Source organism: Pararge aegeria, chromosome 17 (genome assembly GCF_905163445.1).
Source record: "Pararge aegeria chromosome 17, ilParAegt1.1, whole genome shotgun sequence".
Classification (NCBI taxonomy): domain Eukaryota; kingdom Metazoa; phylum Arthropoda; class Insecta; order Lepidoptera; family Nymphalidae; genus Pararge; species Pararge aegeria.
This window is the reverse complement of record NC_053196.1, coordinates 400,022-544,200: the sequence shown is the minus strand read 5'-3', so window position 1 is coordinate 544,200 and position 144,179 is coordinate 400,022. Positions and strand designations below refer to the sequence as shown.

The window sequence follows — 144,179 nt, the reverse complement described above, 5'->3', positions numbered from 1 at the left end:
CATACGCGTCGGGACACATGGCGGCACGTTGCAGTGCGTTTTCCGTGCGTGTTGCTATGTTTAAAAGGTGGTTTTCCACTTATCATCAGGTGCGACTTCTTCTTAGTCCGTCAATTAAAATTATGTAAAAAAAACAAAATCGGACGAGACCTCGCAATCTATAGTCAAAGGGTTTAAGAGTTAACTCCAACAAGAAGACTCGAATGAAGCCTAGTTAATTTGGAGCCATCTGATGTTAATTTAAGTGTAATTTGAAATGATGGCCACTGTTCCCTAAGTGGGGGTGGGGCGCCCCCCTCTGTTCAGCCGACGAACAATCAATCATGGCGCTGGAACCGTGAAGGGCGCGAAAATGGACCGCTTTACTGACTTACATAATCATTACTGTCGAGAACCGTAACCAAACGCTTGTATATCTTTCATTCAATTTGAAAGAAAGGGGTTTGTAACAACTTTAAGCCAAGCGAACACTTGTCGGTATGGATTCGGCTTCCCTTTCGGGGGAACTGAGTATGAGTTGTGGCCAGAGTGGTGAACTACGGCCTAAGCCCTCCTGATTTTGACAGAAAACCCGTGGCCCATGGTGGTACGCTAATGGGTTAACGATGATGATGACTTATTTTAAGAACGCTTAGTTTAATCAGCATCAGCCAATAGCTCTATAGCTAAGGACCGCTTGGCTTCTCAGGAGCTAGGCTCCGCGCCGGATAACTAAGTTTTGTTAGACAATAAAGACTCTCTCAAGGTTATGTGTTTGCTGTGTGCCGACTGCAGATCGGCATTCAGTTGTCACCATTACTCCTTTTCCCGCGGGTTTCGTACGAGGCGACTAAGGGATTATAACGAGGAGCGGGCAAAAGCGTCCTCTGAGCTACTACTATCATCTAACTGCGATCACCAACCCATCTGGCCATCATGGATTCTATGGACAAACCCTCCTGTTGGGAGAGGCCGTTCAGCCTAATATATTATTAATATATTAACAGTCCAGTAAATAACTCATGTAACAGTCTAGCAGTGGACTGTTATAGGCTATTAATGATGTTTTTGGGCACGTCTACTATGATGATGAAGCTTTAAATTTTGATAATTCCTGAATTGGCAGCTGGTTTGGTTGGAAGTGAAAAATTAAATGGTATTAGAAACTTTTTGTCCCATTTCGACATCTGGCATCATACGCGAAGAAGTAGCATTTACTTGGCACGCGTCGCAGCTACAAACAGACGGACAGGACACATTTCAACAAAAGCTTAATGTGGGATATCTATATGTAACGTCCAGCTCTGGTGAAGTGCCAAGTGGCATATCATCGGAGGAAATGCAACTGAGTGTATATTTTGTACTACTGAATATCTGAATACGAATGCAAAATTTCTAAATACAAATTCGTTTACTTAAAGTACAGTTTAGTTTTCAGTCATTTTTTATTGGTATAATAAACCTACCATCAGTATTTAATTGCTTTGTGTCATGTGTGCAAAAGAAATCGAAGGAAATCGGGCCTTAAATTAAATAATTGGCTAAGATTTTATGGTAAACTGAACTTAATACATGCATTTAAACTTATAGTTAGTTTGGTAATCATGCTATTAAAAGGTTTTTTGTCCTTTTCATTGATTAAGTACATAAGACCAATGACACTAACTACACATATCTTCACTTGTAACTTTAGGATTTTACAAAACCACCTACAGCAAAACAAAAAAAACCGTAATCTAATCGCAGCACCACCCACCGGGACCAACAATTATTTAAAACACCCGGGCTCTGAAAACGTTAAACACAATATTTTGTCAAAATGGGCCCATCTATTTAGAAGGACTCAAGTGACACATGCGTGGTGAACAATGATAATAGAGGAGAAGAGATGTAGATCTTAGACAAATTGGAAAGATATTAGATTTCTATAATTCTTCGTTCATTTGAAAAAGGGGACTGTTCTTTTCTTTTGGTGAAGTTCTGAATTCGATCGGAACCGCAACGAGTGTCAGCTCGCTATCCCAGCAGTAGTTTAGAAAGTTAGGTTAAATTCGACATTGAAGTAAGTTTTAATCATATTTGCTCGACGTCAATGAAACCCATTTTTTACGCGCACGCCTGCTGCGGACTCGTAACATTTATTTGGCAAAACGCGCAAGGGGTTTCCGGAATTATCAACTGACGCGCTACCCGGCGAGGGGCGGAACCTGGCGACGAGCCAACTAGTGATAGGACACTATGCCCTGTGTAGTCATTGGGGTCTTATCTCACAACTCTGACACGTATTTACAAACATTACGTATTATAAAGTCTCACAGTACATCTGAGCACTCAGTGTAGATTCCACCAATAACCAATCAGATTTAATAACTGTAAATCAATGCTAATTTCCACATTTTAGTTTTGTAAAACTCAATCTTTGAACAAGACTCCACTAAACAGAACCCAGACATAAGTCAGCTTAGTATTCAGCGGAATAAGAATCTTTGGACGGACACTTCAAACTGTATCTAATCTAATTAAGTACAATCGGGTAAATTTATTTACTGTGTCTCTGATGTCCATCCGATAATTTAAGGATGATGCGATGTTATATAATCCATTTACGAATGATACCAGAACCCCTATACAGTCTGTTCAATTCTATGGCGATTATCAACCGTACCTACAGCCAACACACGTTTGAACTTTCAATAGTGTTAAATTTGAATAGTATAGCGAATAAGGGCATATATTATAGAGATGGCGTACTTATTGAAAAAAAAATAGTGTAGGCTACTAAAATGCTACCATGGATTAAGGCTTTAATTCATAAAATCATCGATTCGAGACGATTGAATAAAAATGATCACTCTACAAAACGAATAACCTACTACAGTAATAGAAAAAGAAGAACCCGCTAGTTTTAAGTAATACCTACATTGTGCATTCTAGCCTCAAAACGCAGTAATTTCATACTTAGTACCGTTGTCTCAGAGACCATAAAAAAGCGACCTTAACATCTAAATCACTTTTTTCATATCAATTCATAAGTTTTCATTTAAATTTAGCACCTTTCCCACACCCATTCATGTCGGTTATCTGGCAGTGCGGAGGGCTGCCCCGGGTACCCAGGGGGCGCCCAATGATATAAGTAACACACATAAGATATTCACGTGGTTTTTTTTATCAACGATTTGATTTCGTATTAGCACTTTACTAATTTCGTATTACACTTTGAACCAATATTAAGTGACGAAACGTGCCTAGAAATAAATTATTTTTGAAGATTTGTCTAGTGTATATTTCGTGTGGCCTATAAATGAAATAGAATATTAACTTCTTACACCGTACAAATTCGTCCGGTTTTTATGGTTTGTACTTTGTAGTATTTTAAGCGTAACGAGCGAAATTTCGAAGAGCTAAACTCTTAATTCGAAGAACATCATATTCGAAAATATCGCCAAATTATTGACCAATTCTGAATACAACGAATGTCACAAGGTGAGGGTGATATATACCTTAAAATTATTAACGGAAGTGTTCCAGGATATAAATCAAATCAAATCAAATCAAATCAAATCGTTTATTTGCAGATTGGTATTACATTGTTGGTAGGTACACAAAACATAGGGACAAACAATCCGCCTTAGATGGCATGCAAAAAATATATATAATCGTACAATAATTATACAATAATAATACTATCTTAAATCAATCGATATTATTAAAATAAGAATAAAATTTAAGAGTGATATCAAAAGTACAAATATTATTATTCATGTCAAATTATAATCACTGTAAATGTCAAACCTATCATATTGTGTCTGTTAAATATTCTTAAATGGTATAATAACATTTCCCAATAAGTAATTTTTTTATCTTATCTTTAAAATCTACAAGATTTATGTTTCTGTTGGCTAGTGACGCTGGCAATTTGTTGTATATTTTAGGCGCCATAATGAAAATACTATTCCCAAATAACGCTGTGGAATGTGGCTTATACAATAATTTATTTTTCCTGCGTTCGCTATCACTATATGTAAACAAGTGATTGTTCTTTTTGATAAATATCAGAACTTCATAAATATACAAACAAGGACAAGTTAATATTTTCATTTTCTCAAAATACGGTTTACACGTATCTGTGGGACGCAAGTGACATATAGCTCTTAGACACTTCTTTTGACTTATATCGCATATTTGCCAGTGACCCTGTGTGTATCTCGGCTCTGGTATACCTATGGGGCTACCCTTATCGATCGCCGCTAACCTTGGCAGTGAGCAAGGACGGCTATTTATACCGAGGGGGCCTGGGGCCGGGGGCGCGGGGCCGCACGGGGCCCCATGGGGCCTCACGAAGCCACCCCCGGTGGGGTGAGTCGAATTCAGTGCTCGAGTGTTAATTATGTTTGAAATGTACTCAACAATTTTTGATAAGCACTCTGCTTTGTTTGGAGGTAGTTTAAGGGAAATGATTCAGGAATGTGAAACGAGAATAAAGTAAATAAGTGTTAGTGGATACTAATGCGGCCAGATTTTCCCAACCGTTTAAACCCTATAGATGACTTATTCAGAGATTACAAAATACTCAACGGGTGGTGTGACCATCATACCTGACAAATATATCTGAAGAATGAAGAGACTCATATACAATATACGAGTAGGTCAATATGTCTTGTGCACTACGTCTTGGCATTTTTGTGTTATAATGCGCGTGCGCTCGTTGCCTCGCACGAAAAAGGAATAAACAATGTCACAAGATACAAATACTAACTGACCATATTGCGGGTGAAAAAAAGAATACTATTCTTTATTATTTGGTGGCCTTATCGCTATGTAGCGATAAGGCCACCAAATTGTACTCTCTTGATTGTATTTATATCTTTGTAACTACTTTTTGTTTCTTTGGTGTACAATAAAAGTGTATTCATTCATTCAATACTAAAAAAGTATTGACCTACCCTCTAAATTCATGCGAAGTTGCCTGTAGGTTAAAGGAACTTCTTTGTAAATATATCTGAAGAATGAAGCGACGAATATATAATATAAGTGGACCGTATATTTGCGCAAATGAGGAATATGTTCCGAGCCTTGCTCAGATCGATGAATAATCAAACTTCACCAACCTTGTATCCACTTCAGCACAAATGGGATGAACAGCTGACGTCACGCACGGCCCTCTTTCGGCTGAGCACACTAGATAAAGCACTTTCCACTGTATTTGCAAGGGATCCGTCTTTCGCAACACCAAAGTATAGAAAAGCACGGCTATCGAATGACCATAAAAGGTTGCATTTACAACGTGAAAACGTTGCACGGCCTGCAATAATGTATTGCGTCGTAGACGGTCGCGGAACAACTCTTTGTTCGCTCACGCACATTCAGATGCGAAGTTGACCACACGGCTTGATGCAGTTAATTTATTTTCAAATTACCCACCAATTTCATATAGCGTTGTTAATGCAACATTGATCCAAGTCGGTCTGGATGGGTTCTACTTTGGAGGTTCAGTTTCTAATAGACTTAACCGTGGTTGTTTATTATTCAATGAAAAATAAGTAAACGTTACATTACTTCTGCTTAATTCACGTGGAAATACAGAGACGAAGGGATGTCCCTACGCCAGGTATATCCTAATTTTACTGCGTTTTGACGGTTTTTGTCTCAGCTTCTCCGCTATTATCCACTGTGCACTTTTTTTATTGTTTTCTGCAAGGATCGACTACGACCACCTCGAATAATAAGAGGGTAAGGGTGGATTTTTATTGAAACAAAATTATCAAGCACTTTCACCAAGTGCTCTCATAAAAAAAAAGAAATTGAAGAGGATCTTGTAACTTTTTAAATCCTTTATTTTTAATCCGTTGAAAAGGAGCCATGCGAATGAAGACTTAAACTTTTCGCGATATACAAATCCTCACCAATGTTATTAATGTAAAAGTTTGTTTGTTTGATTTGTCTTTCGATCTAGTAGCAATAGATTAATTGACGTGAGTTTGGCACATAGATAATAAATATTTAGGCAAGAGGGTAACATCAATTTGTTATGTTTTATCCGGTTAAATGCACGGTAATTATGGGATAAATAATAGTTTAAAAAAACTAAAAAACACGCTTTTTATAGAAAACAGAACTAAAAAATTGAAAATAAATTGTAATTAAGAATAGTGTTAAAAATTTCAATAAATATAAATTAATAATAGTGTGAATTTTAAATTTATATGCGTGGGGTGCAAGGTGTCAATAACTATTGACACCTTGCACCCCACATAAATATTTTATTGACAGATATGAGTAGAGTGATTATCATTTTGATAATATCTTAAAAAGCACCCCACGCTTTTACAAATTTTTTATTTTTTTTATTTACACTATTATTAATTTATATTTATTGAAAAGTAGATCTAAATATAAGTAATAACAAGCTTTGTAAGAAGTGAGGTAATTAGAGCGTTGACCCATCACGCTGCTCCAATGCGGGTTGGTGGGCTTTTAGAAGTAGCATCACAATTAGTGGCAATAAACGGGACTTAGGGGCGACTGCGCTAATTTCTTTACTCTAAAATCTGTAAAAAAAAAAACTCAATAGGCCTATCATTTAGGCCTAATGTAAGCAATTTTGAAACGATCGGTTTTACCTACCAGATTCTACCCAGAAGAAGCCGGCAAGAAACTCAGTAGTTGCTCTTTTTCAACATATTTTTATACTGATATTGAACCGAGTGGGGATCTGTTTATAATATGGCCCAGCGTACCGATACAGCGCCAGTGCTATGTAGGAACAGTACAGAGTACCTACATAGCGGTGTGGAGGACTAGTTGCTAGGCGCGAGCAGATCGATGCCACCTGGAGGGCGGGCGGGGTACAGGCGGGAGAGGGGGCGGCCGGGGGTAGGGGGGCTGTGACGCGAATGATTCTTTTTTAATTCTCTTTATGTGACGAAGTGATTCCATAAATGGTTTCTCTGTCGTTGCCCGTTTGTTGGCAGCTGGCTTGTTTGCCTGCGCTGCCGAGTGGATGCTTTCTTCTCGCTTCTTTTGATATAATGATATTTGTGGTGGTGTTTGCAGTTGCTTTTGGTTAAGTAACTTTTACTTTGTATGTTATGTTAGATAAATGTTCTTTTTGAAATGGCAGCGTTCAACCGCGGTGTTAGAGAGGTTTCTGAAACACTCGTATTGAATTTTTTCACAGCTAAATAAACTGATGGACGAATCATATTAAGCTTAATTTGCCACTCTCCGCGAAAGGCAGGATAATCTCTATGGTGTTATTTATAATTTCTTTAATCCTTTTACACTCCAAACCAAACAGATTTTCGGCAACGTACCCTCTACGCACGTTTCGCTCCTAAACCGGAGCATACTCAGTTAAAAATTAGTCATTGTAAAGTCAACATCTCCTAAGGATGCTTCGGTTCTCCTGCTTTTCGCGGAGTAGCAAATTAAGCTTAATTTTCATAATATATCAAGGAACTCCGTAAAGTAGCGCCTGCTTCTATCCAAGAATCAGTAGTAGTTTTAGTAGTAGTAGAGCTTTTTGTGACATAGCTCATCTTTTTATTTCTTTTTTCTGCCAAGCTGGTGCCTCACTCCTTTGCTTACAATAATAAATATTCAAGAGAAACAGACTGTCCATACGAAGTTTCACTTATTTATATTGGATATTAAGGTTTACCGTATCGAAATTGCGTAGTAGTATCCTATAATATATATGTAAATATTTTGGTTGTTTGTTTTTGCCTTAGTTATACAAGCCGCCGTGGAGGTGTCAACCAAACCAAAATTGTCACAATTTTTTTTTTTTAATTAAAAAACTACAATGGTGTTTTAAACTAACTTACAACTAAATGACACAATGTGCAGACCGATTTGAGGCTACCGCGACATTGACATGGGGCAGAAGCAGCCAGTCTGTTTTATTAAATCCATGTGACGTCATCTCCATGATAGAAAGGTAGCTTGCTAGATGTAACATCCTTTTTGTATTCATAAATATACTTTTATTATAGAAAAAGTACAGAAAATAGGAAAACCATGACATCACAGCATATCCAGCATTAGGCGGCCTGAGCGATCTCATCCAGGCAGCCAATGAAAGATATTTTAAAAGTGCAATGAAAATATGAGTTCAGAATGAAATGAGATCTTTTTATAATGAATTTCTAACTGCAAGTTGGTAGCATAAACAACGACCTATAGGTTCTTAGCGTTGTGTTGGTTTGGCAATTCGCAACATACGGGTTTATTATTTAACAAATTTAGTCACAGAACCAATAAAGTATCACTTGTACATTCGTTCATCACTCAGTCTTTCACGTAGCAATGTAATGGATGTTCTTGAATGAACCCGGGGCCTCCGGAATTCGTAATCGAGCAAGCCAACAATTGCAGCAGCGCGGCGAGCTACCACAGTGACACGTAGAGCTGATTGGTTCCACACCACTAGTCCTTTCTATCTGCAATCAGCGATAGTCCAGCATGAAGGCCGCTTGATATTGATGTTTGCTATCAGCTTCGATGGTTTTTACGTTACCAAACGGACAAAAAACTCACGCAATTTCACCTATCTCAACCTTTTTCCTGATGCATTTGACAACTTTTTTCTTCTGTTCTAACGCAGTAGTCCACCAACCCGCACGGGGCCCGCGTGATGGACTACGGCCTTAACCCCTTCTCAATGTGGGAGGACCCCTTCTCTATTAGCGGCCCTGTAGTGGGCCGCTAATGGGTTAATATGATAAGCGCTGTAGAACGTCAATAACACCTCTTCATTTGCACACTGGTTGCGTTTTTTTATTTGACTACATTTCGTTATTTCGTGATTGCAATCTCTGCTTAAAATGCTAGCGGCTTAACCTGGTAACCAGGCTATCATGTCCCTTTCCCTAAATGAGTTTCTAACCGGCAACGCACTGCGCTAGATCGCATGGAAGCATGTCTTCGTCAGTGGGGTAGTAAATAGCCACTGCTGTATCAGCGAGCGAAAGTAAATTAAGCACAGTTAATTACATGATGGTCCCTGCCAGGAATCAAACCACAGAACTACCACTTAAAAGACCGCTGCGCGAACCACGTCACCACAGAGGTCGATTGCCGGAGAAATGTGTCTTAAAATTCTGTCCATTCCGATATTTTTATATCTATTTTAAATTTGCATATATTTTTGTTAAAGGTCTTATATCTACACAATATGTTACTAGTGCATGACATGTTTTTTTGTTTTAAAAATAAAATGTAGTCAGTGTCACTCGTCAATGCATTAGGTTGTTTTATTATAGGTTATGGGCCGTACGCTCATAAAAATCGCGGTATTGTTAGTCGCTACAGCAGTATTGGTCAATGGGGTATACAAAGTAAACCTGGTATCCCAGGAGTATTTGGCTGCACCAGCTGTGTCAGGAGTAACATGGCATCGCAGATTAGGACATGTCAACAAGGAATACTTAAATAAAATGAAAAACGCTGTCTTGGGAATGGCATTTGATGGAAAAGTAGATATAAGCAAGGCTTCTTGTACATCATGTTGTGAAAGTAAACAGTGTCGCTTACCATTTAGAGGCAGTGGTCAGAGAAGCAGTAATTTGCTAGATTTAGTGCACACAGACATTTGTGGCCCTATGGAGACTACATCGATAGGAGGAGCAAGGTATTTCTTGTTATTTGTCGATGATTACAGTCGTATAACATTTGTTTATTTTCTGAGGCACAAAAATGAGGCTTTGAGGTATTTCAAGATATTCAAAGCACAGGTGGAAAATCAAACAAAAAGAACAATAAAAGTGATAAGAAGCGATAACGGGTTAGAGTATTGCAATAAGGAATTTAAAGATTACCTAAACAGTGCGGGTATTATGCACCAGAAAAGCAACCTGTACACCCCAGAACAAAATGGTTTATGTGAAATATTCAATCGCACAATTGTAGAAAAAGCGAGATGTCTACTGTTTGATGCGAATATGGAAAAAGAGTTTTGGGGTGAGGCCACCAATACGGCAGTGTACCTGCAGAATCGAACTGTGGCTGCTGCGTTGGATAAAAGAACGCCATATGAACTATGGACTGGCACAAAACCAGATATCAGTCACATGAGGATATTTGGTAGCACAGTCATGGTACATGTTGCTAAACAAAAGCGTAAGAAATGGGATAAGAAATCATTGAAATGTATTCTTACAGGATACCCAGATAACATAAAGGGATACAGAGTCTACAATCCAGAAACAAGGACTGTGTTTACAAGTTCGAAACCAGAATGTTGCTTCAGTGGGGGATGAGGTTAAACCAGAACAATAAGGCCAGAAGGTAACAAGTTTTGAATCAACATCTAGTCTTGAAGATAGCTCTAACAGCGAAAATTATTATTCCTATGATGATGTCAATGATAAAACATATGTTCCAAGTGATTATGAAGACTCAGAGAGTATACTTCAGTGTAAAAATGAAGATTTCATGGACAGACCCAGACGAACACGGAAACCACCAGAGAGATATGGTATGTCGAATCTTTGTGCAAGCGCTGAAACCTATGATGATGGGGCAGGTTTGACACTGCAGGAAGCTTTAAAAGGACCAGAAAAGAATCAGTGGATGTTGGCCATGCAAGAAGAACTACAGTGTTTCAAAGAAAATGATGCGTGGGAATTATGTGATAGTCCGTAAGATGGTAGGGTTGTACAGTGTAAGTGGGTGCTTCGTAAAAAATATGATTGTGATAATAATGTTCGGTTTCGTGCTCGTTTAGTTGCCAAAGGTTTTTCACAAATGAAAGGTATAGACTATACAGAAACATTTTCTCCTGTTGTGAGGCATACTGCCATATCAGCAAGTTATTGGTTGTCTAATGTACTCAGCAGTTCTCAACAGGCCTGATATTACTTATGCAGTTGGATTTTTGAGTCAATTTAACAATTGCTATTCTACTGAACATTGTGCATATGTAAAGCGTCTATTGAGACATTAAAAATTTACTAAAAACTATGGTTTGAAGTACACTGCTGATGGAAATTCAATATTAGAAGGATATGTAGATGCAGATTGGTGTGCAAATGTTATAGATAGGAAGTCATATACAGGTTATTGTTTAACTTGTCGTTGACGGCCGACTGGCGCAGTGGGCAGCGACCCTGCTTTCTGAGTCCAAGGTCGTGGGTTCGATTCCCACAACTGGAAAATGTTTGTGTGATGAGCATTAAGTGTTTTTCAGTGTCTGGGTGTTTATATGTATTTTCTAAGTATTTATGTATATATAATTCATAAAAATATTCGTCAGTCATCTTAGTACCCATAACACAAGCTACGCTTACTTTGGGGCTAGGTGGCGATGTGTGTATTGTCGTAGTATATTTATTTATTTATTTAACTTTATCTGGTTGTGTAATTTCTAGGGAAACTAATAAACAAACTACTGTAGCCTTTTCTAGTAGTGAGGCCGAATATATGGCTATTACAGAAGCATGTAAAGAAGCAGTTTATTTGAGAAACTTACTATATGAAATTACACAAAATTGTTTAACGATAATCAGAGTGCTCAAAAGCTAACTATGAATCCAATGTTTCACAAGCGTACAAAACACATAGACATTAAGTTTCACTTTTGTAGAGAATGTGTATTAAATAAAATTGTAAATGTGAAGTATTTGCCTACAGCTGATATGCCAGCTGATGTATTCACGAAGGCTTTATGTACTGTGAAACATTATAAGTTTTTGGATGTATTAGGTATTCAAAGATTATATTTTGTTTATACCTCCATATTGTTAGATATAGTAGGGGTGTTAAAGGTCTTATATCTACACAATATGTTACTATAGTCGTAAAAATATAATAGGCCCGTTTTGACATTTGTCATCGCGACGTAACTAGTTATGGAACCATAAGACTCTGTACTCGATACTCACGATAAATTAATTCAAGTTTGTATCAGTACTGGATTGATATTATTATGTATTGTAAAGTGTTCGTTCGTTCAAAGTATTCCTTTAACTTCACAACCAATACGCGTAACTGGCTGTTGATTATACGTCCACTTTTCAACATGTTGAAACAGAGTTAGTACTATATAAAAACAAACACAAAAATCGAGTCAAATCACTATGTTTAAATTAATGTCCAAAATAGAAGAGCCATAGTTAACGTAAAAGTAAACAATATATATCAAACTTAAACGAGCGCACAGTCAACTTTACAAGATGAGGAACGAAAAACTGCGCAGTGCGCGCGGGGACGTTTCAGTCATGTGCCGCTTGGTCAGATACATCAACTCAGACTCATTATTTAGAACCCATTTTGAGAACCAAGCTCATTCGTTGCAGTAAAAATAACTACACAATATATAATTTCGATATTCACTAAAAAAATGGTTACAGCTCTAGTATAAAAAAAAAAAGACTGAGAACGTAACTGTTTTCGGAACGTTTCGCAACAATTATAAATTGCATGCTATTATAAAGTAAGTGCAAAAAGAATACTCGCGACATATTCTTTCGTATTATTTAACGTCCCAAAAAAATTTACGTATTTTTTAAAACACTGTATGTAATTGATTTTTATTTTTTTGTTTCTTTCAGTTTCGTTCCAAGTTACATTCTATGGTCTTGCACAAATGTCAAAACGGACCTATTACATTTTTACGACTATAGTGCATGACATGTTTTTTTGTTTTAAAAATAAAATGTAGCCAGTCAGTCACTCGTCAATGCATTAGGTTGTTTTATTATAATTTTGATATTAATTCCAGGTGTAGGTAAAAATACTACAGTAAAATTAAAAATTAGAGACTTGACGCTTCATGAGCGCCAATAACGAAAGCCTTCTTCACATAAATGAATTTTGAATTTGAACAAGCGACTCTGGCAGGGCACTGGCCTTGATACGTCAGGATAAACTATTATGTCGGCGAACAATCAGTGCGATGTAATAACAACAAAATGTTATTTGAACAAACGTTAAATTAGGAAGCTGAGCGAGACTCTCAAGGTGCTCAAATAATTAATTTGGGCCAACACGCAGACTTCCTGCCGGAAGGCCCGCTCTTGTTTGTTCTCTGCATAAAAGGAAAATAAATAAAGGAACATTATGATAATGTTTGAGATGACTGGTTAAATTAACTGCTTGTTGGGTTCTGAGTCAAAGAGCGCGACATTGATGACTGGTTTCTGGAAGGCTTATCAAATCAGTGGTATATTTATTTTTCTAATTTTATACTACTTACTTGGTTTTAAAATTATAAGTAAGGAATTGCCATCATTCTATATATGAGACATATTAATTTTGAATAAGATTGTGCATCTTTTTACTGAAAAATTCATTGATGTATTTTACTACATTTACTACCTCTTTACATGTTTTACGTGAAAATAGCTATTCCTTTAAATATTATTTGATGACTGTAAGAACACTTTAGGTAAGTGCTGATCATATCTAACGGTAAGTAAGGATGGAATCAAAGATGGAGCGCTTAGCTGAATGGTTGTTGAGAAATGACAGTTTAATTAATCCCGTACACCAAAGTCGTTTCTACGCAACGTTGTTCCTATCTTACTGTCTGGTTGTAACTTTCTTAGGTACCTAAACTAATCTAAATAACCGGTTGGTTAGGCTTTTGCTAGTTTTTATCCCGATTTTCTTAAACTCTTCAAATTAAACGTTGTATGAAGACTAAGTCACTTGCAACTGCTTTTTTGAAGTTAGCATTTGACCTTCCTTTGAGAAACCCGAGCGAGCTCGAATGACCTTGCATTATTCCAGCAAGACGATAAATATAGGTTAATGTCACAAGTTTAATCCAAATTGGCTCATTCTACTAAACAGTACCGTTTACGTCTCATACAAACATGCCTAAGGTTATAACTTACCATAGAGTGGCCTTGCTGTCGATACCTAATCGACACATCGACATATATATTAGAATATTTATATTTATTTTCCACTTTTTTATTTTATTCACTAACAAAAATTGCCTATGTACCAAAATAAAACTAAATAAAATCTCAAACCTCTTCGAACACCACCGCAGCGATTCAAAGTGCCTAAGCTAAGGTAACGGCCCGCTCTAGGATGTCCGGCAGACTCGTGTAGTATATTGTATAATTATTATTCTATATTTCTTACTTGTAAAGATAAGATTGTTGAAAATGCTACCAATACATTTCTTTAATTTAAATGTAAGTATTTGCATAATACAGAGATTAGTACTGACGGTTTTGTTTCGTTCTATTTGTTTTTGATGATGTCATTTTAATAAGTAGTAAATATCAGTTGCTTTTACGGTGAAGGAAAACATTTTGAGGAAACATGAGAGTTCTCCGTGATTTCTCAAAGGCATGTGAAGTCCACCAATCCGCACTTGGCCAGCGTCGTCTACTACGAAAACCCTTTTATTCTGTGCCTTTTAGGAGGCCGGTAATTATTTGTATAATTATTTATTCATGTAGTTATTCCATATAAGATTATAATTTAAATTCAAACTCAAAAACTCTTTATTCATGTAGGCCTATAATAGGCACTTATGAATCGTACATGAGTACATTATATATACCTGGCAGACCCTAATTTCATACTGATAAAGGTAAAGTTGGAGCTAGAATTTTTCTAACGCAACTTTATGATTCATTGCAGTGAGTATAGAAACAAGAAACATAAATATATCGATAACTATTGATATTAGTTGCATCCCTAGGAATATTGATCAATATATATTATGTTACTCCTAGTGCTCTGAGTGCAGTCGATCTTAAAATCGTCTGGCAATGGTGTGTACGACTAAATTTATTTTACAAAATGAGTACAATAACTACTAATCATTGAATGTGATATATAACTTACAAAACAAACTAAACAAGTTATGTATTATACCATTATAACTATATAAGTCATATTCTCTTTTTTGCATTTCACGCCGCCATCCAGACCCTTTGCGTATACTATGAGCCACCTTTTGTCACCAATGTTAAAATTTACGAGGACTTTAATGAAGCTACCGGTGGATCCTAAAATGTATCATGGCTATGGCCATCTTCACTGGGGTTACAAATGGGGTTTTCTTTTTTAAAGAATAATTAAAAAGTAAAGTTATTAAACCCTGACGCAATAACGTCGAAGATAATAAGTTGTTATAATAGTTTTGGGTATCAACTGTGTAGAATAATGTACACTATATTGAAAGTCGGGGGTTTGTATATTTTAAATTTATTTAACAAGATGTTTTTAACCTTTAGGAAAATTTTGCATAGCTTTGAGCTAATCAGTGGCCTAGTCATTAAGTGCTGCAAAGAATTTTTGGAAAGTGATTGCAAAATTTTGTTGTATTTTGAACCACTGGTGGATTTTCTTTGTCGTTCGACAAGTTTCAGATTGCCTTTACCTTCGTCCTGTGCACACTAAGTAATAAAAAAGTATAAAAACCTACTTTACAAATCGTCGCAAACAAATTGTTCTCTTATTATCTCTATGTTTACTTTAGCGTATTAGACCGATCTTGCAATACAAAAGAAGGAATGGGGAACTCTACTTGAAATAGCAATAGGTATAGTATTTACAACAACTCATCCAGAAGAAGACCCAAACTGCAAAGCCCCCGTAACTGGCTCAATGGTAGTTACAATTTGAGATTTCATCGGACATTCATCAGGAGTTATAATATGATCCACCGGTGTATTTTAAGATGCACCAGTTTCGGATATGCCCAGTAACATAAATGACATACCGTAGTTGTGTTATGATTATCGGGTATACAAGTACCTTAATATATCATCAATGACAGGTGTGAAGGCGCTAGCGTGCAGTAGGTATACGCAGATAGTGTTTACCATTTCAGTGATTTCATGAATTATATTGTCCTCATGGTCGGCATAAGGTTTCTGAGAATAACATTGATTTAAAGTAGATAGTTCGCATATTATTTAATTAGCAAAAACTTTATATTATATTTGTTAAAAATCGGGATGAGTTTACTTCATGCAATCTAACATAAAATTTTACTTTGTCTATTTATCCGGGCTTATATTTTTAACGGCTTTGACAGGAATTGTACAGCAATCTCTCAATATATATTCAAAGAAATATTAAGACAAATAATGCACATCTACGTTCAAATTTTTGTCAAGTCAATCTGTTAATCTGTTAATCTTAACTTTACTATACACTTTGATTGAATTAATAAACCTTGTTTCCGGAACTAAATTGAAATCGCTCAACTTGAAAGAGCGCGGGTACTTACGCGAGGGTTCGTAATTCCATCCTCAAAGGGAGAGGAAAAAACCCGAGTGCCTTACTGGAGGGCCGGAAATTTAGTTTTGGGCGTTCTTAAATTGCGAGAAATCGTTCAGAGGAGGCGCTCCTCGGGGGCGAATACATCGGCAGATATTATTATCTTCATTTTGTGTATTGAGTTGTGGGAACGGGAATATTTGATGCGTTCAACATGCGAGCATACACGTCATTAGCGCACAATCATAAAGAGCATTTGTTATTGCCTTTTGGGGACTTATTCTTGGTTATGTTTTGTCGAGCTCCCTAGTGCAGTGGTGGGATCTTAGGTTTTATAAGTGGGAAATCCAGGGAAATGTTTAACTCTTATATACCCTTTTGTTAAATACAACACTATTTATCATCATCATTAGGTTAATTGCTTTATGTCTTTTGCTTTTATTGGACAAATGAATTAAGAGTTTATAGCTATACCGGATGTTTGGTGCATCGTGTGCCAAATCGAATCTGATGATTGGAGGGGTCTTTGGCTATCTCTTCAGCCCTCGTAAAAAAATCTTGCTCAAACGGTTTTTTTTATACTGATTTTAAATTGTTTTTTTAAAAATTGTAAAAATTCTACATTTAAATTTTAATAAAAAATAAAGTTGTTAAGTATTAATTAATTTTCTTTTTAATCTTTAATTTGTAACGTTTTACGCTTCTTTTGAAACTAGAATTACACGCCAGCAACATCTAGTTTTTGTTTTACAGCCCCGCAAAGTTTTTTTTACGTAAAAAAATAAGCTTGAACGTCAACTTTCGGTTTTAATAAAAAAAAAACTAAAAGTGATCATGTTCTTCCAATTTTTTTAAAACATCTCTGGACTGTCCCCTTTCTAATGGTGTGCAATATGCCATGAAAAGTAATTAGTAACATCACTAATTTTCAAATTTTCTAAACTTAGTCACAATTTTCTAATATTCAACAGATGAAAGAAAAACAAGTTTTTGCGTAAATAAAACTCACAAGCAGGTAAAATTTTTAAATTTCGTAGGTTTTACTTGAAATAAAAATAATACATTGCATTTGAAACATTTATTTCATAATTTTTACAAATTCTGCTCAAATTGTTCACCCCTGTTTCGAATGCAGGCCCGACATCTTTGACGTATTGTTACAGTTGTAGTCCGAAGCCGTATTTCGTTCTTAATTGTACCGAAGGCCGCTTCTATGCGTTGTATTAGTACCTCCCTCGTTGGGACTTCTGTGGCGTATACTAGCTCTTTGGCACGTCCCCAGACATAAAAATCTAACGGAGTTAAGTCTGGGGAACGTGGAGGCCATGCAATAGGCCCATCGCGCCCAATCCACGAATTGGGGAACACATTATCGAGGTATTCCCTCACAGTTAAACGCCAATGCGCGGGACAGCCGTCATTTTGAAATACTATGGGCACATCTTCATTAAACACGGGCACCTCGGCCAATAATTCCGGCAGATCATTTTGCAGGAACTCTAAATAATTATCGCCATTTAAGTTATCAGGCAGGTAGTGCGGTCCAATTACCTGATTCCCAATCACTCCTGCCCAAACGTTCACACTAAACCGTCTTTGAAAAGATTGCTGTCTTTTGGCATGTGGGTTTTGCCGTTTCGGTGCCCAATGGTGTAAATTGTGCAAGTTAAGAATCCCTTCTCTGGTAAATTTGGATTCGTCAGTCCACAGTATTCTTTTTAAAAAATCAGGATTATCCACATCTGTGTGTAACAAAAACCGACAAAAGTGCATTCGTCTGTCAAAGTCGCCACCCTCAAGACCTGCAACAACCAAAAATCTTTTTAATTCCCCTTGAGCAGTAATTAATTGCACTAGAAGATTATGGATACCTGCTAAACAAAGGCAACGTCAAACAAAGGTTTTAAATTACGTACCTTGAACCGGAGTCTCGTGGAATGGATATTTTTCGTTTTGTCGAAGGACTTTCCACACTTTCCATATTGAAATATCAAGTTGTGCCGCCACATATCTAATGCTTCTTGTGTCGTCTTCCTCAAAAAGTGCCAGTATTCTCTCGTCCACTTCAACATTATGTCGCACAACATGTCCCCTTGGTTCATGAAAATTGACACTCCCAGTCTCGCGTAAACGTCGGTATGTGTCTTGGAAGACTCTGCGGCCAGGTAATCGTCGACCAGGAAAGCGTTCCTGGTAAAGTCGTTGCGCTGCACGAGCGACACCACGGGCTGCACCATAAACCATTATGATGTCCGCATATTCCTCGTTAGAGTATGTCGTCATTGCAACAACAAAAAAGTCAACAAAGTTTAACAATAACACCAAAAGTAAATAAAACGTAACAAAAAACAACAAAACTTAACGAAAACTAAATAAAAGAATCGTGGAGTACAGTAAGCTAGCACACACGTTAGGCAGCAGAGGCAGTGATGTCTCGACTAAAAAATAAGATGGCCGCCGTGTCGACGCGACGCGGGGCCCGTTCGCGATTGGTTCAAACAGGTTTGCACTATGCAAGAAAGGAATAGAAGATAGATTTCGCTTCACTAGAGTGAAAAAACTATTTTTGCCTGTTTAAACGAACAACGGGCGTATAACTTTATGAAAGAGACAGAAAATGTCATCTGCCTTGTGAATTGTGAGTGTTATTTACGCAAACCCTTGTTTTTCTTTCACCTGTTGAATATTAGAAAATTGCGACCAAGTTTAGAAAATTTGAAAATTAGTGATGTTACTAATTACTTTTCATGGCATATTGCACACCATTAGAAAGGGGACAGTCCAGAGATGTTTTAAAAAAATTGGAAGAACATGATCACTTTTAGTTTTTTTTTTATTAAAACCGAAAGTTGACGTTCAAGCTTATTTTTTTACGTAAAAAAAACTTTGCGGGGCTGTAAAACAAAAACTAGATGTTGCTGGCGTGTAATTCTAGTTTCAAAAGAAGCGTAAAACGTTACAAATTAAAGATTAAAAAGAAAATTAATTAATACTTAACAACTTTATTTTTTATTAAAATTTAAATGTAGAATTTTTACAATTTTTAAAAAAACAATTTAAAATCAGTATAAAAAAAACCGTTTGAGCAAGATTTTTTTACGAGGGCTGAAGAGATAGCCAAAGACCCCTCCAATCATCAGATTCGATTTGGCACACGATGCACCAAACATCCTGTATGTAATGATGATGGTGACAGGGCAGCTCCAGTTCGGTTAGCAACTGTCAAATAATTTACTTGAATACGGGCGGAGATTCGGGACTACCCGAATCTCTGCCCGTATTCGCAAGCGCGAAATGCCAAATAATGAGATCTGCAGCTCCGGAAGTTTCATTTCCTCCGCACCCGCCACTGCGGCTCGTACCGATGTCCGATTCAGTAACTTTTCCACCAAGTTGCCGACCGGCCGCCTTCATCCAAAACCCATTGGCAATAGTAATTGTACTCATCATATTTTTTTCTATATCAATAACAGGTATAGCAGTCAAAAGTTGCTGGGTATTGGCGCGATAACATGGAATAAGTTCAACGAGCTACATAAACAGGCGCCGAGTACTAACAAAATGGTTGATCATCAACCAAGTACGGGCTGCGATCGAATACGGTATCTCTTAACTATGTAACTACAAAAATACAAAGCATGCTGTAAAGGCCAAGATAAGATTGTCTCAATAATAAACTCTTTTTTTAAAGGACTCTAGTCTAGGCCTCAAAATGATAATTGTAAAAAACCACTTTTTGTTCGACATAAAATACGTTTTTGTGGTTTATTTGTAGAAGATGTATTTGTTTAGGTATATAAGATGGTTTCCAAGGCTTTTCTTTATGAGAAAAATACTGATTTTTTAGCCAAATCTAATTTGGCTAAAAAAGACCAGTATTTTGGTAGAACATAGTATGTTTATTTATATTATATTATGCCTATCGAATTACGATAGGAAAAAACGCTAGACGCTACAATAGTAAATTATTAAATCAATAGTAATGCACAGGGACTTCATTAATACTCACAAAGAATTATTACACGTTAGGCGAAATATTAAAATCTGCGCCCCTACCGACCTAGAATAGGGCAGGCGCCCAAAAGAAATGCTTAAAGCCTCGGTCCCCGCGCAGGGTGACAATTACCCCTTCGCATCGTTGCAGCGGTACTGTATATTCATAAGCCCTGCAACTTACGCCCCAACCCCCGCCGCCCGAGCCCACCTGGCAACAGTCAGAGTCAGCTGAGCGGCCCGCGCCTCTCCTCACACCTTCCCAGTGCGCATCTGCCGTCCTATGCTGCCAGTAACCATGTCACGCCTTCCGCTTTTTTTATACCGAAACCCCCGACGACTAGGCCAAAAACATCTTATCTTATTCGGCTTTTGTTCCAAGTCTGTAAAAATAAAGAAATGATTAAGTTTCCGCTTAGCATAGTTTGTGCTGCGGATGTTTGGGAGCCAGGCCTGAGGCCTCGCACTAGCGGCCAGCTGTCCGCGATCGATATGCAACAGTGCGCGGCCGAGGCAGGGCTACAACGTTCTTTGTTCGTCTGTTGCTATGCCCCGCCGCCCCCCGCTCCCCCCGCCCCGCGTGCACTTCTCGCCCTTGACACGAGCGCAGGGGGTAAACTCTTCCGCGCGCAAACAAAGCTATTATTGCGCCAGGTACCGAGCTAGCCAATGCATGTGACACGACCGAGATATGGAGAGCTAAGTTCTAAGTTTCTATCGGTATTTATTATTTGTCAACTTCCTCTGGTCCTGTCGAGTAGGAGGCTTCAGCCGTGGCTAGCTGCCACCCTACCGACGGAGACGAGCCGCCAGGCTAAATCGCTGGCAACACGTCATTGTACAGAAAATGTCGTAGAAAATGATAATAAATATAAAGTAGGTTTTTAAAATAAATGCTAGAAGGATAACCAATAACTGCCATACCCCTAGTATGGCAGTTATTGGTTATCCTTCTAGCATCTTAGACGACATTATAACTAACTTACGACCTGGTAAGATTGCAGGCATTTGCATGATGACTGTGGAATTAAAAAAAAAAAGAAGTTCGCCTGGAACAAGAAGACCTACTACACCGCTAAAGGATAAAATAGCTTTCTCACTGTAAAATAATAGGCATGTTGACAGTACCAAAGACGCTACAGTATTGTATTTATCTTATGATATGAGATTCATGTATTATGATATATATATTTACGCTCGGAAAGAGAATGGTACCTACCAATTAATTTTCAATAAATAAAACTGCAAGTCTAGAATGTTTTATCTTTCCATTTTAGAGTACTCGCGCTCTACAACTGAACTAGCTGAACATGCGACTCGGTGGGTTGTAGAAAAGCGTACATGGGAAAAGTTTACTTTTTGGTTACGTTTGTTACAGTAAATTTATAGTGGGTAAATAATTAAACTTATGATAAATATAAATTCATATTTGCCAGATATTTATGTTCATGTGGGTGTTTTCATATAAATACGACTGCATTATCGATGCACCGAAGCCCCCCGATGTCGTCGAGCCCTGGGGCTCTTCTCATGGCGAGCTTTCGCGCTCGCCCCACTCACCCGGTGACGCCGTAGCAACCCCTCAGGTGGTTATCGGCAAATGTCCATCCGAAAAATGAAATGATGTACCGCAGTCCTACATAAATAAATAAATAAATAAATATACTACGACAACACACACATCGCCATCTAGCCCCAAAGTAAGCGTAGCTTGTGTTATGGGTACTAAGATGACTGATGAATATTTTTATGAATAATATACATAAATACTTATAATATACATATAAACAGCCAGACACTGAAAAACACTTATGTTCATGGACATGGACTCGAACGATGAAAATATACCTCCCGGTGTCTTACAATTACTTACAACAAACGTGATAAAATCGTTTATCACGTTTGTTGTACTGAACTAACGTTGTACGCAGTAGTATGATAATTGTAATAAGTATTGTTGGTTGTTAATATTTTGTAATGAACAGCCGTTTAGATGCTGCAATTTCTACTATAATCACATTGCTCCTAAAAAGCGTCAGGCGGTTTAGTTTTATGAGAGCGGTATTCTTGGTCAAACGAATCCTTGGTACTCACCTTATTTTTTAAATTGTATAAGAATAATAAAAGAAAACACCTTCGTTCTAGTTATGTAGCCTAAGCACCTGATTAATGATTCATCATCAGAAGTTTACGGTTGACAATTATTTACAAACTAGATGAGGGGATTTGTGATTATGTCATTGTTAATTTCACTTTACGACTGGAAATTTGCAATGGAAAATCGCTGGCAGTAGAAACTAGAAAATAACATCACAAAGAATCCATCCTGCGTCCGCCGGCTCATCAAATTTGCACCACATTGCGTCCCACATCACCCGCCGCGTCCGGTCTTGCTAAATGTGCTTTTAGCACGCTTCTTACTCGCGGTCTGGTTATAAAGCAAGAAAAAATTAACCAATAAATTTCAACAAATAACAAAGGAAAACATAATTCTAGTTTTCGTAATACTAATAGGTGCCTGTGTAGTTTTTTTAAATCAAGAAAATTCCACTGAATCGTGTAAGTAGACACCATTTAGTCAAAAATATGGTGAAGTATTCTTAAATTTTTTTATGCATATATTTTTTCGGCCTTATATAGCAGTACTCATCACCGTAAGTTTAAAATAGATAATTGTTATTTAAATCTGGATAATCTCTGTACAAACGAAACGAATAATCCATGGTTGATAAACGTTGAACGCAAAATAACTGGTATCATGCGTCTGATGTTCTATTCACTCATTACTTACAATATTCTTTAAACAAAGTTTTTTCATCGCAAGAAAACAAATTTTCAAAAAAATTACAACATGCACTCTAAATAAATCCGTCAACTAAAATGTTAAGATTAAACAAAACAATTTAGAACTATCAGAAGTAAAGGAAATTATGTTTGAAATCTTAAATCATTTATTCTAGTCTAGTCTTCTAATACTAGTTGATACCCGCGACTTCGTGCGCGTGGACTTAAGTTCCCGCGGGAGCTCTCTTATTTCCCGGGATAAAAAGTAGCCAGATGGCAGTATGTACTATTCCAGCCTACAATCTATCTCTATAACAAATTTCAGCCAAATGGGTTCAATCGCTGCGACTTGATTGAGTTACAAACATACAAACTTTCGCCTTTATAATATTCTAGCTTCTGCCCGCGACTTCGTCGACGTGGACTTTAGAATTGGGGCTAAAAATAAATGAAAAATGTGAAAGTAATAAAAAATGGATTACAACTTACACCCGTGATATCGCTTGTTCTGTAATAGAGAAAAATAGCTGCAGTTTTGCGTTTCAGCTATTACGTAATTATTATGTTAGAGTCACAAAATGTATATTTTTGTTTGACTCACACAATTTCAATTAATATGACGCCCTCCCCGGCGCAACGGAGCGCTATGAATGTAAGCAGGAGGTCCCGGGTTTGATTCCCGGCAGGGGCAGTTTGGGAATTTATCATTTCTGATTTTTTTCTGCTCTAATCTGTCTGGTTTTGGGCGTGGCTAGCTACCAGCCTACCGACCACGACGTGCCGCTAACCGATTAAGTGTTCCGGTGCGATGTCGCGTAGAAACCGATTAGGGCTATGACCAGTGGCGTGCACAGTGTTTTCTACCAGGGTAGACATAATTTAGAAACTAGGGTTAACTTGTAGTGAAATATAAAAAAATATATACTCCTCTACACGACATCATTATTTTATATTACCACTGGACCTATTTGAGAGATCGTTATAGAAAGTACATGTCCTTTTCCATCGCATAGGTGACATGCATACCAAAGCTGCGTATTTCAAAGCTGTCTGCCCGTGGCTTAGCTCGTAGTCAATTTTCAATTTTCAAACTTAAGGAATCGGGATAAAAAGTAGCCTTTGTTCTTTCCCCTTCAAATGTTACATGCATGCCAAATTCCATTCAATCCGTTCCGCCGCGTTTGCGTGACTGAGTAACAAACATCCACACTTTCACTTTTATAATATTAGTATGATTAGTAGGATCCCTTACATCTAATAAAGTTGTAGACTTTTAGTATTTAAGGTTTTTGCAAAAAGATAAGCGACATTAGAAATAAGCAATAGAACGTCAAAATGCAATTTTTGGAATTTTTGTCTGTTTGTCTGCATGTCCGTTTGTTTGTGCGCGGATCAAGCAAAAATTACGGAAAGGATTTGAATGCAATTTGATAATTTAGCTGATACTTTGCATTAAAATATAAATATGCGGTCTCCACATTACCAAATTACACACAAAGATCCTGCATAAAGAAGAGTTCCATCGCTAAAGAAGTGTTCACAATGTTTACCATATTTACAACTTCCAATGGTCGGACGTATTAGTTTAATTTTGCCAAAATTTCGTGAAGATCTGGTCAATATTATTGTTGGTAGAGGATATCTCCTCAGCGGACAGCAGCGTACCCCTCACTTAAGAATTAAAGAAACATTATAAGAAAACTACTAGCGAAAGATAAAAATAATGTACTACACGATTAACTTATGATAGTTGTCAAGCGCAAGTCTATCAAATATAAAAAAAACGAAATACAATAAATTAATATTCAGTATTTGAGTCAACTAAGAATACGATGCTGTCTCTTAATATAACGGTTACTATTCGTTGCAAGCAAGCGATTCGTTGCACCAGTTATCATAGCTTATCCAGAACCAGCAGAACAATCTCAAACTTTTTGTCGGTGCTTATGCTAGTCATCTCTCAAATGATCTGTTCATTAATGAAGTCGCCGATAATTTGTTAATAAAACGCAAAATATAAAATAATGCTTGTTTGAATCTGTGTCAGCGCGCCATTTATTTCCCACCGTGACCGTGAGTGGAGCTCTTGTGTTTATCGTTTCTTTCCCGGTAAATACAGTGTTTTGTGTAATAACTAGGTTAGTTTATGTTCTTCATAAAGCAACAAGAAAGCTATTTTATCAATTGGATTTGTGAATTTCGTTGTATTTTTATCGCTATAAAGGTCAAATACCGGCACCACGTTTTAGCCATTTTCATGCGATTTCGGTGCAAGTTGACGCATTCTTTACGATTTTTATACATTTCATTGTAGACTTATACTTCTATAAATAGCACTATGATAAAGATAAATTATTTAGGAAGCCAATGCCGTTTACAGAATCATGAAAGGTGGGTTGGATATTTTTTTATACGCATTTCCCCAAAATGTGTCGTAAATGTAAAAATTTAAAAAAAAAAGAACGGCTTCCAAATATGAACCTTTTGAAACTGACATTTAGATTTTTTCGTGGATTGACAGGTTAATTATTGAATTAATGATGACATTTTCTATTCTATCGTTTAGATTTTATGTTTGTCTTTTCTTGGTAGGTCTTAGGAGTTTATGGGGAAATAATTCTGGGCGCTGGCAGCATTGGGTGTCAATTGTCATTGTAATAACCACAGACTATAGTTAATATTATAGGGAAAGTATTAAGTAATAACAAATGTCAATAACATTTGTTTTGCCCGTACGTTTGCGATTGCTGAGGAATTTTTGTTATAAAAGTTACATTAACTGGAAATATGACCACTCAATCGCTTTAATTAATTAAATAAGAAATCTATTTTTGCTGAATTTATAGCTGTTTGCTGAATTGTATAGAGAACCCTCGGTATGATAAATTCATTCGGAAGCTATAGGTCGAATCGTGCTTAGCATCTAGTGTGGGCCGTGAAGGGTGTATCGTGTGATGATTTAATCTAGAGTTCTGGAGGTGCAATGGAAGGGAATATCGGTGATGCGGAGCAAGACCCAGGCTTGTAAGTAGTTGGCGAATCCAATACAAGTGTAAATTAAATAGTAAAGGCTTATACACATACAATCACAAATTCTTCGTTAATTCTTCTGCTCCAAACAAATAAATCCAAATACTCTAATTGTTAATAAATGTTTAGTTTCCTCAGCAATTGCCATAGATGATATCAAATATATTGAACAGCTACAACTACAGGTGAGCTGGTGCAACTCACTGTATGTGAGATTTGATAATTGTAATAAGAACTCAATACGAATTAATTTTTATAAAGCAGTGATGGGCTGGTGGTTAAGGCTTAAGGCTTTGGGGGCTAAGTTTGATCCCCGGCACACACCTCTTGTAAGTGTGCATGTTTAAATGCTGGTAGAATCACTACAAACACACAGACTTGACGTTTCAAAAGTGCTTATATTAGGCCTACTTGAAATAAATGAATTTTGAATTTGAATTTGAATTTGAATAAATTATTATGAATTAAACTGCTGCATGACTAAGGCTAAAAATCTGCACTTGACCACCTTGGTTGGACTACAGCTTAAACTTGTTTTACAATGCTCTATGTACAATGAAGACAATATCAGTTTCAGAATAAAAATCAGGTTCTGATTGTAGTATTGAAAGATGGATAGTGGTTGAACTCTTTCAACTGTATTCTCAAACATAACTTTAAGGTCTCACAGTGCATTTGAACAAACTGGTTGCAAAAAACATCCTAAACAACAGATGGTGGTCAAACAATCCTATTAAAATGAACAGACAGATAAAGTAGCCGGATAGCTACTTCACACTACACATAGTTGTAGTGTGACCAATCAATACAAATTTCAGAATGGAAAATATAAAGGATAGTTTATTGAGTTTTTTTTTTTGTTAATTGGCAGTAATTTAAATGTCAATTTGATTTAAACACTTTTTTTTCAATTAAATTTGTTTAAAATATTGCAATTGCAATAGTGTACCTGAATTTTTTAATTATATCCTTGATAGAACATACCAATAAAGAAAAATCAACACAAGAAAAGTGACTTTGACTTCGAAAACTTTAGTACATTTCAACAAAGCAGTAAGTACAAATGTCTTTGACATAATTGACACTAAACATCTGTTAGCCAAGTGAAGTCACATCACTACAATAACTAATAACATCACCCAATTCAATGCTTTGTGTGGCACATCGAAGATCCTTTTGGGTATTGTTTATGAAATTAAATACCAATACAATAAGTACAACTTATCATAGCATTTTTAGGAGACCTGAGGAAGTAATGTTTGTGAATATGAGTGTAAGTTGACTAACATGCCTGCAGAATTGTGGCTCATTAGAATCATTAGAAGCAAATGACCAATAATGACATTGCCTTAATATTTTTGTTACACTTTATTCAGCAAAACAACTAAGAATCTTTGTCTGGAGCCATAATGAGCTTTCCACTTAACTTTTGTCTTTAGTATCATTACAAAAGCTACAAAGATGTATGGTATATTCAGTGTAGTGTAGGTACTATGAATTTAAAAACGTTGTTAACATGTTAACATTTTTACCAGAACTGTTGGTAATCCTGAAGACCTTGGGTAACAAATTTTTCGCTTACAGGATTGGTGGTGAGCACAGCGCAGCCGAAGGCGATGGAGACAGGGCTAGATACAGGTATAATCTAAATATATAAAATTTAGTATTATTTAATTTATTTCATTTATATATTTATTTGTTAGGTTCACCAACAGATTATACACTGAAACAAGCTTAGGAACTACAAAATTGAGAAACATAAAGTTGTAGTATAAACCCAATTACTGGCAAACCAGCATGCGTATCTGAAAAAAAACACACAAGTGCGGGTTCGCAAGTTTACAATAATATTATTGTTGTAACGAAGGAAACACTGTATGATGAAGCTGAAAACAGAAAAAAAAACATAACTTCAATTAAAACAAAACAGAAATGTACGAGGCAATTATCTACTAGCTGTACTAATATATTGTTGCAGAATTTTTTTGTATTGCTTAAGAGAACTTGAGTCGATGTCGGCACGAGTAGCTTGGAATAGCTTGTTGTGCTCTCGGCAGATCCTAGCCAGGATACTGTGAGCGCCTAAATTAGTTCTATACAACTTGCCAACGAATGGTTTGAAGTTACCGAGGCGCGCATACTTACTACTTTTAATTTTGGTCAAAATATTTGGACAGTTGATTTTATTATTTAAAATTTTGTATAGAAATACTTGATCGGATACCCAACGACGACTTTCTAATGAAGTTAATTTAAAAAAGTTTAATCTTTGGCTGTATGAGGTTAAAACTAATTGTTTTTGACGTGACAACGTCTTATAATTCGACGGAGCCGGCTGCACGCACGAAAAAACATGACGTATGCGGCGTTACCTAGCTCCGAGGCGTTCCATTAAAGGCGAACGAGCGACAAAGAGGCACAGTCGGCCTCCGCGGTCGACATCTGTCTCTCTCCTACTTGAGTGAGCGATGCGTCCGCGTGGACAGCTTCTATACAATAATACATTTACATGTTTTCGGCAAGGATGAAGTGCAGTGAAAAGTGAATGTGGTGTCAATTGTTTATAGCAACGATAATATCTATCAAACAAATAAAATTAAAATTTTCTTTTGAAAAATGCAACCATTCCATCAGTATTTTCTTACGACGTTGTCACGTTCAACTATCGTCAGTAAGCCAACTTTACAGACAACCAATTTTTTTTGATGTACTGACAACAAGCATTTTTTAATATTAAGAGGCAATTTATTTTTAGCAGACCAGTCTGATATGCTATTTAAGTCATTTTGAAGAGAATAAGAGTCTAGAGGTGTTTTTATAGCTTTAAAAATTTTCAAATCATCAGCAAACAAGGTTAAATTGGAAGATTTAATGTTATCACATACATCGCTAATATACACTAAAAACAACAAAGGGCCAAGGTGGGACCCTTGTGGGACACCAGATGGAACCCTGAACGGATCTGATTCGTAGCCACAAACTACAACCTTCTGCTGCCTGCACGACAAATAAGATGAGAGCCAAGAGAGCAAAGTTCCCTGAATACCAGCATCATATAATTTGGATATTAAGATCATATGGTAGACCCGATCGAATGCCTTACTTACGTCCATATAAATAGCATCGACTTGATATCCCTTATCAATGTTGTCTATTATTTGAGTCGTGTATTAAGTCAAATTTGATACTGTTGACATTTTATTTCGAAAACCATGTTGTTGAGCAATAAGAATGGACTGCAAATGAAACGAATGAAACGAACATATTAAAGATTCGAAGACTTTGCTTACATGAGATAACAGGGAAATTGGTCTATAATTAAGTATATCATCCGCTTGCCCGCTTTTAGGAATTGGTACAACATTAGCAAATTTCCATTTATCTGGAAATATCCCAGTGGCAAGAGAGCGATTAAAAATAAGGTAAAGTGGATAAGCCAGAGTTGCGGCGCAATTTTTATTGAAGATGGCTGGTAATTCATCAGGACCTGCTCCTTTATTCTTATCCAATTTCTTCAAGGCTTTTTCTACTGACTTGAGATATAACATATTAGATATCTACTGACTTGAGATAAAGATATTAGGTATTAGATTTATTATTAAAAGCGAAAGGTCACCGACTGACTGACGGAATCTCCATAAAATCTCAGGAATCACAACCTACAAGCTTGAAATTTGAAAAGAAGGTTCCTTTTAGGTTGTAAGTGTCAGCTAAATAATAATAATAATATGTATACTACGACAATACTCTAACACTAACTAGTCCCAAAGTAAGCGTAGCTTGTTTTATGGTTACTAAGATGACTGATGAATATTTTTATGAATAATATACATATTCAAAAAAATTCAAAATTCAAAATTCATTTATTTCAAGTAGGCCTAATATAAGCGTCTTATAACTTTTGAAACGTCAAGTCTGTCTGTGTGTAGTGACTCTACCACCGGTTCGGAAGGCAGATTCTACCGAGAAGAAGCCGGCAAGAAACTCAGCAGTTGCTCTTTTCCAACATTAACAATTAACATTTTACATTTTAAAATTCATTTTTCTATCTTGTGAGAGATGAAAGCGGAGCCGGATGCTTCCAAGCAACCTTGTCGTTAAGAAATTCATCAATTGTATAATAACCTCGCTGTAATAAATGTGTTTTAACACATTCTTTAAACTTATGCATTGGTAGGTCCAAAATTACCTTAGGAATCATATTATAAAAGCGTATACTCAGTCCCACAAATGACTTCTGCACCTTTCGCAGACGATATGCAGATGTCACTAATTTATGTCCATTTCTTGTAAGTCGACTGTTTATATCCACTTTTTGTTTATAGAGACTAATATGTTGTCTTACAAATACTATATTGTTATAAATATATTGTGAGGCTACCGTAAGGATACTTATTTCTTTAAATTTTTCACGGAGGGATTCACGTGATTTAAGTTTATATATTGACCGTACAGCTCTTTTCTGCAATATGAATATAGTTTCAATATCAGCAGCTTTGCCCCATAATAAGATCCCGTAAGACATCACACTATGAAAGTACGCAAAGTAAACAAGTCTTGCTGTTTCTACGTCAGTAATCTGTCTAATTTTTCTGACGGCGTAGGCAGCCGAGCTTAGTTTACCTGCTAGTGTATCTATATGGGTACCTCACTGAAGCTTACAATCTAAGGTCATGCCCAGAAAAACTGTGGAATCTTCCATTTTTAGTGATTCTCCATTTATTATTATATTTTTATTAACTTTCTTTACATTTGGTAAAATAAATTGCACACACTTAGTCTTTTTTGCATTTAAAAGTAAATTATTGACAGTAAACCAGTGCGACACATGCGACATAGCACGGCTTACATCGTCAGAGTTATCTCTACCTCTATGAGTTTTAAAAATTAGAGATGTATCATCTGCAAACAGTCCAATGTCACAGGTTTCACTGACATGGTGTGGCAGATCATTTATATACACCAAAATAGGAAGGGACCCAAAATTGAACCCTGTAGGACACCCATTGACGTAGCCGACCCCTGCGACTTAATGTCTTTTATGCCAACCCTTTGGGTTCTGTCACTGAGATAAGAGGCAACCAAATTTAGTGCAACGTTTTTGATACCGTAGTGGGCTAGTTTTAGAAGCAAGGTTTTATGATCAACACAATCGAATGCCTTGGATAGATCACAAAAAACACCAATGGCATTCTGCTAACGTTCCCAGGCATCGTACACATGTTTTAAAAGTTTAGTAGTTCATAAATACTTATAATAGGTATGCATATAGGTACCCAGAGGCCAGCACTGAAAAACGTTCATGTTCATCACACAAACATTTCCCAGTTATGGGAATCGAATCCATGGTTGCGTTTTATTTATAATTGCTTTTACAAAGTTTTCTGTTTCATTATAGATTAGGCTAAGTAGGTATTTAAATGTGGTACTTTGATATCGTCGTAGTATATTTATATTTATTTTATAATAATGATAATGTCTATATTCATAGAAGATAATTCAGAAATGCAACGAATATGTAATAAACTATTAGTATTTATAGATTACAATTAAGCATTGGACTCGCTTAAACGTGAAAAAATTAAGGGATCCATGCTAAGTATATTCGTATAATTAAGAACATATATGCAAGTTAAAGACCTGAAAATCTAAGATTCGCTGATGGCCTAGTACTAATATGTGAAGACCTTAAAGGAAATGATTAAACAACTAATATATGAACGCGGAAAGGTTGTATAAGTAAATCAACGCGAATGACAAATTAAATTAAAGCTTCTATTATACCTTACAGTGTTACTAAATTGGAATATGTAAATAAAACTTATTGTTTAAGGTTGAATAAGTTATTTTTTAAGTAATGCGATAGATGGCGCTGTTTTGGTCTTATTTAATATTGTATCGCGCTATGAAGATTCTTTACTAATAATTAGAATAGGCCTCCTTGAATGTTATTATGGTTGAGAATTACAGTGAACAAAATCTTGCTCAGAGTTTTATTTTATCACTCGGGTTTGGTGTGGGTGCGTTCATTGGTTCTTCGAGCCGGAAATAGGCTGGCTGAGGAGTGGTGAAATAGACCGCGTCGACACAGAGACGGATTGTCACTGAGGGCGCTAGGGTGCTGCAGCATCAGGTTTAAGCTGTACTAGTCAGTACGGCCATAGCGTCAGCAGGTCCAGAAGTGAAGCGGCAGCGGATCTATGAGCGGAGCGGAAGCGGATCTACGAGAGGAGCGGTAGCGTACGCACGAGCTGTGAGTGCAGTGTTAGTGCGGTATCAGGACAACTGTGAGTACTTTAAAAAATCATACGACAGCTAGAGACTTAGATTGAATTGAAGTGACAGACTCTGTTAAAGTTAAAGTAATTGCCAGGACTTAGAAAATATAAACAAAAAGTGAATATACGGGGAACCTATGCCCAATTTACTTAGAATTTCTGAAACACTTAGAAAAATTTAATGAAAATGGATCTTTTAGAAATTCAAGTAGAAATAAAGTCTCAAATTGACAAACTAAGAATAAATTTCAAAAAATGTGCAAAGGATAGATTAACTCGTCAATACATTGAGACAAGATTACAAGCATTAGAAACAAAATATAAAGAATTCACCAAAAATCATGTGGAATTGATTAAGAAAAGAAGCTCTTTGAGTACCGACTACTTTAGCGAAGACGTTTTTGGGTCTGTTGAGGAGTTTTATTTAGAATTCAAGACTGAGTTGAAAGAAAGGTTGGATAGTTCTGTAATGAAACAACAAAGAGATACATCTTTAAACGTCACTGGAAATTTCAATAGTGCAGTCAAATTGCCCAAAATAACGATACCAGCATTCTCCGGATTGTACACTGAGTGGTTGAGTTTTCGCGATCTCTTCAAATCACTTATACATGGCAATGAGGCACTTGATAATGTCCAAAAGCTTCACTATTTAAAGGGACACCTAACTGGCGAAGCGGAACAACTCGTACGTCACATACCCATCACAAACGACACGTACATTCAATGTTGGACTCTTTTGGAAAGCCGATACAACAACAAACAATATTTAGCTAATTCCATACTCAAGCGATTCTTTTCGCATAAAAATGTTACGTCTGAATCCAGTACTTCGATTAAACTGTTATTAGATGGTACTAATGATATGTTAAATGGTTTGTCAAATTTAGAGATTGATACTAGTTCATGGGACATTATTGTGATTTACATCGTTAGTCAAAAACTGGATTCAGAAAGTCGCAAGCTATGAGAAATTAGAGTTAGCGAGTGTTCCAATAAGCTGCCTACGATTAATAATTTTTGGAACATCGGTTCCGCTCACTTGAATTTTTGGATACTAAAGCGACTAAGCAAACTATTGCACGCAGTTATGTTTGTCAAGATTCTGTTAAAGTCACTGAATCTTGTAAATATTGTGATGAATTTCACAAGATTTACAATTGCAAGAAGTTTAGTCAACTAAGTGTTGACGCGCGTCGTGAGTTTGTCCGGTCCAACTCATTGTGCTTCAACTGTTTGTCTAATTTCCATTCCGCTTTTTCTTGTCGACTGTCCGCTAGGTGCCGCCTGTGTCACAAAAAACACCACTCTCTACTGCACCCACTAAACCCCAATCCACAATCATCTGATCAAGGAACTCAATCCGATGATCAAGTGGTGGATAGTATGGCTGCTACACTAAGCACATCTCCACAGAGTGAGGCGACTAACGTAGTCTCATGTTTTTCAAACATTCGAGGTCAAGCTTTGTTGGCCACAGCTATGATAAAGGCTGAGTCTAAGGCTGGTTCTACTCTAGTTTTAAGAGCCTTGTTGGATCAAGGCTCTCAGGCTTCATTTATCACGGAGTCTGCTGTCCAGTTATTAGGCCTTAAGAAAATGCCAATCAAAGTAGACATATCCAGGCTAGGTGATGAGGGCAGTATGCCCTGTAAGTCAATGGTATCGATAAAGATTCAATCACGCCTAGATTCCTCGTTTGTCATCGAAATCCAAGCGTATGTATTAAAGAAACTTACATCATTTTTACCTGAGAAAAACATTGTCAAATTAATTTCAACACTTCCTGCGCTTGAGTTGGCTGATCCATTTTTTGGTACACCCAATAAAATTGATATGGTATTAAGTGTAGGAGTATACTCCAAGATACTATTAGAAGGTTTAATCAAAGGTCCGCCCGGGACTCCTATTGCTCAAAAGACGCGGCTAGGCTGGATTTTATCAGGTGACATTTACGACCCAAATAGTAGTAATTCTGAATTGTATAACAATGTTATTGTTAGTATGCATGTTCAATCATGTGAGAACGATATTCTGAAAAAATTTTGGGAAATAGAAGAGTGTAAATCAGTTAGCAAAAAATTGCTTACAGAAGAAGAAGAAAAATGCGAAAAGTTGTTTTCTGAAACCACGAAAAGAGACAACTCCGGACGATATATCATCAAATTACCTTTTCGACAGAATGATCCACCCTGCAAATACGGTGATTCCAGGCATATCGCACGTAAAAGATATTTTTTGTTAGAAAAAAAACTGTTAAGAAACCCAGATCTTAAAGTACAATATGCTGCCGTAATAAAGGAATACTTCGATTTAAATCATATGGAGGTAGTTCCACGTGCAGAAAGAGATAAACCAAATGTCGTGTATTTGCCTCACCATGCAGTCATACGAAATGACAAAAGCACGACAAAGGTACGTCCAGTTTTCGACGCTTCTTGTCAAGGGATTAATGGCGTGTCGCTTAACAATGATTTAATGATTGGACCCACGCTACAACCAGAGTTACGACAAATCATTATGCGTTGGCGTTGCCATCCGATATGTTTGATCGCCGATATCATTAAAATGTACAGACAGGTCAAAGTTTTTGAAGAACATGTTGATTTTCAGCGTCTTTACTGGCGTGACAGCCCAGACTCTGATCTACAACATTTCAGGTTATTGCGTGTTACTTTTGGCACATCAGCAGCACCTTACCTTGCTGTAAGATGCCTACAGCAACTTGCATATGATGAAGGAAATGATTTTCCATATGCTTCAAACCGCGTCCTTTCTGATTTTTACGTTGATGATCTTATCACCGGTTGTGAAACAGAGGAGGAAGGACGGCAAATTTATAAGGAAATGAATGAATTGCTCAGTCGGGGTGGGTTTCAACTTCAAAAATGGTCTACTAATAGCACAGACTTGATGAAAGAAATAGAAACTGACAATGAAGGCAAAGATAAGTTAGAGATAAAAGTAGACCTGGAATAGAGAAAGGGATGAATTCCAATATACAGTCCAACTGCCTCCATTGACAACACCTGTCACAAAGCGAAGAGTAATTTCAGATATTGCCCGGCTTTACGATCCTCTTGGATGGATTTCACCTGTAATAATAACAGCCAAGGTGTTTATACAAAAACTCTGGCTGTCCGGCATCGGTTGGGACCATGAGTTGCCAAATTTGTTATTACAGGAATGGATCGAATATCGTGCAAATGTCAAAAATCTCATAGAGTTTAGAATTCCCAGATGGATCCAAACGGACAGTAAAGCCATCCTTCGTGAGCTTCAAGGATTTTGTGATGCGTCTAATGCTGCATATGCAGCTGTCATTTATTTAAGAGTCATTGATAGCCAAATGAATGTGCACGTTCACCTCATCACTTCCAAGACTAAGGTATCTCCAATAAAACAGGTTTCAATACCTCGTTTAGAACTTTGTGGCGCGGTTCTTTTAGCGAAACTTCTTAATGAAGTTTCGAATTCAATGGAAATATCAAAGGAAAATGTCCATGCTTGGACAGATTCTTCAGTTGTCTTGGCATGGTTGAGAAGTCATCCCAGTAAATGGAAGACATTTGTCGGTAATCGTATTTCGGAAATACTTACCATTATGGAAAGCAGCCAGTGGTCTCACGTGGTCTCGAAAGATAATCCTGCAGACTATGCTTCCAGGGGCATAAGTGCCGAAGACTGCTGCAAAAGTAAACTGTGGAAACATATTTCCACCACTTATGGTCTTATTACAATTTATGGTCTTATTTTCTAACCACTTTGGTCCATAGACCAAAGTGGTTAGAAAATAAGACCATAAATTACAGCAAAGGAACAATGGAACAAACAAATTTAGAAGAGAAAACAAAAACCGTTATTTGTAATGTGACTGCAGAAAATAGAGACGAGACTATAATTTCTAGATTCTCATCTTTGAGAAAACTAGTAAGAGTAATAGCATATTGTAGAAGATTCATACTCTATAAAAAATCAAATAATAAAGAAAAATGGCTTACCTTTACCGAAATCAACAACGCTCTGCATACCTGTATAAAGATGTGTCAACATGAACATTTTAATAATGAAATAGAAAGTTTAAAGGAAGAGGGCAGGGTTAAAAGAAAAAGTATTCTACTCTGCTTGAATCCTTACTTAGATGCTGGTGAAGTCCTGCGAGTTGGTGGTCGGTTGCAAATGGCTAGAATCCACGATAAGATGAAGCATCCTGTAATAATACCACATAAGTCTCATTTTACTAACCTGTTGGTGGCTGATGCACACGAACGCACACTACACGGTGGACCACAATCAATGCTCAATTATTTAGGAACTAAATATTGGGTTATTAATGCTAGAGGACTTGTTAGACAGCATTTCCGAAAGTGTGTGACTTGCGTTCGCTATTCTGCTCAAGCAAATCAACAACTGATGGGTCAATTACCAACGGCCAGGGTTACGGCAAGTCGCCCCTTTTGTCAAAGTGGGGTTGACTATGCCGGGCCAATCGCAGTCAGGCCCCATAAGGGTCGAGGGTATCATGCCACAAAGGGCTATATTTGTTTATTCATATGTATGGCTACTCGAGCTGTACATTTGGAAATGGTCAGTGATATGACATCGCAGGCCTTCATAGCTGCTTTCAAGCGCTTCACCGGAAGGAGAGGTCATTGTCTTGATTTGTGGAGCGATAATGGTACTACATTCGTCGGGGCCAATAAAGAGTTAAAATCCTTATTTGCTAAAGGGAGGGCAGGATTTCCTGCTGACATTATGGACTGGTTAGCTACTAATGGCACTAACTGGCACTTTATTCCGCCACATTCTCCGAACTTTGGAGGGTTGTGGGAGGCAGGAATAAAGTCTACCAAGACACATCTGAATCGAGTAATAAGCAATCACACACTTACGTTTGAAGAAATGGTTACAGTTCTTACTCAAATTGAGGCCTGTCTGAACTCTCGGCCCATTGGTCACGTTAGCAGTAATTCGGAGGATCCTTACCCATTAACTCCCGGTCATTTTTTGATTGGGGAACCAGTTATTTTAGTGCCAGAAAATAATTATGAAGGTTCCAATATAACAACTTTACAAAGATGGCATCTCGCGCAGAAATTGGTTCAAGACTTTTGGCGAAGATGGTCAGCCGAATATTTGACAAAATTTTATCATAGACACAAGTGGTCATATCAAACAGCGGAACCAAGGGTAGGCGACGTGGTGTTGGTGAAAGAGGATAATCTTCCACCAGCGCGATGGCTATACGGCATCATCACCCAAAAGCACACTGGTCCGGACGGTCTCACTAGAGTTGTTTCACTAAAATGTAAGAAAACCATTATAAAACGATCAACATCGAAACTAATTATTTTACCTGTTAGGACCTTCTGATTTTATTAAGTTTTTTATTTGATGTTTAAGTTTAGAGTTTAAGTTTAGTTATTTTTATCTAGGTTAAATTGTTATAAAATTGTTTTAAAAGTTTAAGCCATGCAGCATGTTTACATATTTTATTAGTTACAGCACGTAACGCACGTTCCACGTTTGTTTTTTTTTTTTGTTAATTACCTCTTGTGTTACGGTGGGCGGTGAGATTGCTTTATTGTTAATATTTTATATATATATAGATTACATACATAGATTATGTGAAAACATAACATTACTTCAAAATTACAGTCCACGTTACAACAATTTTTTTAATTTTGTATGTGATGCAGTCTTATACTAATTATGGACATTCTGTCCATGGTGGGCGGTATGTTTAAGGTTGAATAAGTTATTTTTTAAGTAATGCGATAGATGGCGCTGTTTTGGTCTTATTTAATATTGTATCGCGCTATGAAGATTCTTTACTAATAATTAGAATAGGCCTCCTTGAATGTTATTATGGTTGAGAATTACAGTGAACAAAATCTTGCTCAGAGTTTTATTTTATCACTCGGGTTTGGTGTGGGTGCGTTCACTTATTATTACCAAAACAGTTTTTATTTTTGTATAACTAAGTATAAATAAGTAAGATGAAATGTAATGTATAGGCTCGTTTGTGACTGGGTGTGTTGCAGTTCGCTGGCGCGCTGCGCGTCGCAGTCGTCGCTGGACGAGTCGTCGCAGCGGCGCGAGGCGGCCGCCGGCGCGGGCGCGCAGCACGCGGCGCAGCTGCTGGAGGCGCTGGCGCGGCTGCGGCGCGACGAGCTGCTGTGCGACGTGCGCCTGCAGGTGAGTGCCCGCCCGGCGCGAGGCGCGAGGCGCGAGGCGCGAGGCGGCCGCCGGCGCGGGCGCGCAGCACGCGGCGCAGCTGCTGGAGGCGCTGGCGCGGCTGCGGCGCGACGAGCTGCTGTGCGACGTGCGCCTGCAGGTGAGTGCCCGCCCGGCGCGAGGCGCGAGGCGCGAGGCGCGAGGCGCGAGGCGCGAGGCGCGAGGCGCGAGGCGGCCGCCGGCGCGGGCGCGCAGCACGCGGCGCAGCTGCTGGAGGCGCTGGCGCGGCTGCGGCGCGACGAGCTGCTGTGCGACGTGCGCCTGCAGGTGAGTGCCCGCCCGGCGCGAGGCGCGAGGCGCGAGGCGCGAGGCGCGAGGCGGCCGCCGGCGCGGGCGCGCAGCACGCGGCGCAGCTGCTGGAGGCGCTGGCGCGGCTGCGGCGCGACGAGCTGCTGTGCGACGTGCGCCTGCAGGTGAGTGCCCGCCCGGCGCGAGGCGCGAGGCGCGAGGCGCGAGGCGCGAGGCGCGAGGCGGCCGCCGGCGCGGGCGCGCAGCACGCGGCGCAGCTGCTGGAGGCGCTGTCGCGGCTGCGGCGCGACGAGCTGCTGTGCGACGTGCGCCTGCAGGTGAGTGCCCGCCCGGCGCAAGGCGCGAGGCGCGAGGCGCGAGGCGGCCGCCGGCGCGGGCGCGCAGCACGCGGCGCAGCTGCTGGAGGCGCTGTCGCGGCTGCGGCGCGACGAGCTGCTGTGCGACGTGCGCCTGCAGGTGAGTGCCCGCCCGGCGCGAGGCGCGAGGCGCGAGGCGCGAGGCGCGAGGCGGCCGCCGGCGCGGGCGCGCAGCACGCGGCGCAGCTGCTGGAGGCGCTGGCGCGGCTGCGGCGCGACGAGCTGCTGTGCGACGTGCGCCTGCAGGTGAGTGCCCGCCCGGCGCGAGGCGCGAGGCGCGAGGCGCGAGGCGCGAGGCGGCCGCCGGCGCGGGCGCGCAGCACGCGGCGCAGCTGCTGGAGGCGCTGGCGCGGCTGCGGCGCGACGAGCTGCTGTGCGACGTGCGCCTGCAGGTGAGTGCCCGCCCGGCGCGAGGCGCGAGGCGCGAGGCGCGAGGCGCGAGGCGCGAGGCGGCCGCCGGCGCGGGCGCGCAGCACGCGGCGCAGCTGCTGGAGGCGCTGTCGCGGCTGCGGCGCGACGAGCTGCTGTGCGACGTGCGCCTGCAGGTGAGTGCCCGCCCGGCGCAAGGCGCGAGGCGCGAGGCGCGAGGCGCGAGGCGGCCGCCGGCGCGGGCGCGCAGCACGCGGCGCAGCTGCTGGAGGCGCTGTCGCGGCTGCGGCGCGACGAGCTGCTGTGCGACGTGCGCCTGCAGGTGAGTGCCCGCCCGGCGCAAGGCGCGAGGCGCGAGGCGCGAGGCGGCCGCCGGCGCGGGCGCGCAGCACGCGGCGCAGCTGCTGGAGGCGCTGGCGCGGCTGCGGCGCGACGAGCTGCTGTGCGACGTGCGCCTGCAGGTGAGTGCCCGCCCGGCGCGAGGCGCGAGGCGCGAGGCGCGAGGCGCGAGGCGCGAGGCGGCCGCCGGCGCGGGCGCGCAGCACGCGGCGCAGCTGCTGGAGGCGCTGGCGCGGCTGCGGCGCGACGAGCTGCTGTGCGACGTGCGCCTGCAGGTGAGTGCCCGCCCGGCGCGAGGCGCGAGGCGCGAGGCGCGAGGCGCGAGGCGGCCGCCGGCGCGGGCGCGCAGCACGCGGCGCAGCTGCTGGAGGCGCTGGCGCGGCTGCGGCGCGACGAGCTGCTGTGCGACGTGCGCCTGCAGGTGAGTGCCCGCCCGGCGCGAGGCGCGAGGCGCGAGGCGCGAGGCGCGAGGCGGCCGCCGGCGCGGGCGCGCAGCACGCGGCGCAGCTGCTGGAGGCGCTGGCGCGGCTGCGGCGCGACGAGCTGCTGTGCGACGTGCGCCTGCAGGTGAGTGCCCGCCCGGCGCGAGGCGCGAGGCGCGAGGCGCGAGGCGCGAGGCGGCCGCCGGCGCGGGCGCGCAGCACGCGGCGCAGCTGCTGGAGGCGCTGGCGCGGCTGCGGCGCGACGAGCTGCTGTGCGACGTGCGCCTGCAGGTGAGTGCCCGCCCGGCGCGAGGCGCGAGGCGCGAGGCGCGAGGCGCGAGGCGCGAGGCGGCCGCCGGCGCGGGCGCGCAGCACGCGGCGCAGCTGCTGGAGGCGCTGTCGCGGCTGCGGCGCGACGAGCTGCTGTGCGACGTGCGCCTGCAGGTGAGTGCCCGCCCGGCGCAAGGCGCGAGGCGCGAGGCGCGAGGCGCGAGGCGGCCGCCGGCGCGGGCGCGCAGCACGCGGCGCAGCTGCTGGAGGCGCTGTCGCGGCTGCGGCGCGACGAGCTGCTGTGCGACGTGCGCCTGCAGGTGAGTGCCCGCCCGGCGCAAGGCGCGAGGCGCGAGGCGCGAGGCGGCCGCCGGCGCGGGCGCGCAGCACGCGGCGCAGCTGCTGGAGGCGCTGTCGCGGCTGCGGCGCGACGAGCTGCTGTGCGACGTGCGCCTGCAGGTGAGTGCCCGCCCGGCGCAAGGCGCGAGGCGCGAGGCGCGAGGCGCGAGGCGGCCGCCGGCGCGGGCGCGCAGCACGCGGCGCAGCTGCTGGAGGCGCTGTCGCGGCTGCGGCGCGACGAGCTGCTGTGCGACGTGCGCCTGCAGGTGAGTGCCCGCCCGGCGCAAGGCGCGAGGCGCGAGGCGCGAGGCGCGAGGCGGCCGCCGGCGCGGGCGCGCAGCACGCGGCGCAGCTGCTGGAGGCGCTGTCGCGGCTGCGGCGCGACGAGCTGCTGTGCGACGTGCGCCTGCAGGTGAGTGCCCGCCCGGCGCAAGGCGCGAGGCGCGAGGCGCGAGGCGGCCGCCGGCGCGGGCGCGCAGCACGCGGCGCAGCTGCTGGAGGCGCTGTCGCGGCTGCGGCGCGACGAGCTGCTGTGCGACGTGCAATAGATCTCAAAAAACCCCCATGGCGTTCTGTGAATAATCCCAGGCTTTATAAACATGCTTTATAAGTTAAGCGCCTGCATCCATTGTGCTACGACCTTTAGTAAACCCTTACTGCTTAGGGTGTAGTAAGTTATTACATTGAAGTGATATAAAATTTGATTTAATATAATTTTTTCAAATATCTTACTAAGAGCTGGTAAGATTGAGATAGGTCTGCAATTGTTTATAGCATTTTGATTACCAGATTTAAATAGAGGAATGAGTTTACTATGTTTCATTAGGTTTGGAAAAGTATTAGATATTAACATTACCGACATACCCCATAGATAACCTGTTTTCTTTAACAAATTGAAGTTTCTAATGATATCCGGTGCATCTATATGTTTAAAATGAAACAAAACTTTGCACTCATTAATGTTGTCTCTTAATAAATTCTGAGCTGTAGTTGGCTAGGAATTTAGTAAATCTGTTAAATGTCCCAGATGAATCTGGGAAAACAATTTTCCAAGTCGTTTGTATTTTGTTTTCAGATTTCACCATCGGATTTTAAATGTATATATCGTAGCATGTCTACAACATTTTTTAATATTTTGGAGTAACTTTTTACTTATTCAAGGAAAGTTGGAGCTCGTACAACCCTGCTTTTGTAAATGCCAATATATCCAACCACTAAACCGATTTTTTTTTTATGTAAATCTATGTATTTAATATTAAATATTTTATTAAATACATTTCTATTACATTGAAGAGCGTACAGTAAATACTGTCGAGATGACAGATTTCAAAAACGAGAGCAGGAATTTTGGCTGATATTTCACCTTTAAATCACGTCTTATTTAGTATATTATTTAATATCTTATTTAGTAACATATGCAACACCAACCCTTTAAAAAAGTTGTGTACTGTGACAACTATGAATTGCTTTCTATTTCAATTATGGTGATTCTCTGTCACGACTAAATAGCAAAAAAAAACTTATTTTCTAAAACATGTTTAGTTCGGTGCTTAATAAAATGTATTGCCTTTATATGGTAGCAAGAAAAGTATCTAGTTATTCTTTACAATTTATTATTAAATCAAGTCTATATTAATCGGTTCGAAAATGCTCACAGTCTGTAATTAGTCTGTTCAACGTCGACCCTGCAGGCGATGTCGGGCGCCTGCGCGGCGGCGCCCGTGGCCGCGCACCGCGCCGTGCTGGCCGCCAGCTCGCCGTACTTCCGCGCCATGTTCACGCAGTTCGACGAGCGCACGCAGCCCACCATCACCATCCAGGTGCCCGCCGTAGTGTTTTCCACACACGAACACACACGAACACACACGAACACACACGAGTACATGCGGAAGAATCAATAGTTCAATGCACAATAGCCTCATAATTATTGATTTACGAACTATTCATTTTTTGTTGCGCTAACAAATGTGCTTTGAGTTTTATCTTTACGAAGCCCAACCGTTTACCGCGCTGTACTCACCGCGTATATTTGTCGCAGGACGTGGAGCCTCAAGCCCTGGAAGCTATCATAGACTACGTGTACGACCCGGACTCGCTCGTCATCACGGAAGATAATGTGCAGGTTGGTTATTGCTGGTTCGGGACGGTCTTATTTGTGCTGGCGCTGACGTCGGTAGCAAAAGCAACAAATGTGGAACTAAATAGATGGCATCTTAATGCCAAACCAAATAAACACTAATCACATATCGCGCAGTATGATTTTTGACCCAAAAAGCGTAAATTCAAATTCTATTTGGCACATATAATAACGAAATAGAGAGTAGAACTCCTTTTGTCAATTTTGTTCAATAAATAATATAGATTGATAGAATTAGGCACTTTTCTCACTATCTAGTCACAAAAATAGTTAGTCCACACTATCAGCTTAATCGGTCTGCTGTCATTGGCGTTGACACATGTAAAATATGACATCGTAGTGAGTTGATGGCGGTAAATAAATTCGTCAACTTAAAACTAAAGCTACGAGGGTTCCAAACGCGGTTAGCCGGTTGTTTTTCTTTTTTATATCACCATCTCACATTGTCATTTAAAACTATTTAAGAAGCAACCAAGATTTGATGTTTTATTGTAAAATTGTATACAATTTCCTTTAAATGAAATATTCATTTTATGTAGTCTAGTATATTACAGTGCAAGTTTATTTTTGTTTCTAATGTTCAAATTATTGCACACATTAATTATTACATTTTCTCTTAAATTTAGATGTATTTTTGTGAACAAAATTAAATTTTCAAATATGTATTGCCTAAAGACTGTAATTATCTTAACACCTTTAGATTTATCTCTACATATATATGTATATATCTTATATACTACATAGGCAGCAGAACAAAGCCTGTTCGATAAATTATTTACATGAGGTCCCATTGAAGTGTAGCATCGAACGTTTTTCCTAGAAAAACTGCCGTATCTACCAGATTCAATTCCTCATTATTAGTACTTTATTGGTTTTTACATGTTTAACATTTGGTAATGTGAATTTTATGCACTTGGTTTTTTTGCCTTTCAGAATTTATTTAAGTAAATTATTGGTTTCAAACCACTACTACTTTAGCGAGAGCTAGTTGCTTACATCGTCAAAATCTAATTCGCCTCGATTAATTTGAAACATTAGTGATGTATCGTCAGCAAACAACACTATCCCGTGATTGTCCTTGGCGACGTAAAGAAGTTCACTAATATAAATTAGAAATAGAAAAGGTCCTAATATAGACCCCTGTAGAACACCAATTTTCACAGCCGACACATTTGACCGCTTTCTAAAGATAATAGTAAAACTACGCCCAAGTTGATACCACACGTCTCTCGAATGAACCGTTCCTACGGGACGCTCGGAATGCTCACACTCAGTCCGCTGCCGGCAGAGCGTGCTGGCGGGCGCGTCGCTGCTGCAGCTGCTGGGCGCGCGCGCCGCGTGCTGCTCGTTCCTGGCCGCCGCGCTGGCGCCCGACAACGCGCTGGGCATCCGCGCCTTCGCCGACCTGCACGCGTGCGCCGAGCTGGCCGACAGCGCCGCGCGCTTCGTGGACCGCCACTTCGTCGAGGTGACCATGAAGTCGCCGCTTGTGGTGGACGCCCTAAATATACAACGTGTAACCGAATTACGAAATAATGTTGAAGGGTGCATAAGTATATCTCATAAGTAATCACCGTGTAAAAATATTAAATCAAAATAAGTTATAGTAATTGTATCAGTTTTGTATTACTAAAATTTAATGTTAGTCATTATTACTAAGCCAATTAATTATATTATCTAAAACGTTATGATGTCATTTTTGTTTGTCGTCATATTATTACATTTTAATAATAAAGTCGTATCGTCCTTTGTAATGTCATTAATATAAATGAGAAAAAGTAAAGGCCCTATATACTACCCTGAGGTACTCCCCGCTTACTGTATTTTAATTGTGATCTATATTGTCCCTTGGTATGATTTTCTATTTAAGCGAGTTCAATGCATATTTTCCTTTCACTTAAGTTAGACTTTATCCACTGATAATGCCTTCCCTCTGACACTATATTTTTCTAATTTTTCCAACAATATTTTATAATTCACAATATCAAAAGCTTTAGTCATATCTTAAAAAAATAGCGGTAATAGGTACTTTGTTATTAAGGCTACCACTAATTATTTTATTTAAAAACAAGGCCTCTGTTGTAGTCCAATTGTTTCGAAATCCAAACTGTTCTTTAACGAGTAGATTTTTGGCGTCAAAAAATTATTGAGACGTTAAAGCATAGCTTCACAATTGAGACTTTTTTGGTTTAATTTTACTTTAAGGTTGCTAACACCCCTAGTTCAAATGATCGATAATTTAATTATATCTGCAAGTGGACCGCATAAGTGAATTCCGCTCGTTTTTATTATGTCAGTTCTTATCTCATTGTAACTTGCGTGTTAACTAATGAAAACCCTACTTATAAAGTCACATGAATTCACATTACTTTTGCATGTAATCTTAGGACTGCATCTGATTTATTTCAGTAAAAACTATCGTTGTGGTTAAATCAAAAACTATTAGGTTTACGGTTTAAAAAAAAGTCTTAGAGACTAATCGAGACATAATCTTATAATAAAACTGTAACTGGAAGATTTCTGTACATTTAGTATGTTTTGAAAATTTTGATCAGGGGATGCTTTATAATCGACACTGATTCCAAAACATATTTTTATTTAATTTTTGTCTGTATGTCTGTCTGTCTGTTTGTATTCCGAGTCATCATATAGGATACTTTTTATCCCGATAAACAATAAGTTTCCTCCGGGAAACGGGATGAAAATATTTTTTTATCAATTTTACTTCATAGCTCCGTTAAATTTGAACCGATTTGAATAATTCTTTGAAAGTGTATACTAACAAGCATGTATTGTATAATTTAAATGAAGATCTGATAAAAATTGTCGGAGATAAAGGACATAACTCTTTACAGATACAAGCAAGTCGCAAGGATTTGGTATAACGATCGAATGCATGCGTACCATCCTACTGATATTATAAATGCGAAAGTTTGTGAGGATATGGATGGATAGATATAAGTATGGATGGATGGTTCAAGTGTATATTATAAATGCGAAAGTTTGTGAGGATATGGATGGATGGATGTAAGTATGGATCGATGGGTCAAGTGTATATTTTACTGTTTTCTGTAAATTGGCTGAAATATAACGATGTTTTCTAAAGATGCCATACCGACTTAGAGTGTTACTGGCGAACGCCGCGAAAATGATCAATCATTTAAAAAAAAATGATTGATGATACAACATGTACTAATTGTTTAAAATAATCGTGATTATCTACAAAAGAATCCGCGAGGCTAACTGTTATGGTTAAGTCACAATAACTCCTTTTTTTATAATTTTTCTTTCAAAACACGGGTACAATCGTAAGATGTTGACATTCCTATCATGACATTAATCATTTTAAATAGTTTTATAAATATTAATTTGTATTATATATAGGCAAGAATTGGAGATCGTGGTTCAATAAAACTTCCACTATTGTTATCACTCATCACTATTTTACTATCAATCAACAATCAAAATTAATCAAAAATAAACAAACAAGTAAATTAATTAGGGATGTCGTCACTTGAGTGTCCGTAGACCGAATGTGTCTCCACTGTACAACTCTGCTTATAAATACTCGCGTAGCGGTGGGGTTCGGCAATTCGAAATTCGATTATTAAACTCAAAACTTACTTTTCTGGTATCATCCCATGTGTGGCAGGATCACTAATTCAAATAGGTGGTCAGAAGTCGAGAATGATTTCCGCTTCGTTCGCAGGTGCTGGAGACGGAGGAGTTCCTGGCGCTGGACGCCGAGACGCTGGGCTCGTTGCTCGACAGCGACCGCATCACGGTAAACTATATTTTTAGTAAAATTCCTATCTAAATTACGTCTAATACTACTTGTGATTCGTTTTGGTTTGTTTTTGTGTAGTGCGACATTTTTGTGCCTAAGTGGCCTAGTATAAGTAATGAAGTTTTATGTTCAGCGAGATCAAATGCTTTGGATAGATCGCAAAAAACACCAGTGGTATTCTGCGAACTTTCCCAGGCATAATAAATTTGTTTTATAAGTTTAGCACCCGCATCCGTTGTGCTACGGACCTTTGATAAAGCCACATTGATCTGAAGGAAGAAGGTTATTAATATTAAAATGGTTCAAGAGTTGATTAAGTATAATTTCCCCAAAGATCTTACTTAGTGCTGCTAAGACTGTAATAGCAGGGCTATTTATTTAGGTCCAGTCAGGTAATGTTTCATTAAATTTGAAAAATACCCATATCAAAATATTCGTTAAAAATTATGGATAAATAAGGGCCAATTGTGTCTATGATGCTAGACATATTCCATAATTACCCGTTTATTTCAGTATTCAAATAAAAATAATAAATTTGTAAAATTTTTATTTTGAGCAGTTAAAGTACAGTACAGTAGTAAATGCAATAATTCAGGTCAATTACTAACTACAATCTGGCGTACAGGTAACGTAGCTGATAATTTTGTTAAAACGTAAGCTTGAATATTGGGACGTCATGAAGTATGAATTGACTGTATTTCAATATTTGACTTCCAAACTAAGTTGATGTCCCCCCAGGCCCGAAACTACACCTTCAACTGGTCTCTTTCTGAGCCCTAATAGTTGAACTGCAAACTCAGAAATGAATGAGGCCTGAGAACCTTGGTCCAGCAATGCCCCAAATATGTAATTGGATTTAGAACAATTGACTTTAACTAAAGTTGTGGCTAGCATTGACATGACGAGTTGAAATATTATAATTGTTAGGAAAATGTGTAGCAATTTTTCTTGTATCATTGTTTTGTTCTTTCGGGGTACTATTCTCTGCCACAAGGTCAAGCTTGCTACTTGAATCGGCAGCCCTATTACTAGACGACCTTGTGATCCCTTCTCGTCTCGATGTCCTTTGCCGTGCGGATCAGATAGGAAGAAGCGAAACGCTTCGGACGTGTCGACGGTATTTCAACCGTGCCGGAGTCCGGTCGGTTCGCTGGAAGCCAGTTCTAGCGGAGCGGCCGGGTCGGCCCTCGCCGACGCCGCCGTGCGCAGGTGCCCGACGAGGAGGTGCTGCTGGACGCCGTGCTGCGCTGGATGCAGCACGAGCCCGCCACGCGGCGCGCGCGGCTGGGCGCGCTGCTGGAGCACGTGCGCCTGCCGCTGCTGCCGCGCGACGCGCTGGTGGCGCGCGCCGCCGCCGAGCCGCTGGCCAGCGCCGAGCTGCGCGTCAAGGACCTGCTCATCGAGGCGCTGTCCTTCCACCTGCTGCGCGCCGAGCCCCGCGCCGCGCGCGCCGCCGCCTGCGCGCGCGCGCGCCCGCGCCGCCCGCCGCGCGCGCGCGCGCTGCTCGTGGTGGGCGGCCAGGCGCCCAAGGCCATCCGCGACGTGGAGGCCTTCCAGCTGGACTGCGGCCGCTGGCGCGCCGCCGCCGAGCTGCCGTCGCGCCGCTGCCGCGCCGGCCTGGCCGCCGTGGGCGCGCGCCTCTACGCCGTGGGCGGCTTCAACGGCACGCTGCGCGTGCGCAGCGTCGACGTGTACGACGTGGCCTCCGACTCGTGGGCGCCCGGCCCGCCGCTGGGCGCGCGCCGCTCCACGCTGGGCGTGGCCGTCATCGGCAGCGTCATCTACGCCGTGGGCGGCTTCGACGGCGCGGCCGGCCTGAGCTCGGCCGAGGCGCTGGACGTGCGCGAGGGCGTGTGGCGCGGCGTGGCGGGCATGAGCTCGCGCCGCTCGTCCGTGGGCGTGGGCGTGCTGGACGGCAAGCTGTACGCCGTGGGCGGCTACGACGGCGCGGCGCGGCAGTGCCTGGCGTCCGTGGAGCGCTACGACCCCGCGGCCGACGCGTGGGAGCCCGTGGGCGACATGGCGGCGCGGCGCTCGGGCGCGGGCGTGGGCGCGGCGGGCGGCGCGCTGTACGCCGTGGGCGGCCACGACGGGCCGGCCGTGCGCCGCTCGGTGGAGCGCTACCGGCCCGGCGAGGGCTGGCGCGCCGCCGCCCCCATGGCGCACGCGCGCCGCAACGCGGGCGTGGCGGCGCACCACGGCCGCCTGTACGTGGTGGGCGGCGACGACGGCGCCGCCAACCTGGCCAGCGTGGAGGTGTTCGACCCGGCCGCCGACCAGTGGAGCCTGCTGGGCGCCGCCATGGCCGTGCCGCGCTCGTACGCCGGCGTGGCCGTGGTGGAGCGCGCCTGACCCGAGCCGGCGCGGCCCGCGCGCGCCGCGTCGCCCGCGCCCGTGGCCGCCTACGCCGGCGCGCCCGGCGGCGAGCCCGGCGGCGAGCCCGGCGGCGCGGCGGCGTCGGGCGCGCGGCGCGGCGCCCACTGGTGCCGGCGCGTGCCGCCGTGCCGGCGCCACGGCCGCGGCTCGCAGACGCTGGAGTTCAACGAGCGCGCGCGCCGGCCGCCCGCGCCGCCCGACTCGCAGGTCAGCACGGTCAGTCATTTCAAGTAGACCTAATATAAGCACTTTTGAAACGTCACGTCTATCTGTTTGTAGTCACTCTACCACCGGTTCGGAAGGCAAATTCTACCGAGAAGAAGTTGCTCTTTTCCAACATCAACAATTTACATTTTACACTTTAACAGATGCTTCTAAGTAATTCGTCATTAAGAAATTCATCAATTGTATAGTAACCTTCGCTGTAATAAATGTGTTTTAAAATATTCTTTAAACTTATTCATTGCTAGGTCCAAAATTACCTTAGGAATCATATTATAAAAGCGATCAGACGATATGCAGATGTCACTGATTTATGACCGTTTCTTGTAAGTCGACTGTTTATATCCACTTTTTGTTTATAAAGACTAATATGTTGTCTTACAAATACTACATTATTATAAATATATTGTGAAGCTACAGTAAGTATACCTATTTCTTTAAACTTCTCACGGAGGGATTCGCGATTCACATTTGGTAAGACACAATATGTGTTAATTGAGTTTTCAACAAACTGTTCTATTTCTAGTGAAGCTCTGTATATTTTGATGTTCAATGTTCATATTACAGAGCTTGCCCATTGTATCACTGACCAGTTTAAATAGCTATTTCAATTAATTATTATACTAGAACAAGTACTAAGGTCAATAATAGAAATATTGGTGGTACTTGAAGTACAATGTGTAGAGGTGTCAAATGTCAATAAACTTACTTAGTATCATTTAAGTTGTTTGCTAGTGAAGATGCCAAGTGCTGCGTACTTTTATTTATTTATTTATTTATTAGGTTCACCAACAGATTATACACTGAAACAAGCTTAGGAACTACAAAATTGAGAAACATAAAGTTGTAGTGTAAACCCAAACCGTACTGGCAAACCGGCATGCGTATCTGAAAAAAAAAACAAACACACAAGTGCGGGTTCGCAAGTTTACAATAATATTATTGTTGTAACGAAGGAAACACTGTAAGATGAAGTTAAAAACAGGAAACAAAAACATAACTTAAATTAAAACAAAACAGAAATGTACGAGGCAATTATCTACTAGCTGTACTAATATATTGTTGCAGAATTGTTTTGTATTGCTGAAGAGAACATGAGTGGATGTCGGCACGAGTAGCTTGGAATAGCTTGTTGTGCTCTCGGCAAATCCTAGCCAGAATACTGTGAGCGCCCAAATTAGTTCTATACAACTTGCCAACGAACGGTTTGAAGTTACCGAGGCGCGCATTTTTACGCGGAACAGTAAATTTAATTTTGGTCAAAATATTTGGACAGTTGATTTTATTATTTAAAATTTTGTTGAGAAATACTTTATCGGATACCCAACGACGACTTTCTAATGAAGTTAATTTAAAGAAGTTTAATCTTTCGCTATATGAGGTTAAAACTAATTGTTTTTTTTGATGAACTGACAACAAGAAAAGAAAACGTTTTTGGATTCTTTCAATCCTTAGAATAGGATCCTTATATAGTGGATTCCAAATGCTGGAGCAATACTCTAAGAGACCCCGAATTAATGCAAAGTAGACGGTTTTGAGAGCCAGACAAGAATTGAATGTTTTACAATTTCGCCAAACAAACCCCAGTAATTTGTAGCATTTACTGATTAATTGATCTATGTGTGTATTGAATGACAATTTTTTATCCAAAATAACACCTAGGTCTCTAACAGTATACACCTCGTCAAGCAACAGATTATTAAGATAATAAGAAGTTTGAAGAGGCATGCGTTTTTTTGTAAATTTAATATGTTGGCATTTTTTAATATTAAGAGGCAATTTATTTTTAACAGACCAGTTTGATATGCTATTTAAGTCATTTTGAAGAGAATCAGAGTCTAAAGGAGTTTTTATAGCTTTAAAAATTTTCAAATCATCAGAAAACAAGGTGAAATTGGAAGATTTAATGTTATCGCACACATCGTTAATATACACTAAAAACAACATAGGGCCAAGGTGGGACCCTTGTGGGACGCCAGATGGAACCTTGAACGGATCTGATTCGTAGCCACAAACTACAACCTTCTGCTGCCTGCACGACAAATAAGATGAGAGCCAAGAGAGCAAAGTTCCCTGAATACCAGCATCATACAATTTGGATATTAAAATCATATGGTCGACCCGATCGAATGCCTTACTTACGTCCATATAAATAGCATCGACTTGATATCCCTTATCAATGTTATCTATTATTTGAGTCGTGTATTCAGTCAAATTTGATACTGTTGACATTTTATTTCGAAAACCATGTTGTTGAGCAATTAGGATGGACTGCAATTGAAACGAAAGATACGGACATATTAAAGATTCGAAGACTTTGCTTACATGAGATAACAGGGAAATTGGTCTATAATTAAGTATATCATCCGCTTGCCCACTTTTAGGAATTGGTACAACATTAGCAAATTTCCATTTGTCTGGAAATATCCCAGTGGCAAGAGAGCGATTAAAAATAAGGTAAAGTGGATAAGCCAGAGTTGCGGCGCAATTTTTAATGAAAATGGCTGGTAATTCATCAGGACCTGCTCCTTTGTTCTTATCCAATTTCTTCAAGGCTTTTTCTACTGCCTTGAGACCCAAAGATATTGTAAGTAAGGAATTTTTATTTGTGACTGGGCATGAGATTGTTGTGAGGGCAGCACTTGTTCTTGCTCTATCATCAGTATAGACAGGCTGTGTGTAAACGGCCGAAAAATGTTCAGCGAAAGCGCCACAAATCGTTGAAGGAGATGATATTTTTTTTCCGTTAAATGTCATAACATTTGGAATCGTTCCCTGGCTTTTCTTTTCGATTTTAAAAATGACCACAGTATCTTCATGTTATTTTTACAAATATGATCTTCAATGCTTTTTTTGTAATTAGCGTAGCAACGATCTATTAGATTGTGACACAATTTTCTAGCTTCCTGAAAATCAAGTTTGGCCAGCGGGCATTTGTTTTTTTCACATTTAAACTGTCTCCTATCAAAAGAACAACATTTTTATTTACATCCAAATGGTCACTGTTCAAATTATTATTGAACATCTATTAGTCACTGAGTGATCCAGGTAACGGTTCATAATAAGTCCAAAACCTCTACCTAACTTGTCTGAAAGTATAATTGTCTGTTTTTTAGGCACACTTTATAATAAGAGTGAAGAGTCTGGTATGACAGTTGTGCACTACTCCAGGCATGTTTCTAACTGTTTGGAAGATATTGCATTTATTTGCTAATGACTCAAATCGAGCCATGTTGTAGGTACCTAGGGCTAACAACTCATCAGCTGCCAGATTTTTTTTCATCAGTCTGCCTTTGTGATAGCTCATATTTAATTGTTACAGTTTTATTAAGTGAGTCTTCCAATTGTCTTATTACATCATTGAGGCTTTGGATTTCACTTTGATAGTTTTCTCTACTTCTCTGAAAGGATAATGAAAGGGTATTTAATTTAGTTACTACAACTGAGCGTTCCTTTCTTAATACAAGGTTTTTTGTGCTGCATCATGTGGGAATGCATCTGCGCCTTACCGCCGCTGTCTGAACGCTCCTCCAGACAATTATAAAGACTATTCGTTAGCAGTTGAAATAGCTAAAACATCATTCACTCGTATATGGACGAATTACTTACTGGTTGTGATCGCGTAAAAGAAGGTATTGCGATTTATGAGAAGATGAATGATTTAATGTGATAAGAATGTCAATGTCTTTTGGAATTCGCACTGAAAAATCACCTTATCAAAGTAGAAGGAAGTTCTACTCTTACATTTTAAGAAATGAAAACACTTAACCCAAATTGAAGCTTGCTTGAATTCAAGACCCAACAGTGATCATCTGAATGACTTAACGACTTGCCGTTAACGCCTGCTCATTTTTTTTATTGGTGATTCAACTATAATGATACCTGAAACCAGATACTAAAATATTAACCTTACACATTATTACATCGGTGGAAATTGGTCCAGAAAATGACACAACATTTTTGGAAACGTTAGTCTAGCGAATATCTTGACCTGCTGCAAGAAAGACAAAAATGGCAAAGACTTTCTCAATGCCAGGAGATAGGACAAATAGTATTGATACAAGATAGGGACTTACCTCAAGCAAGATGGTTAATGGGTCGAATCACAAAAATGCATTTTGGGCCTTGTTTAATACCACAGTTCTGAAAAGCTTTCCCTAGATGGCGTTGGTGAACGTTATTAATTAATAAGCTCGCGCTATCGTTTGTCCCAATGCATTTTATATGGTCATATGGTCATTGGGTCGCGCCTTCAGTTCAAGTTCAATAATCTAATAAAGTCAGTGCAAAAAAAAGTTTGTTTTATAATTCAACCTTTGTACTGTGGGCCTGAGTACGCGACGCCAGAGCCAAGGTGAATGGTGGGTTTAAGTGCAAACAGGCCTGACAAAGAGGTCAGAGTTAAAATGCAAATCCTAAATTTTAATACGTACTAAAATAATAATGCTACCCAAGACAGAAGAATGTTACGATAAATAATATGCTATGGTGGGCAGCGAAGAACGAAGTCATTGGTAGGCGGAATGTTTGCGCAGTTTACCTTCTCTGTCGACAGATGGCGTGACCACCCTCTGGAATCGCGCCATCGTTGTGTTATTCCCAGAATATAAGTAACCATGTCGATTTATGTATAGTCAGTTCAAATCAAGTGTGTTATAAAGTAAAGTGAGTAAAGGAGTGGGTGTCGAATAGTTACACGGTGTCAACGCGTTCCCTCGATTTAATTCGATAACTGTGTATTTCCGTGTTTATTCCGTTCAAAAATTATACTGTTAGTTAGAGAAAAAGCTAATTAACACAATTATCATAAAAGTGATTAAAGTGCCAAAACGTTTTAGTGGTTTTAAGTAAAAATAACTCAATAATTTGTAGGTGAATCAGTTTATCCCGGACCTACGACAACTCGCGGTACACTCGCATCTATTGCATCGCATGTTGCATCACTCGCTTGCGTGGTTAGGTACTTCTTAACCTGAACGCAGTTCCTATCGCTTCAAAGTTTATTATCGCTTGTGCGCAACGAAGAAAGCAGTATGCCACTTATTTGTGTTGCTTGCAGTTCTACCCTTGAGTCAAAGGAATTGATAAAATGCTCGCTTTGCGCTTCTACATTTCATTATTTATGCATAAGTATGACCAAGGAAAATTATAATAAACTATCAGCTTCATATAAAGCGACATGGAAATGTCCAGCATGTAAAGCCGTGAGTAAGAAGGGCCCTAAAAACTCTGACAGCACGCCCGTTAAAGGCGTTGAGCTTGTTGGTGTATCTGATAGCACGTCCTCAAAATATTCTCAGGACTTCCAATCGTTTAAAACTGACATCCTGAACAGTCTATCTAAGTCCCAGGAGGAGCAGAAACGTGCTTTGCTTAATCTAATTGATGAAAAATTTAACATCATGCAGGAGTCTCTTGACTTTTTTTCATCAAAATATGACGAGATAAAACACGAATTAGATGAAGCCAAGAATGACATGCATCTCCTGAAAAAAGTAAACGAGGATCTACGTACCGATGTGAGGAATCTTCATAGTAGGTTGTACCTTTTCGAAAGGGAGTCAAGAGCTTGTAATTTAGAGATACATTGCGTACCGGAACATAGGAATGAAAACTTGGTAAATATGGTCGAACAGATTGGCAAAATAACGGGGAACCCCATTAAAGAAGGTCAGATTTCGAAATGTACCCGGATAGCGAAACTCAATAAAGACTCCCCTCGTCCTAGAACTGTTTTGGTGAAGTTTTTCAGCCCCATTACAAGAGACCAGTTTTACGCTAGTATAATTAAATTCAATAAAAATAAATCCAAGGAGGATAAACTTAATACTTCGCACCTAGGGCTCGCAGGCGAAAAGTATGGCGTTTTTATCATGGAATATCTAAGCCCCGAGGCGAAGGCTCTTCATGCTCAGGCTAGAAAGTTTAAAAAGGAAAATCAGTGGCAATTTGTCTGGTCTCGGAACGGAAATATTTTCATGAGGAAAAATATATCGAGTGATGTTGTTTATATAAAAAATGCAGACATTTTTCATACTTTAGTATAATTTAGTATAGTTTGGTAATTTTTTGTGAAACTTTTTATTGCTTGTTTACATAATGATATATCTTTCAAAATGTCGTCGTTACGAATCTATTATCAAAATGTACGAGGTATAAAGACAAAGTATTCTGATGTTTACTTCTCAATTTTAAACTCGGATTACGATGTAATAGCTTTTACTGAGACCTGGTTAAATTCCAATATATACGATAATGAAATTATCGATGAAAGGTATCAACTATTCCGTCGGGATCGTGAAACCACTGAGTCAAACTTAAAACAAGAAGGAGGGGGTGTTATGATTGCTGTGCAGAAAAAACATAAATGTTATAGAATGTTTGAGTGGGAAGGTACTTCTGAATGTCTATGGATTAATATAGTATATAAGTCTGGATCTGTATCTCAAATCTTATCACTATGTACTGTGTATCTGCCGTCCCCAATTAGATTTGATGTACTAGAAAGATTTACTGATCAAGCATCTGCTGCAGTGCTGGAACAAGAGCGCACTTTAATTCTTGGTGACTTTAATATATCTGCGATAAATTGGCAACCATTCCAAGGCAATCTATTGCCTGAAAACTACAACTCTCATATAGGTACATGTCTTATAGATTTTATGTCTGAAAACAATTTGTTGCAATTTAACAGTGTTCGTAACTCATTTAATAAAATCTTAGATCTAGTTCTCAGCAGTGTAGGTAACATTCAAATTACTAATAGTTCGATTTGTTTATGTAAGGTGGATAAATACCATCCTCCTTTAGAAATTTCCTTAGACTTGGTATTCGAAGAATTAGTCACCTCTAATAAGTACAAAATACAAGATTTCTTTTCAGCTGATTATAATTTGGTAAATCGAGACCTTGAAAAAATATCTTGGACCCAAGTTTTCTCTGACAGTTTGAACGTAAATGACATGGTGTCCTGTTTTTATTCTGTAATTAAGGATATTGTTAAAACACGTATACCATTGAAACCTATTAAAAACAAAAAATATCCTTATTGGTATACTAGAAACCTCATCAAACGAGTCGAGGAAAAGGATAAATATAGAATTCGATTTAGAAAATTTGGTAATCCGCTTGATGAAATCGAGTTCAAGTTGCTGAGATCTAGGTGTGAGATACTTATAAGTTCTTGTTATAAAAAATATATTGATAGGGTGGAAGCTAGTTTAAAGTCCAATACAAGGTATTTTTGGAGTTATCTGAAGCAGCGACGCAATAATAAGTGTGATTTCCCTGCATCTATGGTTTATAATAATCATACTTTTACTGATGGCGTCAGTATATGTAACCAATTTGTTAATCATTTCTCCAGTGTTTACAACACGTCTGCTTCAGGTAACTCAAATGTTTCGGCCTTTTCTAATAAGATATCTGATAATATACAGAATTCTGTTGGTGTCTTGGATAATTTAATTTTCTCAGTAGAAGATGTCAAAAAAATGCTCTTAAATATTGATATAAATAAAGGGGCCGGAGCTGATCAAGTTCCTCCTATTTTTATCAAAAACTGTGCTAAGATTCTTGCGATTCCCCTTACTATCATATTTAACAGATCGCTATTTGAGGGGATTTTTCCTAATATATGGAAAGTCGGTCTTATAGTACCTGTCTTTAAAGATGGAGATAGAAGGGATATCACAAAGTATCGGCCAATTTCTAAGCTGCCTATATTTTCTAAAATTTTTGAGTCACTTGTTTGCCCTCACATTAACTGGCACATGAAGTCTATTTTAACTACAAGACAGCATGGCTTCTATAAACATAGATCTACATCATCGAACCTTGTTACTTATATTGATAATATATCATGTCATGTTGATAGAAATATACAAGTAGATGGACTATATACAGACTTCTCAAAAGCGTTCGACCTAGTCGACCACGAACTTCTTATTAACAAGCTTAAATATTATGGTTTTATCGGAAATATTCTTAACTGGTTTGATTCTTACCTAAGAGATAGACATACGACAGTAGTTTTGGGAGGCTTTGAATCCTCTGTTTCTTATATAGCTCGCTCAGGAGTGCCCCAGGGATCCATCCTGGGTCCGGTGCTTTTTAATATATTCATCAATGACATAATACATTGTTTTAACTCTGAAGTTTTGCTTTACGCTGATGACTTGAAAGCGTTTAGAGTGATCAACTCTTTTAATGACTCCTACTTATTGCAGGATGATCTAAATTGTTTAACTCAGTGGTGCATCGCTAACAAAATGGATCTAAATCATAAAAAATGCTATAGTGTTTCGTTTCATAGAAAAGTTCATCCTTTTCAATTCGTGTACAGTATAAATGGCCATGATGTTCAAAATGTAAATTGTGTTAGAGATTTAGGAATCACCATCGACCATAAACTCAGTTTCATTCCTCATATTGATAATATATGTAAAAGAGCATCAAAAATCACTGGGTTCATTAAGCGTAGCTCCAAAGACTTTCGGAATTCGAACACCAAAATATTGTTATTTAACGCTCTTTCAAGGAGTCTCCTTGAGTATGGTTCAGTTGCTTGGAATCCTCATTATAATGTTCACTCTATGAGAATTGAACGAATCCAAAAGCGCTTCCTGCATTATGTAAGTTTTGGTGATAAGTTATGTAATATTAATTCTAGCTACTTTTCCAGACTGCGGCACTATAAGTTATTAACTCTATCTGATCGTAGAAAACTATTGGACCTTTGTTTTTTATATAGACTTTTTAATAATGCCCTAGATGCGTCTGATCTACTTTACAAAGTTTCTGTCAGAATCCCAAGGCCGTTCAGTCGTGTAAAAAATTATATGCCTTTTAAAGCTGCCGTCTCGAAAACAAATCTGGGGGTCTCAGCGCCTATTAATAGGTTGTTAACTTTGTATAACAGCATTAATAAAGTGCTTGACATAGACATAATAGGGGATAGTCTTCCTATATTTAAAAAAAAACTAAAGGATCACTTCCTATCGCAATACGGTGGTACTGTTTAAACTTAGTTATTATTATTATTTTTTTTTTCCTTTACTCTTTTTTGTGTTAGTTTAGCTAGCTCATGTCTCTCTTAATCGTTTTTTCTCCTTCTAACTAACAATATAGTTTTTATTTGCAAGTTGTGGCAGTCTTTAAGTGGGTCTACAATATTACATTTATATGTTATTTCATTTTTTGTTTAGTTTTTAAGAGTTGTTGTTGTAACCTGTTGATTGTCCCTTAAATAAATAAATAAATAAATAAATAAAATAAATAAAGTAATAAAGTATATAATACAGGTTATTTTAGAGAGTAAAGTTTGTTAAAGTTTAAAACGAGAACAGTAATTTTCATGATAGACTCTCAAAAACAGTCTTAATTCAGCTACGCTATGACTATGTTTATTTGTGGTCGGTAGTAATGTTTTCGAAAATATGTAGGCTAAAGTTTATAAATTACAAATAAATTACAGCTTTTAAGCAAATCATCTACTATTAAAACCATGTAGATTTGTATATTATAAAAAGTAGAAACCCTTTTTAACTCATCGGTTACACTGGACTATCAAAAATTACACACAAGGTGGTTTTAGTATAACCTAGTTAAACGCACACCTATCTACATGAAAATGGTGAACATTATATAAAATGTTGTATTTTCAGTGTTCCAAGTTTACTTTCCTTTTACACTTCACACCGCCATAAAACCAGGTTTGAAGTCGACCTCTCATAGCTCACTTGTACCAGTAAGTTCAAGGAGTGTTGATATTATCCATAGCAGTCGTCATCGAATAACAAAGTATCCTGCGCAATGCAATCGAATACTTCGGAAGGGTCGCCGGGAGCCCCGACGTCACCGCCGCCACGTTGCAGGGCACGGTGCCGCGAGCGCGCCGCGTGGTGCGTGTGGCCGTCGCGGCGCAGGCCTCGCTGTCGGCCTCGTGCGGCACCATCGACGCGCCGCCGCCCTGCGTGCTGCTGCTGCCCGGCTGGCGCCGCGCCTGCGCCTCGCGCTCCTACCACCTGCTGCCCGAGAGCCACCAGCTGCCGCGCTACAGGGTGAGTGCGGCACCACCTGCGGGCCGCTGCCCCGCCGCGCCTCGCGCTCCTACCACCTGCTGCCCGAGAGCCACCAGCTGCCGCGCTACAGGGTGAGTGCGGCACCACCTGCGGGCCGCTGCCCCGCCGCGCCTCGCGCTCCTACCACCTGCTGCCCGAGAGCCACCAGCTGCCGCGCTACAGGGTGAGTGCGGCACCACCTGCGGGCCGCTGCCCCGCCGCGCCTCGCGCTCCTACCACCTGCTGCCCGAGAGCCACCAGCTGCCGCGCTACAGGGTGAGTGCGGCACCACCTGCGGGCCGCTGCCCCGCCGCGCCTCGCGCTCCTACCACCTGCTGCCCGAGAGCCACCAGCTGCCGCGCTACAGGGTGAGTGCGGCACCACCTGCGGGCCGCTGCCCCGCCGCGCCTCGCGCTCCTACCACCTGCTGCCCGAGAGCCACCAGCTGCCGCGCTACAGGGAACCATAACGACACCCCTGTAGGACTCCGGATGAAATTAAGACAGCTGTGATATTAAATATGATTTACACCATCTTGAAAGCAAGCCACGTATTCCCATTCGACTGTAACAATAAAGCCTCTGTTACTTGCAGGGTGTGCGCCACGCGTGCTGCGAGGCGGACGAGGTGGACGAGCCTGACGAGGCCGACGAAGCGGACGAGGCCGAGGAGGACGTGTGGCTCCGGCGAGGCGCCGAGTCCGACGACGACGAGGCGCTGCGGCCCGACTGCCCGGCCCGCCGCCGACTCGCCCACGACGCGCACCCGGGCACTGACTGACGCGTGCGGGCGAGCAAGCGTCATAAGTTACTACACGCTATTTGAAGACTTCTGTTCAGCATCATTTAGTAAAAGCACGCACACCACGCTCAGGACTCACGATTACATGCTCCAAATATTGCGACACAATAGGTACAGCCCGTAATAAACCATTTGTGCAAATGTGTAAGAAACTATTGTGACGTCGTGACGCAGTTACTGACGAAGTTAAACGTTCAAGTGTTCTAAACAAAACCGAAACATGACACTCGCCTCGGAGCGAGCCGCCTCTAGTCGACGCAGGCTTGAGGCTGCTTTAGCTGTGTGATCAATTTCACAACAAATTCGTGCAATTTTAGATTTTACTTGTTTAAGGAAAAGTTAGGGTAGGTAATATAAATCGTCATATAATATACATTCCACACAGCGGTATGATTGTTTTCATTTGCATTGAAAATGTTGCCGCCGTGTTGTATTGACATTTGGATTGGCACTGCAACGGCGCGACTGTCGCGCACGCCACGCGCACGCCACGCGCACGCCACGCGCACGCCACGCGCACGCCACGCGCACGCCACGCGGGGCGAACAACCCTATATTACATACACTACGAATGTGTAAATAATACTAGTGCTGTTCGGCCTCCGCACCCCGCGGGCCGGCAGCAGTACAGCCGAGGCGGGGTCGCGGGGCGGCGGGAGTCGAGCACCTCCCGGTAGTGGCGCGGACACCGACTCGCGGAGCCGCTGTACGCACCGCACGCGCCAGTCTGCATCCGGCCGGCCGACTGGGCGCACGTCCCAAACGGCGGAGGTCCTGCATGCCGGAAACGCGTAAAGACATCTAAACTAAAGTGAGCAAGGACAGTGAATCATATTCAGTCTGTAGGTATCTATGAAATAAATTGTTGCGAGCCATAATCAGCTGTAGTGCAACGGTACACGTTTCAGATTAAATAGTTCTTTATATGTATAGGTTAAGTAGAGACACTTTTTCGTATAAGAACCGTTTTTCAATAGTTGTACGTCGATGGGCCATTAGGGTGTCGGGCGACTGCTCCGTAAGAACTCTTCTCTACTCTGGTCGCGCGGCGCTGCCGAGCCGGCCCGCCGTCTCACTCAGCCTGCGTCGTTGCGGGAATCGTAGAGATCTTTGAATATTTGTGTTATTTCGTTGTTATAGCTAACGGAGGAGGTTCGCAATCGAACTACGCCGTCTTCCGCGGAAATGAGATGAGGCAACTTTTATTTATTTTTTTAGAGCGATTTGCTGCTATTTGTTGAGAATTCTCTCCTCTATCTCTGACCGTCATATAGTTAAAGCAGGACCAACGGTTCGGAAAATCGGTTCAGAATTCACGGGAGTAAAATTACCAAAAAAGTCGTCGAAATGACCTCGGCCTTTAGAGAGTGTTGTAAAGAGATGTTGTGGTTAAGGCACTATTCGCGCCGAGAAGCTCGTTCCATTACTGCCCGGTGGTAATGTAAGAGTATAATTTTGGTTGTTAAGTGGTGTTCGTGGCGCGGCGGCGGCGCCTTATTCGTTATACTTATTGCATGTGATTATTACAAGATGATTGTATTGTTGCCGGCGAGATGCTGTTCCCTCTAGAGGCGCGCGCACTGCAGAGCGCAATCCTCGTGCGCGCTTTTCGACAAATTAGCGCACTGTTGTTGTTGTTGTTTAGAGCAGGCTAAGTGCGGCTTGCAAAGCGAGCCGACGAGCGTGCGGATCGCTGCCAAGGCAACGAGGCCTATGTGCAAGTGAACAGAAAGTGGTTCAAACGTAGTCGGTAAATTTATGTTTAGAAGGAATGGTGATAACTTGCGTTCCCACATAGACTCGTAATACCGCCAAAGTGACGTCTTCCGCACTTCGGCAAGTGTGTGAAAAGCTGTGCGTTACATCGATAAAAGACTCATAAACCAAGATATTAATTGTTTACTTGTGTTTTATTTAAGATGTCCTGATTAAATTAAGTTTGTACCTCACTGCAAGTTATACATTATGTATGAAGATCTACCATTTTAATTTATGCGGGTAATAAAGATTTTTTTTAATACCAACAGAGCTTTTATGTGTCTAAAAATAGTACGCATTTTTTTTAGATCAAATACATTGTGATAAATTAACGTTTAATTTTATACGAAATCATTCACAATTCATAATGAGATATATTTTAAGTACAAAAATATTCCACTTAATGTTTTTAATATAGGCTGCATGCTGCGAACGATGCTGGCTGTATGTCGGTTTACCTTGGCGCGTGAAAAGAAAATCGTTGTGCCATTTTCCGTAATTAATATTTAGTTAATATATTCCCTTCGTGGTTTCCTATTAATAATTTAAAATGTCCAGTTTAACTTGGAAAGCAGAGCAATGGTAGATTTCAATCAACCGGGAATAATAAGCGAGGCACGAATCACCAGTGAAAACCCATTTCCACCAAAATCTAGGGAGCGGTCTACGATACTTTCATATGGTGGAAAAGTAGCAAAACATGGTCACTTATTTTCTGAGAAGTTATTTAAAAAGTTTTGCCTGATTTTTTCATTCTTAAGTTTTTCTTTCATTTAGAATAATAATTTATGTAAACTTGTGAACTGCATATGCCGGTTTGTCGGTAGTTTGGTTTACACTATAATATTGTGCTTCTGAATATTCTAATTTGTAGTTCCTGGAGTAGTTTTAGTACAAAATCTGTTGGCGAACTTGGTTTTTGGGCTAGCAAAGTAGGTAACGAAAATAGTCTCCCAATACGTGCGTGACTACTTATTTTATCAGGACACTTTTGGAAGACTGACAGCACATCGACTCAAATATTGTGAAGCGATGGACCCGTGGACATTTGCATTAAGCGTCTTCGTGCTACGCTAGAGGTAGGAGCATCTCACTGGTCGTAGTGATAGTAAATGTCGAGGACAATGATACTCTCCAATACAATTGTCGTATGTTATTGTAGATAAATAAATAAATTACAATATAACGCTGACTTCTATGTTACTCCTTACCCCACTCGCAACGGCTGCGCCATCACTCGCATTGTAGTCTTCTTTTTTCTTAATCATCATATTATTTTTTTTACTTACAATTAAGACGGAAGTTCAAGAAAATTTTGTTAGTTAACAATTGTTTACTTGTTGAAAAATTTACTTGAAGTAAAATTTCCAACGGGAGTAAAATTATTTATAGGGTTCAGAATACACCATAATTTTTTGAAATAAAAAAAAAATATTCTTTTGACGCCGCGCGCGCAATCTAAAAATGTAGCGCGCAGACCTATTTTCAGCGTTAAACTAAAATTATAAATAATGGAGATACGAGTTCAGGGAGTTGGGAGTTATTTATTTGAAATTTCTAAAATATTAATAGTTTAAGAAATATTCGCAAAAAACTAAATGCGATTTTTTTTATCTTCAATTGTTTATAACTTTTGAATTTTTTTATATTACGCTTTTGGCACATTTTTCTAGGCGTCATTCCGGATCCCATGAGCTATCGCACATAATATTAAGAGCAGTATCTCTATTTTGTACCATTTTCAACTTGTCGACTAGACTATTGCGTCCACGTCGCTCCACCCCTGCAGTCCGGGTGCACGAGCATGGGGATGCAACGATCGTGCCCGAGCGACAGAGAGGAGGAGAAGTCAACCCCGTTCATGGTTGCACGTCCCTGTATTACTTGGATATTATTTCTACTGTGCGCCAATGTCCGGCGAGTTGCTGAAGCTGTGAGAGAAGATATATTTTAGCCGTGCTGGGGTCAGCCTCCTCTAGGAGGAGATAACCATATTGAGCCACCACACTGCTCTATTGCGGGTTGGCGGGTTACAGCGGCATCGACCACGCGCTGTGCAAGTAATGAGCGTGCGATACCGATGCGTGCTGGGCACCGGCGCCGCGCCAGTGCCGGCTGGCGACGCGCGCGCGCTGCACGCGTTGGGACACGCGAGTGACGTCACGCCCCGCTGCGCAGAGTGGAACGGTGTCGGCAGTACCGTTGCCGCAACGGTAAGGCGGCGCGCGGCGAAACGAGAGTGGCAGTGATCCCGACTAGTGCTAGCACGCGGCCGCGCAAACCCTTCGGGATCGGAATTCAGTGGCAACATCGGCCTTTCCATGCGCGCAGGACTCGAGAAGCAATCTCCGACTGCTTCGAAAAACTATTTTTGATTAGAAATTATCAGTACCAATTCTTATACCTTTTAATCGAGGAGGCAGTGAATGGCTTTTTTCCTCACGTTGATGAATGCAAAATAAGATGTAACTAATCCCGTGCTACCTCACAGTAAAAATTGCAACTGGAAGCTTCACTTCCTAACTCGCAAATAGTTCGCGCTGTAGCCTTTCTTTTGTCGTGGAACAAAAACCCGACAAACCTCGGGAAGCACACAAAGTATAAGTAGGTATGTGAAACGGTTCTACACTCATGGTTCACATGCGAGTGTGGAGCGGCCTCGGCACGTGGCCTGGTTCCGAGAGCTCCTAATATCAATAGCAATGTCGCGGTATCACTGACATCTTTGTTTCCCCGCGACGCTACACGACACTACACAAGCACACGGTGATGAAATCAAATTACGATGAATTGCTCGAATACCTACTTTGCGCGACGCTCCATTGTGATCTTTATGGAGCCGCGTTACCTACCTACCTACTTATTCCTTATGCATAAAGTACATAATCTATAATCAACCATTAGCATTTACGAAGGTCTAGGACCTAGGTCATAACTGTCCCTACAGTTGTATGTTAGCTTTTAAAATATCACTATAATATCAGAATTATTTACTAGGAAATTTTTATTATAAAAAAAAAATATTTTTACCGAATAACTGAAGGTGACCAGACGTAAAACCTTTGATTCCTCCTCACAGAAATCTTTATACGATCTAAAATCTTTGAAACCCCCTTGTACCTAAAGTAAAACAAACCTAAGCCTAAGAACAAAGTTATGCTACCTAGGTAGGTATATTCTAGTAATTATTATAATATTCTACGTGCCTGTTTCTCATATTATGAACGTAGGTAGGTACTTACCGATAGATCCATTGCACTTCATTAATTACAATTATTTGAACCATTTGTTTTTGTCTCAAATATTCTTAAATGCCATGAAAGTTATCATTTGAGCCAGTGGCAGGGTTTCCCGGGCACTCGGCGTGCCAGGCGGCGGGTGCGCCAGCTCTGCCTGTGCCAAAGAGAGACTATTGACCACTTCCGAAGCCTTTCATTTCACCTGGTGATACCTCAGTTATGAAGTCTATGATAACGCGCTAACTTGTTAGGGCTAAGCCAGATATATTAAACGCATACTAGGCGTATGTGCATATACCTACCTACCTAGCGTAAGTTGTTTATTTATGTGTGGGTGTATAGACTTAGTTCCTAATGGAATAAGTAGGTAGGTGAGTACGTCGATTAAATAAGTCGGGATTATAGGGTAAGATAAAAAACTTCTTTTTTTCGCTAAAATTTTACAGTGAGCAGTTCTCTGCTACTTGTCATTGTTCGAACCACTTCGCTCATCGGACAACGGGGCCCACTGCCGCTCCGCGCCGAGCCAGCGGCGCCATGCTGCCATGAGGAAGTTCATGCGCGCGCGCGGCCAGCCCGCGCCGCACAAGCACAACGGAAACAGCAGTGAGGGCCGCCCGCGGACCAGTGCGGGCCCAACACCCTTGGCAATATTTTCATGCCATGTTTAATTTTAAATTTTTGATGTCATTCCCACACTAAATTACATAACGTGTGGGCACCACTGCAAAATTCATAACCAAAGCTATGTAGGTATACGGTATGTATACCATGAATAGGCTAATGAACTTACGCGTCGATTGCATTGAGCTAGTGGCCTTGAGTGTTCATAAATACCTACCAAACTTGCTAAAACTTCTATGACATGTCATAATATGAATAAGTAGGTACGGATTAGTTTACCGAACCTTAACCCAGTCCTAAATCCTAGTTTGAAAGTATTGCCAAGGTTTCAAGCTTATCCTGTATATACCTACTCGCAATATTTATTACTTATACCTACACAATATCTTCACTATCGATCCGCAATACTTCTGAGCTGATCACCCAGTTGGAGAGGAAGAGGGAAATATTTTTCTGTAACAACGTGTGAATGAAAACCAAAATAAAACTTCAGAGGCTTGAGAGGTGCATTATGTACTGTCTCTGAGAATTATCTGTGAAACCGAAAACCTAATAGTTTTTGGGTAAAGCACTGCCTCAACATCACATGCGAAAATTAAAAACATGTGACTCCTGTCACTTAGGTAGGTACGCGTCGCTTAGCGTAGGTACTATGCGCGTGTCGGTATTTTATCTTCAATAGGGTTGTCATAAGTAAACACTTAGCCTGTTTTAAATTAGTTTGTATGAAAAAATTAATACGCTTCTTTCGATTTAATTTTTTTATAGGATAATTTCGTAATTCTGTTACACGTTGTCGTCCAGCGGCCCCCCACGCGGGCCGGGCCCAATCGGCGCAAAAGGCTACTTCCTGCACAAGCATTATGCGAGCTAGTCACAACGACAGGGACCGTTACCATTGAAGCTATTCTTCAAATCACTTAGGCCACATTCCGACTTTATAAAAAAAATATCCAGGTCCAACTGACTAAAATATTTATAAATCCCAACCGAAATAAAAGCGTTACCTGTGCTGTTACATGTTGGCCGCACCACTCTTCTATCTATCTATCTTGTAATAAGGCCCGCTTCAGCGGATGAACTTCGACCCTCCAGGATCTTTTGTGCTCGCCCCGTCCTTGTATCCCCTCACCCTAAATAGCTTCAAATATCCACTCTAAGAGTTTGATTGAAGCTTTTTGGTTGTGGATAGGCCACTCCCAAGAGGTCCAACCGCTTTCTAGCCAATCCGTCGCATTCACAAAGTAAATGCGCCATGGACTCAACGTCCTCGTTGCAGGCCCTACATGTAGGGTCATCAATTATGCCCATTTTGAGCAGCGTGGACCCTGTGCCGAAGTGTCCTGTTATGGCCGCTATGGCTTATCTTGCCTGTCTCCTACTCAGTCTGTTAATCTTGTTGTTATTGGTGCTTCAATATTAGTCATGTTCTTAATTTTGTGACGCTAACCTCCTCCGGCCCACTGTCAGTCGACGCGACTTCACGGTGTGCCATTCTTTTTCTCCTACCATTCTGTACACTAATTTCGCCTTATTTGAATTAATAACTCATAACTTGCAGATAAGCATCTAAATTGAAATACCTCGCGCGTTCTCCACTCGCGCAAATGCAAATCGCATCATCATAATTTCGGAGCAAGGGCGATTTCGCAAAATTTTATATGCGGTGTTGCGATTGTCTTTCTGTTTTCTGTAATTTTTGTAGTGTACCTACAATAAGTGTTATCATTCATATTCCAAAGTATAAGACTTCAAGCTGAAAACATGAGTCAAAAACACACTGTACTGTACTTCCTACAGAGTTCTGGTCTCAGCGGACAGCAACAAACCTCTCACACAATGCTATTTCGATTCTTCTTGTATTTCATAAGCAATCATCCTGTAAAAATATTAAATCAAATAAAGCAATATAAAGCAAAATATTTATTTTCCCACACAAACTAATTCAAAACATTCTAAATGTTTATTTGTGACAACCCTGTTTTACATAAAAGACCGACACGTGCATAGTACCTACAATACGCGACGCGTACCTAATAAATTAATAATGTGACAGGAGTCACATGATTTTATTTCGCATGTGATGTTAAGGCTGTATCTGTTTCATTAAGTAAAAACTATCACAGTGGTTTACTCAAAAACTACTAGGTTTTCGGTTTCACAGATAAGTCTCAGGGATAGTACATAATGTACGTCTAAAGCCTTTGTAGTATTATTTCGGTTTTCATTTACACGTTGTATATTAACGGTGCCCCGAGCCGGCGCGGCGCCACCACTTTTTATCTGAAGTATGCTATGGATACCAATACTCTGTTTTTTCCTTACGACAAACCCATATATTTGAAGTAAGTCTAATGAAATAAAAAGCTACGTTCTTTATTGCTTTTTCAAAATATATATAAAAACTACCTGCTTTTATAGAAAGAAATAAGATTGTTTACATAATGAGACAAGTACCTAAGAGAAAATAGAGTTGACGGGAAGGTGCATTGCGACCTGGTTCCCGCGCCCGCCTCGTGCGAGTCGAGGCCGCTGACAACTTGTTTGTGTGGGTTCACTATTTTTCACTTGAATGCTGCTCTACCTTGAACTTCACAAAAACATCAATAATCTATGAAGTCCAGCAATTCGTTTCAAAGCTGTACGCATTTTGGGTTTATTTTTAATACATGGAACAAAATACATAGTTTAATAAAACATTAGGTTACAAAGCTGGAAATAGGATTTTATTGCTTAGACCGACTATTTTAAACAACGTAATAAAAATAGTTGCTTTGTTTAATAACATTGACCTGTATACTAGATACATAAATGTTGGAACAGTTGGTCGGTCGCATGGTCATATTTGCACGTCCGGCGCCGCGTACGCAGTAGCGCCTCACATATAAGCAATGAATCGCGCCGGAAGCGATTGCACGCATCGTGCAATTTGTTCGAGCAGCCAACTCGCGACTTCCGCGCCGGCGACGCTGTTGCGCGTACAAAAAAGTATACCTATCAAGCTTATAGATATACATAAAGAAATCGGTAATTTTTTCTTCACCTCCTCTTGTCATTATGATGCCGGAGCATCCGCTAATGTTTACAATTTATACTCTATGGTTCGCGCTTCACAGGCTCTGGTGAATGACAGAGACGCCATCATACGTTTTAGCGAATAGCAATATTAGAATTAACAGTTTTTATTCAGAAACGCCATGCGTGTTCCTTATTCAAATCATAAAAACCCCTAGACCATAGGATGTATTGCGTACCTGACCGTCAATATTAGGCTATGTAATAAGGCATTGTTATGTGTGTGGCGTGAAAACATATTAGGTAGGTATGCAAAAAGTAGGTCTCTAGGTAGGCAATACATAAATGTACCTTATACACGCTATGTTCGAAAAGCGCAGCGTAGATTTCAGCAGGGCGCGCGCCCTTGACTAAGTGCAAGTTTTCCGACTCGCTCTTCAGAATACTGATGCCGTGCGTACGAAATGCGCGACGCGTTCGTTCTGCGCTGCTCGAGCGACGGGTCACCCTGCGCCCGAACGCAGTGCTTCAGAGGCCATGCGCTCCCGATGACAATCGTTTATAGTCACAGCATTAAAAGTCTTGCGACTGCACGAAAACGCTGTTTATCGCTTTATCGGTCGCTTGGCTTGCGCAGAAATTTGCCGTACCAGATCAGATTAAGGCCGACCGCCGGTGAGAAAACGACTAACTATCGGCGATTTGGCACCCTTTGTAACAACTGGAAGGACCTCTGTAACACAGGTTTTCCTTCCGCAGAGGTTAGGACATTCATGTAATTATTGTATCCATTATTTTTAGCCTGAATAAATGATTTTCTCTCTCAAGAAACGCACAATGAATGTACATTCCATCTTCCGTGAAAGAGATGCATATATTACAAGTTGCTCTCTGACTGTTCACACTGCCGGCGTTGACTCGCTTTACTAGTTTTGTTTTCGCTGAGCGACGAACTTTCAGCAATAAACTCGCTCAGCGACACTCTATCAGCGATGCCCTTGATCATTTCTTTACAGTGCGTCATTGAATCGGCAGATGTATGGATAGCAATACGTATGAATGGCGCTCGTCGCACTTATAATCAAACGTCTTCGTCAAAATTATCGAAACTCACATGGCTACATGCACGGAAATATCTCATAGCCTCGAGATATTTCCGTGCATGTAGCCATCAGTCCCAATTAAAGATATACTTACCTACTTACTTATGAGATAGAGTTCACCCACATTGCAGAGCGTCTAAGCTCCGTCGCCTGCGGCCTTACGGCGGCGAATGGTGACAGCAGTATGTTGCAGATGGCGTGGGCGCCGGGCCGCCGGGCGCTGGTACGCCGGGCGCCGGGCCGCCGGGCGCAGGTACGCCGGGCGCCGGGCCAGCGGGCGACGACCAGCGCTCCTCTGTCGGCCGGTAAGCTGGACACGAACATCCACGAACATGCCTCCAATAGAAGCGTACTTAAGTTTTCGTCCGCGGTTGTTTTGGGATTTCTAACTAACCGGCTCGTGGCAATCGATTGAGTTCCAGAATTTAAATTGGCCTTCTATAGGATGCAAGATATCTTTGTAAAATTTCGCCTGGATTGGTTAAGAAGTGAAGCCGTGTGTTATATAAATAAGAAAGGCATTAATTTAAATCCCGCAAGAAAGTATCTTGCATCGCAAAAATCGGAGGTAAGCTATATATACGTAACGTATGATACTTCATCAAGATCGGTGCAGTGGTCCAACATCGTGCACTTTCCCATTGATAAACAAGTGTGATCGGCTCCTCATTGAGTCGTCTGCGCGGACTCCCGCTCTCTTTACGGCTCTCTAGGCATCGTCAGACCGGCCGGTGCCACTAGTGCTGGCCCACCAACGCTTGTGCTGCGGCGGTTGCACTGCTTTTAATTCGGATGCTCGTTTCTGCCGATGCCGCCCGCCTGCATTATACATTCCCTTGATAACAAAGCGCAGCCTACTCTGAACGAACAATTGCCATCCGCGCGGTCAGACTGAGAGGAAGCGACCATGTTTCGGATATATAAACTCCTCCACGCTCAATATACCTAACATTGAGCCAGGTCACATTGAGGGGATATTTACATGGAATGGTATATTGCCACTGCTGCCAAGTGCAAGAATGAGCGCGCCCCGTGTGTCCGCAGCGCGGCGCTGTGGGAGGACGCCGCCTTCCCCGCCGCCGCCGCCAGCCTGGCCGACCGGCGCCTGGCGCAGCGCACCACCTGGCTGCGCCCGCACGTGAGTCCTCGCGTTGCGCACGCTCCTACGGGAGGCGTGCCGAGTGTGAAATGTGCTCGCCACCTCCGGAACAGAGTGAGACCTTACGTTTCCCCCAATTCCCCCCCACTCGGCGGCAGCAGAACAATTTGCATGGAATGGATAACATCGCCGCGACACGCGTTAGTGATTGTCGGCTGACTTACTGCTTCCGCAGGGCAACGAAGGGGCAGGAATTACAGTTGGAAACCATAAGTGTATGCAAGTAATTTTAGAAAACGTGAGCGCGTGTCACCGCGCGTGCATCTGCGCAAACAAGCTCGAGACGCGTCAATACTAGATACTTAGGTACATTTACTTGTGTTGATAAATACATAAGTAAATGTACCTAATTCAGCCTTAACAATGTATGCACGAAACGTGTCGAATCACTCCGCTTTAACGAATTGTTGATGGTCCGAATGTGTGCGTCGACTCGTGCCCGACTTAGGCTTTCTTCGGCGAGCATCTTAACTAACCCCTGATAACAATCGCCAGTTAGAGGTGGTAGCGCACCGCGGCGGATCCCAGCTCTCCTTATAAATCTCTTATAAAACTCTGCCCTCCTCGGGCGAAGGTCTGGGCTCTATGATAGGCTGATGCCCTATATATCTATTCTTTGCCTTCAAATCATTTATTGAGGAAAGATGCGTGTTCTGTAGCATTACGCTGCGACCCGTAGTTGATGCTGAATAAATGTAGTTCAACGTAACTTATTCAATTCTTGGATGATTTTAACTTTTAATAAATGGAAAGCGTCAATTTAAGTGCAGCAAAGGGCACGTAAAGAACTAATCGTGTAGCTGACAGTCGTAGCGTGTCTTACTTTTTTATATTTATTTTCTTCCCGGCGATTTCTTTAACTTTTTGTGGTGGACTACGGATAAGTCTAAGTGTTATCATCACACCTGCATCATGCTTGCCCTCAATCTGGCTGCTTGCCACTCGCACGACGTGTTTATTTTTTGCGGCATCTTAATGTGTGGCGACGAATAGAAATATCGCGTGCGCCGCTCACGCCATAAAGACATCAACGAGCCCGCGGCACCGCCGACCGACTTAGACGTAGACGACAAAGGCAGTATAGAAAGGTGGTCAAAACAATTATGAAGCATTTTTGTAATTTTAAAGGTCATCTTTTTAAAGTAAATACTTTATTGATTTTTATAATCTGTCCTTAAACGTAACACTTATCTATCTATCTAATTCGAATTGAATGTTTACGTAGGTACCTACATAATTCTCTAAACGAAAATAAATTGGCGAGTCTAAAAATAGTGCTAACCTTCCTTTTAGATGATCGCAGGTATTGAACATGCGATGATTCCCGCTACTCCAATATTACCTAGACTGATGCCACTTTCTAAACCTTACAAAATATTCCGTTCAAAAGTATTTTTAGTTATGGCGCAGATGTATCATGTAAGTACAGCAATCGCTTCAGAGTCTAGCCTGGAACGTCTTCTTTATCATTCGTTGAATTCTTGTGAAGTAGTCATAACTCTGTCATCACAAGGTGCGGTAGGTATGCCCCGTGAACCGACGCTCCTCATCGTTTATTCTGACAGTGCCGCGACTCCCGAATACGGATTGCGCCGTTGCGTGGCTCCGATGCCGACACGTCGCGACACATGCGATGCGTGGTCGTTACGCGACCCGCCCCTAAGTCCAGTGAGTTCCAATCGAGATTCGAGATGTGTCTCGCACGAGGAACTCTTAGATCGACGTCCTCTCTTCCCCCGATGTCGTCGGGCCCGGGGACCTCTCGTCCTGGCGAGCTTTAGCGATCGCCCCAATTCCCCCGTGTAGGTGCTGCAACCCATAATATATCAGGGCATCAGCTACGATCATCCCGACATTGTATTTCTAGTCTTTGGCGTGGGGCACAGATTAAACATGACAACTTTAGAACATGCGTCGTGTGTCTCGATCTTAATATTATATGCTTGCCAGTTAAGTGTATTTTTTTCCCCGATTCGTATAATACACATGATGACTAAAAACTGCCCTTGTCCTTTCCGCTGTTTGGTTTCAGTTACTATATCCAAAACATATACTATATACATAGTTATCGCTTTGTAGCCTTTAAATGTACATTATAGCAGTAGTCATTGTGGAGCGGGGTGTGCTCGCAGGAGCTGTGTGCGCGGCCTCGCTTCCTGGGCGACGCCGCGCTGGACGCCGCGCTGCCCGTCGACCGACTCGAGCCCGACTCGGACGAGCAGTTCGCGGCCCGGTGAGTGCGCGCGCTCGCACGGCGCCCGACCGACGCCCGACCGACGCCCGACTGACGCCCGACCCGCAGGTGGCGCGTGGCGGTGGGCGAGGCGGGCGACGAGGCGCTGTGCTGCGCGGCCGCCGCGCTGGCGCTCACGCCCCGCCTGCTGGAGCGCGCGGCGCCGCCGCACAGCTTCCGCACGGGCTACACGGGCCGCTTCCGGTTCCGCTTCTGGGTGTTCGGCGAGTGGCGCGAGGTGGCCGTGGACGACCGCCTGCCCGCGCGCGGCGCCCGCCTGCTGGCCAGCCGCGGCGCGCTGCCCGACGACTTCACGCTGCCGCTGCTGGAGAAGGCGTACGCCAAGCTGCACGGCGGCTACGCGCGCCTGCGCGGCGGCGGCGCGGCGCGCGCGCTGCAGGCGCTGTCGGGCGGCGTGCTGCAGAGCTTCGCGCCGCCGCGCCAGCCGCGCGCCGCGCTGCTGGCCGTGCTGCAGGCCGCCGTGCCGCGCTGCTCGCTGCTGGTGGCGTGGCGCGGCGCGGGCGCGGGGCTGCGCGCGCAGGCCTACTGCGTCACGGGGCTGGCGCGCGTGCGCGGCGCGGCGGGCGGCGCGCTGGTGCGCCTGCGCGCGCCGGCGGGGCGCGGCGAGTGGGCGGGCGCGTGGGCGCGCGGCGCCGAGCAGTGGCGCGCGCTGCCCGCGCCCGCGCGCGAGCTGCTGCGGCGCCGCGCGGAGCTGCCCGGACACTTCTGGCGAGTGCCTCCCGCACACCGGATACTCTCATTTTTCACAAAAAAAAAACCTCAAACTTTTCACCACATGCGGGCGCTGGAGCGAGTCATCTTTTTTCGAAAAATTCACACTAAGGACTAAGGAATCAAAATTTTTATACTTTTTTTTATTAATTGTAATTAAACAAAAACGAATTACCCAGAAATTTTAAATAGCAAACAGCGCGCTGCAATTATGAAGTTTTTTAGAAAAAAAAAAAAAACTACGATACGTTAATTTTTAACGTCGTGAGAATGCCAGATCCATTCGGACAGACATCCGGACGTCCTCAAATATTTTAGTAATTTTATTTATTTATTACACACAACAACAGGTTACAACAACAACTCTTAAAAACTAAACAAAAAATGAAGAAACATAAATGGTATATTGTAGACCCACTTAAAGACTGCCACAACGAAAATATAAACTATATTGTCAGTTAGAAAGAGAAAAAACGATTAAGAGAGACATGAGAATACTTATAAGCTGTAAGTTCCATCAGGCTGTGACATAAGCTTGACGAATCTAGCACCGCGAACAAAAACATACATTTAGAATAAATTAAAAAAACAAATACCTAAATTATATATAAAATAATATTAAAAATGTTGACAATATACACTATAGAACAAAACTAGCTAAACTAACACAAAAAAGAGTAAAGGAAAATAAAATAATAACTAAGTTTAAACAGTACCACAGTATTGCGATAGGAAGTGGTCCTTTAGTTTTTTTTTAAATAAAGGAAGACTATCCCCTATTATGTCTATGTCAAGCACTTTATTAATGCTGTTATACAAAGTTAACAACCTATTAATAGGTGCTGAGACCCTCAGATTTGTTTTCGAGACGGCAGCTTTAAAAGGCATATAATTTTTTACACGACTGAACGGCCTTGGGATTCTGACAGAAACTTTATAAAGTAGTTCAATCTAGGGCATTATTAAAAAGTCTATATAAAAAACAAAGGTCCAATAGTTTTCTACGATCAGATAGAGTTAATAACTTATAGTGCCGCAGTCTGGAAAAGTAGCTAGAATTAATATTACATAACTTAACATAACTTCTTTTATTTGTGGAACAAATTTGTAGTGCTTTATCTTTTCAAAGCATAACTTTCAATCTGCAATAACTTACAGAAAACATTTTCGAATACGTTTAAACGAATGTTTTTTCTTGATATATATATGATAATATTATCCTACAAGTGCAATGTGGGAAAAATACAGTCATTTTTAGTTTCGAAAAGTCCTTGACTTTCATATAGCGGGAGTAGAGCATCACCTCAACGCATCGCTTATGAGGCGTGCTTATTGCACAAATATTTGTATATGTACTCCATCCATAGCCGTATGCTTTAAGAGAGTTCTCTCGAGCGCACTCGGCGGAAGGCGGCGGCGTGACCGTGCCGGCGTGTTGCAGGATGTCGTTCGCGGACTTCGCGAGTGCGTTCGGGCGGCTGGAGCTGGTGCACGTGGGACCCGACGACTGGCTGGTCGAGCCCGCGCTGCACGACAAGCGGCCCTGGCGCGCCGTGCTGGCGCGGCGGCACTGGCGGCGCGGCGTGACCGCCGGCGGGCCGCCGGGCGCGCCCACCGCGCACGCCAACCCGCACTTCCACCTGCAGGCGAGGCCCGCCGCTCGCGAGTCCGCGCGGCCGGGCGCGCGCTGACGGGTCTGTGTGCGCAGGTGCCGAGCGCGGAGGGCGGCAAGTGCCACGTGGTGATCTCGGTGACGCAGCAGTACGGCGTGGGCGCCGACGCGGCCGCGCGCGCGCGCCTGCTGGGCATCGGGTTCGCCGTGTACGAGCTGCCGCCGGGCGCCGCGCCGCGCCGCGCCGCGCTGCCGCCGCTGGTGCGTCCGCCGCCGCCGCCGGCGCGTCCGCCGCCGCCGCCGGCCCGCGCGCGCCGGCGACCACTGAGCCCGTGTCGTTGCAGCGCGCGCTGGACGTGACGCACTCGTCGCGCGCGCGCGAGGTGGTGACGTTCTTCACGCTGCCGGCGGGGCAGTACCTGGTGGTGCCGCACGCGCACCGCGCGCACGTGGAGGCCGCCTTCCTGCTGCGTATCCTCACCGACGAACACACCGACGTGTGGTGAGCGCCAACAGCGAAATTGGATTACACAGATTTTGCATCATTTAGCTCATCCTAGTTATTTTACTTAACTAAAGGTGGTGGTGGGATTTGTATTTTGACACCTGAATTCTACATCGTAAAGTTAGTTCTAGGTGACATAACTGATGACATAAATCGATAACTATGTTCTAGTTGTATATTCTAGTATTTTTATATTTAGAACACGTGTTTCGTAACAGTACAAACAGTCGCTGACAACCGCAACAGTAATGGCGCAGTCACCTTAGAAACAATATTAAAAAAACAACTAATGAACAACATTTAAGACATTCAAAAAACATTTCGGTCTCGTTTTGATACGGTCGCATATGAAATAATTGAAAAATGTAAACAAATATATCCACAGGGAGGTGAACGACGACAACGCCATCATTCGAGACATCGCCGGCGAGTTCGCGGAAGAGGGGCGGTCGCTGCCGGTACGAAGCGGTCCGCGTGGAAAAAAGCGGTGGAACAGCGTAGCGTCCACGGAACCAACCGGGCGATGCGTGTCGCAGGGCGCCGTGAGCGCGGCCATCGCGCGCGTGGTGGCGGACGGCGCGGCGGAGCTGGACGCGGCGGCGCTGCGCGCGCGGCTGCGGCGGGGCGGGCGCGCGCTGGGCGGCGCGTCGCGCGAGCTGTGCGGCGCGCTGGTGGCGCTGCGCGACCCGGGCGTGCGCGGCCGCGTGCGCGCGCAAGACCTGGCGCCGCTGCTGGCGCGCCTGGCGCTGTGGCGCGCGGCGCTGGCGGGCGCGCGCTGCGGCCGCGTGAGCGCGTACTCGCTGCGCGCGCTGCTGTGGGCGTGCGGCGTGAGCGCGTCCAACAAGGTGCTGGAGTGCCTGGTGCTGCGGCACGCGCGCGGCGCCGCGCTGTCGGCCGACGCGTGCGCGCTGGCGCTGGCGCGGCTGCACCTGGCGCACGGTACGCGCGGCCTCGAACTTACCTGCGTAGTGCCAAAAAATTGGCGACGATTACTCAAATACGATGCTCGATTTGTTGCAGAGAGGTACCGCAGCCTCGACTCGAAACTGAAGTCTAACCCTCTGTCGCTGGAAGAGGTGGGTGTTATCTTCGGTATTTATTTTTAAAAAGAATACTATTCTTTATAATGAGCCTTGTTACGTATACTTTTGGTTTTCCCCCCAAACGATATATAGCAATTATGCTGGGAGTTTATCCCATTACGACGACCGAACTGTCGCCTAATTAAGTAAGAAGAAGAAAAGACAAGTTTTATAAAAGTTTGATTTTAAATCGTCATTGCTTACAGATGATCTTGATGACGATCTATTCGTGAGGAAACTCCCAGTTGTAAGAAACGCACCGAAAAAAATATTTAAATATTTATTGTTGGCTACTTTTATTGTTTATATTATCTTCATGAGATTGTATGTACGTAATGTATTCTATGTTTTCCTAACGAGATTGTACGAGGGTAGCGACCGTGGACCGATTCACAATGTCTAGACGATGTTCGATGTTATTATAAATAAGGCTATGGTGTAAGCTTAAATTGTGTGTACAGTAGCCAAAGATACAGACTGTAACTGACAGGGTTACCGGGGTCCAGTACAAATCATAAACACTTCCGATTATGTCATTTGAGCAAATGTATGTCACTAAGCTGTCAAATTAAACGAATATATTTGTTCATGTGATACAAAATAACATTATGATATTGTCGTAAGTGTTAAATAGCACACTCATATCAAAGGCCTTAAATAAATAATGATTATCTCTTTTCAAACTTTATTTAGGAGAAACAAGGGTTAAAAACTATTTTTTAATATATGAGGAATGTTGTAAACATTTTTGAATTGCGTTCCTATAATCCGGGAAACCCTATGTTGTCATGCACGATTATTAAGTAATGAAGTACTTTCTAACAATAGCAATTTAAATCAGTTCAATTCAATTTGCTGATTGGTTTAACAATGTTGATAGATACTATATAAGGAACAAACAATTCGCTTAGATGGCATGCAAAACATTATGTACTTAAATTAATTTCTACTTTCTATAGTAATGCCACATTGTTAACAGTCTAATGACGTTTCAAGACTGTAAACATGAGAGTAAGAGAAAGATTAGCAATTATGATCACGTGATTATTGCTCATTTTATTTTATGAGTCATAGAAAACGTACCGATACTACATTTTTTAGTTTTGTAAATAAATCTAATATTTTTTAAAGATTACACGAGAAAAGGTGATATTTTAATACCCTATTTTATTATTATTATTATTATTTTAATACCCTATTCTAACAACCGTTAATAAGTGCAGGATATTTAGAGCTAAAAACACTGCTTTAAGTTAAGGAACAAATGAAGGTTGCTCATCGTCAGTTTATTATTTTATTATAATCGTTGTTCAATACAAAAAGACTTATGTAGCAATAATAAATGATGAAGTAGTATACTATGTACATGCTTATAGTAAGTTGATTTAAGAAATTATCTTAATGTTATGTGCACTCATATTATTTTTGAATACATAATGGTGCTAAAAATGTCAACCAAAGTAAACTGTAACAAGTAGTAACCGGTTTGTTTGTAGTCTGTGTACCAGACAGCAATAGGTACTAGGCTATGTTCGTAATTTGAGTAAGCAGGTGAAAACGCGGGGCATAGTTATTTAAGAATAAACTTCGTCAGTTATGATGTACAATAGAATCATTTAAGTTAATGATCAATTGTGATAGTAAAAAGACCTAATAATAATGTACCAAATATACCTACCGTTGAGGATAAGGGTTTAAATCTAAGCATAATATTATAAGGTAGGTACTGGGTACCTACCCAATTATTTACCTTTATTTAAATAAATGTTGTTGTTATATTGATTGAATGGTTTTATTGCCTACGCGATAACTGATATGGTTCGTGCAGTTTGTGTCTGTGGTCCATACGAATACAAAAAGTTCAGTTCTCTTGTCTAGTTTATTAACTCGGAGTGCAACCCACATTGGACCGGAGTGGAGAATCTAAGCTCCAAATTAACACTTTTAAAAAATATAATTAATGCAATGTAGTATCTTCCAGACGCATTTAAAATTACCAGCTTGTATAATTGCGAAATCACATTTACTTACAGACAGACAGACAGACAGTCTGACAGTGGAGTCTTAGTAAAAAAGGATCCCGTTTTACCCTTTGGGTACGGAACATTAAAAATGAGCCACATACCTACCCCACTAAATTAATGATCCGCACGCAGCCATTAATATAATCTAAATTAAAAATAAATATGTACCTAATTATATTATTTTTATTGACAATTAAGTATCCGTCCTTTACTAATGTTGTTTTGTGTATTGGGGATATTTCAATGTTTATTAATAATTATTACTTATGATAGTAATAATCTGGGACATTATACAAACAAGAAAATACTTTCCGTGCGATAGGTCTCAGCTCTAGGGCTCAGCCCTATTTCAGCACACTCACTGAACATTTGAACACTGGTAATGTGATAGAGATCCAGTATAAGTGGGACTTAACTAAAATACTTCGTAAGTGGAAGCGGTGATAACCAAGTGGCTTCGTTTTTAATTTCAAGCCATTAAATAAGACTTTCTTAAACGGAAAGATGCCATCGCGAGGAAACCTGCATGCCTAAGAGTCTTCCATAATGTTCTCAAGGGCGTGTGAAGTCTACCAATCCACGCTCGACCAGCATGGTTGACTGCCTAATAGTCCAGTCATTATTGACATTCCAAATCGAAAATTTAATTATAATTCCAAAAGTTTTCAAACTTCGGTCAAGTGAATGTACATTGGGACGACAATAAATCTCAATTTGCAACCTTGTCCGGAATCCGGAACATTGTTAAAATTGCAATTATTAATTTTTGCTGTATGGTCGTGAAAAAAATTCGAAAAGTTTTGCAAACTTGGGGAAGTTTTCGATATTATATTTCACATCACGTATTAAATTTGCAACCAATCTAAGTGTACGGATCATTTTTTGTTCCAAAAGTTCTGCAAACTTGACACATATATCGGAAAAATATATCTATAACAAAAAATGTTCCGTACACTTAAATTGGTTGCAAATTTGACACGTGATGTAAAATAAAAAAAAATTACCACTTACAATTTGTTCAATTGCGTTAGTGGTCCTCTAACTATGGCAAAAGTTTTACCTTGGCAACATTTCCGCTTCTGACAGCCTATAGACAGCCTAAGAGACCGCTGCAGCTGTCAATTGCACTCAGGCGAATGTCAAACTCAAAGGTCAACCGTCAAATTATCATAACAAATGAAAATCAAATTAGTTTGAAACTTTTAATTAGTATCGAAATGAATGCGCAGGAGTCGTGCGGTGTGTATCGTTGTACGGCGAGAAGCTAGCTATTGTTTACGAGATATGCTTGCGGCGCGACTTGCGCTGCTCGCGCTGCTGGCCGCGCTGGCGCGCGCGAGCATGCGCGAGCCGGCCGCGTACGCCGTGGAGCACGCGACGCTGCTGAACGAGGCGGAGCGGCGCGACCGCGAGGTGGGCCTGCACGTGCGCGCGGCGCTGCGCCTGCGCCCCGCCTGGGCGGCCGCCGACCAGCTGCTGCTGCAGTTCGAGGTGAGGCTTTCTTTACTACTAGTCGGAAGTAAGGAGACGAGCACGGGCTACTTTTCATCCAAGTTGAACAAACCACATGATTGCTAAAAAACCCTCATAGTATTTGCAGATGAAGAATGCAGAATTAATAACAGGTAGAGGTACTTATAACCAACCTGCAAAATTAAAACAATATTGTACGAAAGAACATAGAGTTCTTTTGTGAATTTCATAATTAGCTCCTACCCACCTTGACATTTGTGGGACAATTTTTAGCTCATTCTCTGACATTTGCTTTAGAAGCTAAATTTTCTTGTAATTGCTACATTTTGAATAAATATACAAAGCTTTGAGTTAGGAGAAAATTCCCTCAATATTTATATTGTTTTTATGCCCTAATTTATTTAATTTCAAGATGTTTTCAATGAGTTCAGTTGGCATCTGAACTCAGTTTATGGATGGTATCTGATGGAATGGTGTCAATAGCGAGCCAAGCTGTAGCCGCAACACACAACTCACAGGCTGCTTTTGTTTCCAGCTGCTATCTCCAAAGCTATACGGGCGCGGCAAGCATGTGAATGCTGACTTTGTGCAAATAGAGTCAGTGTGGGACGCCTACCCGCACTCCACCTTCTATGCACACTGGAAGGAAGGGCTCATCCAACAGGTGTACTTAGACCCAGATGAGCTGATAGACATTCAGAACTTTAAAAGATCACTGATCAGTTTGTTCCAGGTAATTCTTTACTATCCTTATTATATTATTACTATAAAACTACACTATATTTATTAGGATTACCTGTGCAAAGTATGGGAAGCAGCATATGTATATATATATATACACAGTTTAGTCAGTGTTCCTTAATAAATGGGCTGCCTGACGCATTTTGTCAATCATACTCATCATCAATCACCCATAGCCTATAACAGTCCACTGCTGGACTCAAGTTACCACGCAGCAGACTGAGAGTATCAATCAATCTTAATAAATGAACTGTAAAGATAGTAAAGATAGTGAAGCATTTTTTTCAACATAATATTTCAATAAAGAAATGAGGTGGGTGTGATTAATAAAGCCATTCTGGCTCTTGGAGATTCAATTACCCACTATTCAAAGACTGCCACTAAGACCAACTTCAGTGTTACTTTATCTATTAAAGTTTTAATTAACCTGTCTCAAATAACTGTGAATAATCTAGTGTGACTCATACAAAGAATGTTAAACAAAAAAATTACCAGCTTTTTTTCTATCCTAGTGGTCAGACCATTTAGTATCATTAAGCCTTCAGTGTGGGGTTTGCAGTTTTCTGTTCTCTTTCTTTAATAATTTTGCGACGGCCCATTGGCGCATAGAGCAGTGACCCTGCTTTCTGAGTCCAAAGGTGTGGGTTCGATTCCCACAATTGGAAAATGTTTTGTGTGATTAACATGAATGTTTTTCAGTGTCTGGGTGTTTATATTTTAAGTATCTATGTATGTATATTTTTCCACCAGTCCGAATTGGGCCTAAGGCCAACTACGGCCTAAATCCTGCTCATTGTAAGAGGAGACCCGTGCGCTGTAGTGGGCTGGTAAAGTGTTGATATGATGATGTATATTATTCATAGAAATATCAATGGGCTATTTCAGTACCCATAACACAAGCTACTCTTACTTTAGCTAGATGGCGATGTGTGTATTGTCGTAATATACTAAGCAAGTGTCACGAAATTTCGACAAAACCAAACTGATGGTAAAATTTTTAAATCTTTTTTTTTGGAGGAAATAACTAGTTTTTGAAAAAAAAAAAATTATAACTCATACAATGTGAGGCTATGTTTATCTTTTACTACTATAGAATATAGGGAACGCCTCGCTCCGCTCGGCTTAGTGGTTCAGTAATGTTCTAACCTAATCTAGTTTTTTAAAAAAAGTTACCTAGTTATCTTTATTAGAACGTTTTATTTCAAATTGAATTTATCAGTCGTGTATTTTCACAAATTCTGTCTTTCACAAACTTTTTTTTTTTTTTTTTTTAAATGCATTTTGACCTATATGGTAATAAACTACCAGTAAACGAAATAGATATTGTGCAGCTAATTCATTTAAAACAAAAACTGGGCGGAAACAATACCTGTCGCAATCAAACTATCTGTATAACGTGATTAACAGGAAACTTAAAATGTACCCACTAGGATTACATAAATGCAAAGAAATTTTAAATAAGTACCTTTTATCACTAAATTATAATGAGGTGGAATCTTTATTAGAACGTTTTATTTCAAATTGAATTTATCAGTCGTGTATTTTCACAAATTCTGTCTTTCACAAACTTTTTTTTTTTTTTTTTAAATGCATTTTGACCTATATGGTAATTATTATCCAGTGACATATACCTTTTTGACAGGCTACAGGGAACGCTTCGGTCCACTTAGCTCGGCTGTGAGCGGTTGTATAATTTTCTACCTTTTCTAACCTAGTTTTATAATGCATTTACACAGACGCACAAAAATAATGAATTAATTATTAATATCGCGTGTTTGCGGGGTAATTAGACCTTTTGATACGACAGTGACTTTAACTTTTATTTAACGTTGCGTTTTTAAAACTAAAATAACCTCAATTTTTTTTTTCATTGTTGATTTTCACAAAAACTACGCATTTCCACAGAAAAAGAACAGAAGCAGTTTGCCATGAAAGGCACTACCTTTCTATCGATACGGCACCTCGAAACAATAAAATTCAGTTTCGCAAAGTTTTTACGATATTATTGAATTTCATTAGCAAACGTCGTCGACTCGATGCACGGTCAATATACGGACAGACAGAATTCCGTCTACCCGTCCGAAGGGAGGTGAAATTTATGCCCGCGCACGCGTGCGATCTCAATATACCCGCTCGTTGCAGTTTCAAGTGGCGGAGGGCCAGCGCAACGAGACGGACGCCACGGGGCAGTGCGAGGTGCAGTACGAGGCGCCCTCCGAGACCACCGTGCGGAAGGTCAAGGTAGGGCGGCGGCGTCCCGAAGGAAAACCTCATATCGACTCTCGCAAGTAGCCCCCGAGTAACTCGGCGCGTCCGCAGCGGCGCTGCCGGAGCGCGGGCTGGGCGCCGGGCGGCGCCGGGGCGCGGCGCCTGGCGCGCTACTCGCTGGCCGGCGGCGCGCTGCGCGAGGCGCACGCGGAGGAGCTGCTGGCGCTGGGCGCGGCGCCGCTGGCCGCGCTGAAGGTGCGCGCCTGGCTGCGCGCCACGCGCACCGAGCCCGCGCCGCCGCCACTGGCGCCGCACCGCTCGCTGGCGGACGCGCTGGCCGCGCTGCCGCCGGAGCTGCGCGCCGCGCCGCTGCCGGTGCCGCCGCCGCGCGCCGACGCGCCGGCCGCCGACGCGGTGAGTGCCGACGACCCGATATCGAGTTATAAGTATTCTTTTCCTAGCGAACGGACTTTGCTGAAGAAGTTTGCTCGGGCTTTAAATTCATTACCGAACTTTTCTATTTTTATCCTGTCTATTTTTTTAAACAGATCTGCGTGAGTCTCGCACGGTTCGTCATTTTGAACCCGAAATCGCTGAGGTTATTTCTGTTCTCGACTGAGACGCGAAACTTTCGCTCCATAGATTTTTAAAACGCAATGACGATGGATACGTGCAATATCCAGACCGAGGCTGTCGCTCGAACCGAGTGTCCCCGCACTCATTCTAATTATATCTTCGTTATAACTTATCATTACAAGTTTTCTTGCGATAACAGCCAATAAGGAGTGCCCCTATCTTTCCGCTAGTATTTTAGAAATCTCACGGCCCCCGTCCACCGCTTCTGGGCTATTTCGCGCCGCCGGATTCTGCGTTGCGTGCGAGGTTCCGAGAGTCGGCACCTGCTGACGTGAGCAGCTTTAAAAAAATAAAATTGCAACACACGGACCAAATTAAACTATAAGACTATTTAAACACCGAAACCCAAACATAGCTGCAACGCAAAAATTAGCATTTTGTATAATGAAATCGAAAAGGTGGTTCCGATTTGAAATTTTGTTTAAGTAACGCAATTTTTTATAATAACAAAGCTTTCACAGTTGAATTGTAAATGTAGTCATGTGTGCACTGGTGACCGCGCGGCGATAACGCCGGCGCGTCGTATAAACACGCGATAAGCGCGCCGAGTTCGGCCGGCGGCCACCTCCCACAGCACAAGCGCAAGGCTACCCTCAATGTGTGTAATACTCGTGTGGGAGCGGGGCTACAGCTTTGTGTGCTATCGACCTGCATAATGCCTGCCTGGGATTTTTTATTTTTTATTTACCAACATTTTGAATACAATAATACATGCTAGAACATAATTGGCAGCGGGCCCACAAATTAGTTCGCAGCTAATGTTAAAGTTTTTGAATAAAACACTTATGGAAAATGTTGTATGTTCTCTTCAAATAGCTGCCTGTCAGCCTGGCTGAATACATTTACTTATTTATTTCCTACGGGCTCCAACAGGTTTACAACAATGAAGAAAGGTAAATACGAAATATAACATATGGTATTTAGCACACTGTAAAACCCACTTATAGGTTACCACAGCTCGGCAGGTAGCATCACCAGTAAACAAGTATGAACATTAAGCGTCAACAGAAATTACATAGTACAACACATCATAAAATAAAACAATCAAGACAATAAAATTAAAACTAACCTAAAGGACAAAAGTTAATGTAGTAAAAAATTTTAAATGTTCAAAATTACGAATTACTAATGTTAATGGTATTGTTCCGTCAAGGGATGCTTAGAAACACTATTCATTAATTCAAACCGTATCAAAATCCGTTCGGTGGTTTTTCGCGTCCAAACAGACAGACAGACAGACAGACGACACATAAGGAAAAACCAACGAATGTATATTATTTTTAAAACCCTAATATATTCGTAACATAAGTAAGAATATATATCAATAATGTGGAATACTGAAATGTGCTGATAATAAGTTTCGTTCGCGTGGAATTCCGATAACGGAGATAAATACTACGCTGTGAATGATAATTAGAACTCTGATCCCGGCCGCTGCTGCGATAAGGCGCGCACCAACAGCTTGGCCTGAGCGTGCTGGGTCGCAAGCTCACATTGTTTCAAAAGATGTATTTAATATTGCTCAAACATACATTTGCAATATCTATACTAATATTATCTATACATATAGTTATTTGTCTATAGATACTTAAATAATAAAATCGTAGACTAGTCTTGTCTGTACACTAAGTAATTTTGCAAACAGATACCACTATACGATACTGGCGATATCGACGACGTTAGAAAATATATTTTTTTGTCTGCTAGTCTGCGTACGTGAACGTCTGTTGGTTTCGCATTTCGCATCACGCAAAAACTACTTAAGGACGTTGCAAGTCTGTACATTTGTACCTGATCGGGGAGAGCAGATCGTGTCAGTATTATTGTTGGTAGCAGAAATAACCCTTTCAGCGGACAGCAGCTATCCCCTCTGAAGAATTAATGAAACATTATGAGAAACTATTGGCGATAGATAAAACGATGATTAAAGAATTAATTATTCACGAGATCGATTTAAGATCACGAAGCTGTCTCTTCATATAAATAACGGTTGAAACGTCACCATGGCTTGCGAGCCGAGTCTGCAATTGTTAGCGGCTGGCACACATCTCTCAAGTGAGCTGTTGCTGCGGGGCGCTTTAAATACAAAAACCAATGCGGACGAAGTCAGAACAGCCAGTCTTAAGTAATTTTGTAAGGGATAGGTCCATTATTTTTTGATGGATTTTGTATTATTACGTAAATTTTTTTATATAACACCTCGGATTCGTAAATATTTAATAATATAAAAATAACCAAACAGTGTGAGTGCATTTTTTACGTAAATTATATTATTCTATCATTTATTATTTTTCTTTTTTTTTTAAATGATTAACAATGCTTAAAAATAAATTAAAAAACACTATTAAAAATTTATAAAAAAAAAAAAAAATATAATTATTATCCCCTTCATTCGATTCCCTTATAGTTAATTTGTGGTTATCTATTATGTATTTTATATATTGTATATATTTTTCGTTCACTATATATTGACTTATGACCTGAATCGAGAATCAACCCTAGAACTTTCCTCGTAATGGAAGTGAAAACAAAGTGTAACTGGACCATAATAACAATAATAACAAGATTTATTGCATAAATACACGAAGACAATCAAATGTTACAATTTAGCTTTGTTTATTGAAAAGTAAAAAACAATTAAGTATTACCATTAATTTGGCGTGCAACTCGCAATCATATCATAAATTATAATATCGACTAAGTCAAAATACAAGTAAATTCTTACTTTTTATTTCAACGAATCGGCACTTTTAATGGTATCATACTGGCCGGGTGAATCAGTCACGAATTCCTCACCTTCCGTGCCTCAGAGCGCGCCGGCGCCCAGCGACTCCGAGCTGACGGAGCTGGCGCGCCGGGCGGGCCACGCGGCGCCGGGCCACGGCGGCTCGCTGCGGGCGGCGCGCGCCGCGCTGGCGCTAATGGCCGCGCCGCCCGCGCGCCTGGCCGCGCTGCTGCGAGACGGCGCCGACGCCGACGCGCTGGCCGGCCTGTGCGCCGCGCTGGGCCTGGTCGCCAGCGCGCCCGCGCACGGAGCCGCCGCCGCCTTCCTGCGCCTGCGCCACGCCGACGCGCCGCAGCGCCTCGCGCGCGTCTACTTCGCGGCGCTGGCGCTGGCGCCCGGCCCCGCCGACGCGGTCGTGGACGACGCGCTGGCGCTCGGCGACGACCTGCCCGACGCGGCGCTGGCCGACGCCGCGCTGCTGGCCGGCGCCGCCGCCGCCTCGCGCGCCTCCCCCGCCGCGCAGGAGCGCGCGCGCGCGCGGCTGGTGCGCGGGCTGGCGCGCTGCGCGCACGACGCGTGCCGGGCCGTGCGCGCCGCGGCGCTGGCCAACCTGCGGCGCGCCGACGCCGCCGAGCCGCTGCTGCGGCTGGCGGAGCGCGGCGGCGCGGCGGGCGAGGCGGCGCTGGACGCGCTGGACGAGCTGGCGGCGGCGCACGGGGCGCCGGCGGGCGCGGCGGCGCGTCTGGAGCGGCTGGCGCTGGGCGCGGGCCCGGCGGAGCTGCGCGCGGCGGCGCTGGACCTGCTGCTGCTGGGCGCGGCGGAGGCGCCGTGGGCGCTGCCGCGCGTGCTGCTGCGGCTGCGCGAGCAGCGCGCGGGCGAGCTGCTGCGGCTGGCGTGGCAGCGGCTGCGCGCGCTGGCCGAGCGGCACGAGCCCGTGCGCCTGCTGCTGCGGCTGCTGCCGCCGGAGCTGCGCGGGTGGGACGCGCGGGCGTCGGCGGGTGAGGGCCGCGCCATTTTTGTTCGAAGCTTTCGATTGTGTTCGACGTGACGTTAATCAGGAAATTAACTCGGAGTATAACTCTAGATTTATTTTTATCTTACTAATACAGTTCAGAAAGTTGATGCTAACGGAAAGCGGTGTAAAGGGTAATTTGTAAAAATTGGTGTCCCCCGGGGGACGATACTAGGAACTTTTGTGTTCCTCGTTTACATGAAATCTTGACGATGTAAACATGTTAACGAATGTCTAACGAGTAAAAATCATTGCACAACTCGATAACCAGGAATTGACACGACAACGATACGACAATTTTTTCAGAAATAACGTTAGATGTTTGTCGAACTTCAATGGGGCCTACATATAAATAATTTAGCAAACGGGCTTAATTTTGTAGCATACGCGGTTTAAAGATTCGTGTTATGAAAAATATAGAAACCGCTAGGCTTGTGTACTTTAGTTTTTTTCACAGCATAGTGTCCTACGGCATTTTATTACGGAGTAGTGCTGCCTTTCAACAGTGAGTAGTCGACGACGTCATCTTTACCCAGTCGTCGCGTCGGTGGTACTGAGATGCTTCGATGCGGTCAGGATTCGATAGAACGCATTGTTACGAGGAAGCTCGGAGACGCCGAATCGCTCAAACGATATGCTACTAGAGCACGCTTTATGAATTGCCTGATGGAGTTCAAATCTCTCGACTCTGACTCTCGAATCGGAAAGGCGCTCCCGAGTACGGCTCGGTACTTTGCGTTAATTTCGCACGGGCGTTTTTCCATTAGTATTTTACGGGATATTCTTCGGAGTGCGTCAAGAAATCGAATCTAGTCGCAGTTCCGTTCGAGTGCGATAGGCCGCTGCCCAGCCGCGTAGGCCGCTCCACTCGAGTCCGCGCCCGCAGGCACGTCGGCGCTGCTGCTGCGCGAGCTGGCGGCGCGCGGCGGCTGGCGCGCGCAGCTGGAGTCGCGGCAGCTGGCGGGCGGCGCGGCGCTGCGGCGCGGCCGCGTGCGCGTGCTGGCGCTGGCGCCCGACGGCGCGCGCGCGCCGGCGCTGGGCGTGGAGCTGCGCGCGCGCGGCCTGGGCGCGCTGGCGGGCGACGCGGGCGACGCGGGCGACGCGGACGACGGCGAAGCGCCGGGCGCCGCGCTGGCGCTGGCCGTGGGCGGCGCGCGCCTGCCCGAGCTGCCGCTGTTCGCGGGGCGGGCCGAGCTGCTGGGCCACGTGTGGGCGGGCAGCGCCAGCGAGCCCACGCCCGTGCTGCGCGCGCTGTGGCCGCTGGCGGGCGCGCGCGTGGCGCTGCCGCTGCTGGGCGGCGCGGCGCTGCGCTTCGAGCAGACGGCGCTGCTGGCGGCGGCGCTGGACGCGGACGCGCAGGCGTCGCTGTGGGCGCGCACGGCGCGCGCGCGACTGTCGCTGCGCGCGGCGCTGGCGGCGCGGGGCGAGGCGCGCGTGCGCGCGGCGTGGGGCGCGCTGGACGCGCGGGGCGAGGCGGAGCTGGAGCCGCGCATGCGCATCGGCGCGGACGCGGACTTCTACGACGGCGCGGCGCTGTGCGTGCGCGTGCGCGTGGACGACTACGGCCACAGGTGCGCTACCGATAAACATTCATTCGATCGGTGGGTTAGAAATAAGTCGGGAAGTCCCGGCTGGCAGAGGGCAGTTCCTGCCAGGGATTTAACTAATGAACTCATCGCTGTCGACTTTGTAAAATTGCAACTTTTGCATTTCTAGTCATTTAAAAGGAATTCATAGATTATTTATTAAACAGCTTAGAGAAAGAATCACATATTTGACTTACCGCTAGTGTTTCTGTCACGCGATGTCTGCGGGTATTTTCGTATAAGTAAATACCGATGCGATTAATTACCGAATTCAATCTTTTTCTTAAACAAACTGAAGTTGAATATTGAAGAGAGAACTGTTGAGTGTGAAAATATATGTTCTTGCATGTGAAACGAGTTAGTGGTTAACTCAAATTGACACTTCGCAAAGCGATAGTTTATGTAACGGATTAGAAATCATCAATTCCCTTTTTTTCAATGGTAAACGTATCGGTATTCGAATAATGGCGCAAGGTTATGTCGAATTATATAATATACTGGTGGCGGACGTTTAGTGGCTCACTAACGAGAAGGAACCTTCTTACTGAATAAAAGTAATTTATTTATTTTTAATTTAAAATGCACCCCCCTTTTTAAATAAAAAACGACAACAGTTACAAAAGGAATAATCAAAACTATTCCTGATTTTTTTTTACTGTAGACATCACACCTTCGAGGTATTGCGCCTTTATCATATTGAAGCAATAAAAATTCGTCAATTTATTTTAAACTTTGGGAGACTGTCGACTGTTATGTCAATATCAACAACTTTACTAATATTACACACACCGGCATATTTAGCGAAAAACAAAAAAAGTTTTGATATCAGTATCATATAAGGTTGCTGGCTGGTTATACGTCATTTCATTTAAAAAGAAATATTTTCAAATTAAGAAAACAACTGAACATCACATTTTATGCAATTGTTTTAATTTTATTCAAATACACCATTTAAAATTTCATTGAAATACTATTTTTTGTTAGTTTTTTTAATCGCGTATCTTTCTGAAGTTGAGGACTGAATTATTACTTAGCCCCAACGGAGATTGCCAGCGATGCGATGAAATGGTCAAACCTGCAGAGTGATATCTATCTTCGTCGACCAGATTCAACGATCCATCGCAGTATCCAACGGTTCAGGGAGACCGATACTTATTACCGTACTATGTGAGAAGAAAAGGTCAAGGCAGAAAAAGACGCACTTCCAGTAGGGATGATCGTTTCATTCGGCTTCGTGTACGTAGAAAACGGGGGTACCGTTTTACGGCCGTCAAAGCCTGACATGAGTTAGAAGCAGTGCGGGGTGTAACCGTAAGTGAGCGTACGGTACGAAGAAGCTGGTTTGGGTTTGTTTGTGCCCGCCAAGGCTCAAAGGCTCGATTTAAGTCATCGTAGAAACAGGTTAACTTTTGCTCAGGAACATCGATTTTGGAAGGCGGACCAGTGGAGTAAGGTTTTGTTAAGTGATAGTGCAGAATTCTCTTAAATCAAATTGAGGGCAGGCAAAGAATATACAGACGCAAAGGAGAATGATACATTCAGACAAATTTTGAAACTACAGTTGCATACGGTGGTGGATCAATAATGGTTTGGGCGGGCATTTGTTTGGGAGCTCGCACAGACTTGGTAGTGATTGACAGAGGGAGTCTGACTGCAGACCGCTATATAAGAGAAGTTTTAGAAGAAAATGTCGTACCGTTTGTCCCATATATCGATGACGATTTTGTTTTTGTACAGGATAATGCTCGGACGCATACCGCTCGGGTAACTAAAACTTATCTTACTGCTATGAATATCACTGTTATGGAGTGGCCGGCGAGATCACCGGATATGAACCCAATAGAGCACGTTTGGGAAAGTTTAGTCCAGAATTCCAGCTCCTGCCAACGTGGGTGAACTGCGAATCGCCGTAGTTGAGGAATGGCGGAGACTATCCCAGGAGACCATCGATAACATCATTCTCAGTATGCCTAGACGGGTAGAAACTTAAATAAGAGCACGTGGAGGAAATACACCATATTAATCACCATTTTTCTAATTTAATTAATTGTTTTTTTAATATTAATTTTAACTTTTCCCGGTAACATGAAAAGTTCCATAATGTACCATTTTTCACAAATAGCCTTTACTCGCAAAATTAGTTCTTAATGTGATCTCATTTTAAGTAAAGCAAATGAAACTTTAAATAACAAAAGAAGTGTAGTAAAGTAGATTTTAAAATGAAACCATATTCTTTTAATTATGAACCTTTTTTTTGTGTTCCACTAAATATGCCGTTATTTTAAGTTGTAAACATTCTCTTAGTAGGCGCTGAAACACCTAAATTAGTTTTACGAACGCTAGGTTTATGTAGAGTTTTTAAACGCGTGTTCGGCCTAGGTATTCTTAAAGAAATTTTACGTAAAAGGTTGGAAGCACTCGAACACAGGCTCACAATAGGAAAGTTAATTTGCTTGTTATGAGTTGATCGTTTGCACGCTGAAGTGCACGCGCAAGCTTGCGTCGCCGACGTACCCGCCCCTCACGGCACCGTGTCGCAGCTGCAACGTGACGCTGGCGTCGGCGCTGGGCGAGGCGCCGCGGCGCGTGCGGCGCGTGCGCGCGCGGCGCTGGGCGGCGCCGGGCCGCACGCTGGCGCTGGGCGCGCCCAACGACGCCACGTGCCGCACGCTGGGCGGCGACGACTGACCGACGCGCCGGGCGGAGGGTGCGCGCGCGGCGCTGGGCGGCGCCGGGCCGCACGCTGGCGCTGGGCGCGCCCAACGACGCCACGTGCCGCACGCTGGGCGGCGACGACTGACCGACGCGCCGGGCGGAGGGTGCGCGCGCGGCGCTGGGCGGCGCCGGGCCGCACGCTGGCGCTGGGCGCGCCCAACGACGCCACGTGCCGCACGCTGGGCGGCGACGACTGACCGACGCGCCGGGCGGAGGGTGCAGTTCAATACCGAAGAGCTTTTCTAAACCTTTATATAAGTAATCACCGTAGTTCATAAGTCATCACCGTCTTCGACACGAATCTTCAATGATGGTATTGTAAACGATATTTCTATAAATTCTGTCATATGTAAGTTATTGCTTTAAATACAAAGAATGAAATTCTCAATAGCACTGGAATTATTTAAGGCCACTATTAACCTATTTCCCGACACCCCTTTAACCGCACGCTACGGCGGGGGCAGATTACCTAATTCTTTAATTTGAAAACCTTGGTTAATAAAACAAAAAGGGTTCTATGGCCGAATTATATTTTTTATTTTTATTTTACATTTAATAAAACTGACATTGTCAATCATTTGCCGTCAAGTCCCACACATATTTGGTGGTATATATTCTCAAGCAGTGGTTCAGTTTATGGCCTCATAAATGTCATTATGTTTTTGTCGAACAGTCAATACATAGTAACTCAATTACACATAACCACGCTTTTAAGACCAAACATGGTGATTGCCGAAAGAGTACAAAATGTTTATAAGTAGAAGTATGATGTCCGTGTGATAGCGCACTGCACAGCATTCCAGCGTCACGCCAAGTTTATTAGCAAATATGATTAATTAGCGCTGGAGTTCTGTACTCCATCTTCAATAACAACCAGGTCATCTATTAGACTATTACCATATGAGACCGTCTCAATTCCAATCTTGTTTGGCAGACTCTCCAGCGTAATTGTCAGAGGTGTTGCCCTAGACTTGTTCAAAAATCTTATGCGTAGGCAACAATGTGTGAAAATAGGTGATCCAACTAGTGACTTTTCTGACATCACCTACGCAGTCCCTCAGGGTAGCGTCTTGGGTCCAACCCTTTTCCTAGTGTATACAAACTCTCAGCTTCAACGTCAGCTCAAAAGGGACTGAGCCAAATCACCTCCTGTCTAGAAGACAATCTTTTAACGGTTAACACGACTAAGACTAAATACGTGTGTTCAGTGTCTCCCGCAGAACAGAACCAGACAGGAATTTTGCCCTTTCTATGCATACTTACCCCTGAAATCTAAGCAGTAGTCACTCGGCTGTTATTGTAGCATTCTAGTGAAAGAAAAAACTATAAAATACCTACGTGTTACAATTGATGAGCACCTCAACTGGTCGACCCATATTCAAAATACCACCAACAAAATAAAAAGGCTTATTCCCCTATTTTGAAACCTGAGGTGAGACAAGATTGTTGGCGTACAAATCCCTTGGTTGGCGTGCACAGAACACCGTACAGATACCCTACGGTCCAATTATATAATTTTAATATTTGACCGCCTTTTCTATTGGCATTGATCCTACGCCACCACCCTCATACGGCCGGTAATTCTTCTGTTAGTATTACTAGGGTTACCAAATTACCAGTACCGCGGAGTAGCACTTCGCTTTGCACAAGCACAATTTGTATTTAGATCGGCACATGTATACAATACATTTATAAAGGTAAACAAAAACCTAATCAATGCCAGTAAATATGAACATGCAAAATCAGTGAAAGCCTGGCTATCAGCTCTTAACTATAACGACTCTATACGCACTCACGCACATACTCTCTCACACACACACAATGCCCCATACAGATCTACACGGTTTATTCTTTACTTAACTATAATTTTTACCTTTGAAATTGTTATAATATTTAGATTTGATGAAACATGTTTAAAATAAGCATCCTTTGTATGATCAGGTAGGACCTACCCTCTGTAGCACAGGTTTTCCTTCCGCAGAGGTTAGGATTCATGTAGTTATTGTATCCATTATTTTTAACCTATATAAATGATTATTATTTTTTAAAGTAACTTAGATAAAAAAAGCGGTCAAAGTAAGCAGCCGATGCGAAGTCAAGGGTCCCAGCAGCCCTACAACGACGGTTTTATTTGACATGTGGCAAATAAAATAGCGGCCTTCAGAAAATTAAAAAAAAAAATCATTTATTTACACATTTCAAGATATCCACATGATTTGATTTTACATTAAGATCGATATTATTTGTCGGCTCATATTCATAATTAACCGAATCTTCCTTCTATTATAGCTCTCACTAGTGAAAGTGAAGACCGGGTCGATCATTTATCTGATCGCGCGGCTCGGTTGAGCTGGCAGCGCCGCGCGAGCCGAAGAAGTGGTCGATGGGCTTGCACGGCCGCTTGGGCTCGCCTCCCGGGGACGCCTTCCGCTTGGCGCCGCGCGGGCGCGGGTTCAACTCCCTGCTGAGTCTTTGCGCTTGGTGGAAGTCTTGGTGCTCCGAAAACTTTTCTGCTGCGACCTTTTTTCCACACTCGGCACACGCGGTGGTGGGCACGCCGCTGTCTATTTTTGTTAGATAATTTGTTATCGAAGTCCTTGTCTCCTTTTTATTACTCGTTTCTTCCGGTTTCTTCTTCTTGATATCTTTTTCTTTATCGCTGAGACCGTTGACCGTCCTTCTTTCTCGATCTTTACGCATTTCTTTTCTCTCTTCCTCTCTCAACTTTAACGCTAAATGGTAATCGGCATGTTCATCGAATTTGTTGACGGGTATGGACTTACCGCATTCGGAGCAACGTATAGTCTCGATGTGTTGAGGTTTCGGTTTCACGATGGGTGGGCTCGGCTCGGGTTCGGCTTTGAGTGGTTCGCTGTCGTCGGTTCGCAAGTTTTCTTCATTGCTGTTCAATAATTCTCTCATGTTACTGACACGTGTGCTATCATCTGGGTCTGCCTCGAAGAGCGCAATACTTTTGTTGATTTCTTCATCAATTGTCGAGCCGGAGTAGTTTGTGTCGACGCTGTCGTCCCCGCAAGGAATGACATTGCATTCAGGCGTGTTCGATCGATTGACTTCGATATTCATAGGGTTCACTTCAGCTTGAGATTCATCCCCTTTGATTTCTTCGGTTTTATTAATTCCGTTGAGGAATTTAGCAAAAAATGACTCTTGTTTATCCAGCGTTGCCTCTATGCCTAGTGTCCTATCAATATTTTCATGAACACAATTTTCTAATCTCTTATTAATTTTCTGTACCTCTTTAGCGGCACTCAAAAATTTTTCCAGTACATAGTTTTTGTCTTCACTGTTTTTTCGTCTAACTTTTATGGTATTTTCATTTGATAATCGAATAGTTTCTTTCGAGGCTCCAGCTGCGAAAAAGTCGTTAATCCTTTTTGTTTTTTTGGTTTCATTATTGTCTTCAAACTTGCCAACACTGATGCCCAAAAATTTAATAGGTGATTTTAATCTCCTGTTGTTTTCATCATCTGGAAAAAAATTCTTAATTAAAGCGAAAATTGTAGTGCAAGTGTATGCCCCAATAAAACCGCCGGAATAATATTTTGAATATCACTGTCCTAAACACATATTGAAACTAAAAACCGGCCGAACGTGAATCAGACAATCACAAATGAAACATGCTATAATTTAGTCGACTATTGTCTTAGTCATGCTTGTTTGATTTTCTTTTGGATCAGTAAAAATAGGAATAATTAGTAATAGTAATCGAATGAACTTATTTATAGAATAAAACTGCCATTTTTTAAGTCAAACCCCTCGCAGTGCCCTCTGTAGGTTAATCTTAAGAAACTTGCCCTTCGGTTTGCTGCCTTCAGCGCCTTCCAGAACCAATTCGAGCGCCTTGCTTGCAAACGTTGAGCCGCGGAGATCATCAACGGGCGAAAAGTTATACGAGCGAGAGCTGCTAGCGTCCCGGCCGGCCGCCTGCACGGCGAAGCTCACGACCATCTGTCTGGGCGTGCGGTTGCTCTCTAGCGCGTCCTGCTCCAGTCGGCCTTCGACTTCGTCTGCCAAGTCTCTGAGCCACTTCTCCAAGCTGTGCAAGTCTATTAGAGCCGCTTTGCCTTTGAACTGTTTGCAGCAGCCAATGCTTTTCGGGTTGAATCTCGCTCGCACCGGCTCCGGGTCGACTCCGCGCGCAATGTTGTACAGCCAAGTGCTGAAAGCAGAGATGCCGGTCGCACTCGTATGAAATGTTCTGTGTGAATGGCGATAGAGGATCGAGATGGGGGACTTTAAGTATGTTCAAAAGACTCAACATTTATGATTATCTAGAAAACACTACAAAATTATAAAGAAATATATCCAATCTCAGATTGACCATACCTCTTTTACGCAAGAAGAGGAAATCGATCCCCACTTACCCGTTTTTTTCATCAAATTTGGCTTGTAGCTCTTTTTCTGTAAAATGTTCTAACTCTGCCATGGTTTTGATTCCCAGCACATCACAGACCGCATCGCCGAACTTTCCTCCCAAATGTTTCATTTTCTTTATCGGCAGCGTCCTGTGAAGATGAAATGGAATGTATTTGTTTTTTTACGGCCCGACTCGTTATCGTCTCGTAAAAATTTTATGTCTTTTCAAGCCTCATTCGTATTTAATTTTTTCACTACTGGTTTACTCTGTAAATGATTTTACTGACCGCTGATATATTTCCGGCATGAAAACAATCGTAATAGGCCTCCGGGATGCGAGCCATCCGTGTGTCGATTTCATTAAGGTTCAGAGCCCGAGGCGAACGGAGGCAACATACGAGTACGCCAGACACACTTAGCGATATGAGTAATGCACGCACCGGTACAGCGCGGCCAGCGCGTGCCTGGGCAGCACGCTCTGCCGGGCGGGCTTGCGCAGGCCGCACGCCAGCTTGGCCAGGCTGCGGCAGTGCGCCACGCCGGCCGAGCACGCGTACCCTGCGGAAGGTGCGGGTGAGCGGCGCGGCGGGGCGGCGGCGGCGCGCCACGCCGGCCGAGCACGCGTACCCTGCGGAAGGTGCGGGTGAGCGGCGCGGCGGGGCGGCGGCGGCGCGCCACGCCGGCCGAGCACGCGTACCCTGCGGAAGGTGCGGGTGAGCGGCGCGGCGGGGCGGCGGCGGCGCGCCACGCCGGCCGAGCACGCGTACCCTGCGGACAGTGCGGGTGAGCGGCGCGGCGGGGCGGCGGCGGCGCGCCACGCCGGCCGAGCACGCGTACCCTGCGGACAGTGCGGGTGAGCGGCGCGGCGGGGCGGCGGCGGCGCGCCACGCCGGCCGAGCACGCGTACCCTGCGGACAGTGCGGGTGAGCGGCGCGGCGGGGCGGCGGCGGCGCGCCACGCCGGCCGAGCACGCGTACCCTGCGGACAGTGCGGGTGAGCGGCGCGGCGGGGCGGCGGCGGCGCGGGCCGCGGCGCCGCGCGCTACGTACCGGTCTCCGCCCGCACTGCGGCTCTGATCTCGCTCACGATCAGAGCCCCCACCAGCAGCTGCTTCGCGTGCTCGGGATCGAAGTCGATGCAGTCCGAGCCGCCGGCGAGCACTTCCGACACGAACTCCTCCAGCCGGCCGTAGCCCACGCAGAACGTGTCGGGCATCATGTCGCCTCTCAGTGTTTGCACGTCCAGGGTGGCGAGCCTCGTTCGTACCTACGAGCGACGTCGTCGTGAGTGTTCTATTACGTGCCCGGCGAAGGCGGCGGTTTGCGGCCAAATAAAATGAAATAAACCAAACAATTTATATTGGTTTATTTAATTTTAAAACTATGCTAATTCGCATACTGAAAGCCGAATGAGTCTGGCGTCTGCCGGCCCCCCGGGGTCTCGCCCGACGACGACGTGCATGAAAGTTTATAGTACACACGAGCCGCAGCTCTAACTCTTTTAATTTTATGTGGGCTCCGTTCAAGTTTAGCATCGGTCAATATCGCATGAAAGATTGCCGTATCTGTCATTTGAAAATAAAATAATGAACTCACAGGAGCTGTGATATCTAAATATGCTTCATCGATGGACGCTCTCTCCAGCAGAGGTGTGAACTTCTGGAGCACTCTCGCCACTTCCTTGCCCGCGTCCCTGTATCTACAACCCAATATATAACAATGCAACAGCACAATGAAACAATAAAAACAGGCAATGCCGGCACAATGAGCTACTATTGAATATTTTTTGCTTGCAGATGTTTGCATCGGGCTCATCAGGGGAATGGGTAATGCATTATATACGTTAAAGTAAATGTATGTAATAATTGTATGTAAATATATAAATACGTGTAAGTAAATTAACATTGCATTTATATTATTATACTCCTCACCTGCTGATATCAGCTTTCCCCCGCTGACATGGCACCGAAGGCAGCTGGATTTCGGGGCACTTCTCCCTGGCTTCATCACCCCTCATGTGCCGAGTGACTCCCATGGATCTTGCGGCATAGTTCACTGCAATAATTCTAAAATAACAGAACAAGTGGCCTCCATGTAGTTACAGTTAGGGCTTGAGTTACACAAGACATAAGCCTTGTGCAGAGTTAAAAGATAAATTAGCATTGTACACAAGTTTTAAACTTTAGCTATCACTTGCAATAATGTTTCAGTAGATTAGTTAGCCCACATTTAAAATGATTTATTGTTATGTGATATTGTATTAATTGTTAGTGGTGTTACTACAGGCTACAGGATAATAATCCAAGAAAAGGGCAGAAAATTTATCTCAACATAAATAAATCCTACCCTTCAACTGTGAAGGCAAGGAACATTTTAATAGATTTTTCAATAAGAAGAAAAGTATTTTAACCTTTTTTGGGTGGGATTATCAAAATACCATGTTAAATGAGCTTACCCTCCTCCTTTCCACGGATTGTATTGCACCACAGCGATAGGCTTTCCTTTTAGTTCAGGATTGAGTTTCTCTTCCACCTGGCAGTAGAAACAGTCCATATCAATCAACACAACTACTCTGTTCTCTTGATCCATCATTATTCTGATAAATTACATCTCATTCAGCAAACCGGTTTAATTTTAATTTTTTTAAGATTTTTTTAAATATTTCTGAAAAGTCTACTGCATTTTTCTTTAAAATTTAAAAGTATAAACTAGACTGGACACCGCCAACCACAGAACACTTGAAAATAACATGCCTCGGCTTGCGGGAGGCGAGCTTGTCGTCAACACTCACCAGTATGAGTCTTTGACCTTAACCAGTGTTCGGTTATACATAAAATATTAATGTTAAAATAATTCAATCTCTAAGTCCTTCCCCTAAATACATTGAATATTTTGGTGAACCAAGTTGATAAAATTAGATTTAAATTTTTTATTATTAGTTTTAATTAATTGCAAATTGTACGATCCCTTGGTATAATTTATTTTATCTATGCCAGAGAAAGTCTCTGTTGTCTGTTTATCTAAGAAAACCTCTGTTGTCTCCGTAACTAGTTTAAATTAGAATTACTTGGAATGACTTCCAAGGTGTTTATGTCAGAAAGTTTACACTGCTTAATGAATGCAGCTTGTTTACCAAGTTCTAGGCTGTTATGGTAAAAAAATATGATAGCGAAACAGCTATCTGTTGTTTAAAATAGTGTGATAGGTAATTTATATCTCGGTACAAATTATAAGAAGGATTAGCACATTTGCTAAAGTCTATAACATTAAATTTCTTATTATTTTTATTAAATATGACTTTGTACAATTTATGTAACATATTTAAATTATACCTAATAGTATTTTCTTGATGTGGCAAGTTATGAAAATAAGGAAATGTTTATAATACAATACTATTTACATTTAAAGAATCAATAAGTTTAATCAGCTCAGGTTTGTTAACATTCCCTCTATTTCCCATTATGATAATTAAATTGGTCAGCTCATATAAACCAGGTAAGTAAACGTATGCACTATGTCGTTCACTCATTGAGGAGGCTGCAGAATTTTCTTCCGCTTCCGTAAAGGAGCATTATCTATCGTTGTCATAGTATATTTATCAGTTTACTTATTATAGATATATATTTATATTATATAAATATTTATTATATTATTTTTATGTATTTTGTATATATAGTATGTAGAATTTTGTTATTATTTAGATATATTAAATATACTTGGTAGTTATTATGAAGTATATTGTACTTTTATTTGACCTATACCACAATTAAATCATCTTACTCACATCCTGGGGTAGCTGGAAGAGATCTCTTATAGAGATAAGCTTTCCTTTGTACACTTCATGTATCTTATGTTCACAATCACAATTTATGGTACATAAATAATAAATAAATAAATTAATTAAATTAGTTTTACAGTCAAACATATTCCTATTTCTACAAATTGCAGCTACAATAGTTTTTAAATTTGAGTTGGGTTAACAGTAGTTCAAAACTGTGTGTCCATTCAACTGTGAGTTAAGATATAAGCCCATGTTACATCCAATTTCATCGCTGTACATAATTGTTTTTATTGAACTGCTACTATGAGCATTTGCTTCAATAAAGGAATTATTATTAATATGTATGTTTTGTATCACATATACCTTTCTCACATTAGAGGGTGATGACACTGATGACACAGACGGGATAATATATACTGCCTATACTATCAAAACTATGGGTAGATAGTGAAGTTAATTTACCACTGTGTTGTTCTGTCTTATGCCATTCATCTGAAGTCTGTGTGTACTCAGATATCATTTGCCTTTGATACATGTCATACTTTACTGCCAGTGTACAAAAAGAAGTCTGTAATCTGGCTATTTGTGCTTCTAGGATTTGTGTGTCAGATTCATAACTTCATCTATTACTTTCTAACTGTGAACTATACATTTTAATTTCATTCAATAATTCTAAACGTTCTTTCTTTGGTTTCAGAGATTTAAACAGAAGTTTTATGTACTTTTAACAATTTCTGTGTTTTTTTAATATATCTGTTGACTTTGATATACTTTTTTAGTTTCCTACTGCTGCAGGGACTTGACTTCTGTATCTGATTTAACTATCAATAAATTAGAGAAGTTGGTATTAGCAGTAGACATGTCATTAGCAGCAGTAACCAACTGCGGGGCACTATCAACTATGTGTGGTGTGTACTGCTGTTGTGTTATGAGCAGCATCTTCCATTTCGGTGATGTGGTGGTGGGTATCACTTAGCTCCCGCTGCAGGGTAGTAATGTTCAAATTTTCTCCATAATTTATTTTATGTTTTAATTATTATTTTGTGTGTTTTGATTGCCCAAATCCAATTTAATCGTTTTAATTAAACATCTAACAGTGTACTACATCTATAGTTTAGTGCAAAGTGCTGTAACAAAAGTTTTCTCGTCAATTTAACAAGTGACAGTTAGGTCAGTACAAATTGAATTTATAACAAATGTTTTGTAGATATTTCGGTGTTCTAAGACTTGCATTAGATTAAAGACAACTATTTGTCACGCTGAATATCATTAGAAGTGTTTGCAATTGCACGTTATTCTTGAGTAACGTTACATTTGCTAGCACAACACAACTGTCATTTTGTGTTCTTTTGGCTGATAGCTCCTTCTTAAAAGCAACTCAAGTACAAAATGATGACCCGTAGAGCCTTACTAGCACGTCAGGAACAATCTAAACTTCACCTGGCCTTAAAAGAACTAAAGGCAAGCAAGGAGCTATGTAGCCAACTGAACAGTGAGAGAGATGACAATGAAAAGGAACTGTTAGGTGTGCTTAAAAAGAACGATAAGTTAAAATCGGAATTAGCAACGTTACACATTAGCTATACGGACATTGTTGAAGAGCGGGATAGGCTACAGTTATTGGTAGATAGGTTCGATGAGTGTCGTGCTGAGTACGAGGAGGCTCTGAGCCAGATCACCACTCTGCAGCGGGAGTATGAATTGTTATGATTGAATTTCATCTGAACCTATGCGCCCTTAACATTATGTGACTAATGAAAACTTTTGAAACTAATCGCTATTTTTCATAATATATATTTATAAGAGTACAAAATAGAAAATACTTTTGTCTTTTTTTTTTTAACGGAACTGAACCTAAGTCTGAAGATCCCGTCTTATTCATATACCTAACCTAACCTAACCAAAAACTTAAATTAAAACTAGTTTGGATTCCTTTAGACTTTAGATTCAAGATTTAATGTGAATATATGCATTAATAAAAACTCATTACTATTTTAATACTAGTTATGCTGCTGTTGATGCACTGATGAAAGCCATATAGCTAGATCAGTGTTTAGTTAGTCGTAGTTGCCGGTGGGCTGAGGTCTAAAGGAATCCAAACTAGTTTTAAAAGGTTTGGATAGGTTAGGTTAGGTTAGAACATGAATAAGACGGGTGCCCGGCCGCAGGCCGGTCACTTAGGTTCAGTTCCGTTTAAAAAAAAAAAAAACAAAAAACAAAACGTACCAATACAAAGTACTCTTATTCATATTAGAAGATATTGTACAATAACAATTAATTTAATTTTTTTTTTTTTTTTTCACTTACACATTAGGCCCGTCGCGCCGCGCCACTACTATATGGGGCGAAGGTGCGAAGTCGACGGCGACGACAAAGTACCGAGTCTAAGGAGACTGATGGCGGCGCCACACAGTGGCGTTATGTCTCTATAAAAGTGGTGGTCTTTTATTATGTTATTTATTAATGGTATTATTTTAATATCATATCAATATTGTACCCCGCACAGGGGGGAGGTACGGGTAGGTAGTGACGAAAAATAACGATACGGGACTCTTACGAGGTCTCGCAATCGGAATGAGTACACTTTAAATATTTTAACGAGGTAAAATTTAAGGGCATTGAGGGTCTGGTGCCAGTGGTGGTTGATTAGATCCACACACTATACTTTTTATAATTATGTGGCGTTATGTCTCTATAAAAGTGGTGGTCTTTTATTATGTTATTTATTAATGGTATTTTTTTAATATCATATCAATATTGTACCCCGCACGGGGGGAGGTAGGGGGGTAGGTAGTGACGAAAAATAACGATACGGGACTCTTACGAGGTCTCGTAATCGGAATGAGTTTCTGCGACTACCATTGTTTGTCGCGGGTAACGGGGAATCAGGGTTCGATTCCGGTGAGGGAGCCTGAGAAACTGCTACCACATCCAAGGAAGGCAGCAGGCGGAGGTACGGGTAGGTAGTGACGAAAAATAACGATACGGGACTCTTACGAGGTCTCGTCATCGAATAATCAATACACGAACTGCCCACACACTTGTAAATATAGACGCGCAAGATCGTTACACGAACCGCTTACCATTATAGTAAACTACTATGCAAACACACATAACATATACGCAATAAGGGAACTTTAAATTGGAGATTTTACCCTACCACACCCGTCTGTCTCATTCTGAAAACTATTCAAAATAATTGCTATTTTTCATTCTCATTCAAATATAAATAATAGTTTGTTTGTTTGTTTATAAAATATCTTTATTAATTAAATAATTGTATTACAGTTCATATCCTGGAGACTAGCCTAGGTTGAACAAATCAATAATATACTTACAGTTTAGCAGGTTACAACACCTTTTTAAAACTTTACAGCATATAAACTTAACATTTTTAACAACTTATTGAGCCACATAACAGATAATAATAACTTGTTTTACGTAGAACTTAGTACAGACGTACGTTTATATAAAAATTAAATGCATTGAACTGGTAAAGATATTAATCCTATATTTTTTAAATTAAACGAGGGTAGCACTCGGAACTATGCAACAGTTACGTACAAAGCATTCACTCAGTCGTCGAGGAAGTAGTGATGTGGTAGTCGGTACCGATTGTACTTATCGATATATGATAAGTCTTTATACCGGCTTTTGCCAATTGCGGACACAAGCGAATTTTTATGTTTTTTATTACAAACTATATAGAATTTTTTGGATTGCCCCAGTATGAAAGCTTTCAAGGTAGGTAACTTAATACGATTATGTAAGGACGAAAGATTGGTTCGGAAAGAGGTATTATAAGCGGATTTTAATGCTTTATTTTGCACTACTTGTAGTTTCGTATAATTCGAATTACACGTACTACTCCAAACCGGACATGCGTAAGTGATGCAAGGTCTTACTAGTGAAGTGTATATTTTAAGTTTGGTGTTAGGCCTTAGATTTGATTTTCGGTTTATAAGTGGGTGAACCGCGCTAAGTGCTTTAAGCCCCTTGATTCTTGAATTAGATAGATGCTCCGTCCAATTGAGTTTTTTTGTCAAGAGTCACACCCAGATATTTAATTGATTTGCCCCAAGGAATCTCATAACCAGCAATAGAAATTTTTCTGTTAGGCAACTTCCGGCTTCGCGTAAAAAGTATAGCTTTAGTCTTACTTTCGTTGAGTTTTAATTTCCATGATGTAAAAAAGTCACTCAACCCCTTTATAGCCCACTGGAGTCTACTAATAATTATGTCTACGTCCTTTGATGAGGTAAACGATGCCGTGTCATCAGCATAACACGCCAAATTTGTCCACGGTTGTATGGGAATATCATTCACATAAATTATAAACAGAAGGGGGCCGAGAATGGAACCTTGTGGTACGCCAGCAGGTACAGCTCTTGGTTTTGAGTGACTTTCACTGATATGTACCTTAAAGGAGCGACCATCGAGGTAAGATGACACTAATTTGGTCAGACTAACCGGAAAACCCTGCATTAACATCTTATAGAGTAGTCCTCTGTGCCAGACAGTGTCAAATGCTTTCTCTAGGTCCAACAAGAACATCCCAGTTGAGCAACCAAGGTTTAAATTATGGGATACGTGCTCAGCGACTCTGGCTAGTTGTTGAACAGTGCAATGATGTTCTCTGAATCCAAACTGTTCGTTAATTAGGAATGTTTTGGCAGTCCGTAACAGCTGTTTATGTATTACTTTCTCAAACACTTTGCCCACCGCGGGAAGCAAGCTTATAGGCCTGTAACTAAGTGCTATAGCAGTGTCTGTGCCAGATTTGTGTATGGGTATAACTTTAGCTCTTTTCCATATGTTAGGAAAGTAAGACATTCTCAAACATGTATTAATTATTTTAGTTAAATAAACTACAGCCTTTTGCGGTAAATTGCTTAGTAGGTAATTATTTATCCCGTCTTCACCTGGAGCTTTCCTGAGCTTTAGGCGTCGGAGGTATTTTTTAATTTCATGGGGTTTTACACAAAATGTTACTCCCTCGCATGCTTCTATCCCGAGTGCTTCTACTAGGTCATTCACAACTAAGTCCATATTGCTACTCCAGTTAGACGTTAATTTCATATTCTGTTGAAATGTATCAGCCAGTATCTCAGTTTGCAATTGGACGTCGGATACCATAGTACCGTTGTGTTTTAAAGGAGGAATAATTATAGGTTTTAGTTTGAACTTTCTAACCAGGTTCCATAGATCATTTTGGCATCTATCGGCTTTAGCCAGTCTCTTTGCCCATATCTCATCATTATGCTTGGCAATGCATTCATCGATAGTAGCCTGCATAAAACTAATTTGGGTTCGTAGTGCTCTTTTTTCCAGTACTGTTATTTGTGTTTGTTTCCGTTTACGAAGTCGATTTTTCTTTTTTATTAACCTTCTAATATAACGCGGTAGAGGTACAATTGAATCGCAAGCAGTCATAGAGGGTATTGCTATGTTTTTAGCTTGATGGAGCAAATCGGTAAAATAACTAATGGCCTTTTCAACTTCAAATGTATTTGGCAGTATGTGTGATGAGAGTTGTAAGTTTCTGTTAATATGAAGGCGATATAAATCCCAATCGGCTTTGCTGTATACATATTGTAGTTTACTGACACGATCAAAAGATAATAATATGTCAAAGCAAACGGGTAAATGATTTGATGACAAGGCGGTGATGGCTATGGGTTGAGTTATATCTGCGAGATTTTTGGAAATAACGAGATCGGGTAAGGTATGTGTGAAATCAGTTTGATAATGGATTAATGTTGGTGCTAAGGGTGCATGTAGGTTGTAGTCATTGTTTAATAGATAATTAAATAAGGCATTACCCCGACCATTATTAATGTTTCCGTACCAAAACTTATGCCGGGCATTAAAATCTCCCATAAGAAGAACTTTACTGTCCATCTTAAATAACACGTCTAGATCACTGCCTTTAAGAGAAAGATTTGGAGATTGATATATAGAGACTAAAGTATATTTTAATGCTGCAAGATTCAATTGAATTGCAACCGCTTCAAGATGTTCAGTTGGTGGTACACTAATGTGTGAATGTTCGATATTAGCTTTTACTAGTATTGCAACGCCTTGCCCACGTCCAGAAATATGTTTATCTTGTCGGTAGCATTTATAATTAGGTAAGTTAAAGTGTATTTGTGGGGTAAGCCTGCTTTCACAGATGGCTATCACATCAAAACCTCGTTCATTTACAAAATCAAGTAGTTCCGAGCACTTACCTCTTACGCCATCGGCGTTCCATAACATTACACTGAGATTGAAACTGTTAGACGTAACGTCCTAGATGAGTTAAAACTAGATACACTTTATCAATTATTGATGAACTGGAGGATAGTTGCACTTTAACTGCTTTAATTGCTTTCAATATTTCGAGAATCTCTAAAGTGTCTTTATCCTCAATGGTCAACGCTGTAGGTAGGGACTCAGTACCAGCGTTACCTAAATCTCTTGTTTCCTTTTTCTTAGTGGATTTTGCTGCTTGCGCCCATGACAGCTTGCTGTCTGTACCTTCATGATTTATTGGTGTCAGTTCGATTGGGTTCAAAAGTGGAACTTTGTACATTAATTGTTTCTCTTGTGGTTTTATGTGTGGGTTATTTCGCTCTCTTAACTTCCGTAGGTATTTTTGACGCTCTATGCACTGACTATAGTTGGCAGGATGATCTTGTCCACAGTTACAGCATGTAGCCTTTTCATCTGGATTTTTCTTCTGACAGTCTCTAGTGCTGTGCTGCTCGGTGCATTTGACACACCTGGCTGGCAGGTTGCAGTTTCTGGATGCATGACCGAAGGCTTGGCAACGAAAACATTGTGATCCCAAAGTGGCAGATTTTCTATATTTCCGAATCTCAACGACACAGCTGCAGAGGTACTTTATTTGTCTAAATTTGTTAATGTCACTACCTGCTGGTAACTGGACAAGAAACGGGGGACATGTGACAGGTTTGTCCGGCGATGTCTTCAATTTAGTGATAGCTATGTCTTTGAAGCCCATTGCATGTAATTCTTGGGGAAGCTCATCTTCAGCGAAAGATGGTAGGCCTAGTATCACAACCTTATAACTCTTTTCATCCTTACGGGTGTATGTATGGAAATATGCGTCTTCATTAACAAGCCCCTGTTTGATCAACTGGTGACTTCTGGCAGTACTGCAGAGCACAGCAACATTGTTTCTGCCTCTATATTGAAGGGCAAAATTTTTGTCATATTTGCCAATCATATCTTTAATAGTGGCATGCGTCCAGCCTGACTTGATTGAGATGATTATGGGTGGTATGCGACTAGTCCTCTTTATTGTGATTGCTTCTTTGTATGCACTAGCTTCAGAATCTAGCTTTTCTTCTGTTGGTAGATTACTGAAACGGTTTTCAGTGACCAGTTTGTGTGGATTAGGTACATTATGCCTGGTGGCTGACTTCTTGGATAAGCTAAATTTCTGATCATCAGCTGGTCTTTTTCTTGACTGGTCAATGCTGGACGAAGGCTTCAATAGATATTTATCCATTATCGATATGTATATCGATGATGATTTTACCCATCACTAGTTACTTTTGCTTTTGAGGGTAGATCTCTTAAACAACAAAACGAATTTTATGCGTCCGATTGGCTCAATGAGCGAGATAGAACTATTCAAAATAATTGCTATTTTTCATTCTCATTCAAATATAAATAATAGTAAATAATATATAATTTTTGACTGAACTGAACCCAAGTGCCCGGCCTGTGGCCGGGCACCCCTCGTATTCATGTTCTAACCTAACCTAACCTAAATCTAGTTTTGACACCTTTAGACTTTAGATTCAAGATTTAATGTGAATATATGCTTTAATAAAAACTCATTACTATTTTAATACTAGTTATGCTGCTGTTGATGCACTGATGAAAGCCATATAGCTAGATCAGTGTTTAGTTAGTCGTAGTTGCCGGTGGGCTGAGGTCTAAAGGAATCCAAACTAGTTTTAAAAGGTTTGGATAGGTTAGGTTAGGTTAGAACATGAATAAGACGGGTGCCCGGCCGCAGGCCGGTCACTTAGGTTCAGTTCCGTTTAAAAAAAAAAAAACAAAAAACAAAACGTACCAATACAAAGTACTCTTATTCATATTAGAAGATATTGTACAATAACAATTAATTTAATTTTTTTTTTTTTTTTTCACTTACACATTAGGCCCGTCGCGCCGCGCCACTACTATATGGGGCGAAGGTGCGAAGTCGACGGCGACGACAAAGTACCGAGTCTAAGGAGACTGATGGCGGCGCCACACAGTGGCGTTATGTCTCTATAAAAGTGGTGGTCTTTTATTATGTTATTTATTAATGGTATTTTTTTAATATCATATCAATATTGTACCCCGCACGGGGGGAGGTAGGGGGGTAGGTAGTGACGAAAAATAACGATACGGGACTCTTACGAGGTCTCGTAATCGGAATGAGTTTCTGCGACTACCATTGTTTGTCGCGGGTAACGGGGAATCAGGGTTCGATTCCGGTGAGGGAGCCTGAGAAACTGCTACCACATCCAAGGAAGGCAGCAGGCGGAGGTACGGGTAGGTAGTGACGAAAAATAACGATACGGGACTCTTACGAGGTCTCGTCATCGAATAATCAATACACGAACTGCCCACACACTTGTAAATATAGACGCGCAAGATCGTTACACGAACCGCTTACCATTATAGTAAACTACTATGCAAACACACATAACATATACGCAATAAGGGAACTTTAAATTGGAGATTTTACCCGTCTGTCTCATTCTGAAAACTATTCAAAATAATTGCTATTTTTCATTCTCATTCAAATATAAATAATAGTAAATAATATATAATTTTTGACTGAACTGAACCCAAGTGCCCGGCCTGTGGCCGGGCACCCCTCGTATTCATGTTCTAACCTAACCTAACCTAAATCTAGTTTTGACACCTTTAGACTTTAGATTCAAGATTTAATGTGAATATATGCTTTAATAAAAACTCATTACTATTTTAATACTAGTTATGCTGCTGTTGATGCACTGATGAAAGCCATATAGCTAGATCAGTGTTTAGTTAGTCGTAGTTGCCGGTGGGCTGAGGTCTAAAGGAATCCAAACTAGTTTTAAAAGGTTTGGATAGGTTAGGTTAGGTTAGAACATGAATAAGACGGGTGCCCGGCCGCAGGCCGGTCACTTAGGTTCAGTTCCGTTTAAAAAAAAAAAAACAAAAAACAAAACGTACCAATACAAAGTACTCTTATTCATATTAGAAGATATTGTACAATAACAATTAATTTAATTTTTTTTTTTTTTTTTTTCACTTACACATTAGGCCCGTCGCGCCGCGCCACTACTATATGGGGCGAAGGTGCGAAGTCGACGGCGACGACAAAGTACCGAGTCTAAGGAGACTGATGGCGGCGCCACACAGTGGCGTTATGTCTCTATAAAAGTGGTGGTCTTTTATTATGTTATTTATTAATGGTATTATTTTAATATCATATCAATATTGTACCCCGCACAGGGGGGAGGTACGGGTAGGTAGTGACGAAAAATAACGATACGGGACTCTTACGAGGTCTCGCAATCGGAATGAGTACACTTTAAATATTTTAACGAGGTAAAATTTAAGGGCATTGAGGGTCTGGTGCCAGTGGTGGTTGATTAGATCCACACACTATACTTTTTATAATTATGTGGCGTTATGTCTCTATAAAAGTGGTGGTCTTTTATTATGTTATTTATTAATGGTATTTTTTTAATATCATATCAATATTGTACCCCGCACGGGGGGAGGTAGGGGGGTAGGTAGTGACGAAAAATAACGATACGGGACTCTTACGAGGTCTCGTAATCGGAATGAGTTTCTGCGACTACCATTGTTTGTCGCGGGTAACGGGGAATCAGGGTTCGATTCCGGTGAGGGAGCCTGAGAAACTGCTACCACATCCAAGGAAGGCAGCAGGCGGAGGTACGGGTAGGTAGTGACGAAAAATTACGATACGGGACTCTTACGAGGTCTCGTCATCGAATAATCAATACACGAACTGCCCACACACTTGTAAATATAGACGCGCAAGATCGTTACACGAACCGCTTACCATTATAGTAAACTACTATGCAAACACACATAACATATACGCAATAAGGGAACTTTAAATTGGAGATTTTACCCTACCACACCCGTCTGTCTCATTCTGAAAACTATTCAAAATAATTGCTATTTTTCATTCTCATTCAAATATAAATAATAGTTTGTTTGTTTGTTTATAAAATATCTTTATTAATTAAATAATTGTATTACAGTTCATATCCTGGAGACTAGCCTAGGTTGAACAAATCAATAATATACTTACAGTTTAGCAGGTTACAACACCTTTTTAAAACTTTACAGCATATAAACTTAACATTTTTAACAACTTATTGAGCCACATAACAGATAATAATAACTTGTTTTACGTAGAACTTAGTACAGACGTACGTTTATATAAAAATTAAATGCATTGAACTGGTAAAGATATTAATCCTAAATTTTTTAAATTAAACGAGGGTAGCACTCGGAACTATGCAACAGTTACGTACAAAGCATTCACTCAGTCGTCGAGGAAGTAGTGATGTGGTAGTCGGTACCGATTGTACTTATCGATATATGATAAGTCTTTATACCGGCTTTTGCCAATTGCGGACACAAGCGAATTTTTATGTTTTTTATTACAAACTATATAGAATTTTTTGGATTGCCCCAGTATGAAAGCTTTCAAGGTAGGTAACTTAATACGATTATGTAAGGACGAAAGATTGGTTCGGAAAGAGGTATTATAAGCGGATTTTAATGCTTAATTTGGCACTACTTGTAGTTTCGTATAATTCGAATTACACGTACTACTCCAAACCGGACATGCGTAAGTGATGCAAGGTCTTACTAGTGAAGTGTATATTTTAAGTTTGGTGTTAGGCCTTAGATTTGATTTTCGGTTTATAAGTGGGTGAACCGCGCTAAGTGCTTTAAGCCCCTTGATTCTTGAATTAGATAGATGCTCCGTCCAATTGAGTTTTTTGTCAAGAGTCACACCCAGATATTTAATTGATTTGCCCCAAGGAATCTCATAACCAGCAATAGAAATTTTTCTGTTAGGCAACTTCCGGCTTCGCGTAAAAAGTATAGCTTTAGTCTTACTTTCGTTGAGTTTTAATTTCCATGATGTAAAAAAGTCACTCAACCCCTTTATAGCCCACTGGAGTCTACTAATAATTATGTCTACGTCCTTTGATGAGGTAAACGATGCCGTGTCATCAGCATAACACGCCAAATTTGTCCACGGTTGTATGGGAATATCATTCACATAAATTATAAACAGAAGGGGGCCGAGAATGGAACCTTGTGGTACGCCAGCAGGTACAGCTCTTGGTTTTGAGTGACTTTCACTGATATGTACCTTAAAGGAGCGACCATCGAGGTAAGATGACACTAATTTGGTCAGACTAACCGGAAAACCCTGCATTAACATCTTATAGAGTAGTCCTCTGTGCCAGACAGTGTCAAATGCTTTCTCTAGGTCCAACAAGAACATCCCAGTTGAGCAACCAAGGTTTAAATTATGGGATACGTGCTCAGCGACTCTGGCTAGTTGTTGAACAGTGGAATGATGTTCTCTGAATCCAAACTGTTCGTTAATTAGGAATGTTTTGGCAGTCCGTAACAGCTGTTTATGTATTACTTTCTCAAACACTTTGCCCACCGCGGGAAGCAAGCTTATAGGCCTGTAACTAAGTGCTATAGCAGTGTCTGTGCCAGATTTGTGTATGGGTATAACTTTAGCTCTTTTCCATATGTTAGGAAAGTAAGACATTCTCAAACATGTATTAATTATTTTAGTTAAATAAACTACAGCCTTTTGCGGTAAATTGCTTAGTAGGTAATTATTTATCCCGTCTTCACCTGGAGCTTTCCTGAGCTTTAGGCGTCGGAGGTATTTTTTAATTTCATGGGGTTTTACACAAAATGTTACTCCCTCGCATGCTTCTATCCCGAGTGCTTCTACTAGGTCATTCACAACTAAGTCCATATTGCTACTCCAGTTAGACGTTAATTTCATATTCTGTTGAAATGTATCAGCCAGTATCTCAGTTTGCAATTGGACGTCGGATACCATAGTACCGTTGTGTTTTAAAGGAGGAATAATTATAGGTTTTGCTTTGAACTTTCTAACCAGGTTCCATAGATCATTTTGGCATCTATCGGCTTTAGCCAGTCTCTTTGCCCATATCTCATCATTATGCTTGGCAATGCATTCATCGATAGTAGCCTGCATAAAACTAATTTGGGTTCGTAATGCTCTTTTTTCCAGTACTGTTATTTGTGTTTGTTTCCGTTTACGAAGTCGATTTTTCTTTTTTATTAACCTTCTAATATAACGCGGTAGAGGTACAATTGAATCGCAAGCAGTCATAGAGGGTATTGCTATGTTTTTAGCTTGATGGAGCAAATCGGTAAAATAACTAATGGCCTTTTCAACTTCAAATGTATTTGGCAGTATGTGTGATGAGAGTTGTAAGTTTCTGTTAATATGAAGGCGATATAAATCCCAATCGGCTTTGCTGTATACATATTGTAGTTTACTGACACGATCAAAAGATAATAATATGTCAAAGCAAACGGGTAAATGATTTGATGACAAGGCGGTGATGGCTATGGGTTGAGTTATATCTGCGAGATTTTTGGAAATAACGAGATCGGGTAAGGTATGTGTGAAATCAGTTTGATAATGGATTAATGTTGGTGCTAAGGGTGCATGTAGGTTGTAGTCATTGTTTAATAGATAATTAAATAAGGCATTACCCCGACCATTATTAATGTTTCCGTACCAAAACTTATGCCGGGCATTAAAATCTCCCATAAGAAGAACTTTACTGTCCATCTTAAATAACACGTCTAGATCACTGCCTTTAAGAGAAAGATTTGGAGATTGATATATAGAGACTAAAGTATATTTTAATGCTGCAAGATTCAATTGAATTGCAACCGCTTCAAGATGTTCAGTTGGTGGTACACTAATGTGTGAATGTTCGATATTAGCTTTTACTAGTATTGCAACGCCTTGCCCACGTCCAGAAATATGTTTATCTTGTCGGTAGCATTTATAATTAGGTAAGTTAAAGTGTATTTGTGGGGTAAGCCTGCTTTCACAGATGGCTATCACATCAAAACCTCGTTCATTTACAAAATCAAGTAGTTCCGACCACTTACCTCTTACGCCATCGGCGTTCCATAACATTACACTGAGATTGAAACTGTTAGACGTAACGTCCTAGATGAGTTAAAACTAGATACACTTTATCAATTATTGATGAACTGGAGGATAGTTGCACTTTAACTGCTTTAATTGCTTTCAGTATTTCGAGAATCTCTAAAGTGTCTTTATCCTCAATGGTCAACGCTGTAGGTAGGGACTCAGTACCAGCGTTACCTAAATCTCTTGTTTCCTTTTTCTTAGTGGATTTTGCTGCTTGCGCCCATGACAGCTTGCTGTCTGTACCTTCATGATTTATTGGTGTCAGTTCGATTGGGTTCAAAAGTGGAACTTTGTACATTAATTATTTCTCTTGTGGTTTTATGTGTGGGTTATTTCGCTCTCTTAACTTCCGTAGGTATTTTTGACGCTCTATGCACTGACTATAGTTGGCAGGATGATCTTGTCCACAGTTACAGCATGTAGCCTTTTCATCTGGATTTTTCTTCTGACAGTCTCTAGTGCTGTGCTGCTCGGTGCATTTGACACACCTGGCTGGCAGGTTGCAGTTTCTGGATGCATGACCGAAGGCTTGGCAACGAAAACATTGTGATCCCAAAGTGGCAGATTTTCTATATTTCCGAATCTCAACGACACAGCTGCAGAGGTACTTTATTTGTCTAAATTTGTTAATGTCACTACCTGCTGGTAACTGGACAAGAAACGGGGGACATGTGACAGGTTTGTCCGGCGATGTCTTCAATTTAGTGATAGCTATGTCTTTGAAGCCCATTGCATGTAATTCTTGGGGAAGCTCATCTTCAGCGAAAGATGGTAGGCCTAGTATCACAACCTTATAACTCTTTTCATCCTTACGGGTGTATGTATGGAAATATGCGTCTTCATTAACAAGCCCCTGTTTGATCAACTGGTGACTTCTGGCAGTACTGCAGAGCACAGCAACATTGTTTCTGCCTCTATATTGAAGGGCAAAATTTTTGTCATATTTGCCAATCATATCTTTAATAGTGGCATGCGTCCAGCCTGACTTGATTGAGATGATTATGGGTGGTATGCGACTAGTCCTCTTTATTGTGATTGCTTCTTTGTATGCACTAGCTTCAGAATCTAGCTTTTCTTCTGTTGGTAGATTACTGAAACGGTTTTCAGTGACCAGTTTGTGTGGATTAGGTACATTATGCCTGGTGGCTGACTTCTTGGATAAGCTAAATTTCTGATCATCAGCTGGTCTTTTTCTTGACTGGTCAATGCTGGACGAAGGCTTCAATAGATATTTATCCATTATCGATATGTATATCGATGATGATTTTACCCATCACTAGTTACTTTTGCTTTTGAGGGTAGATCTCTTAAACAACAAAACGAATTTTATGCGTCCGATTGGCTCAATGAGCGAGATAGAACTATTCAAAATAATTGCTATTTTTCATTCTCATTCAAATATAAATAATAGTAAATAATATATAATTTTTGACTGAACTGAACCCAAGTGCCCGGCCTGTGGCCGGGCACCCCTCGTATTCATGTTCTAACCTAACCTAACCTAAATCTAGTTTTGACACCTTTAGACTTTAGATTCAAGATTTAATGTGAATATATGCTTTAATAAAAACTCATTACTATTTTAATACTAGTTATGCTGCTGTTGATGCACTGATGAAAGCCATATAGCTAGATCAGTGTTTAGTTAGTCGTAGTTGCCGGTGGGCTGAGGTCTAAAGGAATCCAAACTAGTTTTAAAAGGTTTGGATAGGTTAGGTTAGGTTAGAACATGAATAAGACGGGTGCCCGGCCGCAGGCCGGTCACTTAGGTTCAGTTCCGTTTAAAAAAAAAAAAACAAAAAACAAAACGTACCAATACAAAGTACTCTTATTCATATTAGAAGATATTGTACAATAACAATTAATTTAATTTTTTTTTTTTTTTTTTCACTTACACATTAGGCCCGTCGCGCCGCGCCACTACTATATGGGGCGAAGGTGCGAAGTCGACGGCGACGACAAAGTACCGAGTCTAAGGAGACTGATGGCGGCGCCACACAGTGGCGTTATGTCTCTATAAAAGTGGTGGTCTTTTATTATGTTATTTATTAATGGTATTATTTTAATATCATATCAATATTGTACCCCGCACAGGGGGGAGGTACGGGTAGGTAGTGACGAAAAATAACGATACGGGACTCTTACGAGGTCTCGCAATCGGAATGAGTACACTTTAAATATTTTAACGAGGTAAAATTTAAGGGCATTGAGGGTCTGGTGCCAGTGGTGGTTGATTAGATCCACACACTATACTTTTTATAATTATGTGGCGTTATGTCTCTATAAAAGTGGTGGTCTTTGGGGGGAGGTAGGGGGGTAGGTAGTGACGAAAAATAACGATACGGGACTCTTACGAGGTCTCGTAATCGGAATGAGTTTCTGCGACTACCATTGTTTGTCGCGGGTAACGGGGAATCAGGGTTCGATTCCGGTGAGGGAGCCTGAGAAACTGCTACCACATCCAAGGAAGGCAGCAGGCGGAGGTCCGGGTAGGTAGTGACGAAAAATAACGATACGGGACTCTTACGAGGTCTCGTCATCGAATAATCAATACACGAACTGCCCACACACTTGTAAATATAGACGCGCAAGATCGTTACACGAACCGCTTACCATTATAGTAAACTACTATGCAAACACACATAACATATACGCAATAAGGGAACTTTAAATTGGAGATTTTACCCGTCTGTCTCATTCTGAAAACTATTCAAAATAATTGCTATTTTTCATTCTCATTCAAATATAAATAATAGTAAATAATATATAATTTTTGACTGAACTGAACCCAAGTGCCCGGCCTGTGGCCGGGCACCCCTCGTATTCATGTTCTAACCTAACCTAACCTAAATCTAGTTTTGACACCTTTAGACTTTAGATTCAAGATTTAATGTGAATATATGCTTTAATAAAAACTCATTACTATTTTAATAATAGTTATGCTGCTGTTGATGCACTGATGAAAGCCATATAGCTAGATCAGTGTTTAGTTAGTCGTAGTTGCCGGTGGGCTGAGGTCTAAAGGAATCCAAACTAGTTTTAAAAGGTTTGGATAGGTTAGGTTAGGTTAGAACATGAATAAGACGGGTGCCCGGCCGCAGGCCGGTCACTTAGGTTCAGTTCCGTTTAAAAAAAAAAAAACAAAAAACAAAACGTACCAATACAAAGTACTCTTATTCATATTAGAAGATATTGTACAATAACAATTAATTTAATTTTTTTTTTTTTTTTTTTCACTTACACATTAGGCCCGTCGCGCCGCGCCACTACTATATGGGGCGAAGGTGCGAAGTCGACGGCGACGACAAAGTACCGAGTCTAAGGAGACTGATGGCGGCGCCACACAGTGGCGTTATGTCTCTATAAAAGTGGTGGTCTTTTATTATGTTATTTATTAATGGTATTATTTTAATATCATATCAATATTGTACCCCGCACAGGGGGGAGGTACGGGTAGGTAGTGACGAAAAATAACGATACGGGACTCTTACGAGGTCTCGCAATCGGAATGAGTACACTTTAAATATTTTAACGAGGTAAAATTTAAGGGCATTGAGGGTCTGGTGCCAGTGGTGGTTGATTAGATCCACACACTATACTTTTTATAATTATGTGGCGTTATGTCTCTATAAAAGTGGTGGTCTTTTATTATGTTATTTATTAATGGTATTTTTTTAATATCATATCAATATTGTACCCCGCACGGGGGGAGGTAGGGGGGTAGGTAGTGACGAAAAATAACGATACGGGACTCTTACGAGGTCTCGTAATCGGAATGAGTTTCTGCGACTACCATTGTTTGTCGCGGGTAACGGGGAATCAGGGTTCGATTCCGGTGAGGGAGCCTGAGAAACTGCTACCACATCCAAGGAAGGCAGCAGGCGGAGGTACGGGTAGGTAGTGACGAAAAATAACGATACGGGACTCTTACGAGGTCTCGTCATCGAATAATCAATACACGAACTGCCCACACACTTGTAAATATAGACGCGCAAGATCGTTACACGAACCGCTTACCATTATAGTAAACTACTATGCAAACACACATAACATATACGCAATAAGGGAACTTTAAATTGGAGATTTTACCCGTCTGTCTCATTCTGAAAACTATTCAAAATAATTGCTATTTTTCATTCTCATTCAAATATAAATAATAGTAAATAATATATAATTTTTGACTGAACTGAACCCAAGTGCCCGGCCTGTGGCCGGGCACCCCTCGTATTCATGTTCTAACCTAACCTAACCTAAATCTAGTTTTGACACCTTTAGACTTTAGATTCAAGATTTAATGTGAATATATGCTTTAATAAAAACTCATTACTATTTTAATACTAGTTATGCTGCTGTTGATGCACTGATGAAAGCCATATAGCTAGATCAGTGTTTAGTTAGTCGTAGTTGCCGGTGGGCTGAGGTCTAAAGGAATCCAAACTAGTTTTAAAAGGTTTGGATAGGTTAGGTTAGGTTAGAACATGAATAAGACGGGTGCCCGGCCGCAGGCCGGTCACTTAGGTTCAGTTCCGTTTAAAAAAAAAAAAAACAAAAAACAAAACGTACCAATACAAAGTACTCTTATTCATATTAGAAGATATTGTACAATAACAATTAATTTAATTTTTTTTTTTTTTTTTTTCACTTACACATTAGGCCCGTCGCGCCGCGCCACTACTATATGGGGCGAAGGTGCGAAGTCGACGGCGACGACAAAGTACCGAGTCTAAGGAGACTGATGGCGGCGCCACACAGTGGCGTTATGTCTCTATAAAAGTGGTGGTCTTTTATTATGTTATTTATTAATGGTATTATTTTAATATCATATCAATATTGTACCCCGCACAGGGGGGAGGTACGGGTAGGTAGTGACGAAAAATAACGATACGGGACTCTTACGAGGTCTCGCCATCGGAATGAGTACACTTTAAATATTTTAACGAGGTAAAATTTAAGGGCATTGAGGGTCTGGTGCCAGAGGTGGTTGATTAGATCCACACACTATACTTTTTATAATTATGTGGCGTTATGTCTCTATAAAAGTGGTGGTCTTTTATTATGTTATTTATTAATGGTATTTTTTTAATATCATATCAATATTGTACCCCGCACGGGGGGAGGTAGGGGGGTAGGTAGTGACGAAAAATAACGATACGGGACTCTTACGAGGTCTCGTAATCGGAATGAGTTTCTGCGACTACCATTGTTTGTCGCGGGTAACGGGGAATCAGGGTTCGATTCCGGTGAGGGAGCCTGAGAAACTGCTACCACATCCAAGGAAGGCAGCAGGCGGAGGTACGGGTAGGTAGTGACGAAAAATAACGATACGGGACTCTTACGAGGTCTCGTCATCGAATAATCAATACACGAACTGCCCACACACTTGTAAATATAGACGCGCAAGATCGTTACACGAACCGCTTACCATTATAGTAAACTACTATGCAAACACACATAACATATACGCAATAAGGGAACTTTAAATTGGAGATTTTACCCGTCTGTCTCATTCTGAAAACTATTCAAAATAATTGCTATTTTTCATTCTCATTCAAATATAAATAATAGTAAATAATATATAATTTTTGACTGAACTGAACCCAAGTGCCCGGCCTGTGGCCGGGCACCCCTCGTATTCATGTTCTAACCTAACCTAACCTAAATCTAGTTTTGACACCTTTAGACTTTAGATTCAAGATTTAATGTGAATATATGCTTTAATAAAAACTCATTACTATTTTAATAATAGTTATGCTGCTGTTGATGCACTGATGAAAGCCATATAGCTAGATCAGTGTTTAGTTAGTCGTAGTTGCCGGTGGGCTGAGGTCTAAAGGAATCCAAACTAGTTTTAAAAGGTTTGGATAGGTTAGGTTAGGTTAGAACATGAATAAGACGGGTGCCCGGCCGCAGGCCGGTCACTTAGGTTCAGTTCCGTTTAAAAAAAAAAAAACAAAAAACAAAACGTACCAATACAAAGTACTCTTATTCATATTAGAAGATATTGTACAATAACAATTAATTTAATTTTTTTTTTTTTTTTTTTCACTTACACATTAGGCCCGTCGCGCCGCGCCACTACTATATGGGGCGAAGGTGCGAAGTCGACGGCGACGACAAAGTACCGAGTCTAAGGAGACTGATGGCGGCGCCACACAGTGGCGTTATGTCTCTATAAAAGTGGTGGTCTTTTATTATGTTATTTATTAATGGTATTATTTTAATATCATATCAATATTGTACCCCGCACAGGGGGGAGGTACGGGTAGGTAGTGACGAAAAATAACGATACGGGACTCTTACGAGGTCTCGCAATCGGAATGAGTACACTTTAAATATTTTAACGAGGTAAAATTTAAGGGCATTGAGGGTCTGGTGCCAGTGGTGGTTGATTAGATCCACACACTATACTTTTTATAATTATGTGGCGTTATGTCTCTATAAAAGTGGTGGTCTTTTATTATGTTATTTATTAATGGTATTTTTTTAATATCATATCAATATTGTACCCCGCACGGGGGGAGGTAGGGGGGTAGGTAGTGACGAAAAATAACGATACGGGACTCTTACGAGGTCTCGTAATCGGAATGAGTTTCTGCGACTACCATTGTTTGTCGCGGGTAACGGGGAATCAGGGTTCGATTCCGGTGAGGGAGCCTGAGAAACTGCTACCACATCCAAGGAAGGCAGCAGGCGGAGGTACGGGTAGGTAGTGACGAAAAATAACGATACGGGACTCTTACGAGGTCTCGTCATCGAATAATCAATACACGAACTGCCCACACACTTGTAAATATAGACGCGCAAGATCGTTACACGAACCGCTTACCATTATAGTAAACTACTATGCAAACACACATAACATATACGCAATAAGGGAACTTTAAATTGGAGATTTTACCCGTCTGTCTCATTCTGAAAACTATTCAAAATAATTGCTATTTTTCATTCTCATTCAAATATAAATAATAGTAAATAATATATAATTTTTGACTGAACTGAACCCAAGTGCCCGGCCTGTGGCCGGGCACCCCTCGTATTCATGTTCTAACCTAACCTAACCTAAATCTAGTTTTGACACCTTTAGACTTTAGATTCAAGATTTAATGTGAATATATGCTTTAATAAAAACTCATTACTATTTTAATACTAGTTATGCTGCTGTTGATGCACTGATGAAAGCCATATAGCTAGATCAGTGTTTAGTTAGTCGTAGTTGCCGGTGGGCTGAGGTCTAAAGGAATCCAAACTAGTTTTAAAAGGTTTGGATAGGTTAGGTTAGGTTAGAACATGAATAAGACGGGTGCCCGGCCGCAGGCCGGTCACTTAGGTTCAGTTCCGTTTAAAAAAAAAAAAAACAAAAAACAAAACGTACCAATACAAAGTACTCTTATTCATATTAGAAGATATTGTACAATAACAATTAATTTAATTTTTTTTTTTTTTTTTTTCACTTACACATTAGGCCCGTCGCGCCGCGCCACTACTATATGGGGCGAAGGTGCGAAGTCGACGGCGACGACAAAGTACCGAGTCTAAGGAGACTGATGGCGGCGCCACACAGTGGCGTTATGTCTCTATAAAAGTGGTGGTCTTTTATTATGTTATTTATTAATGGTATTATTTTAATATCATATCAATATTGTACCCCGCACAGGGGGGAGGTACGGGTAGGTAGTGACGAAAAATAACGATACGGGACTCTTACGAGGTCTCGCCATCGGAATGAGTACACTTTAAATATTTTAACGAGGTAAAATTTAAGGGCATTGAGGGTCTGGTGCCAGAGGTGGTTGATTAGATCCACACACTATACTTTTTATAATTATGTGGCGTTATGTCTCTATAAAAGTGGTGGTCTTTTATTATGTTATTTATTAATGGTATTTTTTTAATATCATATCAATATTGTACCCCGCACGGGGGGAGGTAGGGGGGTAGGTAGTGACGAAAAATAACGATACGGGACTCTTACGAGGTCTCGTAATCGGAATGAGTTTCTGCGACTACCATTGTTTGTCGCGGGTAACGGGGAATCAGGGTTCGATTCCGGTGAGGGAGCCTGAGAAACTGCTACCACATCCAAGGAAGGCAGCAGGCGGAGGTACGGGTAGGTAGTGACGAAAAATAACGATACGGGACTCTTACGAGGTCTCGTCATCGAATAATCAATACACGAACTGCCCACACACTTGTAAATATAGACGCGCAAGATCGTTACACGAACCGCTTACCATTATAGTAAACTACTATGCAAACACACATAACATATACGCAATAAGGGAACTTTAAATTGGAGATTTTACCCGTCTGTCTCATTCTGAAAACTATTCAAAATAATTGCTATTTTTCATTCTCATTCAAATATAAATAATAGTAAATAATATATAATTTTTGACTGAACTGAACCCAAGTGCCCGGCCTGTGGCCGGGCACCCCTCGTATTCATGTTCTAACCTAACCTAACCTAAATCTAGTTTTGACACCTTTAGACTTTAGATTCAAGATTTAATGTGAATATATGCTTTAATAAAAACTCATTACTATTTTAATAATAGTTATGCTGCTGTTGATGCACTGATGAAAGCCATATAGCTAGATCAGTGTTTAGTTAGTCGTAGTTGCCGGTGGGCTGAGGTCTAAAGGAATCCAAACTAGTTTTAAAAGGTTTGGATAGGTTAGGTTAGGTTAGAACATGAATAAGACGGGTGCCCGGCCGCAGGCCGGTCACTTAGGTTCAGTTCCGTTTAAAAAAAAAAAAAACAAAAAACAAAACGTACCAATACAAAGTACTCTTATTCATATTAGAAGATATTGTACAATAACAATTAATTTAATTTTTTTTTTTTTTTTTTTCACTTACACATTAGGCCCGTCGCGCCGCGCCACTACTATATTATGGGGCGAAGGTGCGAAGTCGACGGCGACGACAAAGTACCGAGTCTAAGGAGACTGATGGCGGCGCCACACAGTGGCGTTATGTCTCTATAAAAGTGGTGGTCTTTTATTATGTTATTTATTAATGGTATTATTTTAATATCATATCAATATTGTACCCCGCACAGGGGGGAGGTACGGGTAGGTAGTGACGAAAAATAACGATACGGGACTCTTACGAGGTCTCGCAATCGGAATGAGTACACTTTAAATATTTTAACGAGGTAAAATTTAAGGGCATTGAGGGTCTGGTGCCAGAGGTGGTTGATTAGATCCACACACTATACTTTTTATAATTATGTGGCGTTATGTCTCTATAAAAGTGGTGGTCTTTTATTATGTTATTTATTAATGGTATTTTTTTAATATCATATCAATATTGTACCCCGCACGGGGGGAGGTAGGGGGGTAGGTAGTGACGAAAAATAACGATACGGGACTCTTACGAGGTCTCGTAATCGGAATGAGTTTCTGCGACTACCATTGTTTGTCGCGGGTAACGGGGAATCAGGGTTCGATTCCGGTGAGGGAGCCTGAGAAACTGCTACCACATCCAAGGAAGGCAGCAGGCGGAGGTACGGGTAGGTAGTGACGAAAAATAACGATACGGGACTCTTACGAGGTCTCGTCATCGAATAATCAATACACGAACTGCCCACACACTTGTAAATATAGACGCGCAAGATCGTTACACGAACCGCTTACCATTATAGTAAACTACTATGCAAACACACATAACATATACGCAATAAGGGAACTTTAAATTGGAGATTTTACCCGTCTGTCTCATTCTGAAAACTATTCAAAATAATTGCTATTTTTCATTCTCATTCAAATATAAATAATAGTAAATAATATATAATTTTTGACTGAACTGAACCCAAGTGCCCGGCCTGTGGCCGGGCACCCCTCGTATTCATGTTCTAACCTAACCTAACCTAAATCTAGTTTTGACACCTTTAGACTTTAGATTCAAGATTTAATGTGAATATATGCTTTAATAAAAACTCATTACTATTTTAATACTAGTTATGCTGCTGTTGATGCACTGATGAAAGCCATATAGCTAGATCAGTGTTTAGTTAGTCGTAGTTGCCGGTGGGCTGAGGTCTAAAGGAATCCAAACTAGTTTTAAAAGGTTTGGATAGGTTAGGTTAGGTTAGAACATGAATAAGACGGGTGCCCGGCCGCAGGCCGGTCACTTAGGTTCAGTTCCGTTTAAAAAAAAAAAAAACAAAAAACAAAACGTACCAATACAAAGTACTCTTATTCATATTAGAAGATATTGTACAATAACAATTAATTTAATTTTTTTTTTTTTTTTTTTCACTTACACATTAGGCCCGTCGCGCCGCGCCACTACTATATGGGGCGAAGGTGCGAAGTCGACGGCGACGACAAAGTACCGAGTCTAAGGAGACTGATGGCGGCGCCACACAGTGGCGTTATGTCTCTATAAAAGTGGTGGTCTTTTATTATGTTATTTATTAATGGTATTATTTTAATATCATATCAATATTGTACCCCGCACAGGGGGGAGGTACGGGTAGGTAGTGACGAAAAATAACGATACGGGACTCTTACGAGGTCTCGCAATCGGAATGAGTACACTTTAAATATTTTAACGAGGTAAAATTTAAGGGCATTGAGGGTCTGGTGCCAGTGGTGGTTGATTAGATCCACACACTATACTTTTTATAATTATGTGGCGTTATGTCTCTATAAAAGTGGTGGTCTTTTATTATGTTATTTATTAATGGTATTTTTTTAATATCATATCAATATTGTACCCCGCACGGGGGGAGGTAGGGGGGTAGGTAGTGACGAAAAATAACGATACGGGACTCTTACGAGGTCTCGTAATCGGAATGAGTTTCTGCGACTACCATTGTTTGTCGCGGGTAACGGGGAATCAGGGTTCGATTCCGGTGAGGGAGCCTGAGAAACTGCTACCACATCCAAGGAAGGCAGCAGGCGGAGGTACGGGTAGGTAGTGACGAAAAATAACGATACGGGACTCTTACGAGGTCTCGTCATCGAATAATCAATACACGAACTGCCCACACACTTGTAAATATAGACGCGCAAGATCGTTACACGAACCGCTTACCATTATAGTAAACTACTATGCAAACACACATAACATATACGCAATAAGGGAACTTTAAATTGGAGATTTTACCCGTCTGTCTCATTCTGAAAACTATTCAAAATAATTGCTATTTTTCATTCTCATTCAAATATAAATAATAGTAAATAATATATAATTTTTGACTGAACTGAACCCAAGTGCCCGGCCTGTGGCCGGGCACCCCTCGTATTCATGTTCTAACCTAACCTAACCTAAATCTAGTTTTGACACCTTTAGACTTTAGATTCAAGATTTAATGTGAATATATGCTTTAATAAAAACTCATTACTATTTTAATACTAGTTATGCTGCTGTTGATGCACTGATGAAAGCCATATAGCTAGATCAGTGTTTAGTTAGTCGTAGTTGCCGGTGGGCTGAGGTCTAAAGGAATCCAAACTAGTTTTAAAAGGTTTGGATAGGTTAGGTTAGGTTAGAACATGAATAAGACGGGTGCCCGGCCGCAGGCCGGTCACTTAGGTTCAGTTCCGTTTAAAAAAAAAAAAAACAAAAAACAAAACGTACCAATACAAAGTACTCTTATTCATATTAGAAGATATTGTACAATAACAATTAATTTAATTTTTTTTTTTTTTTTTTCACTTACACATTAGGCCCGTCGCGCCGCGCCACTACTATATGGGGCGAAGGTGCGAAGTCGACGGCGACGACAAAGTACCGAGTCTAAGGAGACTGATGGCGGCGCCACACAGTGGCGTTATGTCTCTATAAAAGTGGTGGTCTTTTATTATGTTATTTATTAATGGTATTTTTTTAATATCATATCAATATTGTACCCCGCACGGGGGGAGGTAGGGGGGTAGGTAGTGACGAAAAATAACGATACGGGACTCTTACGAGGTCTCGTAATCGGAATGAGTTTCTGCGACTACCATTGTTTGTCGCGGGTAACGGGGAATCAGGGTTCGATTCCGGTGAGGGAGCCTGAGAAACTGCTACCACATCCAAGGAAGGCAGCAGGCGGAGGTACGGGTAGGTAGTGACGAAAAATAAAGATACGGGACTCTTACGAGGTCTCGTCATCGAATAATCAATACACGAACTGCCCACACACTTGTAAATATAGACGCGCAAGATCGTTACACGAACCGCTTACCATTATAGTAAACTACTATGCAAACACACATAACATATACGCAATAAGGGAACTTTAAATTGGAGATTTTACCCGTCTGTCTCATTCTGAAAACTATTCAAAATAATTGCTATTTTTCATTCTCATTCAAATATAAATAATAGTAAATAATATATAATTTTTGACTGAACTGAACCCAAGTGCCCGGCCTGTGGCCGGGCACCCCTCGTATTCATGTTCTAACCTAACCTAACCTAAATCTAGTTTTGACACCTTTAGACTTTAGATTCAAGATTTAATGTGAATATATGCTTTAATAAAAACTCATTACTATTTTAATACTAGTTATGCTGCTGTTGATGCACTGATGAAAGCCATATAGCTAGATCAGTGTTTAGTTAGTCGTAGTTGCCGGTGGGCTGAGGTCTAAAGGAATCCAAACTAGTTTTAAAAGGTTTGGATAGGTTAGGTTAGGTTAGAACATGAATAAGACGGGTGCCCGGCCGCAGGCCGGTCACTTAGGTTCAGTTCCGTTTAAAAAAAAAAAAAACAAAAAACAAAACGTACCAATACAAAGTACTCTTATTCATATTAGAAGATATTGTACAATAACAATTAATTTAATTTTTTTTTTTTTTTTTTCACTTACACATTAGGCCCGTCGCGCCGCGCCACTACTATATGGGGCGAAGGTGCGAAGTCGACGGCGACGACAAAGTACCGAGTCTAAGGAGACTGATGGCGGCGCCACACAGTGGCGTTATGTCTCTATAAAAGTGGTGGTCTTTTATTATGTTATTTATTAATGGTATTATTTTAATATCATATCAATATTGTACCCCGCACAGGGGGGAGGTACGGGTAGGTAGTGACGAAAAATAACGATACGGGACTCTTACGAGGTCTCGCAATCGGAATGAGTACACTTTAAATATTTTAACGAGGTAAAATCTAAGGGCATTGAGGGTCTGGTGCCAGTGGTGGTTGATTAGATCCACACACTATACTTTTTATAATTATGTGGCGTTATGTCTCTATAAAAGTGGTGGTCTTTTATTATGTTATTTATTAATGGTATTTTTTTAATATCATATCAATATTGTACCCCGCACGGGGGGAGGTAGGGGGGTAGGTAGTGACGAAAAATAACGATACGGGACTCTTACGAGGTCTCGTAATCGGAATGAGTTTCTGCGACTACCATTGTTTGTCGCGGGTAACGGGGAATCAGGGTTCGATTCCGGTGAGGGAGCCTGAGAAACTGCTACCACATCCAAGGAAGGCAGCAGGCGGAGGTACGGGTAGGTAGTGACGAAAAATAACGATACGGGACTCTTACGAGGTCTCGTCATCGAATAATCAATACACGAACTGCCCACACACTTGTAAATATAGACGCGCAAGATCGTTACACGAACCGCTTACCATTATAGTAAACTACTATGCAAACACACATAACATATACGCAATAAGGGAACTTTAAATTGGAGATTTTACCCGTCTGTCTCATTCTGAAAACTATTCAAAATAATTGCTATTTTTCATTCTCATTCAAATATAAATAATAGTAAATAATATATAATTTTTGACTGAACTGAACCCAAGTGCCCGGCCTGTGGCCGGGCACCCCTCGTATTCATGTTCTAACCTAACCTAACCTAAATCTAGTTTTGACACCTTTAGACTTTAGATTCAAGATTTAATGTGAATATATGCTTTAATAAAAACTCATTACTATTTTAATACTAGTTATGCTGCTGTTGATGCACTGATGAAAGCCATATAGCTAGATCAGTGTTTAGTTAGTCGTAGTTGCCGGTGGGCTGAGGTCTAAAGGAATCCAAACTAGTTTTAAAAGGTTTGGATAGGTTAGGTTAGGTTAGAACATGAATAAGACGGGTGCCCGGCCGCAGGCCGGTCACTTAGGTTCAGTTCCGTTTAAAAAAAAAAAAACAAAAAACAAAACGTACCAATACAAAGTACTCTTATTCATATTAGAAGATATTGTACAATAACAATTAATTTAATTTTTTTTTTTTTTTTTTCACTTACACATTAGGCCCGTCGCGCCGCGCCACTACTATATGGGGCGAAGGTGCGAAGTCGACGGCGACGACAAAGTACCGAGTCTAAGGAGACTGATGGCGGCGCCACACAGTGGCGTTATGTCTCTATAAAAGTGGTGGTCTTTTATTATGTTATTTATTAATGGTATTATTTTAATATCATATCAATATTGTACCCCGCACAGGGGGGAGGTACGGGTAGGTAGTGACGAAAAATAACGATACGGGACTCTTACGAGGTCTCGCAATCGGAATGAGTACACTTTAAATATTTTAACGAGGTAAAATTTAAGGGCATTGAGGGTCTGGTGCCAGTGGTGGTTGATTAGATCCACACACTATACTTTTTATAATTATGTGGCGTTATGTCTCTATAAAAGTGGTGGTCTTTTATTATGTTATTTATTAATGGTATTTTTTTAATATCATATCAATATTGTACCCCGCACGGGGGGAGGTAGGGGGGTAGGTAGTGACGAAAAATAACGATACGGGACTCTTACGAGGTCTCGTAATCGGAATGAGTTTCTGCGACTACCATTGTTTGTCGCGGGTAACGGGGAATCAGGGTTCGATTCCGGTGAGGGAGCCTGAGAAACTGCTACCACATCCAAGGAAGGCAGCAGGCGGAGGTACGGGTAGGTAGTGACGAAAAATAACGATACGGGACTCTTACGAGGTCTCGTCATCGAATAATCAATACACGAACTGCCCACACACTTGTAAATATAGACGCGCAAGATCGTTACACGAACCGCTTACCATTATAGTAAACTACTATGCAAACACACATAACATATACGCAATAAGGGAACTTTAAATTGGAGATTTTACCCGTCTGTCTCATTCTGAAAACTATTCAAAATAATTGCTATTTTTCATTCTCATTCAAATATAAATAATAGTAAATAATATATAATTTTTGACTGAACTGAACCCAAGTGCCCGGCCTGTGGCCGGGCACCCCTCGTATTCATGTTCTAACCTAACCTAACCTAAATCTAGTTTTGACACCTTTAGACTTTAGATTCAAGATTTAATGTGAATATATGCTTTAATAAAAACTCATTACTATTTTAATACTAGTTATGCTGCTGTTGATGCACTGATGAAAGCCATATAGCTAGATCAGTGTTTAGTTAGTCGTAGTTGCCGGTGGGCTAAGGTCTAAAGGAATCCAAACTAGTTTTAAAAGGTTTGGATAGGTTAGGTTAGGTTAGAACATGAATAAGACGGGTGCCCGGCCGCAGGCCGGTCACTTAGGTTCAGTTCCGTTTAAAAAAAAAAAAAACAAAAAACAAAACGTACCAATACAAAGTACTCTTATTCATATTAGAAGATATTGTACAATAACAATTAATTTAATTTTTTTTTTTTTTTTTTTCACTTACACATTAGGCCCGTCGCGCCGCGCCACTACTATATGGGGCGAAGGTGCGAAGTCGACGGCGACGACAAAGTACCGAGTCTAAGGAGACTGATGGCGGCGCCACACAGTGGCGTTATGTCTCTATAAAAGTGGTGGTCTTTTATTATGTTATTTATTAATGGTATTATTTTAATATCATATCAATATTGTACCCCGCACAGGGGGGAGGTACGGGTAGGTAGTGACGAAAAATAACGATACGGGACTCTTACGAGGTCTCGCAATCGGAATGAGTACACTTTAAATATTTTAACGAGGTAAAATTTAAGGGCATTGAGGGTCTGGTGCCAGTGGTGGTTGATTAGATCCACACACTATACTTTTTATAATTATGTGGCGTTATGTCTCTATAAAAGTGGTGGTCTTTTATTATGTTATTTATTAATGGTATTTTTTTAATATCATATCAATATTGTACCCCGCACGGGGGGAGGTAGGGGGGTAGGTAGTGACGAAAAATAACGATACGGGACTCTTACGAGGTCTCGTAATCGGAATGAGTTTCTGCGACTACCATTGTTTGTCGCGGGTAACGGGGAATCAGGGTTCGATTCCGGTGAGGGAGCCTGAGAAACTGCTACCACATCCAAGGAAGGCAGCAGGCGGAGGTACGGGTAGGTAGTGACGAAAAATAACGATACGGGACTCTTACGAGGTCTCGTCATCGAATAATCAATACACGAACTGCCCACACACTTGTAAATATAGACGCGCAAGATCGTTACACGAACCGCTTACCATTATAGTAAACTACTATGCAAACACACATAACATATACGCAATAAGGGAACTTTAAATTGGAGATTTTACCCGTCTGTCTCATTCTGAAAACTATTCAAAATAATTGCTATTTTTCATTCTCATTCAAATATAAATAATAGTAAATAATATATAATTTTTGACTGAACTGAACCCAAGTGCCCGGCCTGTGGCCGGGCACCCCTCGTATTCATGTTCTAACCTAACCTAACCTAAATCTAGGTTTGACACCTTTAGACTTTAGATTCAAGATTTAATGTGAATATATGCTTTAATAAAAACTCATTACTATTTTAATACTAGTTATGCTGCTGTTGATGCACTGATGAAAGCCATATTATAGCTAGATCAGTGTTTAGTTAGTCGTAGTTGCCGGTGGGCTGAGGTCTAAAGGAATCCAAACTAGTTTTAAAAGGGTTGGATAGGTTAGGTTAGGTTAGAACATGAATAAGACGGGTGCCCGGCCGCAGGCCGGTCACTTAGGTTCAGTTCCGTTTAAAAAAAAAAAAAACAAAAAACAAAACGTACCAATACAAAGTACTCTTATTCATATTAGAAGATATTGTACAATAACAATTAATTTAATTTTTTTTTTTTTTTTTTTCACTTACACATTAGGCCCGTCGCGCCGCGCCACTACTATATGGGGCGAAGGTGCGAAGTCGACGGCGACGACAAAGTACCGAGTCTAAGGAGACTGATGGCGGCGCCACACAGTGGCGTTATGTCTCTATAAAAGTGGTGGTCTTTTATTATGTTATTTATTAATGGTATTATTTTAATATCATATCAATATTGTACCCCGCACAGGGGGGAGGTACGGGTAGGTAGTGACGAAAAATAACGATACGGGACTCTTACGAGGTCTCGCAATCGGAATGAGTACACTTTAAATATTTTAACGAGGTAAAATTTAAGGGCATTGAGGGTCTGGTGCCAGTGGTGGTTGATTAGATCCACACACTATACTTTTTATAATTATGTGGCGTTATGTCTCTATAAAAGTGGTGGTCTTTTATTATGTTATTTATTAATGGTATTTTTTTAATATCATATCAATATTGTACCCCGCACGGGGGGAGGTAGGGGGGTAGGTAGTGACGAAAAATAACGATACGGGACTCTTACGAGGTCTCGTAATCGGAATGAGTTTCTGCGACTACCATTGTTTGTCGCGGGTAACGGGGAATCAGGGTTCGATTCCGGTGAGGGAGCCTGAGAAACTGCTACCACATCCAAGGAAGGCAGCAGGCGGAGGTACGGGTAGGTAGTGACGAAAAATAACGATACGGGACTCTTACGAGGTCTCGTCATCGAATAATCAATACACGAACTGCCCACACACTTGTAAATATAGACGCGCAAGATCGTTACACGAACCGCTTACCATTATAGTAAACTACTATGCAAACACACATAACATATACGCAATAAGGGAACTTTAAATTGGAGATTTTACCCGTCTGTCTCATTCTGAAAACTATTCAAAATAATTGCTATTTTTCATTCTCATTCAAATATAAATAATAGTAAATAATATATAATTTTTGACTGAACTGAACCCAAGTGCCCGGCCTGTGGCCGGGCACCCCTCGTATTCATGTTCTAACCTAACCTAACCTAAATCTAGTTTTGACACCTTTAGACTTTAGATTCAAGATTTAATGTGAATATATGCTTTAATAAAAACTCATTACTATTTTAATACTAGTTATGCTGCTGTTGATGCACTGATGAAAGCCATATTATAGCTAGATCAGTGTTTAGTTAGTCGTAGTTGCCGGTGGGCTGAGGTCTAAAGGAATCCAAACTAGTTTTAAAAGGTTTGGATAGGTTAGGTTAGGTTAGAACATGAATAAGACGGGTGCCCGGCCGCAGGCCGGTCACTTAGGTTCAGTTCCGTTTAAAAAAAAAAAAACAAAAAACAAAACGTACCAATACAAAGTACTCTTATTCATATTAGAAGATATTGTACAATAACAATTAATTTAACTTTTTTTTTTTTTTTTCACTTACACATTAGGCCCGTCGCGCCGCGCCACTACTATATGGGGCGAAGGTGCGAAGTCGACGGCGACGACAAAGTACCGAGTCTAAGGAGACTGATGGCGGCGCCACACAGTGGCGTTATGTCTCTATAAAAGTGGTGGTCTTTTATTATGTTATTTATTAATGGTATTATTTTAATATCATATCAATATTGTACCCCGCACAGGGGGGAGGTACGGGTAGGTAGTGACGAAAATTAACGATACGGGACTCTTACGAGGTCTCGCAATCGGAATGAGTACACTTTAAATATTTTAACGAGGTAAAATTTAAGGGCATTGAGGGTCTGGTGCCAGTGGTGGTTGATTAGATCCACACACTATACTTTTTATAATTATGTGGCGTTATGTCTCTATAAAAGTGGTGGTCTTTTATTATGTTATTTATTAATGGTATTTTTTTAATATCATATCAATATTGTACCCCGCACGGGGGGAGGTAGGGGGGTAGGTAGTGACGAAAAATAACGATACGGGACTCTTACGAGGTCTCGTAATCGGAATGAGTTTCTGCGACTACCATTGTTTGTCGCGGGTAACGGGGAATCAGGGTTCGATTCCGGTGAGGGAGCCTGAGAAACTGCTACCACATCCAAGGAAGGCAGCAGGCGGAGGTACGGGTAGGTAGTGACGAAAAATAACGATACGGGACTCTTACGAGGTCTCGTCATCGAATAATCAATACACGAACTGCCCACACACTTGTAAATATAGACGCGCAAGATCGTTACACGAACCGCTTACCATTATAGTAAACTACTATGCAAACACACATAACATATACGCAATAAGGGAACTTTAAATTGGAGATTTTACCCGTCTGTCTCATTCTGAAAACTATTCAAAATAATTGCTATTTTTCATTCTCATTCAAATATAAATAATAGTAAATAATATATAATTTTTGACTGAACTGAACCCAAGTGCCCGGCCTGTGGCCGGGCACCCCTCGTATTCATGTTCTAACCTAACCTAACCTAAATCTAGTTTTGACACCTTTAGACTTTAGATTCAAGATTTAATGTGAATATATGCTTTAATAAAAACTCATTACTATTTTAATACTAGTTATGCTGCTGTTGATGCACTGATGAAAGCCATATTATAGCTAGATCAGTGTTTAGTTAGTCGTAGTTGCCGGTGGGCTGAGGTCTAAAGGAATCCAAACTAGTTTTAAAAGGTTTGGATAGGTTAGGTTAGGTTAGAACATGAATAAGACGGGTGCCCGGCCGCAGGCCGGTCACTTAGGTTCAGTTCCGTTTAAAAAAAAAAAAACAAAAAACAAAACGTACCAATACAAAGTACTCTTATTCATATTAGAAGATATTGTACAATAACAATTAATTTAACTTTTTTTTTTTTTTTTCACTTACACATTAGGCCCGTCGCGCCGCGCCACTACTATATGGGGCGAAGGTGCGAAGTCGACGGCGACGACAAAGTACCGAGTCTAAGGAGACTGATGGCGGCGCCACACAGTGGCGTTATGTCTCTATAAAAGTGGTGGTCTTTTATTATGTTATTTATTAATGGTATTATTTTAATATCATATCAATATTGTACCCCGCACAGGGGGGAGGTACGGGTAGGTAGTGACGAAAAATAACGATACGGGACTCTTACGAGGTCTCGCAATCGGAATGAGTACACTTTAAATATTTTAACGAGGTAAAATCTAAGGGCATTGAGGGTCTGGTGCCAGTGGTGGTTGATTAGATCCACACACTATACTTTTTATAATTATGTGGCGTTATGTCTCTATAAAAGTGGTGGTCTTTTATTATGTTATTTATTAATGGTATTTTTTTAATATCATATCAATATTGTACCCCGCACGGGGGGAGGTAGGGGGGTAGGTAGTGACGAAAAATAACGATACGGGACTCTTACGAGGTCTCGTAATCGGAATGAGTTTCTGCGACTACCATTGTTTGTCGCGGGTAACGGGGAATCAGGGTTCGATTCCGGTGAGGGAGCCTGAGAAACTGCTACCACATCCAAGGAAGGCAGCAGGCGGAGGTACTGGTAGGTAGTGACGAAAAATAACGATACGGGACTCTTACGAGGTCTCGTCATCGAATAATCAATACACGAACTGCCCACACACTTGTAAATATAGACGCGCAAGATCGTTACACGAACCGCTTACCATTATAGTAAACTACTATGCAAACACACATAACATATACGCAATAAGGGAACTTTAAATTGGAGATTTTACCCGTCTGTCTCATTCTGAAAACTATTCAAAATAATTGCTATTTTTCATTCTCATTCAAATATAAATAATAGTAAATAATATAAAATTTTTGACTGAACTGAACCCAAGTGCCCGGCCTGTGGCCGGGCACCCCTCGTATTCATGTTCTAACCTAACCTAACCTAAATCTAGTTTTGACACCTTTAGACTTTAGATTCAAGATTTAATGTGAATATATGCTTTAATAAAAACTCATTACTATTTTAATACTAGTTATGCTGCTGTTGATGCACTGATGAAAGCCATATAGCTAGATCAGTGTTTAGTTAGTCGTAGTTGCCGGTGGGCTGAGGTCTAAAGGAATCCAAACTAGTTTTAAAAGGTTTGGATAGGTTAGGTTAGGTTAGAACATGAATAAGACGGGTGCCCGGCCGCAGGCCGGTCACTTAGGTTCAGTTCCGTTTAAAAAAAAAAAAAACAAAAAACAAAACGTACCAATACAAAGTACTCTTATTCATATTAGAAGATATTGTACAATAACAATTAATTTAATTTTTTTTTTTTTTTTTTCACTTACACATTAGGCCCGTCGCGCCGCGCCACTACTATATGGGGCGAAGGTGCGAAGTCGACGGCGACGACAAAGTACCGAGTCTAAGGAGACTGATGGCGGCGCCACACAGTGGCGTTATGTCTCTATAAAAGTGGTGGTCTTTTATTATGTTATTTATTAATGGTATTATTTTAATATCATATCAATATTGTACCCCGCACAGGGGGGAGGTACGGGTAGGTAGTGACGAAAATTAACGATACGGGACTCTTACGAGGTCTCGCAATCGGAATGAGTACACTTTAAATATTTTAACGAGGTAAAATTTAAGGGCATTGAGGGTCTGGTGCCAGTGGTGGTTGATTAGATCCACACACTATACTTTTTATAATTATGTGGCGTTATGTCTCTATAAAAGTGGTGGTCTTTTATTATGTTATTTATTAATGGTATTTTTTTAATATCATATCAATATTGTACCCCGCACGGGGGGAGGTAGGGGGGTAGGTAGTGACGAAAAATAACGATACGGGACTCTTACGAGGTCTCGTAATCGGAATGAGTTTCTGCGACTACCATTGTTTGTCGCGGGTAACGGGGAATCAGGGTTCGATTCCGGTGAGGGAGCCTGAGAAACTGCTACCACATCCAAGGAAGGCAGCAGGCGGAGGTACGGGTAGGTAGTGACGAAAAATAACGATACGGGACTCTTACGAGGTCTCGTCATCGAATAATCAATACACGAACTGCCCACACACTTGTAAATATAGACGCGCAAGATCGTTACACGAACCGCTTACCATTATAGTAAACTACTATGCAAACACACATAACATATACGCAATAAGGGAACTTTAAATTGGAGATTTTACCCGTCTGTCTCATTCTGAAAACTATTCAAAATAATTGCTATTTTTCATTCTCATTCAAATATAAATAATAGTAAATAATATATAATTTTTGACTGAACTGAACCCAAGTGCCCGGCCTGTGGCCGGGCACCCCTCGTATTCATGTTCTAACCTAACCTAACCTAAATCTAGTTTTGACACCTTTAGACTTTAGATTCAAGATTTAATGTGAATATATGCTTTAATAAAAACTCATTACTATTTTAATACTAGTTATGCTGCTGTTGATGCACTGATGAAAGCCATATTATAGCTAGATCAGTGTTTAGTTAGTCGTAGTTGCCGGTGGGCTGAGGTCTAAAGGAATCCAAACTAGTTTTAAAAGGTTTGGATAGGTTAGGTTAGGTTAGAACATGAATAAGACGGGTGCCCGGCCGCAGGCCGGTCACTTAGGTTCAGTTCCGTTTAAAAAAAAAAAAACAAAAAACAAAACGTACCAATACAAAGTACTCTTATTCATATTAGAAGATATTGTACAATAACAATTAATTTAACTTTTTTTTTTTTTTTTCACTTACACATTAGGCCCGTCGCGCCGCGCCACTACTATATGGGGCGAAGGTGCGAAGTCGACGGCGACGACAAAGTACCGAGTCTAAGGAGACTGATGGCGGCGCCACACAGTGGCGTTATGTCTCTATAAAAGTGGTGGTCTTTTATTATGTTATTTATTAATGGTATTATTTTAATATCATATCAATATTGTACCCCGCACAGGGGGGAGGTACGGGTAGGTAGTGACGAAAAATAACGATACGGGACTCTTACGAGGTCTCGCAATCGGAATGAGTACACTTTAAATATTTTAACGAGGTAAAATCTAAGGGCATTGAGGGTCTGGTGCCAGTGGTGGTTGATTAGATCCACACACTATACTTTTTATAATTATGTGGCGTTATGTCTCTATAAAAGTGGTGGTCTTTTATTATGTTATTTATTAATGGTATTTTTTTAATATCATATCAATATTGTACCCCGCACGGGGGGAGGTAGGGGGGTAGGTAGTGACGAAAAATAACGATACGGGACTCTTACGAGGTCTCGTAATCGGAATGAGTTTCTGCGACTACCATTGTTTGTCGCGGGTAACGGGGAATCAGGGTTCGATTCCGGTGAGGGAGCCTGAGAAACTGCTACCACATCCAAGGAAGGCAGCAGGCGGAGGTACGGGTAGGTAGTGACGAAAAATAACGATACGGGACTCTTACGAGGTCTCGTCATCGAATAATCAATACACGAACTGCCCACACACTTGTAAATATAGACGCGCAAGATCGTTACACGAACCGCTTACCATTATAGTAAACTACTATGCAAACACACATAACATATACGCAATAAGGGAACTTTAAATTGGAGATTTTACCCGTCTGTCTCATTCTGAAAACTATTCAAAATAATTGCTATTTTTCATTCTCATTCAAATATAAATAATAGTAAATAATATATAATTTTTGACTGAACTGAACCCAAGTGCCCGGCCTGTGGCCGGGCACCCCTCGTATTCATGTTCTAACCTAACCTAACCTAAATCTAGTTTTGACACCTTTAGACTTTAGATTCAAGATTTAATGTGAATATATGCTTTAATAAAAACTCATTACTATTTTAATACTAGTTATGCTGCTGTTGATGCACTGATGAAAGCCATATTATAGCTAGATCAGTGTTTAGTTAGTCGTAGTTGCCGGTGGGCTGAGGTCTAAAGGAATCCAAACTAGTTTTAAAAGGTTTGGATAGGTTAGGTTAGGTTAGAACATGAATAAGACGGGTGCCCGGCCGCAGGCCGGTCACTTAGGTTCAGTTCCGTTTAAAAAAAAAAAAACAAAAAACAAAACGTACCAATACAAAGTACTCTTATTCATATTAGAAGATATTGTACAATAACAATTAATTTAACTTTTTTTTTTTTTTTTCACTTACACATTAGGCCCGTCGCGCCGCGCCACTACTATATGGGGCGAAGGTGCGAAGTCGACGGCGACGACAAAGTACCGAGTCTAAGGAGACTGATGGCGGCGCCACACAGTGGCGTTATGTCTCTATAAAAGTGGTGGTCTTTTATTATGTTATTTATTAATGGTATTATTTTAATATCATATCAATATTGTACCCCGCACAGGGGGGAGGTACGGGTAGGTAGTGACGAAAAATAACGATACGGGACTCTTACGAGGTCTCGCAATCGGAATGAGTACACTTTAAATATTTTAACGAGGTAAAATTTAAGGGCATTGAGGGTCTGGTGCCAGTGGTGGTTGATTAGATCCACACACTATACTTTTTATAATTATGTGGCGTTATGTCTCTATAAAAGTGGTGGTCTTTTATTATGTTATTTATTAATGGTATTTTTTTAATATCATATCAATATTGTACCCCGCACGGGGGGAGGTAGGGGGGTAGGTAGTGACGAAAAATAACGATACGGGACTCTTACGAGGTCTCGTAATCGGAATGAGTTTCTGCGACTACCATTGTTTGTCGCGGGTAACGGGGAATCAGGGTTCGATTCCGGTGAGGGAGCCTGAGAAACTGCTACCACATCCAAGGAAGGCAGCAGGCGGAGGTACGGGTAGGTAGTGACGAAAAATAACGATACGGGACTCTTACGAGGTCTCGTCATCGAATAATCAATACACGAACTGCCCACACACTTGTAAATATAGACGCGCAAGATCGTTACACGAACCGCTTACCATTATAGTAAACTACTATGCAAACACACATAACATATACGCAATAAGGGAACTTTAAATTGGAGATTTTACCCTACCACACCCGTCTGTCTCATTCTGAAAACTATTCAAAATAATTGCTATTTTTCATTCTCATTCAAATATAAATAATAGTAAATAATATATAATTTTTGACTGAACTGAACCCAAGTGCCCGGCCTGTGGCCGGGCACCCCTCGTACTCATGTTCTAACCTAACCTAACCTAAATCTAGTTTTGACACCTTTAGACTTTAGATTCAAGATTTAATGTGAATATATGCTTTAATAAAAACTCATTACTATTTTAATACTAGTTATGCTGTTAGGTTAGAACATGAATAAGACGGGTGCCCGGCCGCAGGCCGGTCACTTAGGTTCAGTTCCGTTTAAAAAAAAAAAAACAAAAAACAAAACGTACCAATACAAAGTACTCTTATTCATATTAGAAGATATTGTACAATAACAATTAATTTAATTTTTTTTTTTTTTTTTTTCACTTACACATTAGGCCCGTCGCGCCGCGCCACTACTATATGGGGCGAAGGTGCGAAGTCGACGGCGACGACAAAGTACCGAGTCTAAGGAGACTGATGGCGGCGCCACACAGTGGCGTTATGTCTCTATAAAAGTGGTGGTCTTTTATTATGTTATTTATTAATGGTATTATTTTAATATCATATCAATATTGTACCCCGCACAGGGGGGAGGTACGGGTAGGTAGTGACGAAAAATAACGATACGGGACTCTTACGAGGTCTCGCAATCGGAATGAGTACACTTTAAATATTTTAACGAGGTAAAATCTAAGGGCATTGAGGGTCTGGTGCCAGTGGTGGTTGATTAGATCCACACACTATACTTTTTATAATTATGTGGCGTTATGTCTCTATAAAAGTGGTGGTCTTTTATTATGTTATTTATTAATGGTATTTTTTTAATATCATATCAATATTGTACCCCGCACGGGGGGAGGTAGGGGGGTAGGTAGTGACGAAAAATAACGATACGGGACTCTTACGAGGTCTCGTAATCGGAATGAGTTTCTGCGACTACCATTGTTTGTCGCGGGTAACGGGGAATCAGGGTTCGATTCCGGTGAGGGAGCCTGAGAAACTGCTACCACATCCAAGGAAGGCAGCAGGCGGAGGTACGGGTAGGTAGTGACGAAAAATAACGATACGGGACTCTTACGAGGTCTCGTCATCGAATAATCAATACACGAACTGCCCACACACTTGTAAATATAGACGCGCAAGATCGTTACACGAACCGCTTACCATTATAGTAAACTACTATGCAAACACACATAACATATACGCAATAAGGGAACTTTAAATTGGAGATTTTACCCGTCTGTCTCATTCTGAAAACTATTCAAAATAATTGCTATTTTTCATTCTCATTCAAATATAAATAATAGTAAATAATATATAATTTTTGACTGAACTGAACCCAAGTGCCCGGCCTGTGGCCGGGCACCCCTCGTATTCATGTTCTAACCTAACCTAACCTAAATCTAGTTTTGACACCTTTAGACTTTAGATTCAAGATTTAATGTGAATATATGCTTTAATAAAAACTCATTACTATTTTAATACTAGTTATGCTGCTGTTGATGCACTGATGAAAGCCATATAGCTAGATCAGTGTTTAGTTAGTCGTAGTTGCCGGTGGGCTGAGGTCTAAAGGAATCCAAACTAGTTTTAAAAGGTTTGGATAGGTTAGGTTAGGTTAGAACATGAATAAGACGGGTGCCCGGCCGCAGGCCGGTCACTTAGGTTCAGTTCCGTTTAAAAAAAAAAAAAACAAAAAACAAAACGTACCAATACAAAGTACTCTTATTCATATTAGAAGATATTGTACAATAACAATTAATTTAATTTTTTTTTTTTTTTTTTCACTTACACATTAGGCCCGTCGCGCCGCGCCACTACTATATGGGGCGAAGGTGCGAAGTCGACGGCGACGACAAAGTACCGAGTCTAAGGAGACTGATGGCGGCGCCACACAGTGGCGTTATGTCTCTATAAAAGTGGTGGTCTTTTATTATGTTATTTATTAATGGTATTATTTTAATATCATATCAATATTGTACCCCGCACAGGGGGGAGGTACGGGTAGGTAGTGACGAAAAATAACGATACGGGACTCTTACGAGGTCTCGCAATCGGAATGAGTACACTTTAAATATTTTAACGAGGTAAAATTTAAGGGCATTGAGGGTCTGGTGCCAGTGGTGGTTGATTAGATCCACACACTATACTTTTTATAATTATGTGGCGTTATGTCTCTATAAAAGTGGTGGTCTTTTATTATGTTATTTATTAATGGTATTTTTTTAATATCATATCAATATTGTACCCCGCACGGGGGGAGGTAGGGGGGTAGGTAGTGACGAAAAATAACGATACGGGACTCTTACGAGGTCTCGTAATCGGAATGAGTTTCTGCGACTACCATTGTTTGTCGCGGGTAACGGGGAATCAGGGTTCGATTCCGGTGAGGGAGCCTGAGAAACTGCTACCACATCCAAGGAAGGCAGCAGGCGGAGGTACGGGTAGGTAGTGACGAAAAATAACGATACGGGACTCTTACGAGGTCTCGTCATCGAATAATCAATACACGAACTGCCTACACACTTGTAAATATAGACGCGCAAGATCGTTACACGAACCGCTTACCTTTATAGTAAACTACTATGCAAACACACATAACATATACGCAATAAGGGAACTTTAAATTGGAGATTTTACCCTACCACACCCGTCTGTCTCATTCTGAAAACTATTCAAAATAATTGCTATTTTTCATTCTCATTCAAATATAAATAATAGTAAATAATATATAATTTTTGACTGAACTGAACCCAAGTGCCCGGCCTGTGGCCGGGCACCCCTCGTATTCATGTTCTAACCTAACCTAACCTAAATCTAGTTTTGACACCTTTAGACTTTAGATTCAAGATTTAATGTGAATATATGCTTTAATAAAAACTCATTACTATTTTAATACTAGTTATGCTGCTGTTGATGCACTGATGAAAGCCATATAGCTAGATCAGTGTTTAGTTAGTCGTAGTTGCCGGTGGGCTAAGGTCTAAAGGAATCCAAACTAGTTTTAAAAGGTTTGGATAGGTTAGGTTAGGTTAGAACATGAATAAGACGGGTGCCCGGCCGCAGGCCGGTCACTTAGGTTCAGTTCCGTTTAAAAAAAAAAAAAACAAAAAACAAAACGTACCAATACAAAGTACTCTTATTCATATTAGAAGATATTGTACAATAACAATTAATTTAATTTTTTTTTTTTTTTTTTTCACTTACACATTAGGCCCGTCGCGCCGCGCCACTACTATATGGGGCGAAGGTGCGAAGTCGACGGCGACGACAAAGTACCGAGTCTAAGGAGACTGATGGCGGCGCCACACAGTGGCGTTATGTCTCTATAAAAGTGGTGGTCTTTTATTATGTTATTTATTAATGGTATTATTTTAATATCATATCAATATTGTACCCCGCACAGGGGGGAGGTACGGGTAGGTAGTGACGAAAAATAACGATACGGGACTCTTACGAGGTCTCGCAATCGGAATGAGTACACTTTAAATATTTTAACGAGGTAAAATTTAAGGGCATTGAGGGTCTGGTGCCAGTGGTGGTTGATTAGATCCACACACTATACTTTTTATAATTATGTGGCGTTATGTCTCTATAAAAGTGGTGGTCTTTTATTATGTTATTTATTAATGGTATTTTTTTAATATCATATCAATATTGTACCCCGCACGGGGGGAGGTAGGGGGGTAGGTAGTGACGAAAAATAACGATACGGGACTCTTACGAGGTCTCGTAATCGGAATGAGTTTCTGCGACTACCATTGTTTGTCGCGGGTAACGGGGAATCAGGGTTCGATTCCGGTGAGGGAGCCTGAGAAACTGCTACCACATCCAAGGAAGGCAGCAGGCGGAGGTACGGGTAGGTAGTGACGAAAAATAACGATACGGGACTCTTACGAGGGCTCGTCATCGAATAATCAATACACGAACTGCCCACACACTTGTAAATATAGACGCGCAAGATCGTTACACGAACCGCTTACCATTATAGTAAACTACTATGCAAACACACATAACATATACGCAATAAGGGAACTTTAAATTGGAGATTTTACCCGTCTGTCTCATTCTGAAAACTATTCAAAATAATTGCTATTTTTCATTCTCATTCAAATATAAATAATAGTAAATAATATATAATTTTTGACTGAACTGAACCCAAGTGCCCGGCCTGTGGCCGGGCACCCCTCGTATTCATGTTCTAACCTAACCTAACCTAAATCTAGGTTTGACACCTTTAGACTTTAGATTCAAGATTTAATGTGAATATATGCTTTAATAAAAACTCATTACTATTTTAATACTAGTTATGCTGCTGTTGATGCACTGATGAAAGCCATATTATAGCTAGATCAGTGTTTAGTTAGTCGTAGTTGCCGGTGGGCTGAGGTCTAAAGGAATCCAAACTAGTTTTAAAAGGTTTGGATAGGTTAGGTTAGGTTAGAACATGAATAAGACGGGTGCCCGGCCGCAGGCCGGTCACTTAGGTTCAGTTCCGTTTAAAAAAAAAAAAAACAAAAAACAAAACGTACCAATACAAAGTACTCTTATTCATATTAGAAGATATTGTACAATAACAATTAATTTAATTTTTTTTTTTTTTTTTTTCACTTACACATTAGGCCCGTCGCGCCGCGCCACTACTATATGGGGCGAAGGTGCGAAGTCGACGGCGACGACAAAGTACCGAGTCTAAGGAGACTGATGGCGGCGCCACACAGTGGCGTTATGTCTCTATAAAAGTGGTGGTCTTTTATTATGTTATTTATTAATGGTATTATTTTAATATCATATCAATATTGTACCCCGCACAGGGGGGAGGTACGGGTAGGTAGTGACGAAAAATAACGATACGGGACTCTTACGAGGTCTCGCAATCGGAATGAGTACACTTTAAATATTTTAACGAGGTAAAATTTAAGGGCATTGAGGGTCTGGTGCCAGTGGTGGTTGATTAGATCCACACACTATACTTTTTATAATTATGTGGCGTTATGTCTCTATAAAAGTGGTGGTCTTTTATTATGTTATTTATTAATGGTATTTTTTTAATATCATATCAATATTGTACCCCGCACGGGGGGAGGTAGGGGGGTAGGTAGTGACGAAAAATAACGATACGGGACTCTTACGAGGTCTCGTAATCGGAATGAGTTTCTGCGACTACCATTGTTTGTCGCGGGTAACGGGGAATCAGGGTTCGATTCCGGTGAGGGAGCCTGAGAAACTGCTACCACATCCAAGGAAGGCAGCAGGCGGAGGTACGGGTAGGTAGTGACGAAAAATAACGATACGGGACTCTTACGAGGTCTCGTCATCGAATAATCAATACACGAACTGCCCACACACTTGTAAATATAGACGCGCAAGATCGTTACACGA

At 41.3% G+C, this 144,179-nt stretch overlaps 4 protein-coding genes across 6 annotated transcripts; 3 read left to right on the top strand and 1 right to left on the bottom strand.

Annotated features, from left to right (window-relative positions):
* Positions 1 to 25,662: 25,662 nt before the first annotated feature.
* Positions 25,663 to 49,112, top strand: LOC120631039 (kelch-like protein 3). Its single transcript, XM_039900435.1, has 8 exons — positions 25,663 to 25,971; positions 27,562 to 27,615; positions 38,300 to 38,453; positions 42,528 to 42,656; positions 42,875 to 42,958; positions 44,262 to 44,441; positions 46,683 to 46,757; positions 47,970 to 49,112. Exons 1-8 carry the CDS (start codon positions 25,931 to 25,933, stop codon positions 49,110 to 49,112), a joined length of 1,860 nt encoding a protein of 619 aa, XP_039756369.1. The 5' UTR covers positions 25,663 to 25,930.
* A 14,986-nt stretch (positions 49,113 to 64,098) lies between these two features.
* LOC120630889 (calpain-2 catalytic subunit-like) lies at positions 64,099 to 79,064 on the top strand. The gene is made up of 13 exons (XM_039900223.1): positions 64,099 to 64,586; positions 65,664 to 65,823; positions 70,153 to 70,264; positions 71,004 to 71,097; positions 73,251 to 73,351; positions 73,421 to 74,080; positions 75,525 to 75,729; positions 75,792 to 75,956; positions 76,040 to 76,197; positions 76,586 to 76,658; positions 76,737 to 77,139; positions 77,221 to 77,276; positions 77,489 to 79,064. Exons 2-13 carry the CDS (start codon positions 65,763 to 65,765, stop codon positions 77,513 to 77,515), a joined length of 2,115 nt encoding a protein of 704 aa, XP_039756157.1. The 5' UTR covers positions 64,099 to 64,586; positions 65,664 to 65,762; the 3' UTR covers positions 77,516 to 79,064.
* A 1,325-nt stretch (positions 79,065 to 80,389) lies between these two features.
* LOC120631213 lies at positions 80,390 to 90,599 on the top strand. The gene is made up of 7 exons (XM_039900693.1): positions 80,390 to 80,797; positions 81,315 to 81,512; positions 83,663 to 83,761; positions 83,840 to 84,142; positions 87,175 to 88,133; positions 88,638 to 88,819; positions 88,988 to 90,599. The coding sequence occupies exons 1-7, from the start codon at positions 80,528 to 80,530 to the stop codon at positions 89,815 to 89,817; spliced, it is 2,841 nt and encodes a 946-aa protein (XP_039756627.1). The 5' UTR covers positions 80,390 to 80,527; the 3' UTR covers positions 89,818 to 90,599.
* Positions 90,600 to 94,561: 3,962 nt separating this feature from the next.
* Positions 94,562 to 102,892, bottom strand: LOC120631248 (DNApol-eta). Of its 3 annotated transcripts, none has more exons than XM_039900731.1 (9): positions 102,870 to 102,892; positions 99,237 to 99,313; positions 98,713 to 98,847; positions 98,378 to 98,480; positions 97,832 to 98,048; positions 97,223 to 97,340; positions 96,791 to 96,931; positions 96,221 to 96,585; positions 94,562 to 95,893 (listed from the first exon to the last, which is right to left on the bottom strand). In XM_039900731.1, exons 3-9 carry the CDS (start codon positions 98,814 to 98,816, stop codon positions 94,698 to 94,700), a joined length of 2,244 nt encoding a protein of 747 aa, XP_039756665.1. In that variant the 5' UTR covers positions 98,817 to 98,847; positions 99,237 to 99,313; positions 102,870 to 102,892; the 3' UTR covers positions 94,562 to 94,697. The 3 variants fall into 3 exon arrangements, with proteins under 3 accessions (XP_039756665.1, XP_039756666.1, XP_039756664.1); XM_039900732.1 differs by lacking the exon at positions 102,870 to 102,892 and adding an exon at positions 100,926 to 100,944; XM_039900730.1 differs by lacking the exon at positions 102,870 to 102,892 and having other exon boundaries at positions 99,237 to 99,558.
* Positions 102,893 to 144,179: the final 41,287 nt, after the last annotated feature.

Excerpts from the sequence above, each read along its gene's own strand:
- LOC120631039 (XM_039900435.1), top strand. The coding sequence starts at position 25,931 with ATGGAAGGGAATATCGGTGATGCGGAGCAAGACCCAGGCTT. Across the intron at positions 27,616-38,299 it reads GGAGACAGGGCTAGATACAG|TTCGCTGGCGCGCTGCGCGT; the intron begins GTATAATCTAAA and ends GGTGTGTTGCAG. Across the intron at positions 44,442-46,682 it reads TGGACCGCCACTTCGTCGAG|GTGCTGGAGACGGAGGAGTT; the intron begins GTGACCATGAAG and ends CTTCGTTCGCAG.
- LOC120630889 (XM_039900223.1), top strand. The coding sequence starts at position 65,763 with ATGAGGAAGTTCATGCGCGCGCGCGGCCAGCCCGCGCCGCACAAGCAC. Across the intron at positions 70,265-71,003 it reads CAGCGCTCCTCTGTCGGCCG|CGCGGCGCTGTGGGAGGACG; the intron begins GTAAGCTGGACA and ends GTGTGTCCGCAG. Across the intron at positions 75,730-75,791 it reads ACCCGCACTTCCACCTGCAG|GTGCCGAGCGCGGAGGGCGG; the intron begins GCGAGGCCCGCC and ends CTGTGTGCGCAG.
- LOC120631213 (XM_039900693.1), top strand. The coding sequence starts at position 80,528 with ATGCGCAGGAGTCGTGCGGTGTGTATCGTTGTACGGCGAGAAGCTAGC. Across the intron at positions 84,143-87,174 it reads ACGCGCCGGCCGCCGACGCG|AGCGCGCCGGCGCCCAGCGA; the intron begins GTGAGTGCCGAC and ends TCCGTGCCTCAG. Across the intron at positions 88,134-88,637 it reads AGCTTTCGATTGTGTTCGAC|TCGTCGCGTCGGTGGTACTG; the intron begins GTGACGTTAATC and ends ATCTTTACCCAG.
- LOC120631248 (XM_039900730.1), bottom strand. The coding sequence starts at position 99,373 with ATGATGGATCAAGAGAACAGAGTAGTTGTGTTGATTGATATGGACTGT. Across the intron at positions 96,586-96,790 it reads AAATTTGATGAAAAAAACGG|CACTTGGCTGTACAACATTG; the intron begins GTAAGTGGGGAT and ends CTCTGCTTTCAG. Across the intron at positions 95,894-96,220 it reads TGAAGGCAGCAAACCGAAGG|ATGATGAAAACAACAGGAGA; the intron begins GCAAGTTTCTTA and ends ATTTTTTTCCAG.